General features: G+C 37.7%; 5 protein-coding genes across 24 annotated transcripts; 1 reads left to right on the top strand and 4 right to left on the bottom strand.

Moving 5' to 3' along the window:
- Positions 1–680: 680 nt before the first annotated feature.
- FGL1 (fibrinogen like 1) lies at positions 681–22,759 on the bottom strand. The gene is made up of 8 exons (XM_005517688.3): positions 22,605–22,759; positions 17,532–17,605; positions 12,863–13,043; positions 10,315–10,474; positions 9,493–9,590; positions 8,472–8,560; positions 7,642–7,829; positions 681–3,811 (listed from the first exon to the last, which is right to left on the bottom strand). Exons 2-8 carry the CDS (start codon positions 17,595–17,597, stop codon positions 3,652–3,654), a joined length of 942 nt encoding a protein of 313 aa, XP_005517745.2. The 5' UTR covers positions 17,598–17,605; positions 22,605–22,759; the 3' UTR covers positions 681–3,651.
- Positions 22,760–33,795: 11,036 nt separating this feature from the next.
- On the top strand, positions 33,796–76,388 carry PCM1 (pericentriolar material 1). Of its 19 annotated transcripts, none has more exons than XM_088056951.1 (39): positions 33,796–33,985; positions 38,211–38,329; positions 38,882–39,127; positions 40,255–40,524; positions 41,055–41,225; positions 44,882–45,059; positions 46,053–46,162; positions 46,597–46,813; positions 48,030–48,228; positions 48,532–48,708; positions 49,498–49,655; positions 49,861–50,075; positions 51,668–51,819; positions 51,897–52,026; positions 52,699–52,833; positions 53,281–53,474; positions 54,630–54,827; positions 55,758–55,980; positions 56,101–56,246; positions 57,149–57,339; positions 58,462–58,645; positions 59,298–59,656; positions 60,189–60,347; positions 61,135–61,191; positions 62,365–62,537; positions 62,618–62,746; positions 63,334–63,454; positions 63,788–63,925; positions 64,173–64,306; positions 65,379–65,513; positions 66,045–66,242; positions 68,343–68,402; positions 69,618–69,756; positions 70,439–70,584; positions 71,389–71,464; positions 72,399–72,649; positions 72,849–72,941; positions 73,060–73,183; positions 74,082–74,324. In XM_088056951.1, the coding sequence occupies exons 2-39, from the start codon at positions 38,234–38,236 to the stop codon at positions 74,198–74,200; spliced, it is 6,201 nt and encodes a 2,066-aa protein (XP_087913077.1). In that variant the 5' UTR covers positions 33,796–33,985; positions 38,211–38,233; the 3' UTR covers positions 74,201–74,324. The 19 variants fall into 19 exon arrangements, with proteins under 19 accessions (XP_087913077.1, XP_087913079.1, XP_087913091.1 ...); XM_088056953.1 differs by having other exon boundaries at positions 33,796–33,979; XM_088056956.1 differs by lacking the exon at positions 33,796–33,985 and adding an exon at positions 34,024–34,275 and having other exon boundaries at positions 38,244–38,329.
- A 144-nt stretch (positions 76,389–76,532) lies between these two features.
- On the bottom strand, positions 76,533–85,022 carry LOC102108973 (general transcription factor IIE subunit 1-like). Of its 2 annotated transcripts, none has more exons than XM_088056967.1 (5): positions 84,904–85,022; positions 81,009–81,487; positions 79,527–79,728; positions 78,762–78,985; positions 76,533–78,369 (listed from the first exon to the last, which is right to left on the bottom strand). In XM_088056967.1, the coding sequence occupies exons 2-5, from the start codon at positions 81,454–81,456 to the stop codon at positions 77,975–77,977; spliced, it is 1,269 nt and encodes a 422-aa protein (XP_087913093.1). In that variant the 5' UTR covers positions 81,457–81,487; positions 84,904–85,022; the 3' UTR covers positions 76,533–77,974. The 2 variants fall into 2 exon arrangements, with proteins under 2 accessions (XP_087913093.1, XP_087913094.1); XM_088056968.1 differs by having other exon boundaries at positions 81,009–81,622; positions 84,904–84,970.
- A 7,542-nt stretch (positions 85,023–92,564) lies between these two features.
- On the bottom strand, positions 92,565–108,810 carry ASAH1 (N-acylsphingosine amidohydrolase 1). The gene is made up of 14 exons (XM_005517685.2): positions 108,679–108,810; positions 103,424–103,470; positions 103,139–103,229; positions 101,824–101,910; positions 100,842–100,920; positions 99,854–99,928; positions 98,995–99,040; positions 97,556–97,700; positions 96,318–96,372; positions 96,033–96,114; positions 95,304–95,435; positions 94,944–95,067; positions 94,178–94,234; positions 92,565–93,494 (listed from the first exon to the last, which is right to left on the bottom strand). The coding sequence occupies exons 1-14, from the start codon at positions 108,802–108,804 to the stop codon at positions 93,405–93,407; spliced, it is 1,236 nt and encodes a 411-aa protein (XP_005517742.2). The 5' UTR covers positions 108,805–108,810; the 3' UTR covers positions 92,565–93,404.
- Positions 108,811–112,622: 3,812 nt separating this feature from the next.
- On the bottom strand, positions 112,623–119,027 carry FRG1 (FSHD region gene 1). Its single transcript, XM_005517684.3, has 9 exons — positions 118,889–119,027; positions 118,523–118,590; positions 117,543–117,665; positions 116,531–116,588; positions 116,248–116,362; positions 115,770–115,874; positions 114,933–115,024; positions 113,796–113,906; positions 112,623–112,897 (listed from the first exon to the last, which is right to left on the bottom strand). Exons 1-9 carry the CDS (start codon positions 118,948–118,950, stop codon positions 112,861–112,863), a joined length of 771 nt encoding a protein of 256 aa, XP_005517741.1. The 5' UTR covers positions 118,951–119,027; the 3' UTR covers positions 112,623–112,860.
- Between the last annotated feature and the right edge of the window lie 25,152 nt (positions 119,028–144,179).

The following is a 144,179-nucleotide window of genomic DNA, read 5'->3' on the forward strand; positions in this document are numbered from 1 at the left end:
TTGCTTAAGGAAAATGAGCAAAAAATTAGCTCATTCTTTTGAGATAATGAGTGAACTAAAGGAGCATGATAGGAATGTTCACAGAGCTGGCAAACTGTGGTTCGAATCGTGTTTCTGGGTGTACCATTTCAAGAGCAAGATGAAGTATCTCTGACAGAACAAATGTTCTACTTACAAAAGGCATTCAGGAACTAGTGTGAGGAGTAACAGTTTTGGGAATGGTGAGGAGAGGTAGACTGTAGCAAGGCAGTAGAGCCGAAGAGAAGAATCTGCAATGGAAAACACAGGCCGGACTGCACTACCTCAGCTCTATCAATGCATTCTAGATATTCTAGGGAAAACTAATGCTGGAACATAAAAGGCTCTGTTACTACCCATTTAATTTACCTGAGATTGTGGTTTCCACAATCTTCTGCTCTCCGATATGTTGAGCAAATGCAAGAACACAGACATAGAAATAAAATACAAGAGTGTTTCCCTTGAACAGATATTACAAAAAAATATATTTTTGATTCCATATTGCTGCTAGATATCATTATGTTCTCTATTAACACGACAGACAAATCATTTTCATTGTTATTTCCTCAATTCTTATTCTTCTTCTTTTGGGTTATATGATTTCTATTAAATAGTATGTATTCATTTTCAGCTATTTGGGAACAATGTTCTGTCTAACACCAGAATAAGTAAACTGGCCTGTGTTCTTCAATCTTGTAATAATAAAGACTATTTAGAACATGTTTGTACCTGTTGAGGAAATAAATCAATGTGAACAGGCAAGCCTGGCAGAGGAAAGAATTCTCTTCTGACCTTGTGTCTTGTCTGGTAGCTATTAAAACTTCCCCTTGAAAATAAATGATTTGTTTATTCAAGAACAATTATATGACCATTTTGAATTACAACACTTTCACATGCTTTTCATGTGGCCAGAAAGATATATTGTACAAAGAAAGGCCATGGAAAAGTGGTGGAAGTTAAATACAGTATTTGCATATTGCTGACAGTACGCTTGATGCTTCCTTGTTCTGAATAGCATTCAGTCCAAATAAACATATAAGTGCATTAGAAGATGTACAAAGATAGATTTGATTCTTCTTCATTTTATGATTTACAGTATAGAAAAGGAGTGAAATTTATATCAGAATATGTCAAAAGCACCCTAACTCAGCCAAAAGATTTAATTTGGTTCTTATAAATAAAGAGGTTGGATGTACACTGCAGTACATAAAAAAAAATTATCATAGATTTTATGAGCACATTTTGAAAGTAATTTTTTGTGTGTGTGCTAAAGATCCAAATTTCTTAGACATAAATCCTCCTTGTGTTTTATTTCGGTGGAATATGATCTGCCTTGATACTCTCCAAATTCATGAGCTAATCTTTCCATTTTCCTGTGAAAAACTAAAGATGTTTTTACAAATTCTACATAATGGCATTCTGGGGTTTTTTTCCAAATAATTAAAGCTTTCTCCTCTTAGAGTGGAAAAAGAATTTGAAAATAATTATGGGAAATACTGTACTTAGAACATTTTTATAACCTACTCCAAAACGTCCATCACATTATTAATAACCCATATCTACAGACATATACATAATTACATAGGAACCCATTTTAAGTTCTGTAATAAAATTGAACAAAAATACTTTATCAGATTTTCTGTTTAAATGTTGAATTTCTCTCATTCTTTCCTTCCCTCCTTTACCCTCCTTACACACACACACATAGGGTGATAGGCCTTCCTCTCGGATACCAAATGTAATTTGGTGTAACTAATTAAAGTTCAAAATAAGCAGTTGTAGACCTGTTCATTGGTCCTCTCATGCACAGGTACAGGGATGTGCTAAAGGCCAGAAATCTTTAGCACAGTGTCAATTGATACATCAAAAAAAAGACTGGATTATCTAGAATACTCGCTACTACCACAAAAAAGAAAGAAAAAGACCTGAAAGCATCTATACTGCAGATTTTCACTGGCACAATTTTTACACTATTACATGATTTTAGCTGCCTGAACACTGTTTTTTCTCCACTTTTTTGGTTTAGATGTAACATGATTTATCTTATTGAGATTGTTTCTTATTGAGTGTTGATTGATGAATTATTTCCTCCCTCCAATTGTTCCAAGCATCCTCCCTCCCTTATTCCATCCAATTCTTTCAAGCATTCTTTACAAGCTTTTGTTTTGGGAGGATGAAAATGGAAGATAAAGTTGCTTTGCAGAGAGTTACCATTCAGCTGACCTGTATTTATAGCAATGTGGTTATAAACTGACCTTTACCAAAACTTAGTTTCAATCATGTTAAGCATGATTGAAAGTGGGTGCTGTGTTCAAAGTTATATTTGGACAAGGGAAGAGAGACTGGAAGTTCAACTACAAAAGCAAAATTATTTCAGAAAAGCCAGTTTAGGTCCATATTTTTTTTTTTGAAGTATTCATTTGCATCTGCCCAGCAGAAATGGACTACATTTGATTGGATACCTTTCTAGAGAGTATTCCTATCTTCTCCATGGCAGCATGAACTCATCAGCAACTCTTGTTATTACTGGCTATTTGAGTCTATTGTGCTAAGCACAAAAGCTAGGGGTAGGCAAAGTCTCTATTGCCATTATTTTGTACAAGGAAAATATGGATATGCAGCCTGAGATGGAAAAAGGGCTGGAGAGCCTACACAAATACATAGGAAAAGGAGAGGAAGTGGCTGAACAGGACTTATAGAGTTGTAAAGTCCAACAGATTCAAAAAGAAAGTTGAGATTTATAGTATCAAGCACTAAGAACCTCTAAAATGATAGATTTTGTTGCACATAAAATATACTTCCCTCTACATATGCCTTCTGTTCAAAGCTTAGCTCACATTAAAATTAGTTGCAACTTTTGTTAAATCTCCAAACGTCAGTTTATTGAAGTCTTTTTTTTCAAAAAAAAAAAAAAGAGAAAGAAAAAGCAAGGCATTACAGTGACCAAGAAGGAGAAAAGCATAATTACAAACCATCTAAAAATGTTAGATTGAAATATTGTGACCAGCCCTAGAAATGCTTTAGCAAACAAGAGACAATCTTCTTCTCTATACTGGATTTTATTGATTGTACTCTGGCAGCACCCCTTCTTTTTCTTCAGTTCCCTGCCTCAGTCTTTAAATCTTTTATGTATTCTACATACAAAATGTGTTCAACCAATACATCAGAGAGATTTACAGGAAACTAATTTCTAAGGTCTTGAACCTTTCCAAAGCAGGTATGTTGCATCATATGAGTAAACCGTATGCTCCTATTTGAATTGGGCTTTTTTTTTTTTTGTATAAGTACAATTAATTCGTATTTTTGAGACAGCACAGTAAAAATACTTTCATTTTTAAGAGTGAAAGGATTTGGAGTTACTGTAAAGCCAAAAATTCTCCATCTTAAAAGATGCCCTATTTTTGAGGTGAACACTTGCCTTTTAAAAAAAATCCTGCACCCATTAGCATTAATATTTGTATCTAAAGGTTCATAAGCTATCTTGTCTTTTCACTTGCATCTCATAAAACTACTGATTGCAGAGGAATTATTCCAAATTTACACATATATAGATTGAGAAGTAAAAATCTGCCCATTTTAATTTGGAATGAATTTCCTAGAAGATTAATCAGATTAATCGCGTTAATAGTATATTTAAACAATATTATATTCAAAGTCTGCAGGTCTGACCTTCATGACAACGGATTTTAGGGAATACCACCACCCATGCCAGGTGTACCAAACAATCCCGTTGTCTGTCTTGGCAGTGTAGGGACCTTTGTAGTACAAACCATTCAGGTTGGCAGAGTGACACCTGGTGGGAAAGTAAAGGGAAACAGCAATAAGGCCTCGTGCTGAAAAGTTTCAAGCATTTGTTATTTATTTCTCTGAGAGTCAAAAATCTTGCCATGTTGATGCCAGCCTAGTTTGACAGCTGCATAAATTTGCATTTTGTGGATTATGCATGCATAAACAAAGTGGTTTAATTAGAGAAGAACTGCAAATGTTTTTTGCTCCTTTTAACCAAAAGTGCTTCTTGTTCTTTCCATATTTTCTGACATTACTAGCTCTTGGAGTTTTTCCTGCTTATTTGTTTCAGTGAAAAATTCTTCCAGAGTTATTCAGCATGCATGATAGCAGGGCATACACCATACTCTGGGAAAGAAATACTGTTGTGTTTTTCTGCTGTTCCAGAGTAGCCCCGCTTAAGTTTTCCAGTTACACCACATGGTATTTTGTGTGACAAAATCTGAATAGCACCATCAATTTGCCTACCCACCTGTGGACTTCTATTTGCACAAAGATTAATTCTGACAGCTACACACACACATGTGCACCATTTCACTGGATCACTGGAACTGGAATTTTATTTGACTGTACAAAGTTGAGGGGGTTTTGTTGTTTTTTAACGGACTGAGGCAGAAATGCAGTTATAGTTTATTAAATATAGTGGCTGAAACAAACAAAAAAACCCAGCAAAACCCAAAAGGCTTGAAAAGGAAACAGCACAACCTTGATACTTGCCTAGTTTCTATGAGAAACAAGTTTAGATCTTTATGTGACCACATGGAGACCAAGCTGGCTGTTCCTTTTGCAGCACACTGTGATGACAATCACCTTCGTTTATCTGCCAATTCAGCATTTCATTATAAATGCTGTTAGTATCTAGCTGTTGAACACCATGATGGATTCCAAAAGCAGACTTCAGAAAATATGCAAACACAAAACATTCCAAATAAACCTTACGAGTTTTGTCACTGGCAAATCTTAGTCTTTTTTGCTTTACTTGCACTTAATTTACAAAGTTTTTGAGAACTGGGATAAAAACTATGAGAAAAACTCCATTGGAAAATTCTGATCTATTTATCCTTATTTATTGCTTACAATTTTTAAAGTCAGTTTTGATAATGTGTTAAGTGAAAGCTTATAAATTGTTGGACTTCAAAAGTGAGTTTGTTTTTGAGAATGAAAAACTTGTATCAGAGCTGACATAATCTTTATAATCATACAAATGCTGCAATGAGCAGGCACTCTGCCTACTTTGAAACAAAACACAGATTTCATTAAAAGAATCACAAGAAAGCACACCATAATTTTGCCAATAGCAGTATGAGCCAGTAAAAAAGTCTTAATTAGTGCTGAGAAGCATGAATAATGAAAATTACAGTATTCAGTATCCTACTAGATGCTTTCTGAAGTAACTGTACATACTAAATTAACAACTGGCATGTGATTATTGATATGATATTGTGAAAAAATATTCATTATTCACGAGTCAATAAATACTTAAAAGTTAGCCTGTGTTCCACCTATCTTTTCAATAGGCTAATATAAAGTTAAAAACTACACTGCAATAGTTTCAAAAGTACTGCCAACTCTCAGCTGTCCATGGGTATTTCTTCTGAATTATGTATTAACTGTGTGACAGATGTGGAGAGTTGGGAGTTGGTTCCCTGAAAGAACCCTTTGAATTCTGTCTGGATTTACTGACTTCATTGATCCTCACATGAACGTAGTTATGCAGTCTCTGGGATGACTGGTGAGGCAGGAAGGTTGAGTTAGTGATATCTGGCCCCAAGCTGTTGCCTAACAGATTCCTGTTACCATCCATACATGGTATAACTAAAAAAGGGAGTGCTGGGGGAGAATAAGCTAATGTCCAAATGGAATTGTTCATTCTCACTACTTATGAACCTACTGAGCTTTGCAATGCCCTGGGTGCTGGAAAGCTTATGACCTGCAGGTATCGCCAGACTGAACCCAGCTCTGTGGATGTGCATTCAAGATAAAAATCTGTGCTAGAGCTTTGCTTACAAAAGGGGCCATCTTTCTGCAGGACAACAAATGCTGAGCTGGAGTGAGACTCATGGCTTTAAACTAGCTCTGCACTACTTCCATGTGGCCTCACTTGTGTCACATCCCTTGGTTTTCATATTATCTGGGCTTTTCTGTATTTCATTAGTCCTGATAGCATAGAGCTGGCTATAAACAATTCCTTCATAGCTGGGAGCTCTTATGCAAACCAGCCGAGAGCACTAATTCCTTCTATATTTGCTAATCTGTGCATGACAAACATGTGTTTCTAAGTGCTTTCCTTTCTCTGCCAGTAATGTTCTTTTGAGCCGGACTTAATGATACATTTTCTAGTATTTTGCAATTTTCAGTTTTATGTTAGGTTTAACATTAAAAAGAAAATAACAAAGCAGTGAAATAACACAATTAGTAACTCATTTTAATTATCAAGCTAGACTGTCACTTTAAGAGCATGAGCTACGCAACCATAATAAGAGCTAGTCTAGTAGGAGTCAGCTATCTTTAGAAATTATGTAGCAGCAACTACAAGGTATAAATAACTGTCAAGTTCTGCTATGCAGCTACTTTTGCAAAGTGGTCATTCTTTTGTCCAGATCAATCCAATATATTAAAAAAAAAAAATAATTAAAATACAAAAAATGTATTCAGTGGTTTAAAACTGATTAGTTACTCAATTGTAATGAAATCCATCAGTTTTGTGGGATTTGAGGTCCAGATACTTCTTTAAATCTACAAAAGTTCTGATTTTATGGGAAAAGAAGCTCCAATGTCGTTGCCTTTCCCTTTTATATCTCAGCTTTCCTGAGAAATGCAAAAAACCTTTGTCTACATTGACTTTTTCCAGCTCTGAAACATTCTGCTGATTGGCTATCCATGTAAATACATTTAAATGTATTAAAATAAGTAGTTAATTGTGCAACATTGAGTTAATAGCTACATCGTATCAGCTAAGGTGGTTACAGACTTCTTACGAAAACAGAATTTGGCAAATGAGGAGTTAAAAAGAGAAACAAAGGATGACACAACAGAAACAATGGAGTTGATCCAGCCTGGCACCTCTTGCCAAGTGAACTGAGATCACAGTGAGAGAGTAGTAAGCCTCCCTAAGCAGTATTTTAAACCATTCTATTACACAGCTTTTACATTGCAGAGTTTCTCTTCATGGCCATATTTATCTAATTAATAACAGGAAAGAACATAGCTGGTCTAGACAGGCTGTGCTAAGGCTACCAGTTTTATCCTTTCTTTTTGATTTGGTATATTGCATATAAGTAGAATTTTTAAATTGTCTTATTGAACCCTATTTAAAAAAATCTTCCACTCAGTCCAGACATGCACACTGACAGAAACTGAGTGGATACATTACCATCCTTATTTGGAAAGAATAACAAGAGTGAGATACTGTGAAGTGAGGTGAAAAAAATGAGTCTTGATAACCTGGCACTAGTTTAGCTTGTCAGATATTTGCAGTGCTGCCACATCTGGTCAAGTGCAACACAAGAGAAATGCAAGAGTGAAGTACAGCAGGGATATATCTGCAAACTCTATATGACCTACTTGTGTAAAAACTAGTTACCAGGGAGGGGCAGAATTATCTCCTCCTCACTGACCTGTGGCAAATGCCTTTATCACAGACCAGCCTGAGCTGCACAGTAGGTTCTGTCCCTTCTAAGGTGAGCCTCAGTCTTACCAGCACTGAGATCTCTGCTAGGAGACAAGGGCCCATTGTAAATAAATGAACAATCCAAATCTATCTTCTAGCATATGTTATTATTTTACAAATACATGTGGAGCAGAATAGTTGATAGTACCCATAGAAAATCAAAATACCTGTTAAACCACCAGCCAGCCTTTTCCTCTTCAGCACAGTTCCCTTCATAGTTGTCATTATCCCTGTCTCTAGTACTGAATTTCATTCCTCGATGATCAGCCCACCATTTTACTTCAGGATGAAATCCACCAGTAAGGGAATCACCAGCTGTACCAGAGTATTCACCACAACTCATCTCATAAGAATGCTAATAAAAAATGTGAAGAAAGAAAAAAAGAAATTCCAATACGTCTTTAGCCCTTAGCATGCCAGAGACTGAAACCACAAAGAACCTAATCTGTTCCATTTGCTGCTATTTTTATGCTAAGAAATGTCATGCCACTTAAACACAATGTACTTAATATTGAAAGTCTGTAGAGATGTTTAAAAGGGATAAAATTTGTCATTAACCTTATATATAAATGACTTAATAAAAACAACATTAGGGCTAGTTTGCAGTATACATTAGGAAATCAGAATATATTGTACCATTATTGTTAGTAGTATCAACAAAAATAGAAAGACTGCTTTTATCCATGTCTGCTAAAGCAAATATTCATATCTCTTACAAAAAGTATGAAATTAATGTATCAGAGTGAACGACTTTTATTAGGTATCTGAAAATTATAAGCATGTGTAAGAAAAAAAATATAGTATTAAGGTTCTACACAAATCTTTATGGAAATTAGAGAACTTGTATGTTTATTGCTTGCCTACAGAGCCCACATTTTCATTAAAACTTTTAATATTAAGTTTATATTAATTAATAAATATGAAATTATTTAAATTTAACTAAATAATTAAATTAAATATTAAATCTAATTAATATTAAAATTTAATATTTTATTACCTCTTCTCCTGCAACTCTGAATCTTGCATACTGTGCAAAACGCCGTTCTCCTTCAAAATCAATTAGATCAATTCTTAAAGTATAATTCCCTTAAAAAAAAAATACAAATAATTTAAGTTAAACTAGCCTATCACTATTTTTCAGATCTGGGCATTACAGTAAAAGATGGAAAGAAAATGTTTTTATCATGAATCTCTATCACCTCAGTATATTTTATGAGGTTTTATCTTCTTTCTTTAAGCATACTAAAGCATATATTGCTATTCTTTGCCTTTATTCACCCAAGTCAGCTTAGAAAAATTAAGAATTATTCCAAGAAAAATTTTTAAATGTAGGAAAAACATTGTAAAAAAAGATGGCTTTACAGGTTTTACATTTTAGTAGGATATTTGAGGTGGTAATGAAAGCATAGTGAAAACTGATCAATAAATGTTCACCTATGAAAATTAGATTTTTATACTCTGAAGATAAAAGAGTTATACTAGGATCCCATCCTGGTGGCACTGATTTCCATATAAGCCAGTGGATAAGTTTTGCATCTGCAGCATTCTACAACAAAGCAGAAGTTAGCTTATGTTGAGTTACTATTAGAAAGATGGAAATAACTTTCTGCAACTAGCCTAATCAACAGGACTGGACTAGAATTACTATGTAATTCTAGTATTCCATGTAATAGCCCACCCAGCTAAAAAGCCCTAAGTGTTTTGGTGCAGCATATACCTGTCTCTGGACTGTTAGTCATGCTAATGGAAAATGGAGAGATACAATTCTTTTAAGGTAGACTCCTGTCTCCTGTTCCCTGTTTCACACAGGCTCTCTGTCTGCCAGTGGCCTAAGGACAGGTTTGAACCTTTTGTTAGAAAACATATTCAAATGAGATTTTTTTCTGAGATTTAGAGAAGTCTGTGCAGACTAACAACAGAACTCAGGATTTATGGTAACAAAAGAGGGAACAAAAAAATGGCCTGGAAAGAACAAAGAAACAGAAACAATAAGGCTATTGTTGCGATACAAATCTTACCTTGATTAGTCAAATAATGAAGATTTTTGTTTCCAAGCCAAAATTCACCATTTTTCAAAACAAAATTTCCAAAACCTTCTTCATAGTCAGCCCAGACTCTGAAAAAGGTATAAATTACTAATTTGTCAAAACCCAAGGTTTTTTGGTTGTTCTAGAATACAACTTTAGGTCACAAAAACTCAAACTGGAAGGAACCTCAGGAGGCAAGCTAGTCCAGTGTCAGTTTCAAGCCAGAATCAGCCATGAGATCAGACCAGGTTGTTCAGGGTGTGTCTGTTCAGATCTTGAAAACTTCCAAGGATGGAAACTGCACATTCTCTCTGGGCAATCTGCTGATTCTTGTCATGGTGAAAAAGTTTCTCCTTCTATCCAATCTGAACCTTTCTTGTTTCAACTTAGGTATTTTGTTTCTCATCCTCCCACTAGACAGGTCTGTGAAGAACAGTTTTACTCAAAGAGCTCTCACATTGCTTACATTTTTTACTTTTTAGATTTTTACTAATTGTAGGAGACAAGCTAGTCCTTTACTCATTATTAAGAGTCTTGCTCCAACAGTTGTTAATGCATTTGATATTGAAGTGTCCTCGTATCAAATGCACAAGTTGTCAGAAAAAGATTAGAATGAATGTCTCACAGAAGTCAGCCAGAACCAGAAGTGGTATCTCATCTGGAGGCTGTCCCAAAGAATAACCATTCCTCCCTTTTAGCTGGGAGAACAACTTACTCACATACTTCTAAAGTTCAGATTTTACTTAGCTCCATCTGGTTTAATGTTTTTTCTTCACTTTGTTCCCAATTTTAATTACCGGGTCTAGTACCTACCTATCAAAATTCTGGCTGCCATCAGAACGTCTCTGAAACACAGTCCAGCCACCTCCTTCAGACATGTCACAGAATGCAAGGAATTCTCTAGGACTCTGGATTGGTTTTATTTTGTAAAATCCATTTTGCTTATGGCCTTCATTGTAGATTTCTGCACAATCTGCTCACACAATGTTAATTGGACACAACATTTTTAGTCCTGTACTTACTGGCAAAATCAAAAATCAAGTCAATAACAGTAATCAAGTCATGTAATGTAGAAGTCACATATGAACCACACTAATGAAATGAAACTTCTGCAGACACATTTATTTGACTTTTGGGTATTTTTTTGTACTTGTGTTGCTTTAAAGCTTTCCTGGGCTGTAATTATTTTGATATATCTTTGAAATAGTATCTTCCCACCATGAAGTATTATAATTTTTGTTTCTACTTGACTAGCAAAATAATTCCTCTGTTTTAAGTGGTGTCACTTTTAATTTACAGTGATATTGTTCACATTAGAATCCTGTTACAACCATAAAATTACATGTAAGACACACTGTAACCTTTAAAAACAAACATGTACTTCTATGCCCAGAAGGTTCACAGAAGTGCCAAAAACAAAAGTATGGAATCTCCAGTGTTAAAAACAGAAACAATTGCGAGGCCTGAATCTCCTGTCCCTTCTACCAAATATGTGCAAAAATATACAGAAGAGTATGCCCAAAAAGTGCAGTGTATATGTAAAATGATACCACTTTGACTTGGTACCATTCACAGTCTGGTCTGCACTGCTGTTGATGAATATAATTTACAACAATAAAAAAATTCAGAGCTCATGGAAATATTACAGCAATGTAATTGTATAATCTTATATTTTTTCCTCTAGGAATTAAGAAATGAAAGTAGTTCTTTGTTTATATGTCATAAACATTCAGGCAGTCATACAGAAAAGACATTTAATTTTCAGCATTTCTGTTTTTCCTGGCTAAAGCAGAGCTGATTAAGGAATTCTCTGAGTTGGCTGAACTTCCAAGCCTGGTTGGAACTTTATGAACTATTATATTTCTTTTCAGTGAAAGTGTCAGGGAAGATTAGACAAAAAAAATAAACATTTTATAGTGAAAACAAATAACTATGCCAGAATTTGAATAAACTAATAGAAAAATTATTTAAATAACAGCTAAGTTATACATAGAATGTGTGATTGTCTTGAAGAAAATAGCTTTTCTTGTTCATTAATTTCTTAGTAAGTTAGCAAAACACAAGCATATCTTAATTTTTAGCAGGTGTATATAGTGCGGAATTTCCCCCTCACTATCTAACTCAAATTATCCCGCTCTGTTGATATTAAAATGCTACAGCAGTTTGAGAAAATAATGCAGTATGAAGAGGGAAAGGCATTTTCCAAGCTGTAAAGAAAGTGAAAAAGTAATGGGGGAAAAAAGTTTATCGGAAATGGGAACAAGTTAGATCTGTTTTTTAGAATAACATTGTAAAAGAATAAATTGAGGCATATGCTAAGAAATGACAAACACCTTTCAGAGAAATGTGGCTTTAATAATCTTTTCCAGCAAGAAATGAGTCAGTTCTAATAATAAAAATAAAATGCTCCAGGATGCTGAGTACATAAATACCCAGCTAAAATTTAGATTTACAACTTCTTTTAATTTCATTTTAATGGTGTTTTATTATATTTGATGCCTTGGGATCAAATGTCACATATACTGATTTCTTCCAGCAGTGTAATCACTTACAACCATATTCAAACAAGGCTATTAAAAATAATAGTAGTTAAGACTTTCTAGCACTGGACAGCTAGAAACAAACGTCATCTAGGAGTCAGACTCACAAATTGTATTTTCAATCCAACTATTATTTTGGATGGTGTTTTATTATATACTGCAGTGTCTACAAGTCTTCCACTGTAGAAGATCACCATCAGAATGCTGATGAAATTAGAATAACAACTTTAAACCAGTATTTTAAAAGCTGTGATGTCATGAGCTGAATCCAACTCAGTGAAAATGTTATTAAAGTGAGATGCAGATGCCATTATGCCAGGCTTATGTGTGTAAATACGGATGTCTCAGGAACTTTACAGATTGGAACGAAGTCAATTGCTTGTAATCCAGGCAACCATTTAAATGTATAACTGTGAATTAACCCTGTCAGTTCTTTTTGAGTTTTGAGATTGTTAGAACTTCTGACATTAGTCATAGAATGGTGTTTAGAAATCTGTAACTCCGTATTAACATCTAAATGTAAATGTCTATTATTGGCTTTTACCTGTTGCTGATAATTATGCTTCATTTATTGTCCACCAATTTTTTAATTATGCACTATTAATAAATCAGTAAACTTCTTAAAACCTGATATGGTTTCTACTATCTGACATTAAAAATTTTCCCCTCCACAGCAAGTCCAGGTAAAAGCTGAGCATTGTGTTTTAAACAAACATTCTATGATGAATTTTTAAAAAAATAACTAAATAGACCCAATTGTGCTAAAGCTTCTAGGTAACATTGCAATGAATGGAAATGAAAAGAATAGCTTCATTTCTAACCTGAATACTGTCTTTTTCCTCCCAAATCAATGACACTGTTTTCATCTTCTCTGTCACTGTACTGAATCTCTTTCTTCTCTAAGAGCTGTATAATTTTTAACTGCTGCTGTTTCACACGATGTTCCAGAAGCCTCACCTGGCCCTGAAGTAGTAACTGCTCTTGAAAACATTTCTGTAAATCCTAGAGAGGAAAACATATCTTACTGTAAAATCAACAATTATTTTTTTTTGTGATATTTAACCAGTGACACAAAAAGCCAACCAACCAAACCATAAATAAAAGTTGAATAAAACATTTTAGTCACAATTTCCCACAGACACTATGTTGACTTCCATCTCTGTTGCTATGTTGTTTAAAATTATTTCATATGTTACTACATGTAATATATAAAACATGCATATTATGAATGCTTTGCAAAGAGACCTCTTCAGTGCTACCAGCTCTAACTGCAAACATGCAGCAGGGACTTTGGGGAAAAAACACTATAACACAGGCCCTATCTCTATCGTCTTCCATGCACAGAGATTTTCCATCCAGTGAAGCCTGCTACTAACATTGTGAAGGTTTTAAAGAGTTTTAAACAAATGCAATCCACATGGATATGTTTTCAACTTCAGAGTGCATTTTTTGAATGCTTTTAAATTACATACTTCTTATGATAAGGATCCTAACATTGCCAACATAAATATTGTCAAGTTTTAAGCTCATTTTGGCTGCTATAAATAGTCCCTAAGAAGCCATGAATATACATGAAAATACAGGTTAAAAGTTGAAGTCAATGTTGTGCTGTGACTTGTGTACTTAATTTTGCCATGCAGAGTGGGTGAGAAATGTGGCAATTCTGATACAGTGTTATCTAGCACTCACTTGACCCTCAAGAGCTGCAATAGCTATTCCAAATTCTGGCATGCTGAATGCATGCTGAGCAATAAATAATTTGTTTTAGATTAAAGACTATAGTAAAATAGCCAAAGTGAACAGAACCTGATCTAGAGAACTTAAATTAAAACAGTCTCTATGGTTTAAAATATAAATTAAATAAATTTTATTTCAGTGTGAGGGAGAAAAGCCTTTGGAAACATGACACAGAAATTTTATATGAGCAGAGTTTAGTAGCTTCTAAAAGAGCACAACTAGCACTGTAAAGGCAAAATCAAAGAGTGACTTTCTGGAAATCTGACGCTTAAGATCAAATTTGCAGTAGTTCTAAATTGGTGCTACCTTATTCATAGGAAACATTATTTACCTGTAAACCTGCAATATTTGCTATCCATATGGAAGAACTGATATCTCAGAACACTGCCCTATCACACCAAACTATAGAAATGTCTGCAATAGCATAATGCTGTGAATGGTGAGGTGCACCTCAGTGGTGTCTGCATACTTTCGTTTGCATCAAGCTCAGGTTCCACCCATTGTATATGAACATTTCCACCAAATTGTTCCATTTGTCTGCAATATTTAGTTATACGGGAAAATTTGATCATAAGACTTTTTATTGTGAAAATATCCATTTATTGTGAAAAGATGCATTTATTATCCAGACTTTCCAGGGTGGTTGTCTGGTTGTCTCAATTCTATCTGTAGATTCATACAAACTCTTCACAAAAGCTGAATTTTCTATTCAGTGGGAATGAATTCAGTGGAAGAGTCAGAAGAGGCTTCCTTGGCAGGTGTCTGCAAATAGTCAATCTAGTCCCGTATGAACACAGAAAATTACAGAGGACTACAGAGCTTTTGAAAGAGATGCACATGTGGATTGAGAAAGAGTCAATAAATTTTAAAAGTATTGAAAAAATATTTCCAGGCTCACCATGATGAGCTAATAGTAAGTATAAAAGAAAAGCTGTCCAGAAAAAATCCCATGTTCCCAGTCAGACCAAATATTTATTCTAATCATACTAAGTTAAGAGTGATAGAGAAGCCACCATGCCACAGGTACCAATTATATTGAGAAGGTTAGCCTGTATCAGTCCTCACAACCTTGGAGAACATGGTTAAAACACAATAGGAGAGACCTGGAAATGGTGGCCCCCATTGTGGCCCTTGTAATTTCATAGACAAGACTTCAGGTGGGTAACCTCTCTGACACGGGGCAAGACCTGAGCCACAAAGAGCCGCCTTCCATTCTGGAAAGAGCAACGGACAGTGTGTTTGAGGAGTGGCAGCTATGGGCAGCTATGTGTGTTTCTTTCAGGGTAAAGAAATGCCTCTATCAGTCCCCCTTTCATAATGCTAAAAGCCATTCTCCTACTGTGATTAAATTATATAGTACAAGTAAAGAACTGAAAAAATATTACCTCAGAAAAAACTTGGTATCTAAATTCAGTATGACACTACTTCATATATACCACAATAAAAGGTCCTTTCCTTTGAACCAAATTAAACACAAGTCTGCAACAGGCTGTGTCTCTAAATACTACTCTTAAACTTGCATTTAAAATCCTCTTTTTATTATTTTTTACTTAAAAATTATGAATTAATTCATGAAATTGAAAAACTAACTGTGAGCTGATTCTCATCTGCTTTACAGACAATACACTCATGATGGGGTGAACAGTGATATATCTACACTACACATAGCAATTTCCTGATTTAAAAGGTTTTAAGCTCTTAATTCTTAGGAAGTGACAGTAAATTAGAAGTGACAATCAAGACATGACTAGCCATCCTGAATAATTACAGCATAAGAAAAAAAAATGTTTGAGCAGAAATAAAGTTTTGAAAGTAACCTACATGTGAAAAGTACTGGTATCTGATACTTTCTTTTCCCTCCCTGACTTCACCCTTCTCATTGATGTCTCTCTCTGTCAACTCCAGGCAAATCCCATTAGATTTTGCTGCTGAACAGCAAAATCACAGTTCTCATTTTAAATTCCACGTCCATTTTTTTCCATGGGACAATCACAAGGTAACTGTAGCTTCAATTGGGTCAATGTGGCTTTTAGATCTTCAGTTTACCAGGCTGTCCTTTCAATGTGCTGCTACATTTTTTTTCACAGGATAATCCTTTAAAAACCATTGGAGTTAAACCAGTGCACAGCTGGAGTAATAAAGAAGGAAAATGTAAATTAGGGTTCTAAGTCAGGAGCTATAACATATTGCTATTTCATTTGTAGATATGGAACAAAGTTAAACCACTGCAGTGTTGAAAAACTCAACAAAATGTGCATTTTACTGTGGCTGTTTCCAGTAGACAGTGGTGCCTACTGACTGAAACCAGACTGAACACAACCTGTTCTGTCTATTTCAGTGAAGCAACTGTTTGCACTACACATTGAGAAGCAATTATCTAACAACTGCTGACAGCTCTGCTCTTGGGTGCACAGTCCCACATTTAACCAGCTGCTGCAATTAATGTGCATTCACTTTCATTACTGTGTGAATTATTTAGCAGTCAGTGACCTTCCATTAAAATTACTGCTACAAATTAGACTCATAATACTTCATGAAAACTATAAAAATACATAGTTCTTACCTTTGGTGCTATTTCCTATACTTTATAGAATATAAATTAGCTCCAAAATATCTCTATATTGAGATCAGTGTTTTAATGATATTAAAAGGTGAAAACTTTGAGATAAAGTTTTCAATATTACCAGTTTTTACTCAGAAGGTCAGCTAAAGTCCACAATATTCTCAATGAAAAAATGAAAAATAATGATTAAAAAGTAAGTAGATGCATTTAACTGTGATGACTCTTTTCTCAGTAGGCCTCTGCAGAAATTAATAATATTGTTCTCCACTGAGCAGAAGCCACAAAAAATAGTTGTAAATTCAGAAACCGCTTCCACCTAGGCAATTATGAATCAAGAATTCAATCCCTTTAGGTCTCTGCTATTTAGGACCTGAATATAAAACTAATAAAGAGAGCTATGACATGCAGTGCAGGGTCGGTGAGACTAGCGGTATTTTAAACTGTGGAGTAAAAGCAATTTTATTAGGGTTTTTGTTGGAGAAACAGAATATATAGGAGAGAGTTTGGGGAGTTTGAAGTGAAGGAGCTTTGATCATTGTTTCTGAGTGTGAACTATAATGTAGTTACAGGCAAACAAGTAAAAATATGAAGTTATGTATCTTGTTTGAGAAAAAGTTGTTTGGCAAGTGGACAAGGTAGAAAACGATGAAAACATTCTGCATACCAGCTCTCAGTGACCAGAAATACCACTGCTGCAGACACTGCTTTAGGAGTGTGCTTTGCCTTTCTATAAGTCCACTGTTCAAAACTACAGGTGTTATTCTGAGTTAGCATCACCCCTGAATGGCAGTATAACCATCTTGTGTGCCTTCTGTACAATGTGCCTCTCTGCACCATATGATATCTGTTTTAGAAAAGTGATATCATCTCCTCTTTCATATCAGATCCAGTCACAAATTGACTGGATTTCTTTCTTCGTTGCCATTGCCTAGTAATTTATTTTCAGTTGTAAATTTATGCATTTTTTTCCTCTTTCCTAATTGGGAACTTGGCCCCACTGAACACCATTTGAAGATATTTCTTCATCTTTCATGTTTTAATGAATTCTAATCTTTTCCATCAAAGGTTTTGTCATCATGTGTAGAGATTGTGAGCACTATGGAGGGAGTGAGCATTGTGAGCACTATGGAGGATAAGGTACGCAATATTTAGAAGAAACTCAATAGAAAAATTTAATTACTAGAACTTACAGAGCTGCCAATGACATCCATCAAGCTAGCTGCAAGGGCAAAATCAATCATTATCAAAATCTTCATTTTGGAAGCTGTGAAGCAAAGGAACAAAGGAAACACTAGTTAACTTAAACATAAAAACAAAAATTTACACTTGACGTCTTAAATCTTATTCAAAAGAGTCTATTTAACCTATAATTCTTTTCTTGCAAATTGTAAATATAATGTACATGCAGGATTCATTACAAATGTCTAAAATAGTCTGATAAAATACAACTCCAAAAGCCAGAAAAATGATAATTTTTCCTTTTAGGCCACTTTGTATTAGAGCTCTCCATGTATTTTAGAACAACTGTTCAGGATTCAAGCTCACCCATTTTATTTTCAAGACGAAGCAAAAAGATTTTAAACAAGCTAAAAAACAGGGAAATATTCCTTTTTGTTCCTTTAAATTTGTGAGAAAGGTCTCTGTCATAGACAAGTATTTAAAATCTGAATTGGGCTAGTTGTCCTTGATATAAAGATCTGTGCAAATTTTGTGCACCAGGAGAGGATCAAGATGATTTTACTGTCATAGAGTAATTTGGGGGAAAAATCAAAAATAGTTACCAGCTTTTATTCTAATGGTGACAAGGATGACATTTTTAAACTGTAGCTATGGATACTTTGTACTCTATGACCCATAATATTTTAAACTCCATTTTTTCAGAACAAAATTATTTTATAGGCCAAACCAACCACCACTGTAGCTCACTGCCTTACAAATATTAGCTGATAGAACTTCAAATTTGTCTTGTAAGACAGACATGTGCTTTTCACAGAGAAGAAACCAAGGCCTCCAATCAGTCAAATATTTACATAGATTATGCATAAACTATTCTGAATTAATTAGTTAAGCTTCTGCAAGTTATCAACCAAGGAATCTTTTTTTTTTCTTTTGTAACTACAAATATTTTCATTTAGCATATGCTAACACCTAATTAAACCAGAATATGTGTCTGCTTTTCCCACCATGGAGTTATTAAGGAAAAGATTTTCAAGACCATTGAGTTGAACCATTAACTTAATACTGACAGGTCCACCACAAAAGCACCACATCTACATTTTTTGAATGCTTCCAGGGATGGTGACATGTTAAAGCATTTGTGGTTACACTAAGTGTAAAACTATGATTCAAGACCAGCATGTGTCTATTGAAACACCAACTTTACAAACACTTTTATTCATGTTTCTACAGGAATTAATATAAAACATGAGTGGAACTTTGGCAGACTGTGTTTTTTACAATACAAAGATAAGCAAGATGCTTATGAGAAGTATGTTTTTAAGTTCATGCAAAACTGGACAAGTCCAACTGTATTTTCACCAATTTCTGAAAACCTCATGCAAGACCAGAAATTACAGTCCAGGCAAATCTCAGATTTCAACACTTACCTATAAAATACTTAGGATGCTTTTTAAAATTACTGTTACTTAAGTAAGTAACATTGGTTTGGTGTTTGTTTGGTTTTTTTACTTCTGAGGTTTGCTGGTTTGAAAACACCATATCTGAAATCATAGTTTTGAGGCCCAGGTGTATCTGCATAAAGCTCATCCCACTTCTTGCACAGGACTGAGGTAGACTCAAGGTGTTGTGGGTACTCTGTATCCACTGACCCATGTTACAGCAGGTCAGAAGTATTTTTAAACATTTTGGACATACATCTAAGCAGGAAAGCGCTATACTAAGCTGATGTCTATCTTTAAAGATATTAAATATATTAAAGATATATTATACATTATTTTATCATTAAAAATTACCTATAAAATGTTTATTGAGTGACAATGTGAACTGAAAATCTTAGACTAAGTTATTTCTATGCCATAAACTTTCTAAGTTTAAAATTGTAAGTTGTTCTTCATTCTAACTAAACAAAAGTTACACCATTTGAATTAGAGACTTTACTAGAATACAGAACAAGGTTTGACTTTGTCTGAAGGGGTAAATCCTATTAACTACAGGCTTAAAAATGGGTGGTAGTGGTGTGTGTGTGTGTGTGTGTGAGGAATCTGCATGAATTGCATGGCAATGTATCGGTTATTTAAATGTCAGAAGTTTCTGCCATCATAAAACCTGCACTTTCACCTTACAACCTTAGTAATTATAGCTATTACAGACACTTGTGTTTTGAAAGCAGCTGTTGCCATCTGTTGGGATGACACTGTCTGTGACAGGAGTAACCAAAGAGTACATTAGCTATCTGGACAGCCTGCAAATTATCTGTCTCTGCTAACTGCTGTCCTGACTCCTTGCATACTTTCAATATGTTCTCTAAGAGAGAAGGGACTCTATTTTCCTCACTGGAAGATTCATATTTCATATACTCTGCTTCATCCCTGCTATTTTAATTACAAAACCACAGTATCCTCCCTCACATTAGTCCTAGTATTTGAACTGTTCTATCATGATTTCACTGACTTTGAATGCCTGTATATCACAATGTTAAAAAAAAACCCAATCTTAAATGGATTGCACAACTTCACAACTACAATATTCTTATTTTTTAAAAAAATGCTATCAAGTAAATCTTGCACACTGTTCAGAGAAATTTATGTTAGAAATAAAATAAAATTTTTACTATGAGGCACAATCAAGGCAGGTAAGTCCCTTACAACATGTATGAGCTGCTATGAGTAAGCTGCACAAAAAGAATGAATAGATGAGAAGTGTAGAGTGTGTGCAGTTGGTTTAGTTTGTCACCTTTAGATGAAATCACCTTTCTATTTAAGGATGTCTCTTTCCATAGAATGTTCTTCTTGTGGGAAACTTCATAAGGGCTATACTCCAGAGACAACTTAGCACGGCAGCTTTACTGCTGAACTAAGACATGCTCAAAAGACATATAATAAAATATAATAATACAATAATAGTATTATAAATTTTAAAATTTGACAATTTAAATAAATTGGTGAAGATATTTTAATCCTGGAGTTTCATTTTTAAGAAAGCAATCTGGACAGTAAACTCAAGATGGAGTATTGATCCTGTAGCCACTCACAATATAAGTTTGCTTTGAATGTAAGACAAGAGGCTTATAAAGAGGAAGAATCTAAGATACATGCTAATTCAAATGAGTTAAATCTTCATAAATTATTTAAAAATCTTAAAGTTAATTTTTGATGCAGTATTCTTAAAAAAAAATTAGATGGTAGATCTCCATTTGGCAGATCTACCAGTCAGAAACAGGGAAGACTGAAACAGAGGTCACAGGGTAAAAAAAACCCAGAGGGACCTCTAGTAGGTTAGGGGAAACCAAAATATTTGTGCTGCTGTCCTCCAAAAGAAGGGAGGTCAAAAAGACTAGGAAGAGACCTGAAAATTCAAGCTCTGAAAAGAAATGGGCAACTTAACAGTATTTCTCTGCTTCTGTCACTATCAGGTAGACCCAGATGAGGCAGAGGACAATCAGCAGTGCTGGTCCTGGACCTTGCACCTTTAAGCCAGTTTCTCAGCAGTCATAAACCCCTGTAGTTTGTCCATCTCACAGCTGCAGTGACATGAGATTGACTGAGTGGGAAACTTTACAGTGACAAGAAAAGTGCTAAATAGGGTTCAAAATACATGTTCAAATCACTTTGACATTACCTAAATCATTAGGTTCAGACATAGAATTAATGTCGGTAACACATTAATAAATTTTTAAAAAGTAATTTTTTACTTAGTTACTCACATTTCTAAAAAAAGTTTCAGTAGAGGTTGTATTAGTAACAGCTCTCTGAAGGTGCACCATGACCTTCAGTAACATGGAAACCTAAATTTCTGTTCAAGGGAAGCTTAATATCTTGCTCTAGGAAGATTCCTTGTAAAGTCAGTTTCTTAAACTAATTTCTTCGGTCCTTTAAATATCTACCCTTGTTTTATAGCTATTTTCTGACAATACACAATTGAATAAAATACTTCACTCAAAAAAAACTGCAAAAAATTATAAATTATAATCCATCTCAGAGGAACCTGAAGAGTTAATAAGTGTTGAGATACTTCCAAGACTTTTTTTATTAAAAAAAAAAAAAAAGTGTTGATTTAACAAAACCAAAACAAAACAAAACACAGGGGATATCCCTTTCCAGGAAAATCTTCATCTCAGATTAATTACCACACATCATGCTAGAGTGAGAAAAGCTTGGTGTTATGTTTTCAAGTTGAAACACAAGCCCTTAACGGTTAGCATAAAAAAAAATCACCTTCTGTTTTAAAGAAATTTGGTTTAAGTGCAATTCTTGTGAAACCTTGAAATTTTATCCCAGGGGTTATTTATTCACTATTCCAAGATTACACCTGGAATATGCATTGTACAGTTGGGCAGAATTTTTTTCCAAAGCTATGGAATCAAAATTCTAGAAATACATCTTTTATCTTCTCTGTGCCTAGGCTTTCTTTAAAGGTTACACACATAGTCAGACCTATATTCAAATTTCCCCTGAACTTGATGTTTTTTCCAAGTCTAAATAACAAACTACTAAATCGATCTGATGACATTAAAGGAGTTCTGTGCTATGAAAAGTTCGAGCCATTAGAATGTTCTTATGTTTTTTGAATTTAAGAGACAGCAAGCGAGATGGAATACAGATGCCTGTTTCTGTTGGCATAGTGCTAATAAGACTTGCTTTGCTAATGAATACAATAATAGTAAGAGAGAATCTGCCAAAAAGGATAGAAAATTACTGGAAAGGTTTTTTTTTTGTTTGCTTTCTTAAAATTCAAATGATTAAACTCATGCACAGATTTTGCTGTGTTTAAATATGGTGGTGTTAAAAAAACTTCCCTGTTTTCTTTATCTGAAAAATAATTCATTATTTGATTTACTTTTAGGTTCTAAAAGCAGCCTTGTTCATATATCCTATAGTAATAAAAATTTAGAAACTGCAGATTCAAATACTGGATTAACTACCTAGAAATGCGGGAAAATAGCTAGATCCTGGTAAAACATTCATACATCATTATGAACACTGCACCAGTAATATGGCCTTCTAAAACAAATTACTTTTAAACCATAACTATAGAAATTAGCCAAACATCTTCCTTCTTCCCTCATAGGTACCTTAAATGTTTACCTTGAACTTCTGGACAGAACTCAAAGTTGTTAAATCTTCTTAGGCTGATGCAAATAATTCCAGAGCCCTTCCCAAGCTGCGACTGTTTTTGCTATTAAATTCTGCAGAGTTTAGGCTTACATCTGCTATGAGTCACCAGGCTGGAATGCTGCTGAGAAGTTGCAGTTATCAAGACTAAATTGCAACATAAGAAGGAGATGACGGTAATTCTGTGCCTAACATAACACTTCTGAAACAAAAATAAACCAAAAATAACAAAGGATCATCTATTCCCTTTCACTATTGTGATTCAGGAAATTGCTCTCTGTATCATACTCAGCTTTATACTCCAGTCCTTTCCATAGTCACAGCCTAAATCTCTTAAGCTTCAGAGGTACAGAGAGAGCATAACAGACTCAATGGATTTGGGAAAAAAACCAATAATCACATGGACTAGAAGTTACATGCCAGAGGTGTAACAAAAAAATAAATATGCTAAATAAAACCTAACCCAAAGTAACAAACATAGTACAGATAAAGCTGTATGGAACAAGAAGAAAGTACCAAAAATATCTTGTCTGATGTGTTTTTTAGTCAAGGCACTGAGAAGCATCTTAGTGACTTCATCAGACAAAATTGTTTTCTAGACGAGCTTTTTAGAGCCAGATGAATACATCAAAGAATGTTTTAAAATACAATCTGTCTTGAGTGTTTGCCCTTCTTGTATGCTGGCTCGTCCCAAAGAGTTCAATAAATGACTATGCTTAAAGGAATGTGCTGCTAGAAAAGCAGTCTTAAGGAAACACTGAACAATAGCAATAACATGACCTTTACGTTCCACAATATAAATACAGATTCATAGAATGCCCTGGGTTGGAAGCAAACTTAAAGGTTACCTAGTTCCAAACCTCCTGCTGTGGGTAGGGACACATTCCACTAGACCAGGTTGCTCAAAGCCACATCCAGCCTGGTCTCAAACACTTCCAGGGATGAGACATCTACAGTTTCTATGTTCTACCACCCTCACAGTAAAAATTTTCTTTTTAATACCTGATCTAAGCCTACTCTCTCTCAGTTTAAAGTCCTTCTCTCTTGTCCTGTCACTACATGACTTTGTAAGTGGCCTCTCTCCATCTTTTTTCAGAATCAGAGAATGTTCTAAGTAGGAAGGGACCCACAAGGATCCAGCTCTTAAGTGAATGGCCCATACAGGGATCAACCTGCAGCCATGGCATTATTAGCACCCATACTCAGACCAGCTGAACTAATCTCAGGGTCTTGTGCTGTCCTTCACTTACCTCATATTGAAGACTAGTAATACTTGTTGCACACTTCCTCAGAATAATTTCTGGTGCATTATTTGGAATCTGGCTACCTGGCAGTATTTCTCTTTACTCATTACATTACATCCTCTAATTAAATTCATATTCTGAATTTCAAATATTTTTTAATTACAGTAAATTACTCCTGAGAGGCCTATGTCGCTAGTGAACATGCAGTATGAAACCAGGGTTCAATCACACACAGCAGCCATTGGTTTATTTCAGGAGGCAAAAGCCTTTATTTTGAGGCTTTCAACCCTTTTTATAAGGTGTTCCGATACAGGTTAACCTGACTGGTACAAGGAACAATGCCTCCCTTATCCCATTGGTGGGACAAGAGAAAAGCACTCTCAGAACATCTGTGTCATTATTTTGAGAAACCAAAACCTCGTTTTCACTACAGTCCTTGAGAGAGAAAAAGTTCCCAAAAGACTTTCCCTTGGGAGCAGATCAGCCCCTGAGAGCCTGAAACTCTCTCAGGTTCAGAAAATCATGTCCACAGACCTACACTAAGAATCACTCAAAAATTCAAAATCATTCAGCAGATAATTTTTACTGAGAATCTTACTATGACTAATGACTGTTTCAAGGAGGGACATACCTGTTCATAGTGTGATTCCTAACCAAGAGTTATTCAGTGGGTGGGCTCTGAATTTAGAAAGTGGAAAAAAGATATGGCATTTTACAGTTGGATTTTCAACAATAAATAAATTAAATTAAACAAAGAAAATAAAATAAACAATTTATAGAGGGTTATAAGTAGATTGTCCATCACTTGAGGGCTTTAAACAAAGACTAGATGGCTAAAATACATGATCGTGGTTCAGTTAAACAAGAATTATATACAGTGCCAAGTCGGAGATTTGTATTATTCAAGAAGTCTATCTGCTACCCTTCATCAGTATGGTTTTGTAAAAATAAACATACTAAATACAAGACTTTCAAAGAATTTACAAATGGACATCATGTAAGCACAAAAAGGAAGAGAGAAATGTCTTTTTAGACCTGTTGAATACATTCAATACTGAAAACTGGCAAATGTTTGTGAGAGACTGGAGGAGATGACTGGCTTGAAACATTTCAGGCCTGTGTGTGGGGAAAGGGGCAGATCAAGCCTTGCCCTGGCAAGGCTCCACACACCCCATCCCTGGGTCCTGTCTCCCAGCCCCTAAGGGGCTGCCAATCCCTGGCGCACCAGAGGCCATGCTGCACGCTCTGCCCCTGGAGACCTCAATCCAGCTCCTGAGTGGCTACCAGTCCAGAAGTCCCACCTGGGGAAAGGGCCCAGGAAAGCCAAAATGTACTTAAGCCAGAGCACAAGGCACACATATTGTCTTGACCCTACCTCCCTTAGGTTTTGATCAGCTGAAACACTGCTGGAACCAGGAGTAGTAGCTATTTATGTTATTTTCTGTATCTCCTCTCCCTTTTGCTTTCTTCTTCCCCTAATTCCCTCTTCTGAAAGTTTGAGTAACTTAAAATCAGGTGGGTTGGAGTTTTGGTTAAATGGGCTTAGAGTTTGCTAAGTTACTGCTTTGTGAAATGCTTTATGTTGATTGAATGTAGTTTTCAACTTTTGCCTAAGTTCCCTGATTTTATGAAGATTGTCAGTAAAATTTCTGTTGTTTTTATGTCTTGAAGAATATCTTGCTGATACTTTCTACCATGCATCTGACTCAGGGTACATAAAAGAATCTTTGTCCCTTTTAAGAAATTCACTAAGTGAGATATGAGGCTCTACGATGTCAGAGACCTTAATGTGGCCAGTAAATACTGGTTGTTCACACAGATATTCAGATCTGCTGTTCTTTGAAGACTTTGCACTGAAATAAAGGAAAACAGTGCAAGGACCATTAATAACCTTTCTATAATTTTTTCATAGAGTATATATAAAGGATAAAATGCTGGTTTTCACTTCTACTAAATCAAGATGTTTATACTTCCTCCAAGCAAAGTAAAACCATTCAGTTGTATTATATCCACTATATACACCTTTTTTCTTTTTTTTTGATGTTTAAAAGAAGAAGTTAGGAAAAGAAATCAGTAGTCTTTTTTTCCATTATATTAGCACTTGCAGTTAAGTACCTCTCCAGGTATTTTAATCTGACAGAAGTTTAACAATTTAAGGCAGTCCCAGACATGGATACCAGCTGGCGATGGGTGGAATGAGAGCAGATCTTAAGAGATGGGCTTATTGGATGAAAAACTAAGTAACATGTGCTTGCAGCCCAGAAAACAAATTGAATCCCAAGCTGCATCAAGAGACACATAGCTGGAAGGTCAAGGGAGGTGATTCTGCATCTCTACTCCACTCTCATAATACCCCATGGAGTATTGCATCCAGCTCATAGGCCACCCTGCAGAGGAAAGACATGGCTCTGTTGAAGCAAGCCCAAAGGAGGCAACAAAGATGATCAGAGGGCTGAAGCACCTGTTCTACAAAGACAGGATGAGAGAGATGGGGTCATTCAGCTTGCAGAAAAGCAGGATCCAGGCGGATTTCATTGCAGCCTTCCAGTACCTAAAGGGAGCTTACAAGAAAGTTGGAGAGGCACTTTTCTCACGGGCATGTACAAATAGGACAAGGGCTAATGGCTTTAAGTTGAATAAAGAACAGGTTTAGATTACATATTAGAAAGAAAATCTTTACTTGAGGGTGGTCAGACACTGCAACAAGCTGCCCAGAGAAGCTGTGGATGCCTCATTGCTAGAAGTGTTCAAGTTCAGGTTGGATGTGGCTTTGAGCAACCTGGTCTAGTGGAAGGTGCCCCTGTCTATGGCAGAGAGGTTGGAATTAGATGATCTTTAAGGTCCCTTCCAAGCCAATTTATTTAATGATGCCATGACTGTAAAATCAGCAAATGCAAGATAATGTATTTGTAATATGATTTGTTATCATTCAGACTCAAAAGAAGTTGAAAGCATACAATAAGCTTTCAATGAACCATAGATTCTTCCCTTCTGAGTTGTTACACAGGTGTTAAAAATGAGAAACAGTATACCTTTATAGATCATGTGTATGATTTTTATTCAGGAAAGTTTTAAATCACCTTCAACTGTCATTACAGAAATATGGAAGGGTCAAAGATTGTACAACCACAACATGGTAACTGTTTGTCAAAATGTACTTTTATTCTATCAGTTATAAATTAATTTGTTTATGCTCTTCTTTGTATTGTTTTCATTTGTGTAATTCTAGGAACAAAATTGACAACATGTAATGTATTTCATTCTAGGATTGGCTGAGATTATATATTTGAAAATGTGCATCCAGCACTGTACATCCACCATAATGAAATGTCTTTCGCATGTGGTAAATTGTTACAATAATAAATTGAAAATACTTTGATATAGAATATGGTGCTTGGTTTTATAACTTAGATGCTAGGCTCTTTTTCCTGAGGGGTGAAAGCAAGTAAACAAACAACCCCAAAGCCCATCCTAACCAGCTCTACTAAAACATGATGTCTGGGTAAACTCAACTTTGGGGGATTTTTCATATGAAATAGTAATGATGTGGGAGCTCCCACACCAATATGGTGTTTCTGAAACAAAACAAAGCTGAAATAAAAGATAAGCCAAACTTGGCTTTATGGCTAAAAACCTCTGCATGTTAATGTTTTTAAAGGCATCCTTCTTTCCAAAGGTGTATATTTTTTTTATAGACTGGCTTAAGAATTACATGTTGTTTTTTCAAGGAAATCCAGTTAAGTAGTTATCCTAATTTACAATGTGCCTGTGTACCACATGCTATTATATCTTCTCTTTTTAAGTGTATTCTACAAATAAAAGCATTGTGTACAAGACTCTCACACATAATGCTGTGAGGGATTGTAAAGCTTATGGATGTTAAATGCCTTCCAAGAGCAGGCTACTGATGAAAGTGAGCACAATCCTATCTGCTTAAGAGGAGTTACTTTAGATTGTTCAACAGTACACTTCAACTGTATTTACATAAGAGATGATCCACATATCCAAGATAATAAAATGATAAAAAGCTACACTGGATTTAATCAACAGTTTGGACTGCTGTAAAAAATTTAAGCTTTTAAAAGTTACAAACGGTTACTAGCTGTTAATATTTTATGTTTCTTTGGAGACACCTAACAAAAACCAGAGTCTATCACACTTACTTCTACATTAATAGATTCTGTGGATCTCTTCTTACTAAAGCAATTTGGAATTTCAGCATTCTTCTGGAATAATCTATATCCGTTTAACTGAGTCCTACTTAGTCAAAGTGACAGCCACTTTCTTTCCTGTACTGTCTCATTTACATACAAGAATCTTGTACAAGAATATTAGAATAGCTATGAAACAAGATCAAATTTAAAATTACATGCTCTTGGCAGTACAAATCCCTAAAGTTCATGAGATGTTGATGACTGATCTCCTCGACGGAATTCCACTTATTCATGGGGAAGTATATGAAGTGTATTAAGAAGTTCTGTTGTACCAAACACAACAGGAATCAACAGAAGAAAGCAGGATCATTATCCACTATTCTAATTCTCCACCTAGTTACTACTATTTGCTGAGGGTTACTGATTTTTTTGTCTTGGTCTGGGACATTGTTTTTTTCTTCCTGTATTTCACCTTCTGCTTCGTTCATTGTAATGATCATTAGTAATATTTTACTTTTTCAGTGTCAGATGAGTCAGAGTCCTACAAGCCACTACTTTGCTTACTTTTGGACAAATAAGAAGCTTCACAGTATTTTAAATTTCTTCATTTTTTTAGCATGCTGTCTTCAAAATGTTTGTTACAATCCTAATGAAAGCAGTGATAGAAATAAGTTGCACCAAAAATACAGCTATCCATCTATAAACTTATGAAGATTTTGCCATATTTATATATTCATCAAACATATTGCACATAGTGACCAGGGCCTATTATTTCAACCTGTATATATGTTTCCTAAGTATATGATCTCTAAAAGTTACATAATCACATGATCAATTTGAAAAATTACATCAATAAATGCAATTCCCTAATGAGATCAAGAGATAAGCAGGAAAGAACTTCTTACCTATTCTGAAGAAATAGAATGAAGGTAGCTTATTTTTTCATGTATGGATAAAATATACAAAAAAAAATCCAACTTTTTAAATAACTTACCTCATTTTTGTGCAGTGTTTTAAGAAACAGGTGCATAATTTAGTAATTTCATAATCTGTTATTTCAGATATATAATATAGAAATGAGCAACATATCATTATCATGAATAAAAAGACCAGTAAATTCAGCATATTTAGACATTATTTTATCAAACACCAAATATGGGAAGAAAATCCCCAATTCTTATTAGAAATAAAAAATAAGCAGTCCCTTCCACCGTTTCCAATAGGCAGTAGCAAAGACAGTGCTAGAATAGATGGAACACATCACAGAGTTGAAGACCTAACAAACAACTAGGTCTGTACACATTTTTGCAGAATATAGAAAAAAAGTGGACTCAGAGAAGGCCCAGAGTAATACTGAAAAAACCCAAATTCTCACAGTAAGTTCCATTGCTGGTGTTTGTCTTCTATTCATCACACTCAAAATAACAACAAATACCAATTAAACTATGTTGTGAGGAAATGTATCTGGCAAAGTGACCTGCTCAAGATCTTAGTGTGAGTGCCAAGAAAAGAACATGGCCCATAATCTTCTGCCTTATTTAGAAGGACAGCTTACATATCCCACCTTCTCCTGCCTTCTTTACACTGGAAGCTTCCTGCTGGCCTCAGTTTTCCTTTTGCCCTCTTCAAAGACGTCCTTCTATATACTACTTTTTGAAAAGTCTGGAAGGTCTTTGGAAAGGTGCACCAAATAATCCCTCTTGGGTATTGATCAATTTAGTGCTGTTGTCCACCTGTACCAGCCCTAATCAACAGTATAACTGGAACCACATAGTACCAAATCTCTACTGTCAGAAAAAGAAAGGAATCAGGAAAGTAATTTTATTAGGAATGTGATGGAAAGATTTAGAATAAAAAGTTATTTAAAACCTCTCAAAATTACTCTAATTTAAATCCTGGCATATATATAGGTATGTGGGTATACAGTCACTGGACTTGCAAGGCCATCATACTTGGTAATTTCCATACTTGCAACACTGGTCTCAAAAAAGCAAATATCAATTTCAAAAGCATTATTTCCAGAGGATAAAATGCAGAGCATCATAATATTAATCAACTCTTTGTAGCTACAGTGGAACTCTTTATAAAAACTTCTTTGCTTAGAAGTCAGCACAATTGATTATTAAAAAAAGGCCACATAATTATTTGGAATTTTTTCTTTTTGTGGTTTGGATGTTTGCTAGCAAACTGCTTAGTGGCTGTAAAATGACCCAACTGCTGACAACTTCAGCAATATCTTCCCATTTAAAGAAATATAAACACATATGAAAAAAATATTAAGTGATTGGGTGGCTTTCAAGAATTCACTGTAGAATTTATATGGTAACTATTTAACATTGGTATGTCTTCAACATACTGAAGCCATACAGTGTAGAGAAAGCACTTATGAATATACAGGAGTGACTGATACCAGATACATTGCAGATTGCTAGCTAGAAAGCAAAAAAATAGGAAGGAATACAACCTTTTCCTCTTAGAGTTTTAATTTCAAATGAGAATTCTTGGTTCTGATAATTTCTGTATGTGCAGTGAAGTCTTATTTCTTTTATATTCTTGTTCTTTAAATCAATTCAGAGATAAAAAATTATGTGATATTTTTAAGCTGTATCACAATTTCATCTTTTTCTTGCTCACTTTTTAGTTCACTTATTTGTTCAATGTAGCACATATTTACATTGTGACTCCAGAAATCTAAATAATGTCTAAGTGGCTATACAATATTGCCGTATAAAACAACCACCCAAGATATTGTGAATTAAAGTTTGTTCCTACTTACTTTTCTGTAGAAAAAGAAGAAGAATCTGCAGATATACCTGGTTAAGTCAAATCTGTCACTTCAGAACAACTGAAGTATTTTGTTTCTTCTTGGATTATCTTTCTTGGCTAAGGAATAAACTGGAGATACTAATAGAATACAAACAGAGGAAAGAAAAGAAAAAATTAGACTGTATAATTAAGAGTACAATGTATCAAATATAATGTTGAATTAAAAAACATAGAGGGACATCCAGATTAAACCCTATTTGTATGTTGTTTGTGAAAATTTATTTAATTTCTAAAGAGTGAAATAATACTCATAACCTTGCCAACTTCTGTGCTACATAAACCTCTTTTAAAATAGTTTTAAATGGAGTCTGACTTCAAAGAGGACAATGAGAAAAATGTGGTCTTAGGGCTTCAAGGCAGGGCAGCATTTGTGATAACTGGAGTGCATATAATAGCAAATGTTACAGATTGGCGAGATAATAACAGTACCAAGATGATTACTTTTTGCACCCTTAAGGATGTGGAAAAGGTTTACAACAGGGATTCTGTCCATTCTTCATCCGAGATTTCTCCTGGGATCTGACTAAGTTAGCTACTACCTATCTTCTCGGTATTCCTCTTTCCTTTGCTGTTTCCGATGACTGCTTTGCTGAAGTGGATCATCAAAAATTATTTCCTTTTTGTCCCACTTTCTTCACTAGTATAAAATTGGTGAATCTTGACCAAGCCTAAAGCTTGGTTTGCGGTCTTGAATGCCTGTGCTTCTCCCTTTACATCTGCTTAACTTGTTATCAGACCTCATAGGGATAAGTGGACACTTCATCTTCCTATATAAATCGACTTGAAATTCCTTGTTAATGCCTTAAAAGATCTATCCAATCTGAAGTTATGCAAAGAAAGAAAAAATACCTTTATTGGTAGTCAGTGTGTAACCATGTTATGGTAGACTGATACATTTTGGCCAGCTTAAATTTTGCAAAAACCTCTTTGTCATAAAATCAGGGGGATAATGGACAGCTCCTGCTTGAACCAAATGCTCAATTAATTACTATATTTGTTTCAGGGCCTTTCAAAATCTCTCTCCCCAGATGCTTTTCACATCTCCCCTGTCTCAGTAAAACATTAATCTTTCACTTCTTGTCTCCAGTCCTTACATGCCTGTATTTTGTTTGCTTTCTTTCACTTCAGAATGATAAAGTAAAATTAACAAGGTACAACCATGAGTTGTGTAAGGAGAATATAATTACGTCTCTGAAATGGCTTTCAATCTAATTAAATTGGGCTATCTCAAAGATAATCCATTCGGTTCCTGTGAGGATGCACTCATTAGCATGTCTGCTGAGGGAAGTGCTTATAACCCCCCTTTGTCGGGGAGTTTAGTTGCTGTCTAGAGGCTCATTAGCATTGATATAGGACTTCCCCCCCCACCCCCCAAAATATTTCTTTTATTTAGTTAACAAGACATTCTTTAAGCCGGATAAATTTTACCTTGCAATCATTCCCAAATCCCGAGATGTTATTTTACAGCAGTTGTGGAGAACCACCTACTGGAAATAATGCTTCTTGCAGTGCAAGCCACAATTCCTTCGTGCCTGTTGTATGTTTTCGAATTCTCTATCCCAAATGAAAAATAACTGATAAGTAGTGAGGAACCATTACTAAAATAAACAAAAAGAAAAAAACTCACACTAGCAAGTTTACAGCCAATTCCAGAATAAGGGCAGAAAATAAGAGAAAAATCATCCTCCAAATGTCAAACAGGAATCAGAGTAATAATGCTGTAAGCTCATACTGTGCTAAGGAAAACACACAGTTATGACATATAAGGGAGTACACTAAAATACTCTATTGTTACTGAAACATACTACGGTCAATTTGATTTTTGTTTCCTTAACAAAGTACTAAGTTTTTTATGTAAGTTTGTTTGGGTTTAGGTTTTTTTTCTGCAGAAAGCAATAGGAATGAGGGAGCTGTATTTTAATAAGGCATAGCAAAAAAAAAAAAAAAAAAAAATTAGTTTTTCTTTAGCAAAATAAATTAGTGTAAGTCCTAATATGGGATGGGGACCAACTACATTTCCATGTTGTACCAGTAGAATGTTTCCCTAGCAGGATCAGTTATGAGGCCTATGTGAATGCTAAATGCTTTTGCTTTAGAAACTCAGTGTAATGGAGATGCTGAAAATGCTGGGCTTTTCTGTTTTGACAAAGGACCATCTGCCCCAAATGGAAATCATAGAAATGATACGAGGTTCACTGAAATAGAAATCCTGAGTGTGTTATCCAAGCCCAGTGTCCTGAAGGACTAACAGCTTCCTCCTGAGGGGAAAAGGAGGGGCAGGCACTGATCTCTTCTCTGTGGTGACCAGTGACTTGAATGGCCTGAGGTTGCACCAGGGGAGGTTTAGGTTAGGTTAGGAAAAGTGTTTTATCCAGAGGGTGGTTGAGCACAGGCTCCCCAGGGAAGTGGTCACAGCACCAGCCTGACAGAGTTCAAGAAGAGTTTGGACAACACTGTCAGGTCCATGGTGTGGCTCTTGGGGTATTCTGTGCAGGACCAGGGTTGCTTCCTACTCAGCATATTCTGTGTTTCTAATAACAGCTTCGGTTAAATACCAAGCACAGCACACAGGCTTTTCTGTACAGCTATTGTTTTTAAATGAAAAATCCTCTATTTATTTTTTTCCTCCCAAAGGAAAGTATAAAGAACCTAGATGAGTAAACTCCGTGCCACAAATCAAGGAGCAAAACACGCCGAAGGCTGACAGGAACAGGGTAGTCGATACTGCTCCGAACGAGGGTAAGAGCTGATCCTTGTGCACCCTTAGGGTTTCGACGTGATTTTACTCGTCCTCCAATCAGGAAAAAGCATTGACAGAGTTCACCGCCGTTTTCGTATTTTATTTTGTAAGAAAAAACATGCTCAGCAACTCCCCGCCGGCGGCACAACATCGCTGGGTGCACCCCAGTCCTGTCACAGGGCGGAGCCGAGCCATGAGTGGAAAACTACCACTCCCAGGGGGCATAGCCGCCGGCCCTGGGGGCGCCGCGCTCCCCGCACAATGCATGCTGGGAGTTGGAGTTTCTTCGCCCACCGCTCCTCTCCCGACCGCCCCGGCGGTTGCTGTCTGGGTCGAGCGGGGCGCGCGCAGTGCGGAAGGGCCTGAGCGGGCGGAGGTTACCAGGTAACGGTGAGTGTCTGTCTGTATGTCTGTCTGTGTGTCTGTCTGTGTCTGTATCCCTCCGCCAGGGACCGCCCCCCGCGCCGCCGGCGGAGTGGCGGACAAGATGGCGGCGGTGGCTGAGGCAGGAGCGCCGTGAGCGCCTTCGCCAGCCCTGTCCCGCCGCGTCGTGCGAAGCGAAGCCGCGCTGCTCCTCCGCTGCCCGAAGGCGAAACGTTCGTCCGGGCAGCCCGGGCCCCGCGCGTGGCGGCCGACGGTGGAGGAGGAGCCAGAACGGGTGACCTCCCCTCCGGCGCGGGGTGAGCCGCCTTCTCCTGCCCCTCGCGCGGCGTGCTGCCCCTTCCCCATCCCTTTCCCCTGCTGGCGGCTGGGCCGCGCTGGTGCGGTGGGGCAGGTCGGCGGCCCGCGAGGGTCGGGGCTCGGAGCAGGCAGCGGGCTCGGAGGCAGGTCCGGGGCGGCGGGGAAACCGTGCGGTGGTAGCGGGCTGTGCGGGCCGCGCCCCTCACACAGGGCAGGGCGCGTTATCCGCTCTCCAAGGAGACGCCGCCGCATTCGCGGCAGTGGAGGCGCCTTGACCAGAGCCCGCCTACCCACGCACCCCGCGGCGCCCGGGGTTTGGCTCCGGGAGGGAGCGGGTTCTGCGCCCGCCGCCCCCGGGCCGGGAGCGCCTCGCCCGCCTCAGGCAGCGAGCGGCGCGGCCGGCAGAGCCGCCGGGCCATCGCTCTCTCCTCCGGGCCATCGCTCTCTCCTCCGGGCCATCGCTCTCTCCTCCGGGCCATCGCTCTCTCCTCCGGGCCATCGCTCTCTCCTCCGGGCCATCGCTCTCTCCTCCGAGCCATCGCTCTCTCCTCCGGGCCATCGCTCTCTCCGCCGGCCCCGTTGGCGGCGACGAGACCCGCTGGGCCTGGGCTTGGCGCCCGCTGTGGTATCGGAGTAGGTCGGGACGGCAGAGCCTGCGGGATCTGGGAAGGCCCCGGCGCTGGAAGCTGGAAGTGCCGGGCACACCGCCCCTAGCCAGGGTGTGAGTGTGCGGCTCGTGTGAACGCTGTCCGGTGCGGCTGGAGAGAATTTGCTCTGTTGACTGCTCCTGTGTGCTGATGGTTTGCTTTTAAGGAGTTAATGCCCAGTGAGGGCATTATTAAACTTAAAAAGAAATGTTTGGCCTTATTTAAAGCATTTATGGTGTTGTGATGACTTTTTGTGACTTTCTGTGTAACGTGTAGGGTTTTTTTTAATTGTCAAAAGCTTTCTCTTTGCAATATTAGGTGCTCTAGAGAGCTTTTGCATTCACATTAACACTATAGGAAAAATTCTCAAGAGCATCTTTACTGTAGAAAAAGAAGCCTTTTGAAGTACGTGGCTTTGTTTTTTTTGCATGTTAAATAGTGTTTCTTCTGTGCAATCTACATATTGCTATTACACGTGTAGAATGTTTTGACTCTAATCTAACATATTTTGCCTGTAATCCCTACATGTTAGCTGAAGTTAGTATTTCTGTAAAAGGTAGACTTGAAAGTCTTCTCTTTTTTGTCAAATCCCTGATAAATGTTATAAGGCAGTAGGCACATGCTCAGAAGCTTTTATAACGGATCCTATGACTTGCAATAACCTGAAACTGGCAATGGGTTACTGTAGATATACAGGTAGATAATGGGAAGATAGAAAAGCTTTTAGAATAGGATTTTTTATAGAAATAGCTGGTAAAATGAAATCAAAATAAAAATGCAAAATGTGAAAGGTGTATGTGGAGGTGGAAAGCACAGCTTCATGTGAAGGAAGAAAAAACGTAGCTAAACCTCTTTGTGTTTTTCAACTGAGTTAAAGAGGTCAAATACCATCAGAGCTATCTGATCTTAAACTTGATTATAGTTCATTTGGAGGTATCAAAGACTATAATAGGAATGTTTAGAAACTTTCTTTTTGGGAGGGGCACAGTTCTGTTAGAGCACTGTAAAGTCCACTTTGTGAAAATAATGAAGATACTGTTATTTTTTAGCCCCAAAATCATCAGGGCATGTTGGTGTATGCCCAGTCTCCTTGTTTGAGAGTCCTGTTATTCAGAATATTCCATCTGGAGCAGTGAATTTACTTCAGAGGTGATGAGAGTCTCCTACAGCAAAGATAGTTGAGACAGGTTTTGTGAAAGTTTCAAAAGAAATGAATGTGAGTAGGTACTTGTATTATGTAAAGATGAATACCGCCACTTCTTTTTGCAGTGGAAGGTAGAGAAAAACTACTTTTGCTATGGTTTTGGTAGAATTATATAACATGATGATGAGGAAAGGGCTTACAGAATTGGACTGTAAACCCAGATGGCCTCTAATCTTCCTCATTATGCTCAGTGACATAGGTCAGGATACAGTATCTATTGGGTCTTGCATCTACAAAGATGAACAGTTTATCTGTAACTGAAGAAAGTTGTTTAAAATCGTGACTATTTTTAAACTGATAATTGTGCATTTGCTTTGAACACTTGTAAATTTTAGCATGAGGTTCCCTGTGAACTTTTTATAGTATCCTTGTATTTATACATGAAAATAAAATGTGAAAGGGCATTATGTTCTAATTTTCTAACTGAATTAGACAGATTACCTGAAAGTTGCACAGAAGAAACAGTTTTTGTATAGTCATAAAGTTAGGCACGTCAGGAAGTTTATCTTGTTCTTAACGTGTCTCTTTTTTTTTGTTTGTTTGTTTATCTTTAATTCTGGTGTTATTTGTTGGCCATCTAGTTCATAGGTGGTAGCCTCTGGTTGCATGGCCTAGTGGGCACTTCTGTTGGGATGAAGAAGGCAGTATGAGTTCTTGTGCAGGGACAGAAGGGCAAAGTTCCCAAAGTAGCAGGCACTTACACCTGTTCTGCATATCTTATGATCGTGGTTGTGAGATGCAGAAGCAGAATGACTCCTAACGGCGTTATCGTGACCTAGGCTGGCCCACTGCCGAGTGGAGATGTGGTTATGGTCTGAGGAGCATGCCTCATAGATCCCATTTCCTTTATGATTTAGTAATAGGCTATGTTTGCATAGGAATACTGCTTTGTGCAGGTGTGCCTGCTGAGAGGGCTGTACTGTGTGATTTTGATTGAATCCTATACCTAAGCAAGATAGGTATATTAGGACAGCTTTTAAACTTAGTTCAGGATTAATCTGTTTTCTTTTCTGGAACTGATACTGAAAAAAACCAACAAACTTCTTAGATACTTCCTAATCTTTAGTTTTGGGTGATTTCTTCACCTGCACTCTGTGAAAATTAGTAGTAGATAGTTGCAGTAAAATGTTGAGAAAGTGGTTCCTATGGACTTATATTTTTATTTTTTCAGTTAAGTTTAGGATTATGTCCTAACATAGCGGTGTATATGACCTGGAAAATATCTTCTGCATCTGTTACAATTTTCATTGGTAAAGTTTGTAGCTTTCTGCAGTGGAATTGTGCCAGCAGCACTTAGCAAATATAGTTGGAACAAGCTAATCTAATGTTACTTTCATAAAGGAATACTTTTTCTGATCTTTCAACTTTAACAATTTTTTTTTATTTCTAATGTCAAAACATGAAGTGAAAATGAAAACTTCAAACATTTAAGTTTCTTTATATTGCACAGAGTGACACTGATGGAGAGCAGCAAAACTCTATGAAACCCACATTATTTTGTTTGATTTTGGTAGAAAGTATAATGTAAGTGGCAAGTCATTCACTACTTGGATAGCATAATGCTTGGTAATGAAAGTAAAAATCCTTTTACTGACGTCTGTTTTCCTTGTATTTTTTCAAGTATGCCATTCAGTACTCTGTTATCATCTCAGTATTAAAATGAATGTGAAAGTTTGACATACTGGGTCTCCAAAGTCACTTATTGTTTCGAATAGACATCACCTTGGGCCTGAAAGTGTAGGCTTTATGAATTACAAAGCAGCCTTTCTGAGCACTGTATAGTTTGTTTTAAAGTGAGGAAAATTGAAAGTCTCAAAAAAAACCACCCCAAACTTTCTTTCATAGATCAGGTTAAAAAACCTCAAAACCACAACTACTATTTCTTTATTTTTTCATCTGTGTTCTTCTCATTGATACATTTCTAGTCACACATGGTAGGAAATGGGGAGTTTAGTTTCCTAAACAGCTTTGTGTTTGCATCTTATAATGAATATGTAGTTGTCTTCTCAGATCATGAATCTTGAAAATAGTCTATGTAGATATGATTTTAATACAGCACATTTCTTTCAACTCCTTCTCATAGATTGCTTTTATTGATCGCTTGTCATGGCAACAGGAGGTGGTCCCTTTGAAGAAGGCATGAATGATCAGGACTTGCCCAGCTGGAGCAATGAGAGCCTTGACGACCGGCTGAACAACACGGTAAAATGATTCTTTTCTTTCTGTTGCCATTAGGTGCTGTACATTAGCTAGAGTTCGCTCATCATGCAGGGCTTTGCATCCAGTATAGCTTTACCTGGAAAACTTGAGGTAGATGTAAGCAAGCAGTGGGTATAATTCAGAGATTGTGAGGTCTAGAGGTATCTGTGGCAAGCATTTTGAGTAAATAAAGTAACTAGACACAAAAGCATTGTAAGTGACATGAAAGTGAAAGCTATAATTTTAAAAGTTCTGAACTCCTGAAAGTGAAAGAGCCCCCAGCAAAGAAGAAAAATACAACTTGACCTTCATTTGAAATTAATGGAATGCATTTATGATGAAATGGATTTAAAATTTCCTAACTATTTTTAATTATGCAGTGGAGAAAATTTTATTTTGTTAAGTGATGTTTGCTCTAGAAAACTTGGTGCATATTTCAATGTGGCTTGCTATTTTCACTTCTAAAATGGAGGTAAACTCTCTCACTGAATGCAAGCATTTGCTTTTTGTCTGTGTGGATAACAAATATGATTTTTTGTTCTCCTTCCCCTTAAGGACTGGGGAGGTCAACAGAAGAAAGCAAACAGATCTTCAGAAAAAAACAAGAAAAAGCTTAGTGGGGAAGGTGAAACAAGACTTACTAATGACATATCTCCAGAATCTTCACCTGGAATGGAACGACGGAAGACCAGAACTTCTCATAGCTTTCCTCATGCTCGATACATGACTCAGATGTCTGTTCCAGAGCAGGCTGAGCTAGAAAGGCTTAAACAAAGAATAAACTTCAGTGATTTGGATCAGGTTTGTATGATTACTTGTTCCCACTAGAGATGTGACTCCAAAGTGTATTCAGTAAACTCCTAATAAAGTGACAGATGAGTAAAGAATCATAAGTGATCAAGGTAAAAAACCTTATAGGCACCATGACAAGCAAATCAAAATTCTGGTTTTGAACTTCAGAAAGCAAGGGAAAGTTCAGGATCACGGCTTTCCTCTGTTTGTGTGCTAGCTGTCTTCACTTTCTTGCTCTCAGCCATTAACAAATTACTGTGTCCTAGGAGCAGTGTTTCTTACTCATCGGACTTGTGTGCTACTTGAAAATAGCTGTTACCTTATTTTGAAAGTCTGTTCTTGAACTGCCACTTTGTGATCCTGAACATTGTTACCCTTGTGGATTAAGCAGAAGAGTATCATTAAAAACTGCTCCTCAGTAGAGTAGAGAATTTTATGGCACAAATTCATGAGCCATGACTACTTTTCAGGAAATACAGCGCATTCATCCTTCCCTTGTCCAAAACAAAGGAAAAGTATGAGGGATTAATTATTGAACAAGGCATAAATTTGTATTAACAATTTCAGAACAGAGGCTAGTTCATTTTTACCAAAGGTTGTTGCTAATTTCTCTGGTTGTGAAGATTCTTTCCAGTGTGATTCACTGTGTTGACTTACAGTTTAAAGGCTGGGCATAACTTCCTCCTCAAATGTAAAGACAAACCATTGCTATTCACAGGGTTTTAAAGAAAAGCTGAATTTCTGAGGCACTATATTCTGCATAGGAATATGTTGCTCTTTTATTATTGTTCTTTTCTCAAATGTACCTGGAGAAGTAGAATGCCTTTCACTACAGTAAAGGTTGAGGTCACAGCAAAAATGAGGAACTAAATTCCGAGAAACTACAGAACGTTTTTGCTTCTTGTTGTCTTGGGAGGATGGATTTGCTTTCTGAAAACTTCATGGTAAAAAAATAATTTTTTTTACCACTGAAGGCACTGTCTTCAGCTTTTGGCCAGTTGGTGACTGATTATGTAACTTTAAAATCAGTCTCATAATACTGTAGAAATAGTAATACAAGGAGGGAAACAAAGCAGTGTTGAGAACATACTGGATGAAAAAATAAAGTAATTGTTCTTTGTTTTGTTTGTATATAGAGAAGCATTGGAAGTGATTCTCAAGGCAGGGCAACGGCTGCTAATAACAAACGTCAACTTAATGAAAACAAAAAACCATTCAACTTCCTGTCACTGCAGATTAACACTAACAAAAGCAAAGATCCTGCCTCAGGTTCCCAAAAAAAGGAAGGTGGGGTATCAGCACAATGTAAAGAGTTTGGAGCTGCTCTGAGCAAGGATTTCTTGCCAAATTGTCAAGTGTCTGCTCAAGAAGATGGAAGGCAAGAACAAGCGATGGATAGTAGCCAGGTATTTACACAGCCTATAAAGTCTACAAAATATTGTCTCTTAATTTTCAGGGCTGCTTTCTAAATTTCTTCAGAGTATAAATCTTTATTGGAAATATTTAACTTCCTACTCTTCTGAAATTTGGAGAAAATATAAAACCAGAGTTAATCATCTACTGTTCTTTAGAAATTTGCTTGTTGATAACAGAAGTAATGATAATTTTCATTTTAGGGGTTGGTTCTCTTTTATGTGGTTTCAGAAAGTGCTCTCACAGTTGACAATTTTCCTATGTTTGATGAGCTCAGTTGTGTTTTAGCCTGTGTTGACCAGAAGCCCCGTGCTTCAGCCTTGCAACTTCCCGCATGCACAAATCTATCCTTACAAAGGCTGTTGATTTTTAACCACTTGTGGAAGAGTGAAGTCACTCATAGGAGTGAAAATACTAACATGTCCCCCTTTCATTACTCTTTTGCTGTTGCTATCACTGTCTTGTGCATTGAATACGTTGCAGTTGTAGCTGAATGCATTCAGTAACTTTAGTGTCTTTGCAGATTGTGAGCAGACTAGTTCAGATTCGCGACTATATTGCTAAGGCCAGCTCCATGCGGGATGATCTTGTAGAGAAAAATGAAAGATCGGCCAATGTTGAGCGTTTATCACACCTTATAGATGACCTTAAAGAGCAGGAGAAATCCTATCTGAAATTTTTGCAAAAGATGCTTGTAAGTTTGAGAACATAATATGTTTGTTTCTGCACTGTGAGCTTTTTTTAGGAGTTGACCATTTATGTTTTGATGGTGCTACTGAGGGTGTTGATTTTGGTATGTACTACCTTCCATAATTCATTTTTACTGCCCCCTTATATAGCTTTTGATTTGTGCCAATGAAATATTTCAGGCTAGAGAAAATGAGGAGGATGATATTCGGACTATAGATTCAGCTGTGGGATCTGGTTCTGTAGGTGAGAGCACATCGCTAAACATTGATGTGCAGTCTGAGGCTTCAGATACCACGGTAAGCTGCCTTTTAGTAATTAAGGTAGAAAAGAGGGCTTTATTTTGGTTTTTTTCATGGGTCTTATGATAGTGTCATAAACTGCAGTCAAATTAAAAAATAGTAAATCCCCAAGCACTCCATTCAGGACATGTCCATGCATGTGCGGATTGACTTTTTAATATGAGAAAAAAAGTAATGATTCTGTCACAACAACAATTTAAAGAGTCTTTTAAGTCTTTACTCTTTCTTCAAAGTACAATGAAGAATTAAATGTGAACTTTGGCAGAGAATTCACTGACTTGATGTAGGAAGAAATACCTTTCTATACAATTTTTCACCTCTAGGTTTGTTTCTGTTAGTGGGGAAAATTTTTGGATGTTGGGTGAGGGGAGGGTTAGAAATGTATCATTCGTGGGCCATTGTCCAAGCATCTTTCTAGTGATATGATAGAAGTATTGACTTAACCCAGAAGTTTCTCTCATTTCTTGGAAAGAAGGGCACTTCTTCAGAAAAAAGTGTTCTGAATTTAGTGCTGAGATAAACAGTCTAATCTTCCTTTCTATTTTTAAAAGCTTTTTTTTTTTTTTTTTTTTTAATGTGGTAAACATATCTTGTAGTAGATATAAAGGCATTTCAATAACATAAGTTTTGTGTCTTTGGTTCTATTACACCGAGGAAAGGTACCAGAGAGCAAGTACTCTTTCTGGCCAGTTAGCACATTGAATGTCCTATGGATAAGGAGAATTACCTGCTTGGAAATAACACAGTTAAAACATTAAGAGGCTTTTGTAATTATTTTTAGCTTTAAAAGAACTCTTTCTATCCCTGTAAAATAAAATTATAGACATGGAAGATGCACTTTTAACTTAAAAAAAAATTAAATTTGGAAAATGCAGAAAAAGACAGGTATGTTTTTTTAAGACGTATCCATGTAAACTTGCACTTGTCTTAATATTTGTAAAATTTGCTCTTAAGTTTTTCGTTTGGCTCTTAACTTTGCATCTAAGCTCTCTTTTCATGCAGCTTGAATATTTTACATGCAGAGTGCATACTTCTGGTTGTATAATGCTAATTGCTATATGGAGCTTTATTGTTATGCAGATTCTAAGAATGACTAAAAATGTCTTCACTCTTTAGTAGATATTGTTAGATACTAGTTTTCATTATTTGACAAGATGAAGTAAGTAGGTTTGTAACTTAAAAATGCATGCTAAGTTGGAGCACATTTTCAAAATCTAACATACTAAACTATTCAATATAGGAGGTATCTTTTAGTTTGAGTTGTCGGCCCCGCATTGAGGACAAACTAGGGAATTCAGCTTCACAAGAACAGGTTACAGTCACTGATGTTACACCAAGCCCTAAAGTGAAAAGTGAGAGAGCTGCTCTGAATGACAGGGAAATCTGGCCTTGTGGGATTAATAGCCAGGAACATGGATTGCTTTCCAAGGTACACTTCAAAATGTTACTTTAGCTTCAAATAGGGTTTATACAGGCCTAGTCTTCCCCATCCCCCCATCTCCCTTATTAATTGCTTCAAATGTATTTGTTACTTACAGTGAATGTTCCCACTGGATTGCTTATCTGTATCCAGCTGTCTTTTCACTGAATTAATCTTCTTTGCCTAGAATATTTTTTCTCTGAATAGAAATGTTTCACAACTTTTTCTTCTGAATTGTTAGCATTGACAATTAGCATTGATGTAAATGTACAGCAGGTGTTGTGATTTTATGTAGATCATCCTTCTAAGTTTTGTTCCCTTCTAGGGAAAACATAGTGTAAATGTGACTTTCAGACACTTGTCATGGTTACACTAATAGTCTACCAATGCACATTTAAACTAATATCAAATACAGAAAACAAATTAGAAATTGGAAGCCTTAATTTGTCCCACAAATGTTTTTGTATAGCTCTTGATAGAAATATTTGGTTGGAAGGGGAAAGGATTTCAAGGGGTGCAGTGTCTAAAATGTCTTTTTTTACCCATTTTGAACTTTTCTATATCATTGTCCTTCCTGTGATTAGATTTTCAAAAAGTCTTAAATTCAATAATTTTTTCCCGTAAAATAAAAGATTTGTATGTTTTGTCAAGCTTACTAGTCTAAATGTAGAACTAAGTTTGAAAAAAATTGTTAACAATTTTCATGAATTCAAGCAACTCTGGTACTTTAGATAAAGCCTGGATTGTTTAACAGGTGAATGAGACTGAGGCACATACCCTTGTTCCCTTTCTTTCCCTTGTTCTTCCTGTGCTGATTTCAGTGTGTAATCTATTTTGACTCTACTCTCCTGTTAATATGAAAGGTGGGAGTTCAACAACAACCATCAGTGTGAGCTGCAGTGCATCTTTTAGTGACACTTTGAGGAACTTAGAATTCTGGATGTTTTCATGCTGGAAAGTTGAGGATTCCTTAGTACCCAGAACTAGTTAATGAGATGCCTGCTTCTATTCTGACATTTGATGCAGAGTACTCGGACTGAATTTTCTACTTTAGATACTTAATACTATGTGGATAGATTATGCTTTCAAGTTAGTAATGTTTTTTGTAAACACTTGTTATTTTTCATGATTTTGTCTGAAAAGTGCAATAATGCAACTGCAAATAGGATCAGGATCTTAGCTGTGGATGTCTTATTAAAATACTTAATTTGAGTGAAAGTCTTGATGCAAATCTCAAGCTCCTAATTAGCATAGGATGAGGAAAGTAGCTGAGTTTTAATATGTTTTAACTGCTCAGCATGCTTTCAGTCTTTCAGAGCTGTTTCAGAATATTGTTTGAAAACAATGCAGAGAGGATTCTGTGCACATTTTTGTTTTGAAATTCATTTCACCAAATCTGGCACATTCTAGTATCGATGCCATAAATACAGCACACAGAACTAAACTTGTTATAGCTTAGAAAAGAGTTACTGCCTAAAACTGCCTAAAACATTCTGCTGAAAATTTTAGAGATTTTAGCCCAGTAAATCAATTGAGATCTTGTTTTATATAGCTCTATGGTACAATGCTTATCTTGCTTACCTTTGGCAGTCTTAAAGGTTAATAGCCTCCATTATGATTTAAAAGACAGGGAGGTTTGGGTTAGTCTTTGGGTCACATTAGGGCAGCTGACTTGCTTTGTAAAGAAAACTTCAACCCTCAGGAGCTATAAGCATATCTTGGTGGTACAGGCTTCTTCCTATTGGATGTCTGATTTTTTTTTTCTTTTTTAAGATAAAGGACTATCAGAAAGGTGAAGCTGTTTAATTTTTTACTTTTTTTTCCATTAACCAGGCTGTTCATTTATATGCAAGTTGTACTTGCTTTGTCACTTTTTTCACTAGTTCTCAAACAGATAAATAGTTGAAGTTATGGCAATTATTGTTGTAATATCTCTTGCAGGCCAGAGATCCTCAACAGGAAGCTAAAGAGGAGTTGGAGAATTTGAAGAAACAACATGATTTATTGAAAAGGATGCTACAACAGCAGGAGCAATTAAAGGCTCTTCAAGGAAGACAAGCAGCTCTTCTTGCTTTGCAGCATAAAGCAGAGCAAGCCATTGCTGTCCTGGATGATTCTGGTACATGGAATGATGGTGTCTCTTGTATCACGTTAACATGCTGACTGAATAATTAAAGCTGGAATTGTGAAATACACATTTAAAAGGCTTTGTTTTTTCTACAAAGCCTCTGTTTTTGAAGAGTTGACAATGTAACATTATAAGATGATGTGTCATTTAAAAACCCAGAGCTAATTACTGTGGTTTACCTGTAAAATCCTAAAAGCGTGGGTTTTTCTCCTAAGACTTGGTCTACCCAATGTTAAGATTCAAATTCAACTTACAGCACAATAAATGTTCTCAACATTTGAAAAACAGTGAAATTTCACTATGTGTGTAATGAAGTCATAATCTCTGGGGAAAATAAATAATAATTGTGCTTGATTTTTCTTATGAACCGTTGGTTTATATTTGGGGGGAAATAGGAAGAATTATTTAGGTCTTTTCAACAATCACTTGCATATTTAGTACTGGTTGAATATGAGCAGGGGAAAAAAGCTTTCTTTCAAATTTGCTTCTCTCATAAAGCATTTTGAAGAACAAATCTCCAAGACTCCATTTGCAGATGTAAATATTGCAGCTTACACCAATATGAAAGCTTGGTGTCCTGTTAATTTATTATTTTGAGAAAGTCAAGGTACCTGCACTATTGTTAGTTTAGTGATAGCAAATAATTGCAGTTTTATTTCTAATAAGTTCCTATCAGTGTTAGACAAATTGGTTGCTTTTGTTTTGCTCAGACCTTTTTTAGCAAAACACAGAACAAGCCTAAATTCCTTTTGTGTGGTCTTTTACAAAGCAGCTCTGAGTTGTCTTGTTAGTATTTTATATTTAGCAGAAGTAATCTTTCAAGAGTAAAGCTGGTGGAAAGGACACAAAATTAAAAATACGTGCTGTATTTTTAGAGGGTCAGTATATTGATGTTGTTGTTAAACCACACATTTTTACTTTAATAGCCTTTATTTCATCACTGTGGAAAAATATTTATATTTTCCCCTTTTTCCATATGTCCAGTTGTAACAGAAACTACAGGTAGTGTTTCAGGAGTAAGTCTTACATCAGAACTGAATGAAGAATTGAATGACTTAATTCAACGCTTTCACAACCAACTTCATGATTCTCAGGTCAGTCTTGAGATTTTACTGTATAGATTTTGCCATTTTCAGTTTTTATTTTATTTAACAACGCAGTTCAATGTTTGTCCTGCTCATCTGTGTGTATTTGCTAGTGATGTTATTACAGTTCCCCCCCAAACTTGAAAACTCAGCAAACTTGAAAATTCTTGGAGGGTTATTAGCTGATTGATCTATGCTTTGTGTCTCATGGGTTTCCATGAAAGTCTAGAGAAGTAGCTTCTTTATTGCAATTTAATTCTTAACTCAGTATATAATTGGGATGTCATTAGAATGTTTTCAGTATATTTCTCTTTATAATATTCTTTGTTTTGGTGTTGATTCTGGTGTTGTGTACAGAAGGCCCATAAGAAAGCTTTTTGTTTCTTACAATTTATTTACTTTTTTTGGTAGTACTCTGAATAAAATAGAATTACTCTTTTTAGACACAGTCTGTGCCCGACAATAGAAGGCAAGCAGAAAGCCTTTCACTTACCAGAGAGATTTCACAAAGTAGAAATTCTTCAATGTCTGAACACCAGTCAGATGAGAAGGCACATCTTTTTAACAAGATGCGAATGTTGCAGGGTAAAAAGCAAAAAATGGACAAACTATTAGGAGAACTTCATACACTTCGTGACCAGCATCTAAATAACTCTTCCTGTAAGTTTATATAGGCAGAATTATATTTTTTTTTTTCATGAATACAATGTTTTTAATGTGAATGTTTGTAACATTGACTTTCAGATTGCAATTGGTAAATGAAATGTTGGTAATCAAAGGTGTGCTGGGGCAATGTTAATGTAAATGGTTTTTAATGCTGTATAAGTTTCTGTCATAATGAAGAACTCTACAAGTGATGATGATGAGTGTCTATTAGCACTTTGGTTTATAACACTGAAGTTGACTAATGTGAGGATGTGATGGGTCTTTTTCTTCACGGCTTGTCTGTGACACATCTAGCTTGTGAAAAAAAGTGCCATATGAAGTTGAGCTTTGTGTGTTTTTATCACAGTACTTCTGCATTTGTGTACTTGGCACTTGATGTGTTAGTGCTTTATGGCAATATGGCTTTGCTCCCTCTCCGTCAAAAGGCTTTCAGGCTGGCAGGGATTTCAGTCACAGGCCATTCTAGAAGGCCTTACCTGTCTGACTGGATTAGAGCTTTGGCCTTTCCTCTTAATGGCTTTGTGCTCTGCTTATTGATGCAGACCTATCCACTTGCAGCTCTTTCTCTGTTGGTTCTAGCAATGCATTTGTACTGAAGTTTGTCCTGTAGCTGGAAACTTCTGAGGGGTGAACGCAGCATATTCTGGTTAGCATTGAGAAATGAGGCCTTGAAGCATGCACTTGAAGGACATGCTGATTTAATAGTTATGTTACTATACCTCAGTTTTTCCGTATGTATTTTATGCACATAATATTAACGTACTTAGATATGATTTCACATAGCTGGAAGAAGCAAACATCCAGATTGTTTTACAGCAAATGAACAGAATTTAGCAGAACTGAAAAATTTGCTCGGGTTTTTATTTTAAGCAAAATTATAAAATGGTAAGCTTTTAGAAAAAAGCAGTGCAGCCTTAAGTAAACCTTAAAAATCTTTATGGGCAGATTCACATCATGAAAACTTCTAACATTTGATAAAGCTAAAAGGGAATAACTGAAATCTTGTTTACAAAAGCTACCCTATTGCACACTGCCTATTGACATTGCATACAATGAAACTTAAGAAAAAAGCTTTTGTTTCGCTAAGGGAAGAAGTTACTAACTGCTGTTTTGTCTATTGATAATATTTTCTGTCATTATTTTAATAAAATTCAGTTAAACAGGTTCCTTATTACGAATTGTTCACATAAGCTGTATTTCTTTTCTGTAGTTTTTCCTGCTTCAGGTTCTCCTCAAAGGAGTGTTGATCAAAGAAGTACAACTTCAGCTGCTTCTGGTCCTGTAGGCATAGTAACTGTTATCAACGGTGAATCAAATAGTCTGGCACCTGCTCCCTATCCTCCTGATTCCCTGGTTTCTCAAAATGAGAGTGAAGAGGATGAAAATCTAAATCCAACAGAAAAACTTCAGTAAAAGTTCTTTAATTTTTTTTTTTTTTACCATTTGCTTTAGTGATTTGGACTGTTACTTTTTTAATAAGTTTTGTTTTAAGTAACTACTTCCATTTTTTGATCTACCTAATATAGTATTCCAGACTACTTAGTAAACAATCTAATACTGTTAACTGAATTCAGAGGTTGAAGTTGAAAGTTCTTATAGCTTGGAAACTGGCAGTAAGCTCTTAAGAACTTCAAAGTATATATATTGTTTTTAACTACATAGATTGGCTTAATACAGCAAAACAGATGAAATACTCTTTTTTTCCTCCTCAGGAAGCTAAATGAGGTTCGTAAGAGGCTGAATGAGTTACGTGAGTTAGTTCACTACTATGAGCAGACATCTGATATGATGACAGATGCTGTGAATGAAAACACTAAGGAGGAGGAAGAAACAGAAGAATCAGAAAGTGATTCTGAACATGAGGATCCACAGCCTGTTACAAATATTAGGTTATTGTATTTTTTATTATCCAAAGTCTTTGTAGCTGAGTTGTTGCTTCAAGAAATCTGCAATACATTATTTGAGTCAACCAGAAGTAACTTAATTCTTATTACACTTACTACTCAAGTGCTTATTACACTAACAAAATGACAAATTTTTTAATTTGAGGTAACTGTTACATGAATGTTTAATAATTGTCTAATCCTTGGTGTATTATTTATTTAGATTAGCATGAACATTTAGAGAATCACTATAAGACTTCAAAAACCTGTAATTCCTTTGGGTTTAAGTAGTGAATTACATGTATGGAATTTCACTAGAAGATTACAGTCTCATACTAGAGAATTGGAGTAAAAAATCCCTTCAGTTTACAGAGACATTTACAGCTATAGTCTGGCACCTGTGTGCATTGAGGATCTTCACTCCGTAGAAACTCGGTAGAACAGTCACTTAGCTATGCAACATATAAAGCTTTTCTAACAGACATATGCCTGTAAGGCCTAATGGATTGTTGCAGGGGATAATTTAAAGCTGCTTTTATTTTATTTTTTTTTAATTTTTTTATTTTTTTTAATTTTAAAAAAGGTAATCTGTTGGAAGGATGGATATGGAAAAACTCCCAATGTCTGGACAGATTTTATATGGGGTGGAGCTGGTTTGGGGGTTTTGTTGGGATTTTTTTTAGGTGGAGGGGTAACAACATCCATTCCTAAAAATGATAGGTAGAAAAAGGCTGAAGTAAAATTGTATACATACCAGTTTTTAAAAAGTTAACATGAGTAAATTATTTTACCTAGAAACCCTCAAGGAATCAGTAGTTGGAGTGAAATAAATAGCAACTCAAATGTACAGTGTGGAGCTAATAACAGAGATGGAAGACATCTTAATACAGACTGTGAAATAAACAACCGATCTGCTGCTAATATAAGGACTCTTAAAATGTCTTCTGCCTTAGGTATGTTCTAAAATCTTCCAGTAATTTTACTTCTTAGTTCAAATAAGCTACATGGAGTTCGGGAGATCTTTGTATGATGAGCAGAGTATTCGAGAGTCTGATCATTAAGCTAATATTTTTCAAATGTCCATTAATTACAGTGGACTTCAGAAGTTCAGTAATGTGTCTTTGGTATTGTTTTGTTTCCTCCTCTCCCTGTTTCCAGACTGTCATAATAGGGAGAATGACAAACACCTCGACCTACCCCAAGGTGAAGATGAGGAAGTGGAAGAAAATCGAGTTAGTGAAGATTCCATTTCTAGTCACAGAAGCAGCCTGGGTGATGTTGCTGGAGATGCCGAGTTTGAGCAGAAGATCAATAGGCTTATAGCTGCAAAACAGAAACTTAGACAGTTACAAAACCTTGCTGCTATGGTGCAGGTATGCTGTAAATATCAATCTAGCGTTCATTATTTCATGTAATGTGTAACTTCTGATAGTTGGAAAACTGCTTAATGCAACATTTAAAATGCTTATTTTTAGGCTAGGGAAGAAAAGATACTGTTTGATTTTTCTGAATTCAAGGGTGCTACTTCTGAAGTTCAATTCAGGGATTTTCTTGGAGGATGCTAGCCTAAGAGAATGGTGGTCTTAATATTTTACCTTAGCACTGGATTACAAAATGCAAATCAAGAAGTTGATCAGTATTAATTTTTAAAATATGAGACATTTCTTAATTTTTTTTTTTTAAATTTAGATGTTTTTTAAGATTATACTGAACATTCAACACGTTTATGTTTTTTGAACCCTAGGATTTATGATGTTGTTCAATCAATTTCAAACTTTTCATTAAAATCTTTGGATGTTGCAGCGTGTTTGACTTGCAGTATTTTGGTTTGGGGGCAGTTTTATTTATTTCAAGAGTTTTGAGGGCCAGCTATAAGTTGGAAGTGTTTTTATTTGCAATATCTCACGTTAATTTAGTGATGTTAGCAGTACAACTTCATGGATCTAACGTCCCTTCAAAAGCTCACATTTGAGCACCATGTGCTGTAATGTCTGCATACTGAACACACATAGGTGTACCAGAAATGAAAAGGCTTTATGTGAGAACTTAAAAATCAAGCTCAGTTGGAACCTATGTTTGAAAATAGCAACAGTACAAACACAATATTGTTATTTCAAGATAATACTCCTATCAGGAACTTCTCAGCATTTTAATCAGTATTGTTTTTTATCATCACTATAGAGATGCTAATTGTGCAGTGCTATAAATCGGAATTAGAGATGATTCAGCAGCTTCCTCAATAAATAACATAACTAATGGCGTGTGTTTAATCATCATATTTCCAAGGCTTGTTATGTGTATGTACTCAGTAAAGATACAGTAGGTCTGTGAGGTGTGTCATTCTTGGTCACCAGTGATCTCTCCTGCAGAGTTTATTAAGACACATTGGAAAACAAAAGCAGCAGTGGCTATAGCCTTCATATTTTCAATTTGAGAACTGGAAATACAGAAATTATGAAAAAAAAAAAAACTAAATAGAAAACCAGTAGGACTTCCTCCAAAATATTTTAGATTTAGTTTTCAAGAGTAGTTTTGTTATTAAGTTCTTAATACTTACCTTCACTGACTGCAGTAAATAAGCAGTCTTGTTCACCTCAGTCTTCTGTTCCTCCTTCCACCTCTACCTCCTTCATATGCTTGTATGTTTCTGTCCACTGAGTCACAGGCAAGTAGTTTATGCTTCCACAATGAGACATATTATTTACATTTATAGTGGAAGTTTCGGTAGTTGAGGTTGAGCTAAATAACTTCAAATTCTCTTATTAACTCAATTTATTTTAAAGTCGTGATGCCATGGTGATAATGATTTCTCAGTTCTTGATTTGGACTAAAGGTAAAGCTATTCGGAGTGATTAGTTTTGAAAAAATCAAACTAGACAAGCTTAACAAACTAGATTTGTTACTTTTTTTTTTTTTTTTGTATCAACTTGATACAAATCTAACTGCCTTTCTGACATCCTTTTAGGATGATGATCCAGAACCTCAAGGAACAATTGCAAATGCGTCTAATATTGGTGACTTGTTGTGTGAGATGGAAGAGACAAAGCAACAACCAAACAATGTCCGAGCAAGTTCCAACAAGTTAAAAAAAGATGTACGACTGAATGAAAAAGCAAGGTAAGCCTTTGTCAGAGGATGGTAGTGCTGTGCTTCAGGCAACTTCTTGCCAAGTAACATTTGGATAACTCACACAGGGAGAAGTTCTATGAAGCTAAACTTCAGCAGCAGCAACGGGAGCTTAAGCAGTTACAAGAAGAAAGAAGAAAACTGATTGAAATCCAGGAAAAAATTCAAGTGTTACAGAAAGCTTGTCCTGACCTTCAAGTAGGTAGAAAGTATTTCTTTGCTATCTTAAGGTGTTGAGCAAAAAACCATAAAGTATCCTGCTCACCATTTTTTCCTTATGAAAATTGGATAAAACTTAAAATTGGTAATACTTGTATAGTGTAAGCAGGTGGACTTTTAAACTTAGTCTGCTTTAAACATAGTGTGCTTATGTTATTTACTTTTCAGTGGTTCTTGTTCAGTGGTTAGTGTATCTTAATTTCACTGCAGTTTGTCTAAAAAAGACTTGATAGAGTCTTCAAAGATACAGAACCTTCTGTCTTAGTTTTAGCCAGAAATTTGTCAGTCACGGTTTGTTTACTTCTCTTAGTAGTCATTGGTATTTTGGAACAATGCTGTGTCTTGTAAGCATGATCAACACTTCATTGCATTTTAACTCTCTAAGAACCTTACTGTTTTGCATGCTCTTTCTATGAAGTGAGCAGTAAAGTATCAATAGAGTGCATCTAGAACATTAACTAATAATATGTAAATTAAGTTTTGTTGATTTCTAGGTAAGTTTTGAAGTAAATATTTAGTCTTGATTCAAAAGTCCTATTCCCAAGATACTGACTTTCTTGGCTCACAAAGCCTGAACGGTGTTGGGATTTAACTGCTGGTAAGTTTTAGAAAGGTATTATACTCTGTTTTGCCATTTTGCTTCTCTTTCAGTTGTCAGCTGGACTGGGTAACTGCCCAACAAATAGACAGACTTATCAAGCAACATCAGCTCCATCCATGAATGAGTGTAACACAGCTGGCAAGCCTTTATTTGAGTGTGATGAATCTGTACCAGTAGGCAATGAGGTATTTCATACTTGATATACAGTGACTTAAAAAGGGTTTAGAAAGAAGTTTCAGGTGGCTTGAACACATTTTAAGTAGCTGGCCTGGATTGGAGTAGTAGGTATTTTAACAAAGCATGTATAACTTTTTTATTTCATATTTGGAAAAAATGAAATTTTCTCACAAATAAATCATATTATTTATATATATATATATAGCACTTGTTACCAAATATTAATATGAAAGTTGAATTAATTTTCAACTTTTACTGTGAACATTTGTTGATGTATACTGTAGTCAGGTCATCTCTGGAGAAAATGATGAAAATATTTGTTGAAGCCTGGTTTATCTTTGTGTTTTCCTTCACCCTTTCCCCTGAAATTGTCTTTAATAATGATCTGGATAGTACTTATTCTTTCTGGAAATTATGCTGGTATTATATTCTATATTCTATATTCATACTGCAAGCAGTTATGGTCTGAGATGAGAAGACATGAGATTTTAAGAGAAAAATTGCGACAGAGAAGAAAGCAACTAGAAGCTTTAATGGCTGAAGATCAGAGAAGGAGAGAGCTTGCAGAAACAATATCTACTGTTGCTGCATCTGTTAAAAGTGAAGGGTCAGAAGCCCATTGTACTCCACAGCAGAGCAGGACTGAAAAGTAAGAGCACAAGTTGTTCTATATTAATCAATGGGTGCTTCTGTTGTTTAGTGGGATGTCAGTGTTGGGGGCAGTTTCCTGTCTTCATCTGAACACTGAATGTGATGATTTAACAGAGTAGGAAATTAATTTCTTGACTTGCAAAGTGACTGTTATTTAGCAGCCTGCCAGTTTTATGGATTTTCCCAGCATATTTAGTCTCTCCTTTTCTACCAGTGGGGAAAAGAATCATCGAAGGAGAAGAAAATGTATGGAAAATGCCAAGTGATCAGAGTAGTTTTTTTTTTCATCGATACCCATTTTATAGCGTAGTAAAGTAATACATTTCCAAAACAGACAGTAATTTCATTTATCTGTCCCAGTATAGAAGCAGAATGCAAGTTTGCATTGGTGAGAATCACAGAGTCAACTGGGTTGGAAAAGACCTTGAAGGTTGAGTCTAACTTATGACCTGACACCACCTTGCCAATGAAACCATGGCACTGGATGGCCCATCCAGTCTTTTCTTAAATGCCTCCAGGGATGGTGACTCCACCACCTACCTGGATAGCCCATTCCAATGCTCGGTCAGTCTGTGAAGAACTTCTTCCTAATGTCCAGCCTAAACCTTCCCTGACGCAGCTTAAGATTGTCCTCATGTCTTGTCACTGGTTGCCTGGGAGATGAGGCTGACCTCCACCTGGCTACACCCTCCTTTCAGGCAGCTGTAGGGAGTAATACAGTCTCCCCTAAAACCCCTCCAGGCTAAACAACCCCAGCTCCCTCAGCCACTCCTCATAGGACTTGTGTTCTAGACCCTTCACCAGCCTTGTTGCCCTTCTCTGGACATGCTCCAGCTTCTCAATGTCCTTCCTAATTTCCTGGGGCCCAGCACTGGACCCAGCACTCAAGGTGTGGCCTACCATGTGCCAAGTACAGGGGAAGAATCACTTCCCTGGTCTTTCTGGCCACACTGTTCCTGATTGGCCTTCTTGGCCATGTGGGCACACTGCTGGCTCATGTTTAGAACGGTTTAATTCTTTTTAGTGCAGCTTGATTCATTGCAGATAGACTTGCAATTGTCAACAGATTGTTTAAGTAATTCATCATAAATTTGAAAAAAAATACTCTTTTTCCAAACACCCTTTTTCTCCCTAACCCTGCAATGTTCACTAGGACAATGGCTACCTGGGGAGGTTCTACCCAGTGTGCCCTAGAGGAAGACAATGGAGATGAAGACGGTTATCTCTCTGATGGAGTTGGTCAGGCAGAAGAAGAGGAAGAAGATGCATCCAGTTTGAATGACAGTTTCTCTGTTTATCCCAATAACAACATACCAGAAAATGCCTATTTTGTTAAAGGAAACAAAGATAGGTTAGTAGCTTATTTAGTAGTTATTTGTTAGTAGTAGTTAGTAGTTATTTGTTGATCTAATGCTTGTCTGAGTGTATTTGGAAGAGGGTGGAAGAAGCATTGCATTAGCTACAAGGCATTCTGACAGCAAATGAAGATTTCTTTCTGCTTATTAGGGAGCTGTGTGTAGTGGCAATTTCTTATCTGAGTCTTTGTAGCTGCAATGCATATAACTGATTTGGTGTTTTGTTTTCAGTCTTATTAAAAGTCTGCCATTGAGCTCTCCAGTTGTGTGGCAGTGGCTCCTGATGTTCCCATTTATTTTTAATCATCTTGAAAGATAACCAATCTGTGTGAAATTTTTGCTGTGATATAGATCAGTCTCTTAAAAAACAGTAGTTCGGAGAATTAAACTAACTCTGAAATTTTTCCTTCTAAATTGCTGGCTTCTGTAGTTGTGAAAACTATTTCTTAATTATTGTGAATAATTTTAACTTTGGTTTACCTGATTGACTTATTTCATAACCTTTGTGTGATTAAATGAAAATGCCATGTTAAAAATAATGTATATCTCTGCAGTTATTTCTTCAGGTTTGGATACCAAAATGATTTTAGTAGACAGTGGGTTAATCAGGAGCTGGACTTGTCAATGTATTATGCTGGTGGCTTCTATTTTCATCGAGTACATGTTATATAGTAATGGAAAATACTAAAATCAAGACCCAGACACAGTCTTAACCCTTCTTTTTTGACAGTCATAGGCAGGTGGGGGACTCCTGTTTTCCATTTGTTTAGGATAGTATTGGATTCAAAAAATGGCATGTGTGATTAACTGGCCTTTGCCGTGTGAGTTTTTGATGTACAACTTAAATATAATTTGAATAATGGAAGTATCATTACTTGTTTGAGTTGTCTGATTTTGTCCTCATTTTTCAAATTTTCCTAACCCAGGTGGAAAAATTGCCATCCCCTTTCAGCAGATGGAAATTTTCGTCCAGCATCTAAGGCTAGGCAACAGCAAAACATAAGTATGCGGCGTCAGGAAAATTTTCGGTGGATGTCTGAGCTTTCCTATGTGGAAGAAAAGGAACAGTGGCAAGAGCAGATCAATCAGCTGAAGAAACAGCATGAATTTAGTGTCAGCATTTGTCAAACTTTGATGCAGGATCAACAGGTAGATATGAAGAACAGTTATTTTGCTGTTCTTATTTGTCTTTTGTTCTCTTTCTAACTTTTTCTAGCAATTGCTTCTGGTTTTTGTAATTCGTCACTGTTACATATTTTCTTTCCACAGACGCTCTCTTGCCTTCTTCAGACTTTGCTTACAGGCCCCTACAGTATGATGCCCAATAATGTTGCATCGTCGCAGATACATCTTATTATGCATCAATTAAATCAGTGTTACACTCAACTGACTTGGCAGCAGAATAATGTCCAAAGGTTTGTTGACTCTATTAGTGTTTAACTATGGAATTTGAAATGCTTCAGTAACAGGAATATGGTTATGTTAATAAAATATTACAGATAATGGTTAAACATGTGACTCTTGAACTTCTGAGATGATTATGAGCTTTTGAAATTGTATGCAGCATTTCTGGTTGTCTTTTCTTTTTCCCCACTGCCTCTTTAACACGTTTAAGAGTACTTTCTCAGTAATATTTACTAGCAAAAATCAGTTGCAATAGTTATTTTTTAATATGCTTGTGTCTGTAGTCCTCACTAGACTACCTGGCAAGATTCTGAATTCTAATGGTAATATACAACAAAAAGCTTTTTGTCCTTTTGTAGTGTTTTCAGTTAGAATTTATGCTTCTCGCCTTCTATTTTTATGTACTACATTTGCCTGAAAAATGATCTTTTTTCAAAAAAGATGTAATAGTCATTTTAATTCATTGCATGAAAGTTGAAGCTCTTCATCTCTGTTTTGTTTTTGGTAAGTGGTATATAGGTGCTGTCCTCTTACACAATCTTTTGAATTAATTTTAACCTCAGTTCTGTAAATTGTATATTTGATTGTTTCTGTTGAAGTTTTCAGCTTGCTTATTTCTTTAGTAACTAGTCAATTTTTTTTTTGTTCTTGCAAGGATGTTTAATCTGTGTATATATGACCACTAGTACAGAGCAGTTAATTTTAAACCAACTCAGGATTAAATACAAGTAATTTTTGTCTTGAGGGTTTTTTTTATTAGCCAAATAGAGCTCTTCTTTATATATGTTACATGGTGTAGGTAAAATAATATGAAGCTCAAATTAATTGACTGTTTTCAAATTCAAATTAAATTTAGAGTTTTCCTGTGATTTTCTTTTTTTTCCCCACATTGTTATTTTTTCTTATTTTCAAGGTTGAAACAAATGTTAAGTGATCTTATGCAGCAACAAGAAAAACAGCGTCAAGAGAAATCATCAAGAAAGGAGAGAGGCAGTAGTGCACCACCTCCTCCCTCTCCTGTTTTCTGTCCATTCAACTTCCCTCCACAACCTATGAACCTCTTTAGTGTTCCAGGATTTAATAATTTTTCTTCCTTTACTCCAGGTGAGTACTACTATAGGTGTGAGAAGTAACATGAATTTAAAAAATTGACATTTTCTCATTTAATTGAAATTGTAATGTGAACTTAATGAAACTTTGTTACTTTTCCTTTGTATTGAAATGGTCTTAAGCAGAAGTTTACTATTTACTGCTGGTAATTGTATATTTTTACTTCAGTATGAAGAGCAAGACTCTGTCAGTATGAAGTTAGTTATACTTGAAAATGCTCACATCATCCAACGTATGAAAAACAATGTTTGATGCTTTTATGTACCTTCAACAATCATTTTATAGTTGAAATCGTGTTCTAAGTGAATCCTGTAATTGGAAGGTGGCACTTGGTAATTATTTCTGTTTCTCTTGGAACTTCAAACACTCATGTTTGTTATAAATGCCTGTAAATGGAGCCTGTTAACCAGTTTTTGTTCCCCTCAGAGTTATACAGTAACTGTTGACTTGGATGCAATTTTCCTAATCTACTTTCGCTGTTGAATTTGGAGGAAAGGAATGTAGGTGTTTTATTGTATAATTTAAAATAAACAAAACTGTCTAAATATATTTCAGTCTTATTAGGAAACCAGGAAATAGGCATAGATCTAGATTACAACTTCCAAATTGCAAAGTTTGTTTTCTATTTGAGAACATTTTTAAAATCGCATGGAACCTGTCCAAAAGTATAGTTACATTCAGTTTGGCACTTCCATAAAGATTCAGATGTTAAAATTGAAGTAGTATGAATCTGACTTCTTTGGCTCTGTAAGTACTTGAACCATTGGAATTTTCTCGTCAATTTGATGGTGGTTGAAATATCAATAAGGTTTTTAGGGAGACAGAATTCTGCCTTTTTTTTGGAACTGTTGTTATTTTTGCTTTCACTTTTAGGAGCTCTTTGCTGGAGTTTCTTGAAGGACCTTCATATCCACTGATGGAATTGTAGTATCCAGTAGTGTTTGAAACCTGCACTAAAGATAAATTCTGATTGCTTACAGTGCTTTCAGGATGAAAATAGTTCTTGCTTACTTCCCCACTGTATTTTTGCTTCATAATTTCATGCTGCCTCAAATTTGAATTTTACTACACAAATAGATGAGGTAAAATCTTCTGACTCTCTTGTTTACTTTGTAGGTATTAACTATAATCCAGTGTTCCCATCTGGTTTTGGAGATTTTGCACAGAATGTTTCTCCACGCAGCAGTGAGCAGCAGGAGCAACAACATCCTCTAGATCATAATACTTCTGGGAAAACTGATTATGTGGCATTCCCCAAACCTTTTGAAAGCAGTTCCTCTAATGGAGCAGAAAAACAAAGGTATTTAATGTCAAAGTGCAGGTCTCCTTTAATACTTTCTCTTCCCTTTTCTGGGGCTTGTGGGAATTCATCATTCATTAAGGGAATTTGTTGTCATAGAATTACGATATGAGCTTTACTTTCGTAATTTCTGGTTTAATTTTTTTAATTTTTTACAGCTGTGTTCTGCTTCTCTATATATTAATGTATCATTTAATGAACATTTTAAAATCAAATGCAGCCTTGGAGTGGTTTTGTAACACTTTCTGTAAGTGGAGGAGGATTTTGTTCATGTGGGATTATTTTGAAACTGAGTTGTTTGAATTACTAAAGGATGTAAATTCAGTGAATGCTTATTTTTTTTCTGCTACTGTAGATTGTACTGAATATTGCTTTAAGAAATGTTTTATCTGTGGTACTATTTGAGCACAGCAGTAGCTGCATAAATATGTTCGTGTTGAAACCAGCAATAGATGGGAAGTTGTTCTGTTTTCCATTTGGAAGGGTTCTCTGGAATTATTTATTTTTCAATATTCATTTGGTGTCTAAATAACAAGGGCATGTAATTTGCTTTACGGATAAACTGTTTGCCTGGTAATACATGATGTTTCTATCTGAGAGACTAGGTTATGGTGTACTGAGGTTGGTCTGTGGGTCTTTTTTTTTCTGACAGAAGGACTCATAGACAGCCTGAAGAGGAAATGGAAAACAGATCAACATGGCTTGATGATAGCCAAGAAATGAAAAAAGATGATCAGTCTCATCTGAAAGCAGGTTTTGCAGTTTCAGTACAAAACATTGCTTCTGGTCATAAAAATCAGTGTGATAGGAACCGGAGAAGAGATTTTGATGAAGAGTCTTTGGAGAGTTTCAGTAGCATGCCTGATCCAATAGACCCAACTACTGTGACAAAGACATTTAGATCTAGAAAAGCATCAGCACAAGCAAGCCTGGCATCAAAAGATAAAACACCCAAATCAAAGAATAAGAGGAAGAGTTCTTCTCAGCTAAAAGGCAGAATTAAAAATTCTGGTAGGTTGTAAAGTAATCTTGGGTACTGTGGCAAACTTGGCTTGGATTATAATCATTATATTCCAGAGAATTTATTCTCCATAAATGGTAGCTATAATAATGAAAATAAGTTATTGAAATGACTTCATTTTATATAATACAACTGCATAAGTTTTTTTAGGACTTCAGTAAATAGAAAATAAATAACCAATTGAGATACCATGATTTAAAAGGATCATGGATACAGATATGTGCAGATTTGAAATAACAAGGAGAATCTTCATTGTCTTCGTGTTCAGACTGGATTATTTGCTGAAAAATATGCTTCATTGAAATTCTGAGGAAAGAGGGACAATAGTAGTATAGTAGTACTGTTGAGGTTGCTGAGGATTTAGTACTGCTGGATGGCTTCAATGTACGGAGGAAAATTTTAGTCTAGGAAGCATCATTAGTATTTTGCATCTTTAAGAGTGCCTTTGAACAAATTTTTTAAAGCAGTAAAACATTTTGTACACTGTTTCTTTATTTCTTCCTTTGCATTTTCTCCCATTAGGTTATGAAAGTGCAAGTGCTTCTAGTGTGTGTGGACCCTGCAAGAACAATAAAAGCAGTCACTCTGATGACGTGGTTCATGCAAAGGTGTTCAGCAAGAGGAATCAGGAACAACTGGAAAAAATAATTAAATACAGTAGATCTACAGAAATGTCTTCAGGTACTCTTCTCTAAATGCCTAATTTTTTTGTCAACTTGTGTGAGTAAGGGACCTTAGTTGTTAGTGTGTTACTTGAACGCAGTGCATTTTGACAGGAAGACAGGACTGTATATTTAGTATGTGGATTTTGCATTTTAATTTCTAAGGATGCTGTAAATGTAAATGTCTAAAAAGTGGGATAGTAATTGCTTTGGGGTGTTTTCTGTATATTAAGTACTTGATTAAAGTAATTTAGAAACCTGTTACAGTACAAGAAGCAAAAGTGTAACCAATCTCACCTATTTTCTGGTGATTTTATACAAAGTAACTGCAAAACTGATGAAACTTTCCTTAGCGTTTAAACTACATCCTGTACTGCATACATGTCTCCTTCCTATTCGTGCTTAAATGAGCTCCATCAAATATCATTCAAATTCAGTCTTATAACATCACATAAACCCCTTCATTTTTGCCATCTGCACTGCTTTTCTTGTATCTAGGTCATAAAAATTCTCTCTCCTGTGCCTTTTTTGGTTCTGCCAGTATTTCTGTTTTGTTTGAGAGATGCGGAAATTGTAGTCATTGTAGCACAATATAAAGCTTTGCCAGTGTAGCTGTGTCCGCACTAAGAGCTGTTTATTAGTGTACATAATAAATTTCACTGGTCAAGTTCTCATTCTCACAATAAGCAGCTCTGATGTGGTTTGGATAACTAAGCAGTCTTCCTCCTGCTGTTTTGTATAGACCCTGTCTTTATTTCTGGTGCGCATTTTTGTGTTTATCACTGTCTATCCCCACTTTCCTACAGCGCATGCTAGGAGAATTCTGCAGCAGTCTAACAGAAATGCATGCATTGAAGCGCCAGGTAATGCATTCACTGCTTAGCTTCAACAATATCCTATTATTTATTTTTTTTTTCTTCTCTTACCTTTGGTCCTATAACTCACTGTTTAGCAGATGTTCAAGATTAGTGCTATGGCAGCACCTTCTCTGTAACTGAGACAAGTTACTTAATGAAATGCAGTATTACACAATGCTTTGAATTACAGTTGTGGAGAACATGGTTACCACATTCTTGATGAGTAACAATTTACAAATAGAAAATACAGAGGTAGATACTACATCAAAAAACTGATTTCAGTAGGCATTTTTAGCATGTTTAAATGCTTCTATTACATATTACGTATGGAGGAGGGAAGCAAATTGTGGTAACTTTTCAAAGGCTGAAAAAGCTTCCCTGTGCTTAAAAAAATTGCTGATAATCAAGTTGCACAGTAATGTTTGCTGTTTTGCTGATAACTTCATTAACTTGAATACTAACAAATACACATCTGTTAAACTGAGTTTTCCAAATTTAACTATGTTTCCATTCAGCACTTTTCAAATAATGTAGGTAATAGTTTGATTGATGTGATGCAAGGATAATACTTAATTTTCAAGTGAATGGGAGATTTATTAGGGAATACATTTTCTTCACATACATATATAATAGGGTTTAAGGGTAGGAGGTTTTTTTTGTGAACTTGGGAGTGACACTAGACATGTATGAGAATGTACCTTTTATGTTGGGAAAGAGTGGCTTTCTTGAGTTCAGTCTAAAGCTTTCTTTAATGCTGCTTGTGTTGCAGAAGTGTGGACTCTTTGTACTATATAAACTTGAGACCTTTTGCTATGTTTCTTGAAATGTCTTAAAACTCCATTTTCAGTGTTTAATACCTATTCTGAAAGCATCATTGTGGTGTGTGCATTATTCTCTATTATAAAGAATGCTTTCTAAAGATATTGTCCAGAAGTGTAAAGAAAATTAATTTTATGATTGCTGTATTTTGTATTTCATATATTAAAGATTGCATAAGGGATAATTTAAGCATGTTTGCCCTTCAGGAAATTAATAAGCTTCATGAAAGCAGCTTTATTAGGGAATCTGCGATGGTTGAGACATAATTTGTATACCTGTAACTTGAATACCTGATAGGCAGTTGTCTATTAAATGGATGCCTGTCAAGGACTTAACAAGTTCCTTTATTTTTTTCTACAGAAACTGGTAGTGATCTTTCTATGTTTGAAGCTTTGCGAGACACAATTTATTCTGAAGTAGCAACTCTTATTTCTCAAAATGAGTCTCGTCCCCACTTTCTTATAGAACTTTTCCATGAGCTTCAGCTGCTAAATACAGATTATCTGAGGCAAAGGGCTCTATATGCTTTACAGGTATGCACAGAATTTTTTATTTTCAACATGAATAAAGCAAACTTTAGATCTTTTTTTACAGCATAGCTTATCTTTTCCAGGATATAGTGACCAGACATATATCTGAGAAAAATGAAAAAGGGAAGTGTGCAAAATCACTGAATTCTGCAACATGGGTGGCATCAAATTCTGAACTCACTCCTAGTGAAAGCATTGCCTCTACAGATGATGTAAGTTTTCAAATTCAGAAGCTACTGACGGCTTTTCCTGTATTTCAGTTAGCACACATACATGCTTATCTACTGAAATATACTAGGATTTGAATTTCATTAAAATTAGTATCGACTTACACAGACTACTCTAACCAACTAGTGGCAAGAGAATCAATGCAAAAGTGATAAAATGTGGTAAGATTCTCAGTACTGCAAATGAATGACGTGTCAGGGATGAATGAAACATGGAGAGGGATGTAAATCGGAAACTGATACATTCAGAAAGAGACAAAATTCTCTTCTGAGTACGGTCAGGGCAAATACTGATCTCATGAATCTCTAAAAATTTTTGCTTTTTTTGTATTTAAAAAATTACTTACACCTCTGTACAGTTCCTTGCATATTTTGTACTTGAAGTGTTTGAAGCAAGTACGGTAGATTCACCTGAAGGATTTATATCCTGAAAGTAGGGTTGTTCTCCAGTCAGGCAGTCTGGTGATGAACCCTCATACCACAAGTCATTGAAAAGAACTGTGGGCTTGTTCACACATATGTGAGAGTATGGTGTGTTCCTTCTTTGTATTCATTTGTCTGGTATGTTTTAGGAAACTTTTGGCAAGAACTTTCCTACAGAAGCATGTCAAGATTGTGAACAACCTGATGTAGACAATGGGAGTACTATGTCTACTTCTTCAAATTTTGAACCCTTTGCCACTGATGACCTTGGTGAGAATGATGTGACTTACTGTTTTAGGTGTTACTTTCTCTCTCCCTAAATGCCTGCAACTGTCTGCACTTTTGTACACTGTTATTTGATTTCTAGTGTGTAATTACACGTTTTGTAAGACAAAACATAATTAAATTACCTAATTGTGATACACTGAGTTTATCAAAGTAATAATATAATAGCTTATTATATATCAAAGTAATAAAATGTTATAACTAGTTATATGTAGATTTCAAAACTTGGAGCCTTAAAGTAATTTTTATTATTGTTTATTTGTCTATCAATTGAAAACTTTTTATTTAGATTAAAAAGTGTTTTTATTCTAAATATAGGCAACACAGTCATTCACTTAGATAAAGCTTTGTCTTGGATGAGGGAATATGAGCGTATGAAAGTTGAAGCTGAAAGTACCCTTGACTCTGAGGGCTGCTCTAGTAATTTTCAGGGTGCTTCTACTGCTAAATTAGAAGGTATGCACATATACATATATTTTACTTAGTTTTAGAAAATAATTATAATAACTATCAAGCTAAATTGGTTTCCTCTTTATTTAAATTGAAAGCTTAGCAAAGTTTGAAAGGGTATTTACATACTTAAGGAAATAGTATTTATTTTTTAAAATAAAAAATAAGTTTTTGAAAGTGGTATTTATTTAATAGTAATGTTGAATGTATTAAATGTACTGCTTTTTTACTTTTTTTTTAAAATTAAAACAAGGTCCAGGTACGAGTGAATGTCAGTCTGTGCCACAGTCAGATGATGTTTCTGCAGTTCCATGTCCTCGTATAGATACTCAGCAGCTTGACCGGCAGATTAAAGCAATTATGAAAGAGGTCATTCCTTTTCTGAAGGTAAGGGGTCTTTATAATATGGTGGGAATTAGAAGAATGAGAAAAGCACTTGTATAATTGCACAGAAGAACGTTATTTAAAACCTAAAGCTTGCCTCTTAGAAACAGCTGCCAATAAATATGTGTTCGGTTGCAGACAATGCTGAAGAGTAAGTAAGAACTAGATGCTTCCACAGCAAGATTCTGGGTAGTTTTTAATAGGAGAAATAAAGAGTGAGGTTTCTAGATTTCATAGGGCAGGTGGACTTGATATCAAAAAGAGTAGAGGTTGCTTGCTTTGGAGCTGACAAAATTAAATATAGGAAAGTTTGAGAATGTACTTGTGAAATATTTGGTGCCTTTTAGCAGACAGAACTGAGATCACTAATTAAAACGGTTACATATACAGTAATAGGGTATGTTTTAAGAATACTTCTGAGTAGTTGAATTTAGCATTGTTTTCTCCTCTTTACAAATATATTTAAAGTTGTTGAGATATTTTTAACTTCTGTGACTACAGAGAAGAAATGTTCTTCTTTAAAGAAGGAGAAATAGTCACAGTTCCTCCTTTGCAAGGTTGGAGAGCAGAGAAGATTGAGTTGTTAAATAGTTAAGGCATCTCCCTGTTCTTTTCTATATGTATGCAGAGTGTATAAGCTTAGGATTGTCTAATAAGGTATTTGGTTGATACTAGGTTTAAAAACTGTATATTGTTGACATGTCTGAGTACCTGAAAACTTGGTTTTTATTTGCAATTTTAAGGCTGCATGTAACAGTAGATATCTTAATATACACTTTAATGCACTTGTGTACACAGCCACAATATATGAGGCTTCTTAGTTTGGCCAAACATTGTAAGATGGCAAGTACTCATGTACTGGAAAACTGAGATAAATCTGTATGTTGTGACCAGTCAGTCATTCATGAAGTATGGTGTTTGTGAGATTGATTAGGACTTTTTTGTGGTGGGCTGTTTCTTTAGTGGACATTTAGTGGACAGGTGTTTTTTTTTTTAAATTAATTTCTGTAATTGGGTTGATGGCTAGTTTTTCTTTTGAAGTGGTAACAAATCTCATTCTGTGATACTTGTGTAGGAACACATGGATGAAGTATGCTCTTCTCAATTACTGACTTCAGTAAGACGTATGGTCTTGACTCTTACACAACAAAATGATGAAAGTAAAGAATTTGTGAAGTTCTTTCATAAGCAGCTTGGCAGTATACTTCAGGTTAGTAGTTTTTCAGTGCTGTTTTGCAACACTCAAGTTGGCTAATGAGCAACAGATAAACCAGCTTCTCTGAAGTTGTATTTTACGCCTTGAATAACATGCTGTTCTCCCTCAGCTTTGATGCAGTGATGAGGTATTACCTTAGTTCCCAAACTAATGATTTACTGCACACAGAACATCTTTTCTGTCACAGCCAGGTAGTGAGAGGTGTATCTCTGGCCTGTGGCTGTCTTCAAGGAGAGCTCTGGTGATGCTTTTCATGGACACCTTGTGTAAATTTCTGAAAATCTGTAGTGTGCACTTTTTCATTCTTTTTTTACTACAAACATGGAGTTTAAATCGTGAGCGTATTAAGTTCTGTGTTATGTGACTGGAGATTCCATGGAAAATCTAAGACACTAAAACGTTTTTTAAAAATATGAGCTAATAAATATATATAACTAATTTTGAGTTATTAGAAATATGAAAAATACTTAGTCTTTAAAGCTTGAAAGCATGTTTCGGAAACTGAAGAATTATTTTTCTTCACAGGATTCACTGGCGAAATTTGCTGGTAGAAAATTAAAAGATTGTGGGGAGGATCTTCTTGTGGAGATCTCTGAAGTGTTATTCAATGAATTGGCCTTTTTTAAACTCATGCAAGACTTGGACAACAACAGTATTTCTGTAAAGCAGAGATGTAAACGAAAAATAGAAACTACTGAAGTAATGCAGTCTTACGCTAAAGAGGTTTGTTTTATTTTATTTTTTAAAAATGTAGCTTTTCTGAGATTGCTGAATATGTGTATTTTCTAAACTAATTTGATTACCTTATTTGATACCATACATATGTTTATTTATTTATTTTACCAGTTGCTGTGTAATCACAGTATTGCTTGTGTACTTGTGTGTTTCCTCAGTAAGGGCAAGTTCTGTGTTGCAGATGAGTGTCTGTTACAGATACCTAATTGTATAGACTTTGTTCATAATTCAGAGGAAATGTTTTAATGGTTATATGTGAACATAGGAAGGAATAAACAAGTGTTGAAATAGTTTTAACACCTGGGGCCATTGAGTAGTTTCACCCCTGTAGGCAGCTGAGCCTCTCACAGCTACCCAGTCCCCTCTGTGGGGTGGGGAGACAGAAGGGTAAAACGGAGAAAGCTTGTGGGTTGAGATAGACACTTGAATTGGTAAGCAAAAGCCATATATGCAAGGAGGGCAAAACAAGGAATTCGTTTACCACTTCTCATGGGCAGGCAAGTGTTCAGCCACCTCTAGGAGAGCAGGGTTACATCAAATGTAATGGTGACTTGGGAAGTCAAGCACTATTGCTTTGCATCTCCCCTGCTTCCTCACTCTTGGCCCAGCTTTATATGCTGAGCATGATGCCACATGGTGTGGAACATCCCTTGTGTTAGTGAGGATCATCTTCCCTGCCTGTGTCCGCTTCCAAGTGCTGTGAATTCTCAGACCTCTTGCTTTTGGGGTGGGGTGAGGAGCAGAGGTCTTGACTCTGTGGAGTGCTGTTTGGCCGTAATGAAAACTTCCCTGTGCTATCAACCCTGTGTTCAGTTCAAATTGAAAATGCAGCCTCATACTTCTTCTACTGTGAAGAAGTTTAACTCTATCTCAGTGTGTTGGCTTTGCATGGCCCCACTGCACCCAGCTAAGTATTCTGACATATTGGAGGCCCCAGTTCATTATCTCTTTAGTTTTGCCTGCTGGTTTCCTTGCAGTAGCATGGTTAGGCATCATTTTTAACAAATTGGAGTAAATCCTCTGAAGCTGTACTGTACTTTGTTTGTTGGCATATGCAGAAAGAATCAGTTTCTGGACTTGGTATGTAAAATATATATAAACTTTTCAGAAGTATTTGAGATTCTAGGACATATTCTTGCTCTAAAAGGCAAGCTTTGGATAGGTTTCATGCCATTCACATTATTAATCTTAGTACTGCATTTATTGGGAGCATAGCTGCTTTTTTTTAAGCTATATGATCTGTTTACAAAACAAATAATAAAATTCAGATATATCAATAGCGTGGCTGGTATGAGGGAGACTGTGGAGTGCCTTGTAAAGAGGCCAGAGGAACATTCTGAATACAGAAAGACTCAGACATGACTTCCTATTTTATCTAAAGTTGCCCATTGGGCCTTTGTTACATAAAGAGTTGGTTTATACCTGCTATGAGAAAGCATGGAGCCAGCTTAGATTCAGCATTTCTTCTCTCCTGGAAGACAGAATTAGGGTTAAGGTCAATGTTAGCCTCATTGCTGTGGCAGAAGTTGAGATTCAACAAAGCCTGAGATGAGCCAGAAGCGGTAGGTCCTGGTTACTTTGTACAGACCTGCACAGTTCTCTGTATATGGTCTTCTCACAGCCCTCAACTCTGGAATTCTGATGCAGACATATTTGATCTTGCTTGATTTTTTGGCTCTCTTGAGTCCAGGAAAGTAACTGCTGAAAACACAGCTCTTTGTCTTGATCAGCATGGGACTCGTGAAGTGGTTTGAGTTGGAAAGGACCTTAAAGATCATCTAGTTTTGACCCCCCTGTCCTGATGTATCTAATTCTGTATGCTAGATATGATTCAACCACAGACAGGATTAGCCCAATATAAACATAATTGTTTAAATAAGAAGGGTTAGCACAGATTTTTTTAATGCTTTGCAACTCTGAAATTTTGAAGACATCTGTGTGTACTAAAGTCCCTGTGGCTTCCTGCTGTTTTAAGATAGCAGTTCTTAGTAAGATTAGCATTTCAGCCTGGCTTTCACAAAGCTGTAGTTTGATTCAGTATTTTGAAGTTATTTCAGTTTAGAATTGAAGACGCTGTGTTTCTTCTAGGCAAAAAAAGGTCTCCAGGTGGATGTTTGTTCTTCTGTTGAAGATGTCGATGAGGACAAAGTATGTGTATGCCTTTCAACTGTCTTTATTCCTCAGATAAGTTCGAAGGTCACTTAGTGTTACTGTTGTCTGTCATAGGAATCGAGTATCTGTAAGCAGCCCATTTTCCAGTCTTCAGAAATGTATTAATCTTCTGTTATTTTCAGTGATTTATTTTATCAAAGTAACAAAATAAATTATAATTTCCATTTCTAAGGACAGCTTAACTATTTTTAGCAGTTAACATTTTCCTTTTTAATGGTATGGAATTAGTTGATTTGTTTTCCATCTTCAGGAGAAGGTAGATGTTCTGCACTGGGACATGTGGTATTTGAGGTTTCAGAGTCCAAGCCTGCCTGTGCTCTGGCTATGAAATGTTAGTGCTCAGAATTTGTCCCTTTCCAAGTTTCTTTTGAAAACCACTGATATCACTGGAGGGATATGTGTTGTGTATGAAGTTTTAAATGGTCTGCTGGAATGTTCACTTTCTCCAGCCAAGGGAATGATACAGGTATATATACTAAGTAGAATGTTGATTGCTTTCTGATATGGATATAGGTATAGGAGTAGGTGTGTGTGGGAGTGGAGTCAGCGCTTGCTTCTAGGGCTTAGAGCTTCTGTCACACTGCTTTGGAAGTAAAAGTGGGAAGCTGTACATCACTTGTTACCGTTGCTGTAGTGTAGAGGAGTTCTTTCAAGATTTGGAGTCAAACTCAGGGCTGTACTTGAGATTCATATAGGAAGAGCAGGATTTTCTCATTCAGCATATTTAGCAAATCATTCAGCAGAGAGACTGCTGAGGAGATGCTGCTAAAGAAATGACTGCATTAAAGAAAAGCTGCAGTTAGGAATATTTTTGCTCCTCATTACGAGGAGCAGGGAAGTTGCTGGAAGGTAGTCGTGCAGATGTGTCTGTCTTCTTGATAATGGCAAATGTAATTTAAAGGATTTTTTTAACCTAGCATGCTAATCAATGTCAACCTTTTCAGATAATGACATACTCAGTAGCTAAGAGGTCTTCAGAGCTGTGTCTGAACAGGGCCATGATCTCTTACAGGAAGTTCTGACACTGTTTTAGGAGTATTGTTCTGCTGCATTAATTTCAAGACCATAAGGACTACTTAAACAGATTTTTAGTAGATAGACTTAACTTTTGAGAAACAACTCCTTTATGCAGAAACCATAGCGTAGTCTTCAGATAAACATGAAATTGCACAGTATTCCATGTTTTCCTAGGACAAGGATGAGACTGAAACTGCTAAACAGGTACCGGACTCAGAAGTGTGTGCTGGTAATGGAGTGCCTGAAAGTATTAGATCTGATGCGTCTGATCAAGAGGAAGATGAGGAAAGTGAAAGCGGTCCAGTAGCAATAAGTAAGGCACTTTTATATAGCTCATTGTTCAGTTCTTCTACTGTAGTTTTTACCAGCTAATTTTACAACAGGACTTGCATGAAGTAGTGCTGTGTAACACCTCACAGATTTTACAGTCAGTCCATTGTCAGTGAAAGTTTTGCAGTACTGTACTTCCTAGTGTTATGTCAAGAGTTAAATATTCCAATTAGAGGAGCTAATTTTTTTCATAATCAGTAGATCTGTAAAAATATATTGGAAATAGGTTCATTAAGTTATGTATCTTGTCTCAAATTAACTCAGAGTTTCTCAGCCTTTAACCTGAATGATGTGAAAGCTGTGCAAATTTTATGCAGTTTTTCATTGAAATAATGTGGCTTTTTAAAATGTGCTTTTATTTTTAAAGTAAAGCTTGCATATATATATTTTTTTTTCCTTTTTTTTTTTTTTTTTCTTACACCAACTACTTCTGGCTTGGATTCCTTTACCATTTACATTCTTTGCACCAACTTGTTTAATAACTTTGGCATTTCACACCAGCACAGGGGTGTTTGTTCATAATACAGCTGATGTGAAACATACACGTCTTTGAAAGTTAAGTCACTATATCTTAAAGAATGTTTTGAAGTAAGCAGTATCATTGCATGAAATTCCCCAATAGGATTTTGCAATTCAAAGGTGGTTTTACATTGATTTGTCTTTAGGTTTATCAAAAGCAGAAACCCAAGCTCTGACTAACTATGGCAGTGGAGAAGATGAGAATGAAGATGAAGAAATAGAATTTGAGGAAGGACCTGTTGATGTGCAAACATCACTACAAGCTAGCAGTGAAACAACTGAAAATGAACAGGTACTGTCAAAATTGTAAAAGCAAAACAAACCTATGCCAGTGCACAGCTTTTCACTACATATTTATATGTACCTCATCTTTTCTTGTTATACTGTTTTTGTACTATTGAAAGTAAAAGAATAATAAAAGAAATTGTATGATACCAGTAGCTGCTACATGCAAAATGTAGCATTCCTCATCCAAATTTATTACAGTTGATGCCATAGTGGATGGATGGACAGAGACAGAATTAATGTTTACATCTGCTATGAGAGAGGAAAAAATGTTAAGCTGCTAGTGAGAAGTTAAACTTTCAGAAAAGCATGAGTTTAAGCCTTTAAGTAGTTCTTTCTCTGTGTTTGCTGAGATAAAGTTCTAATTGGGAGTAATTCACTCTTGTATTCTAACATGTCATTTGTTTGTCTTTCCTTCCTTTTGTGATAATTATTTCTGGAACAATGGTGAAATGTGTTTGGGTATGATTGTCATTTCACTGTTAGGTTTCTTAAAAACATTTTAATGTGTGTGACCTGGATTTGGAGAATTGTCAGTTCTTTACATATTGAATAAGATTGACAATCTATTGAAATTTTGGTTTGGTCAACAGGTATTAACATTTGGCAAGGATGTAATTGGAACATTTTACTTTAAAGGCTAAAACAGTAGATCTTTTAAGTGGGACCAAAGAGTTTACCTGGGAACTTGCTGTCTTTATTTCAAACTAGTGAAAAGACAATTTCATGGAACAAGTGTACAGTGTGTTTCGAGTCAGTAAAAGCTGATCAATAAAATAATTTTCTAACTAATTTTTACCTTCCCCAATAGACTTCAAACCAAGAATTGAGTAAGGCAAAAAGCAGTGAGATTCTGTCATCAGAACAAGAACCTGTTAATGTTAAAGGTAAGCCCCATATGCAGTAACTGAGAGACTAACATTTCCATATGAATTTGCATATGGTGAGAATTGTCTTGGACAGTGCCTGTGATACATGTAATTAAGAGAAAGATGATCACATTTACTGGACTGTCTTTTTCATGGAACTCTACCAATTGCCTGGATGTACCCGTGTTGATACTGACACAAAAAACCTTTTAAAGAGGAAACATAGAATAATCTTTCTTAGGTAGAAGTGATTTTGATGCTTGACATGAGCAAGAATTTTAGCTGATTGCTGCAGCTCTTGGCACACAACTGTATCAGAATTAATACGTGTTACAGTGTTTGATGTTTAGATATGTCTTGTACTTGTTTTATCTGCTAGTGCCATTTTACTAGTTATTGAAATTACTTCTTTGTTTCTGTGAGTTATGTTGTAAATGCCTAAGAGCAAAGAAATTATTTTCCATCAAAAGAAGGAAGCATTACTGGGTTGTGTGAATGTTATTTCTAGTGCAGCTGTTGTTACTACCACCTTCCCTGTGTTCTTCTGTTGCAAACATGAATTTTGTTCTTGGCCTTTTTTTGTAGACTAAAAATCAATATTAGAGTGGCAAAATATTAAGGAATTTACTGTTATGTTCTCATACCTAGAAGTAATATTTTATAATAGCTCACTTAGTTCTGGAAGTTGTTTCTTGTGGGTTTTTTAAAAACTGTACTGAGTCAGAAATCAAGTCACCCACTCTTGTGATAAATTGCTTATACTTAAGTGTGTAAGGGTACAAATAACTGATGTTTTACTTCATTCAGCTTTGTGTTTGTCTGAGAGACTATAATTCACTTTCATTGCTCATTTGTAGCTTTGGATCATAATTTTAAAAATAATCTGGCATTTTTGTATGTTCAGAATATTTTACTAACTCTGCCTAGCTAAAATGCAATTCTGTGGTTTTAGGTGAACAGGATGTGGCTACAACTGTGCCTCATTACCTCAGTGTCATGGAGAATACACCAGCTTTAACAGTTGATACCCCAGAATCGTTTATAGCAGCCACTGTGAAAACAGAAGGATCAAGCTCCTCTTTAGCAGTGAATGAAACTCAAACACCAGATACCACGTGTGCAGAAAACAAATCTGGTGCAAGTTCTGAGAGCTCCATGGCTGGCAGCCCTGATACAGAGTCACCTGTGCTAGTGAACGAATATGTATGTATATATCAGTTAAGATACATCCAAGAGAAATAATAGGCTTTTTTCTATTTCAGTGTTATTTCTGGTTTTCAGTCGTTTTGTTTCTGTCTGCAAATTTGATGTGCGCGTTGGTTTTTTTTGATGTACTTTAATAGTTTTGGAGGGGAAAAAAAACAAAATAGCACTTCTTAAATATCACAATTTTTATTAACAGGAACCTGGTTCTGGAAATGTAAGTCAAAAATCTGATGAAGACGACTTTGTGAAAGTTGAAGACTTGCCCCTCAAACTTGCTGTGTATTCAGAGGTATTTTGCTATTATTTGTGGGATTGTTGTTTAGAAGTGCATACCCCAAATGTCTGTGTTACCCAGGCAGCAGTAAGAATTATCCAGAATTTTGAGATTTGCTTTTTCTGTTACAAAGGCAGATTTAATGAAGAAAATGGAAACAGAGGCCCAGAGCAAGAGTTTGTCTGATGAATTACTGGATGGAGGTGGAGCTCAAGATCAAGAATTAGTAGGAGATGCCCAGACATTGAAAGAACCTGGTAATTATTTCCTATGTTCTGCACACATATTGGGAAAACACTCTGGAATGCTAGAGTTTAAATATCTCTGGTTGAAGTAAGCAGTTATTGCGGTGCTGGGTTTTGTTATCATGCATTTGATAATGTTGTATTGATATGAAGGGATTTTATCTCGCTGTCCATCTCCCTTCTATATACTTTAGATTCTGTGGCTGATAAAGTCATGCTCTTTAAATACGTTAATTTTTATGTCACAACATAATGGTTTTGAAACTTATTTAAATGGAGTAGTATTTTATTTTCTTGTTACACAAGCTTTAATAATTTAAGGGTTTAATAATATTGTAAATTATAATTGCTATTATCTTATTTAATAACACTCAGTATAATTTCCTGACAGACTGCTCTGTTGTTTTTGTGATAGAAACATTCAAGAGACTTTTCTGAATTGTAAAATAACTCCTCAGGGAGAAAGAAATTGTTTTTTATATGAGGTATACCATGTGGTAGAAAAAAGTTCCAGTGTGTATGATAGCAATAAAATTTTTCACTGTCATGAAATATTTTTTATGCAGATACAAAATGATAATGCAGGTCAGAGAAAATTGGGTTGGGTTGTTGTTGGGGTTTTTTTCAATAATATTGTGACAAAATTACAGTATTAAAGTAATTTTATTGTTAGACTTGTGGAGAAGTGTAGACAAGTAGACTTGTACTCCAGTGAAGTGTACAGTAATGGCATATATAAAGGCATGAACTGGGTATTCTGATAATAGCAGTTTTCTGCTAGTGTCCCTCCTTCCATTTCCTCAAATAGTATAAGCTGATGAACCTGCTTTTTATTTAATGCATTTGCAGTGGCAGAACAGATTTTTTCCAGAACAAAGTGTGAGGGAAGGTATCTTTCCTTCCGTTTCAGTCACAGCTCTGCCAGCACAAACCTGTTGTGCCCGTTTGGTGGATACTGATGCCCAGGCCTGCTGTGGGAGCAGTCTGACCAAGAGTGCCATGCCACACCAAAGTTGTACCTGGTTCTGAGCCATTCTTTAGCTGTATATGGGGGGGATGGCTGTAGGTTTTCAAGTAAGCCATGGCTCAAAATGCTTGTGAGGATGAAATAACAGTCCAAATATGGTCATGAGCTGTTTGATACCTTGTAGAGACAATGATTTTATTCTTATTTTACAGAAACTTTTGGAGCTCAAAACACATAAGAATAACCTGGAGATATCTGCATTTATAAACTCTATGTGTACAAGTGCATATGGAAGACCAGCACTAATGTCCCAGAATTCTGAAAGTGTATAAAAATGTAAAATTTTTAACACGCTGCCTCTTAGGGATAGGTATGTGATCTGCCTGTGGCAGTTTAAACAGCTGGAACTGAATATACTTGTATTCAGTTTTGCTGCACTGTTCTTTTTCTGTCTTAATTTTTTATTTTTTATTGTGACTTGTTTGGTAATTTTAAAATTGTTCAAAATGGTAGTTTTAAATAAAGTTTGGACTTGTCTGTAAATTTTCTCTTTTGAAAAATTTTCTTTGGCTTATAAACTGGTATGCTGATTTTGGTGCTGGAAGTTAATTGACTTGCTGGCATGCTTGTAGCAGTGTGCTCTTCTCTTATAAGAAACACTGCTAATTTTCCTGGGACAAGAAATTCTCCAAGTTTCTTGTATCTTCTCAAAATACAAGGTATAGACTAAATACATACCTAAATGTTGTCTTTGTAGCCTAGAGTATAGCTTATCTGTAACAGAAAAGTTCCTGTTCATGGCCTTCGGAATTCCTTCCTATCAGCACATTTATCTGAGGTGAAGTTGAATACCCCAGATTTGTAGTTAATTGCAGAAACCAGCTGTATTTTTCTGCATTTGCTGAATCCTTTTGTTGTTCAAAGGATTAAACCTGTCTGAAAATGTTAATATCTTTTCATAGCTAACACTTAAAATTGCTGCAATTGAAGGTCTGTAGAACACATTCTCAAGTGTTTGACTTCCTAAATTTCATTACAAAGCTACAATTAAAGTTAATGTTTTTAAAAAACAGTTGAAGTCAGCACCTCCTTGAGTGTCATGGTAAAGATGGAATTAGAATTACAGAAAAGTAGATTAGAAAACTTTGTTCAGTTTTTCAGATCAGTGTTATCAGCAGCTCTAAGTCATAAAATCGAGCTTGAAGCAGCTTATTCAGCCGACCTGCTGCATTATAAAGATCCTGTTTACCTTAAACACAAGGGCTTTCTTGAAAGTAGTTAAAAAGCACTGGTCATCTTCAGTTCAGGATTGTGTTGCTTTTGAAGTTAGTGTGATAATACGGCTATATACTGTGGGAGACAGTATAGTGATGGTGAAGCCTAAATATGCTTGAAGTTTAAATAAAATGAGAATGTAATTCCTCTGTGATTTTTTTTCTAGTTTGTTGGGAGCGTCTCTAGGTTTATGAATGAATTTTGAATTGGCACATTATGGTCACATGCCTCTCATGTCCAAGCATGTAGTAGATTAGCAAAAGGTTTGAAGATAGTTTAGTTACACTGCAGGCCTTAAACTGATGGTGCAACTGCTGGCAGAAAAACCTTCACCATTTTGAGGACCAAGGAACTATATTGTGGCAAAGGCAAACTCTGAAACTGAAACAGTCAAAGTTCTAATTAATAATTTAGCCCAAGAATCACTCAGACCCAAAAGAGGAAATTTTTTATAAAGTAGAATGAGATTATGTGTGCAGATTTGAAATAAGGTTAGTTTATATTTTGAATCATTAAATTCTAAGCTCAAGAAAGAGCCTGAGTGCTATTTTAAAATCCCCCTGCCTCCACGATGCTGTCCGCACATCCATGGTCCAGAGAGGCCGGGGGGAGTTAATAGCAAGGACTAGAGACACAGACAAGGAGGCTCTCTCTTGTGCCGGGACAGCATCCCAGCTTTTAATCAGAACTCGTCCAGGGCAGAAAAGAGACAGAATCTGATCCCATGCTGTCTTTGGAACAGGGGGAGAGGGGAAAGGGAAAGCAGATTACTACCAATAGAAAAAACTAAAGGGGAGGAGTAGGGGGAAGGAGCTAACACACTACAGATCAGAGGGTAGGTCTCAGGAATATACCATGTTTCTTAATACAATATAACACCTGAGTACCCCCATTCCTGAATTCTTGACTTGGAATGGTGGGTTTAACCCCAGCTGAGCACCAAGCAGCTGGTTGCTCACACCCCAACCAGTGGGATCAGAGAGGGAAGTGGAAGAGTGAAAACAAAATAATTTGTAGTTGAAAGAAAGATTAATAGGTAAAAACAATAGCTTACACATGCAAGCAAAGCAAAATGGCAAGCAGGTGTTCAGCCATCACCAGAAAAACAGGGCTCCATGATGCATAACAAGGACTTGTGAAGACAAATGTCATTACTCCAACTATCCCCTGTTCCTTCTTCTTTGAGCGCTGTATGCTGAGCATGACGCCCTATGGTGTGGAATAGCCCCTTGGTCAGTGAGGGGCAGCTGTCCTGGCAGTGTCCTGTCCTAACTGTGCATCCCCAGGCTTCTCACTGGGGACACAGGGTAATGAGCAGGAAAGTCTGGACTCTGTGCAAGTGCTGCTCAGCAATAATGAAAACATCTCTGTGTTATCTACATCTATTTTCAACAGAGGTTCAAAACAGCCCAACGCTAGCTACTGAAAAGAAAATCACCAGTCAAAACCCCACAGTATGTGTAGATGAAAAATGCATCAAAAGGGTATTTCTTTTGTCATACCTTCTATCTACTGTTTCATTATGGAATGGTCAGCAGGGCCTTCTTGATGTCATCTTGTGCCAGCAGTGCCACTCAGAGCTGTTTGCCCAGGTGGCTTTTGAGTATCTTCCTGGTGGGAGACTACCACCTCTCTGGGCAAGCTGTGCCTGTGTTTGTCACCCTTACAAGTGAAGTGTTTCCTAACATTCAGAGGGAACCTCCTATGTTTTGCTTTGTGCCCTTCTAGTCTACTTTCATTATGCCTTGCTCAAGTAGTAGAACTGCTGAAGAAGAAAAACTTAGTTATGCTTAATGCTAGTCCTTCTACTCATGTAGTTCATTTCAAGCAGAATTTGTTTCTTGCTTAAAAAGAGCACTGGGGTGTGAGATGTGAGAAGCAGTCTTGTGCTTGATACATTGCTTGCTCCCTTACTGATCTGGACTAGAACAAAATGTAACATTTTGCTGTCCAATGGCCCTTGCACAGTTCACCGCTCAAGATGATTCTGTAGTGCCCTAAGTACAAAAATTTGGAAAATTTTTCCTAGGATGAAAGTTCAGAGGCCAGAGTTGCTTCTCACCTTAAATTGTTAATGCAATTTAGTAACAGCTCTTCCTTTAGGAGGTTGCTGTGTGACACCTGTCCTTTACTGTTGTACAGTGAGTGACCTAACACCCTAGTAGAACACATGTATGGAATGAAACCAAGTTATACTGGATTTGGAATCCTTTTCACTACTGGAAGTAACTGTTACTTCTGGGAGGAAAGTGGAGTAATTTATTTCTTACTATAGATTGCATCACTGCTTTTCAACTGTCATTTTAATCAGATCTAAATGTATCCTGAAATGATTCATGCTCCAAAACTAATTACATCATCCACCAAGTCTAAGCATTACAACAGCAAACAACACTTGATGTGGCTGCAATGATAATATTTGAACTGTAGTTACCTACTACAGGATTACCATCTTGCTTAAGAGCAAGTTCAAACAAAACCCTTCAGTGATAAACTTTGAAGAACATAAATCAGAAGCCTTCATCCATTCTATACAAGGTTGGATATTCCTATAGTAGTAGTTACTCAAAGACAGACTGGAACATTTCTTGTCCTACTTTTATATAAGTGTCTCTCTCTTCACTTGTCATGAGAGACACAAGCTCTGGGTTTTCACTAACTTCACCATATGAACAGGGCTGGCCAGCTACCCTTACAATAGGACCCAGAGTTTCCTGTTCCTCCTCTAGTTCAAAGTTGCTGCCTGGTACTTTCATTCCTGCATGTCTTGAGTGCTTGACATCCTCTTCAAACTCACTGTTACCACTCTGTGGTCCATGAAGTTTCCTTTTGACAGTTGGAGCCTGGTCTGTGCAGGATGATGACTTGGATTCATGGATCAGAAGAGTCTTGATGATTTCATTATCAGTGACAGTTTCTTTAACATTTTCTTCAGTTTCTTCAGAAGCATTTACTCCTAATACACAGTACTAAGTGTTAGAGGGATCGATTGTTTACAGTTACCACAAGCATCCTACACAGATGATTTTTTTCTACTCTGAATCTTTTTTACCCACACTAGAAATCTCTGGACAATACAGACATTTTGAGAGCTTTCCACTGTAAAGATTACCACTGAAATTACTGCATGGCTAAAGCCAGAGAAGTTTCAGGACCCACCTGACCTCTAGCTTTAGGAATATAACCTCAATCAGGCTTAAAACTAGATTTTGGAAACTAAGGTCTGATAACCACTAACACAGAATTGAAACATTGTCCTCTAAACAAATCTCACTACATTTTCAGTGGGAAAGCTGTATTTAAGTGCACTAAGGTTGCTGAATTGATTTGTGAATTCACTAAACTTACCAGCACTATTGGTGGCTGTTGCTACTCCTTCCACAGTGCTCTGTGACAACCAGATAGGTTGTTTTTCAGTTGCTTTTTCTCTTCTTTTCTTCTTGGGCTTTGAGTCTTGGACATCAATAGTTATGTTTTGGGTGTATGTAAGGCCAAAAGCAGAACTTCTGTGTGCCCATTTTTCAGGGCAGCTGCAGGATTCCAGCACACTTGAGCCCAGCTTCGGATCAAAGCTGAATGAAGTGTCACATTTTGAAGAGGTAGAATTCAGGCAAGAACACCACCCCCTGCCCTGCCCAGTTCCTATTTAAAAAAAAAAACTGAACAACAATCACAAAGAAACAAATCCCAAAACCACATTTTGTTGGCAGACTAGCTTTAACAAGTGCTCTAATAATTTACATTCCCTTTTATCTCTTTCAGAGGCAAGTGGTTCTGAATCATTGATTTTTACAAGGTCTCTTCAGTAGTGCATCTCTGGATGAAGCACACTGACAGAGAAATGTAACTTTCTTATAGAAAGGGCTATGAACATTAGCTGAAGGAATACTCGGGAAAATAAATTACTTATAAAAATGTATCAAAAAACTGAAAATGCATAGCAATAATTTAGGATGCCTTAGATATTACAGACTTCTTCATTAAACAGTAGACTGTACTGAATAAAGCAGAGTGGAGTACCTAGGCTCCAAGTTCAGTATTTCAAAGAGTTTACAACTGTAAAGTTGTTGGAGAGATTTGCATTGATCAGAAGTTCTAGGGTGATGTTCATACCTTTCTGATAATTGGGGTATTTCTGTTGGCTGAGGCTCCAGCAAGTCATAGGGCAGCACAATATCATCAGTCTCACGCAGCAACACAAAGACAGGCTCAATCTGCTCGTTGAACTTTGCCAGCAAGGTTCGAGCATCGTGCTTTGGAAACGCTGAGCCATCTTCCTCTACTTCAGTGTTGCAGTAAGTGCAGCGGAAAGTCTCTGCAACATGTTCCAAAGTGGGAAGTCTCATATTCATAGAATGTAAAAAGATCAGCAGTACCTTGTTCAGCAAGCCTGGACATTTATCCAGACATTCTGGCTTTATCCATTTGTTCATATTAACTAGGGGAACTCGATTCTACAAGCAAACTTGTGTCAGACTGGTATTATACACTTGGTATGCAAGTGAGAAATGTCTGCAGAGAGAAGTTTAAGCTGGATAGAAATGTACTATCATCAGTTTATTTTTTTATTTCTCCAGCTTCATCTTCTCAGTACTTAATGTAAGAAAAAAAAAAGACATTTTCAAGCATAAGAAGCATCTGGTTTTAGTTGTTCCTGAGTCAGAGTCAAGGCATATGCCAAAACCCCATATTTATATCTTCAGGGAAACAAACAAAACTTCAAGCTTATTCCATGAAAATATATCACCAGCCTCAATGTTTGCATTTCAATAACTCAACAGAGTCCCTCCGTTTAGAAGGGGATGATTTTGCAAACTGGCAGAACACAAATTCCACCACTGGCATTTCAGATAAGTCATGTATAAAGCTCATTCTGCCTGGCTCTGGCATCCTTTACAGATCCCATGACCCAGATGTCAGCACAGTGGCTGTGCTCTGAGTAATGTATTACACTATGATGCCATTTTGACTCATTTTGAAATAATGATTTAGTTATTTTGATTTTAGAGAAGAAAAATCCACAAGCTCTGATACCACTTCTGCTCTAGATGTGCTTTGTTGACCCGTGAGGAGTGTGAACTTCCAGCCCAGGAGTGACAACATCTCTGCTCTGGTGCCACTGAGCTGCAAGAAGCTTATTACAGTAGGCGACTGCTAACAGTTTTACCTGTCTTGTCCAACTCTTCCATCTGAAGGCCTGACCACACAAATGGATTAAGAGATTCAAAACAGAGTAAAGACAGTACTGTGTTCATATTTCCACATGAGGAAGTGAGACTCACAAGACTTGGATGAGTTAAGATTACTCAACCAGGCTCAAAGCAAAGCTAAGGCCTGGAATCTGATTCTCAACCCCAGCTTATACATTCAAGATTAATCTTCCTTTTGTTTGGCCTGTTGTACAGAGGCAGCACTTTTCTTACCCTCACCTCCCAGCATCTCCTGTTTCAGACCCTTGTCCACCAGCAAACATGAAGCATCTAACAAACTGCATTTCTTGCAAAGTTCACTTAGGAAACAATTTTGTGCTATCAGGGCTATTCTTTAAGATGACAGCAAATAAGCAATATAAGCAAAATAAGCAGTATAACACACCTGTAAATGCATCAAAGAGCTGATTGACTTCAAGGTCCGTGTACGTGCTAGAGCAGGATGGACATTTAAAAGAGGGTCTGATAGTTGAATCCTGCTCATCTGCTTCTATTTTCCGGCGTACATGATCCAGTTTGTATTTTACCACATCCACCAGCACCTTGTAATTGATGTAATAGTAATTGTGCCTCGTGCTCTTCCCGTTGGGCCCCGTTTCAACTCGCATCCGCAGCTTCACCAGCTTGTCTGCCTTGAGCGTGTTGAGGACAGTGCGCAGCTGCTTGCGCTCATACTTGAGCAGCTGTAACAAGTCATCCTCTTTCACACAGGGGTAGCGGATCAGCACATCCAGAGCCAGGAAACACTCCACACCATAGAAACCACGCACTATGTATTTAGCCAGGCGCTTTAGGGCTGCTGGCACCTCGCTGGGAATGGTTTGCTCCTCCATCAGGAGCTGAACCACTGTCAGTGGAGAAGTGCTGTACAACAAACAGAAGGGAGGTGGGCTGCAGCAAGCCCTTCTTAGCCCTCACAGGAAGGTGTAAAATATGTCGTTTGCTGTGCTGAACTTCTGCAAGAGTCTTCATTGAATAGAGGAATGTAAAATCCTTAACCTTCATGGGGAAGGTATTAATAGGTATCAGAAATTATCTAATCTAATCTTGAAGTACAGTGGTTACACCTGAAATATTAATATCCTCTTGTGTAAAAATCCACAGAAGATATCTAGGAAGATGTGTTACAGAAAGTTCACAATCCTCCCAGAAGACGGAACATTTAACCTGCATGTCTAGGTCTTCCTGGTTGCTTTCACAGCCAACCAGGTAAGAGCAGAAGTAAAAGTAAAGCCTTCAAAAATAAAGCTCAGATTGAGAAATCTTAGTTGAAACTGTATCTGCCTTAGTGGCAAAGTCACAAGAGGCATTTGAGCACCTGTTCACACGCTCTTTAAGATATTTCTGCCAGCTGCTGTGATCAGACAAAGATTTTCCAAAGCTGGGGCATAGGATGCTCCAAGTTATCTGGCCCTCACTCAGCACAGGGTATTTGGGGTAGCACATTTTATCCCTTAGTGCTCTTCTCCTCTAGAAGAAGGACTTCAGACCATATTCCTAATCTCATTAATGAGAATGTAACTAATATTGAGTCCAACTGTCCTAACAGTTTCTTATTTGTAAGGAGGGAGAAGAAAAAAATTAAGGTATGTTTCAACAAAGCTACATCCAGAGTGCTGTTGTAGCCACTAGGTCAGGAGCCAAGCTGGTAGAGGATGGCATGTATGGCACACTACATCCAGCCCTGGCACCCACTGCAGAGGGTGAGAAAGCTCCATCCCAGGTAACTGCATATTGCTATCAGAGCTTCCAGGGAACTTTTATCAGAAATTCTACCTAAACAAACAAAACCTCTTGCACTAACCTAGTACTTGGGCCATAATTAAATTTGCACTTCACACGGTGCACCTTATGGAAAACAAAGGCAATGGAAACCTGCTGGTCTGAGTCTGGAAACCCTGAAGGTGATAGCACCACACTGACCTAAATTTTCTACAGAAAAAGTGAGGGAACATTGGAATGGGCTGCCCAGGAAGGAGGCTCAGTATCTGTACTTCAACAGGACAAGAGCCAGAGCAGACTAACCTGGCTTTGAGAGTAGTTTTGCCATAAGAAAGGGACCAGATGGCCTCCAGATCCTCCTTCTAACCTAAATTCTTCTGTTCCAAGAGAGTTAAAGTTCACAACAGTGAGAAGTGAAACTTTGGCAATGTCAGTCTGTTCCTTGACAATCTCAGACTAAGAGCAGCATTTCTGTGCTTTTTGACAAAAGCTTTCATTAATAAGCACTTTAAAATGTTGCTGGTTTTGTTGTTATTTTTCTGTTACTCTTTCACCTCTCCTAAGCCTTTATCCTCCAAAGGGGCTTAACAAATTTAATTCACAGAAAAATGTGCTAATTTATGCTTCTCTTTCTTCCTCTTTCTGGCCTAATTTTGAACTTTTTTCTGTGCAGTACTTTATAGTTAGCAGTAAGGAAAGGATAGACAATATCCTCATCCAGTTCCAGAGAAGAGTAGCATGGCTTTGCATTTTCTCAGGGAAGCACTCTGGAGAGCACCGAGCTCTTCCACACTGGGCAGAGTCCACAGAATGGAGGCACTGTAGCTTCTAGTACAGGCCCAAAAGAAAGCAGACACCATGGAATTCTGTAACCCAGCCCTGCTGAGGAGCACCAAGGGCAGCCCCAGCATCTGTACTGGAAGCATTACTGCTCATGTCCATTGGTCTGGGATATGTCTCAGAAAGGGCCGGGGCGCCCTCTGTGTGGTTTAGGACCTCCTGTTAGATTGTGTCAGTATTAAACAAAGGAGCAAATCTGTTTCTTCATCTAGTTCTTGGCTAATACGTCAGCAGAATGCTGACACTTAAAGGACTTGTATTAGGTACAGCTCTCATGAATCTTTTTTCTTACCCTAAATCAAGTACAGAATGACATTATTTCAAAGGGAGTGTAATAAATAGGTAACATCGTTAGGGAAGAAGTAGCACCTGAACTGTAAGCGGGAGGTTTGCTGACCTATCATTTCTCTGGATGACTCCGTATCTCAGACTGGCACTGCATACTCACATCTCTAAAGCAAGCACTACTCTGAAGTGTTTCTGAGCACTTTGATGTTGAAAGCTTGTCAGGTACAGTCTTACAACCATGTAAAATAGTAGTGGAAAGAAAAAAACCAAACGACCAAACACACAAAAACCCCATCACCACACTCATACAACAGAGCCTAACCTTCCCCCCTGCCAGACCTAAACTCAGACTTCAAATATCATTAACATATTCTGGGACACAAGTAAACAGCTGTTCTGAAAAACAAATTCACAGAATCCTCTGTCCATTGCAGGGGACTTTTAAATATGCAAGCCTTTGGTTCAGTAGAAAAGGAAATGGCTTTCTTTTTACAAAAATTAGTGAATTGACCTGAATAAGAGACATTCAAGGAAAAAACAACCCCCTCATGAAATCCTCCTTTAGGCTACAAAAAAATCAAAAATAGATTTATTTCATAATAAAAATCAAAATAAAAACAGGGGGAAGCTTTTTCTACCATGCTCTGCTATATGTGACACTTTTTTAGTTCAATCCACTCTGAAAAACTTCTCAGTCATTTAATCACCCAATTTGAAATCTCACACTTCAGGAAAACTACTGATTTTAAAAGTTATTGTGTAGTTTTCAGTTGACAGGCAACAATTCTCTTTTGAGAGAAGCTGGAGACCACCCTTACCAAGGAAAGGAGTAGGAAGTGTGTAGTCCTCTGCAGCAGGAAGAGCTTTAAACAGAAATCTGCCCTACAGCTGAGCTAGTCTGTGTTAAGGAGACAGGTATTCTACCACTTATGTAGATTTTTTTCTCCCTTTTTTCCCTCCCAACAAGATATTCTAGAAGTCAGAGTTTAATTCTGAACTTCCTCTGCTTTAAAAGTATTTATTTTTATGAGGGTAGGAGCTACCTTCTTATTACATTAATTATTTTAAAAACTATTCAGTAACTTAGATGTTTGAGTGGTCCTTCTGCTTACAGTTTATATGGAGTCATTCCCATAAGCAGAAACTACATTTAGGACCCCCTTTTTGCTGTGGGAAACCTATGCAGAGTTGCTTGTTGTGCCAGTAGGCAACTATTAAAAGCAGAATTTCAAGTCGAGGCATCATATAGAGCAAGTTCTGCAAGGTTTCTCTGAAGCCAGTTGCTTAATTAACATTTTTCTTGAGCTGACTGACTGACAAAATACCCATCTCACAACTTAAAAGGCACTAAACCAGAAAGATTTGGAAGGATTTTGTCAGACTTCACATTACCCTATCACTTGCAAATCAGTTAAAATCCTTATCGTTACCTTTCTTGTATAGGCAGAAAACTTCAGGCTGATGTTGCAGAGAAACTGCTCCTTTCCTAAGAGCTCAAAGCAACTGCAAAACAAGCTTAAGTATTTCCCAGCCTTTTCCTAGACCTATCTGTGATAAGCCCTAATCATCACCCAGCTGGTGCAAGAGTCCCCAAATCACATTTCATTAGCAACTGAATCAGCTCAGCCTTATATATGTTATGTCATGATAAAGCTATAAATTTTATTGCTCAACATAATCCACCTACAAGGTGGCAAGGACTGAAAATGTGACTGCAATCTTTGATTAGTGTTTTCATTAGCATAACTTTAGAAGACTAAAAGTAACATCATCATTAACTCCTTTTGTTGTTGTTGTGAACCAAGTATTTAGGATAGGTAATTTACATAATTTGTTTAGAAGATTTCAGAACCAAACCAAACTAGAAATTTTAATGTCTTAAAGGAAAAACTGGCATGTTTACTAGTTCCCATAGTTTTACTTATTAATCTTTTTAGGTACTTTATGTCTTCAAAAGGAAAGAAAGAGCAATTTTTCACTGTACTTTTCTAGAAGAAAAGCTTATGGATACCATTTTATGGATTAGACATCTCTGTTCAAAAACAATGCTGAAATAATGTTGCCAGACATTGTACAATACAGGGTTAAAATACTGAATTCTATTAGGATTGCAATCATCATATTTTATCTCAAATCTGTGCCTCTTTCTGAATTTTTTTTCATATATGCACAGTGGGGGCTGGTGTTTTGTAGTGACGTGACTTACATCTCCACTGTACGTGTTGCAGCATGTGTTGTGCTTTTGTTACTGCTGTTTGTTGCTGGATTTCTGACTCTGATTTACCAGGCACGTGGGTCCACTGAGGACCCAAGGTGTGGGTGTTTGTCTGCATAGCACAGATTGTGGGACTGGCATCTGTAATGTTGCTACAGAAGGTAGTGCCTCAGAGAGCTGGTGGATACAGAAAAAAAAAACCTCTCATATTTTAACAGTTGTAAGCAGGAATTTAGATTCAAAAACTTTAAAGGTTTGAGACTGCTTTTTAGAAACTGCAGGAAGAAGTGGCTGTAAAAATAACCTCTGAGATTAGCTCTGGTCTTGTTTGTAATTTATAGTAGCAGAGATTGATTTCATCCCTTATGTTGAGAAAAATTCTGCTTTTTTTTAAAAAAAAATTTTTCCCCCCATTAATAAGAATCCACTTGACAGATACTCAGAGCTGAGAAGTATATTTGGAATAAATCTTCAACTGCAAACATAGAATGTCCACAGGGTAAAATTTAAGAGCTATATCTCATTTCATATGTGGTTCTTGAGCACGCTCATTTGTTATGTTACGCTAGAAAATGCAGAGGAGCAAGACTGCTTGCTCCTACGTGTTGGTTTTATTCTGTGGGAAATGTTTACAATGAACAATTCCTGTGGCTTTCCTTGCCCAGTGGTTTGAGCAGGGAAAGTGTCGTGTAACCTCAGTGCTGTTATTCCTGTTTCAGCCCTCAGCCTGCATGTGGAAGTGTAGAACCAGATGACAACAAAACAGCTTTCTAAATTAAGGTGAGGGATGGTGTGGCTGGTAGCAGAAACAGGAAACTGCTGTCACCTGTCATGCTGTTGCTGACAACTCCTTTGGCAAGGACAGCTAAACCCCCATGTAGCAGACAGAGGTGCTGGCTCAGCTCTGCACGCTCAGAACCAAGCCACAACAAAGGAAAAAAATAAAGTGTGGTCTGAGAAGGTGTTTCAGAGTGCAGGTAGCCCCGGCACCAAGGGCCGTGGGAAGCAGGATTTGTGTTGGTAAGTTGTTGTGATGTTGTGTAACACAGACATTATTGAAAGTGGGAGCTTGAGACGGGGATAGGCAAAGTCACTTGGCTTGCTTTCAAACCATTTAGGTGGCTGGGATGTTTATCTGGAATGGTATAGGCATGCACTGCACTTGCAGGCTACTTGATAAAAAGGAGGCAGATAATCAACAGAGCAGTCTCAGGAGGAAGAAATATACAGTCTGATCAGAAGCTGGAGGAGAAAATTAGTGGGTTGCTGCTCTGGGGGACAAAGGTATAGAGAAAAACTTCACAAAGCGAATGTGGTACACTTGACCCACTGGCAGAGCAGGTGCTGGTGCAGATGGCATGGTAGGAGGTTGTGGTAAACACCTTGAGTAAATGGAATCTGTGTCAAGTTCTCCACAATCAATTAATACCAACCCAGAATTTAAAAAATTAAATCTTGACCTGTCCAGCTCAGACACTCAAGCACTACAAAATAAGAAAATGCCAGCATCATAATAAGTACCTGTAGGTAACCTGCTGCCCTGTGCTCACAGGGCTCTTAATCACACAGTCACGTCTTCTTTTTTTCCCTGTGCTTGCCCTATCATGAAGCCAATGCCTCAACCAGCATGGGGGTGTCTATGTTCAGTATGCAGTGTGTGGCTCTGAGCCCTGCTTATTTTGTGAACCATCCAAACCTTGCATTGAAGTGATTAATTTTTTTATCAGTTTCCCTATGCTGCTATCCCTTCCTCAGTCCTTGAAGGTTTGCTGGTATCAAACTAAATCAACTTTCTTTGACAGCTTTGTGTAATTTTTGTATTAGTTTATCTTTCTGATAATGAGAAAAGTAAGGGAATATTGTGCCTGTGTTACATATGGAGCTCTGATGCACAGAGTTTGAAATCAAGACTGCTGGATAGTTTCAAGAGCTTGAACTGAGATGTAAAAAGATTAGGATTCTCTTTGTAATACTTTATATGATTGCAGCATAGCTCCCACTGTCTTAATTGCCTTTGTGACAAGTACTTCCAAAATACAGCCCCTGGTATCACAGACTGGGTACCAGCTACACACCACAATCTACTGCCTGTGCAGCACCTGGCAGAACTGGGGTGAGTTTAGTGGACCCAGTAGGTACTGAGATGTGTCTGGTCTGCAACATCACCTCTTCTCTTGCAAGAGAGATGTCTTGACAACTGGAACAGGTTTCTCCTTTGGTATGCCATTCTCATTCTTCACAGGAACACAGCCCATCCTGTGCAGCGAGTCAAAGAGATATCTGTAAAGGAGATTTTGGGACCATACAAACAGACTGTATCTGATTCAGATATGATAAAAGAAAGGCTTCTGAATGAATGGTTTCTGTTCTTCTGGCCACTTCACAGCCTGAGTATGCTCCTAATGCAACTTACCTTAATTTTAAATCTAAGGAGCAGTTGCTTGAGATAATATATATTTTTAATTTCAGCATTATTTTCTTAAAGAATCACTTTAGATCTACTGTCTCTCAGCATAATTTGAAAATACTTTATAACAGCAGTTGCTGCAGATGAGGAGGCACGTTTTTGTTGGAGATTCAGCTGACAGCAAAGGGTCAGTAGAGGAGCATACTGAAGTTGCTAGATCTTCATAGCCTGTCAGTATTGTCTGTCTTCTTGTGCTGTTTTACTTCTCTTTCCTTTGACATTTCCTGACACTGGCTCCTGCTCCTTTCACTCTTTTTTTTTTCCTTCCCCGTTTTCTCCTTTCCATCCAGTCACTTTAACTTCTTTTTCCCACTTGGTTCACACAAAAGGCATGAAGGCTCATGAAGCTGGACATGGCTGTCCTAAGAGAACTGTTTCCACCTGTCAGGGGATGGTGAATGGCATGTACACCTCTTGCAGGAATGTAAATGTTGCATTGATGCAAATTATATGTAACTACTCAAAGGTTTAAATACTGGTGTAATTCAGATGGTGGGTGTAGCCCGAGAAAAGACTGTGTCTAATCCAAACACCTCCAGGTACCTGAATTAAAGTTCCACTTTCAAAACAAGATGGCAATGCAGCACTTTGCTACGACTCAGTGCTTGTGATCTAACCTTTTTTACTGCAGACAAAAAAAAATATCTTACTGAGATGATCTGTTTTCACTGAAATATAAAAAGAACTATGGATGGAGTTTTTTTCTAAACTGTGTATCTGCCAGATAGAGAAAACTTAGCAAGTTTAAATGAAAGACAAGACTAATAGTATGAAGCATTAAGCAAAGGCTAGAGTTACCTTAAATGCAGAATCTCCAGCAGAGGCAGTCTCACTACTGGGATCCTTCTATTGCTCATGTGTAAGCCTTGAGCTAGGAGAACAAACTTTGCAAAACAAATTAGACTGAGATTGTCCCATATACAATTAATGTAATTCAGAGCTGATTCACTGTAGATCAGAAAATGTCCTGGGTATAGTGCTTCTTGGTAAACAGGCTAGCTCCTTTTTAATTATTGTCCTCTCCTGTAACTGTGTGGGAGCAGACATAGCTACAATGGACCATTAAAATCTTTGATTCTGCCAAGTTACAATGGTCTGAAAAACTAGTAGGCAGAGCCTGAGGTAACAACCGCATGGTCCGCTTGGTTCTAGATCACAGCCTTTGGCCAACTGGTATAGTAACTTTCCAGACTCTCTTAACTGTCAAAGGCTGCTTCTTACAAAATGCATAAATATCTGCAATTTTCTTCCCAAGGCAAACTGTGGCTTGTGCCACTTCTTTGATTGAGCATTACTCCTGGCTCATCTTGTTCTTCTGGTCCAAAGGATGAAAGGTTTTACTGCTCAGACAGCTTGGGTGTGCCCTTCTCACCAACAGTTCTGGTTCTCCAAAAGCAGAAGAGTTAATCTGATGATCCATGCCATAAGCAGGATCTTGCCATAAGCTGCTGCTGCCAGTCCCTGAGGTGAAATCCAAGCTTTTTCTTTGCACTTTTTTCTCCTTGCACCAGTAGCCCGAAGAGCTGGCTATGTGAAAGCAGGACACATGTTTGTGCTAGGAGGAAGGAGTACTTTGTTGTTAGTGGTGGAGCACGCATGAAGCTCTCACCTGCTTCTTGTCCATCCACTCTCCATTCATGCCTGCTCACTCCAGTGAAAATCTTTCATTTACTCTTGCTCCTTTCCTTGCAGGTGTTTGCCAGGACATCTATGGGCCCTGTTCTGGAGTTTTGCTTCTAAGCAAAGCCTTGACTTGTAATTGACTAAAGCAAACTCACTTGCACACATGCCCCAGAACTACTGCTTGATTTTGAGATGATTCAAACTCCCGCCTTTTTCTGTCCTCATTAACTGACAACATTTTGCTTTTTAACATGGGAGATGACATTCTTTCTTCCTCTGAAATGGTATGGGGCTTCACTGCACTGGTGTCTTGGCAAATTGACTTTTTTTTAAAAATTTTATTTTAATCCCAAACATTTTGGTCTCTTCTGTAACCCCTTATTTAATCTAGTTTACAGTAAACTGGATTAACTCTTTGTATTTACATAAACAGTAAATCTGCTAGAAGCTAAGACTGAAGCCGGTTTTTCTAGAACTAGGCTATGCAGTAATAACCAAAAAGTAAGTATGTTTTTCCTGTTGCTCACATACTGATTTTTTTTTGCAACAATTTGATTGTTTTTCACAACAGAATTAGGAAAGTTGCATAAATCTCTCACGTAAACTTGAAGAGAAAAATATATATGGCTGGTTACTTGACCTAGGGGAAAAAAAAACCTAAGAAAAAGTAATCAGACCACCCCCTGGGTGTTTGTGAGGTATCCCAACTATGTGTGCATATTAATATGACAAAACCCACCCGCTGTCATTGTGTCTATGTAAAATAAAAGGCAGCTAAATCCCAACATTGCAAGTAGCTGCAAACACTCCTTCAGTGAAATGGTCTTAGCTTCCATCACTGTGCCTAGAGCAGCAGCAGCAGCAGGGGGAAAGCAGTAAACTGACATTTAAAATAGATATATTTATCTGTAACAAAAGCAAATTAAACTTTTTGTCTGGCTTGAGAAAACTTGGTTAAATCAATAAGCAATTGTTCACATTCATCTCTTTTTCTATATTAAGCCAGACACAGTAAGACAGTTTTTGGGGGTTTTGTTTTTAAATAGTTTTGTTTTAGTCAATAGCAGCATAGGCTCTGGACAGACATCCATGGAATTTAGCTGTCCTTTTGCAATTGTAAAGCAATTTCAAGTGTGGAAATGTGGATTGTCTTGCACAAGGGACATTACTTAATAACTGTAAATAGTCTACACTGCCTTGTTCTACATATGCTAAAGTGGGACAAGACCAATTAAGCAAGTAAACTGATTTTTAAATTACAAAGTAATTTGATTATGGCTGTTACACAACTTCATTCCACACAAATCCGAACAATCCTCTACCAGGCTGAGGTGTGCACTCAGAAATATGTGATGGACTCTTCACAGTATAGACTGCAATATCTGACTTGGTTTAATTGTCTTTTATGAATCAAGTGGCCCAGGAGCTGCATTTCACACATGCATTTTTCATTAATTTAAACTGTGTTGTTATATTTGGTTTACATAGATTCAATATTATTAGTTGAGAATAAAAATGGACGCTGGTGGTACAATCATGCTAACACATGCTTCAGTTAAAAAAGAAATTAGATGTACAACTAGACTGGCCCTTGTTTAATCAGTGGGATGTTGATTTCTGTGTGCTCTCGATTTGTCAGTGTTACCTCCCCCTGAATTGCTTCTTGCTGTGCTGCTACAGGCATTGTTCTAAGGCCTATAATATCAACCAGAAGCTGTGTTTCTTTATCAGCTGCTAAAAATATTTAGTAAATAGTTTTTGCATAGGAGAAATGCAATAATAGTTATTAGAGGCTCTGGTTGTCCCTGCCTCTTCCACTGCTGTTGGAAGGAGAGCCTATAATAAAAACTGAGTTTGCAGTAAAATGGTAACCTGGCTATTGAAAAAAAGGCATGATTAAAGGTTATCTTTCAACCATAAAACATGGGGCTTAAAAAATCTGAAAAGGATCAGCTGGTCCAATCTTTTTGGCAAAAGCCCGATCTAGACAAGAAGGCCCAGCACACTGTTCAGCTGACTCTTAAGTGTCCAGTGTTAGGGAATCCACCACTTCTTCCCTGAAGAGATTACTTCCAGCAATCACTTGACTCCTCTTCTGTAGACTTCTTAGTGTTAAATTTCTAATTATGGGTAAAAAAAATTTAATACCCTTCAGTGTTGGAACAGGAAGCTGTAGTATACTGTGTTCTCAACTTCTGCATTACATTAATACTGTTATTCATGTCCTGGCTATCAAGAGTCCCATTATGACTGGATGTCATGAACTTGAAGGTTTTAATTGGAATGCCTTATCCAATACTCTCTCTGTAGACACCAAAGAGAGAGGAAACACTTCCCTTACACTCCTGGCAACTTTGAATTCCTGGTGCAATGGGAATATGAATAGCACCTTGTTCCTAGGGGGTTAAGAAAAGATTACAAGGAAACCACTATACATACCAGCCCCTAAGATAACTCTGCAGTGTCCTCTCTCCATGTGTTAGAAAACACAAGAGTTGGAACTGTAAACTGTAGTCCCAGCAATGCAGCCAGTGACACAGATAAAACTACTGCCTTCTACATTATCTGCTTTCTAGGATATTAGGGTGCTACTACTCTCTGAAAGACCTTTCTTTCTTTCTTAACTTGAATTCCAGACAATGGTGTATCTGATGGCTTCCTTTCCCCACTTTCAAAAAAACCAACTGACCAAAATCTTCCTAAAACAACCCAATTATCTTACTATGATAATAGCTTTAACTACCGTTTACAAAATCAGAAGAAATCAGTTTTTCAGACACAGTCTATTTGAAAATGAAAGCAGTTTATGCTGTGTGGTATCTAACATGCATGATGTCTTAGACTGAAGTATAAAATCAGTACATGTGTACTTTGGTCACAGAAAGTATCTTCTCTTTATTGTATTAGTATTCATTATTTTTTTGAGACAACAGAAAAACCTGTATTAAAAAAACACATTTGTTAACAGGCCAAGAAAGAGCTTCAGCAAAGAGTTATAAATCAGTAGCAAGACATTCTTGGCTCAGATCTAGCTTCAGATATTTCCCAAAGACCTTGTTTCTGTGACTAAATATGACACTCTGTAGGTTATTTTATAAAAGGGCATATCAGACATATCCTCATATTATACCAGAACAATAGCAATTAATTTTAAGTGCTTATGAAAGAATAACAGAACTGTATTGTCCCAGATGGTTTTCTTATACGCAATTCTTTTTGATGGTTGGTAGGTGCCATTATAACTTGTGTTCTTTAGAAGGATTTTAATCTAAATAAACCAAACCAAAAAACCAAAAATTAACAAACCCCTAACCAATAACACACCAAGAATACTGCCAAGACTGAAGAGATCTAGAACTGACTGCTGAACTCATTTGGCAGAAATGGCTGAAATCACACCAGACACTCATGAGGATACATTTCTTGTCAGCAGAACTGCTGGTTACAAAGCAAGAAAGTCTGCTGTGATATAGGGTCCTTCATTGCTAGAAGCTCCTTGCCATTTCTGTAGAGCCATTAGATTTCTGAAGAAAGGAGTTAGACTGAGTAATCTCTTTCCAGAAGCGTTTTCTCGTGGAGGACCGCCAGTTTGGACAAGCAGCTTCCAACACAGGAGAGGTACAGGGCTACCAAGGACTACAGGGATCTGGGCATTCCCGCAGGTAAGTCTCTGTATGGCCATTATACACCTCCATCAGTGTTGTGCACACAGTCAGCTAATGGGCAATGGGGAGGAAGACAAAAGGAAATAAACCACATTACAGGAATTAGTGAAAAACTCTCTGATATAGCTGAACAGTTCTACTAAAATAAGCATTTACCTTCTTTAGTCAACAATGTGCAAGTATGAATTGTCTGTGTTCTCAGTTAAGAATGCTGCCTCCACTCAACACAGGAATTAAACTTCATCATTCAAAAACTCTTAAAAACTATTTCCTTCAGTTTTTTTTCCCTAAACACCAAAATTTCAAGTTCAGACTAAAACCTCTTGTGTTGCAAGAATAATGTGCCTGTAGTATGCCTAAATCATGAGGTATATTAACTTGTTTTATGTGAATTATACGGACACAGATCATGCATTAATTCTGGATAGAAGGGTGCTCCAGATGTCTGCAGAGCAGCAGCTGCGTCAAACCAGGGCCAGCTATGAGGAAAGGGCTCAGGCTACTGAGAATTTTAAAGCTGTAAGGCCTTTTGAAAATAGCTACTCCAATAATTAAATTAATTACATTAAAATTAATTACATTAAATTAAATACAAGGTAATGTGAAATTTGTTTTTACATTCCTGTTTTCACCTAAAAAAACCCTGAATGTACCACTGAAGCCTCCTCCTTAGATGTACAGTAGTTAGTGGTATGCTCCCCACTCTAAACTTTCTGCAGAAATAAAAGCATTACCTTATTGAGGACAGGCTTTGTGGAGAGAACATCATAAATTGCCGGTAGAGAGAGATTCTGAAAGAAAATAATACACGGTTATTAAGGGCATTAATATGTTAATGTAACTGCTGAGAACTAACTTTTTACACCTCACTTAAATAACAAGATACAGCTTTAAGAGTACAAGATACCCATAACACTTTGGTATCAGAAGAATGTGGGCTGTAAAAATTTGACCTGACCAGATCTTAGTAGAGCATGGCACACTTAAGTGTGTTAGCTGCCCAAGAGTACGTGTTTGAATCTCACTGGTAAAACTACTGAAGACACCACAAGTCTTTCTCAAAGTATCTCTGGGTGTACCCTCCTGCATATGCAGCTGCTGAAAATTCTTTCAGGAAACCCACCTAGATGAAAAGAAAATGCAAAACAAACAAACAAACAAACAGAAACCCTCAACAAACCAAACCAATCCAAAAATAATCCTGAAAACCCAATTGCCCCTAAAACCACCACCAAAACCCAAACCAAAAAAACCAAAACAATACCCAAAAAAATCCCAAACAATTCAACTAATGAATAAACAAAAAACCTACAAACCGCCCCCACATAAAGAGCCAGCTTCTTCTAACCCAGAAGCATAGATAAGTTATCACAAAATCATCAGCCACTTGTGTCATTACAGCTGTGTTTGAAAATAACCTGAATGCTCCTGGCTGTGTCAGGTCAGTACTGCAACTTGGGAGTTTCAGAGCAGGATATGAGGTATTTGGAGGATCTTTACCTCTTGTGTTGTCTGGTTCAGGCATTTCATTGCAGGTCCTCTACGATTATCCAGCACCAGTGGAGGCTTCCAGCGATCGTAGTTGGTTTCTAACACATACCAAGTGCCCTTCTCGATATCAAGGCTGAAAAAGAGGTCCAAGTTTGTGTTTTGCTTCTCTAAGTACACAATAAGTACATATATACAGCATATACTATATAGAGATGCATTATTTTTTTAGGCTTGCTGTGGTACTTTTCAATGATGGTAAAGAAGCGAGTTCTTGTACAACAGAAGACACAAGAAACAGAGCAAACAATTATTGGTGGAACCTGTCCTCTTCTGGAAGACTGAGTCAGGTGTCAGGTCAAGCATACTCACTCCCAGATATCCAGAGCAGCTGTCCTGGACCGAGTTATCACACACCCTTCTCCAGAATTTTTTCCACCCAGAATAAAGTAAGCTGGAGCCAGCAGTCTTGTTTTTGCCAGTCTGTCTTTTGCATCCTGGTAACTGTGGGTAAGATAGTGTTGGACTATTAAATGCTATAAATGGTTCAAGTACTGAAGAGCAAGTTTCACAGACACAGGAAGTTTTGGTAGTTAAGCTTTTCTTCCCTTTTCATGGACATGAGGAGACAGGATCACGATAAAGGAATACATTTAAGCAAAGCCTCTTGTCTTATTTTGAACTTGAAGTATGATTGTTTAGAGGTGCTCTTTGCACTTTTTCTACACTTAACATGAGTAAAACAATGACATACTGTCTCATATTCCACTGAATTTATTTACTGCCGAACAGCTTTGCTTCTGCTTACTTCCTACAATGTACCAGTACCTGTTGGGTGTGCTTTGATGCAGAATGCTGTTATGCATTTAGATTACCAACAGGCTCATCAGGAAAAAAGAAATCTTTGAAAAAATATTTGAGGGATCATGTGTGATGCTTTGCCTCCTGCTCCAGAGTACTAGCAAATCCAGAACTATTTAAAGTTAAGGCCACTAGGAAGGTATCTATATCACTGGATATTAAGCATACATCTACAGTATTCATGCTAGTTGAATGCAAAGCAGATTAAAGGAGCATAATATTTAGGGGGAGAGGGAATACCTTGTAGCATTCTCTAATACTGTTCTTGTAAGAAAGCCCATCCACATACCATCTCTTCTACCAAGAAACCATTCGAAGATTCCTGCAAAATAGGACAATAATTTGTTTTCAGATGGCTCACTCGTGCTATTCTAACTTTCACAGCTGGTTTTAAAATGAGCTGTGTTTTATCTCACTCATCTGCAATCTTTTCACCATTTGTATACCTGTTTATTAAGGTAACTGGTTTGCCCAAGGTCTGGAAAACTTGTGCAGAAATAATGAAAAGAAATGAGCATTACTCACCCACATAACCACCATCAAGACTGAAACGCTCATTCATTGTCAGAGTGAACAAGTTCTGAAAAGCATTAAACAAGCCAACCTTCAGCCATTGCCAGCCCACGAGTACCAGTAATAAACAAGAGGCAGCATTGCAACTTAGATGTCAATTGAGCTTCTTGTTTGTTACGCTCTTCCCCTTTGAGTAGCAGACTGCAAGATCAAGGTCATGTAAAGAAGAACCTAATTCATCATGGCTTGAATAAGTAGAAATGAGTTTTTTGACATGGCACATAATCAGCAAGGTATGCTTTTATGCTAAGCAACTCAAGCCTGTGGCCATTTTTTCCTCTTGGTCTGTGTTGTATTGCTGAATTAGCAGTTTTCCTTTCCCTGATGTATGTCACCTTCTTCTCAGACCTCTGAGTACTATTCTAGTTTGAAGGCAGATTTTTAAGTCCCAGTGCTAAGCACACCCTGATATGTTACTGTTATTTGCATGGACATGGCAGCTGCACACACTGGAGTCCATGCTACTTGGAACACACAATTCAAACTCAAATCTCGGTCTTCTCCAAGTAATGTTTCAGACAAAAACTGAATTCAGCTACACTGAATCATTTTCAGAATAGAGTCTTCTCAATTTATTTGAGCAGAAGACAAAAATAAATGGATACAATGCAGACATTTATCCCAGAAATGTTCTACAAGAAGAAAGACTACCTATAATAGAAGATAGAGCATGTAGAAAAGGAGAAATTGTGGTAAGTTGGACATCCTGATATAGTTCTGTACTGCTGGTTTTTAAGATGTATATAAACCCCAGATTTCAAGCGCCTATTAAACAAAAACCCAACAAAAAAAAAATCTTAAAATGCAGGACTGCCTTTTCCAAGAAGGACTGGATAAAGAATTAAATAGCACAAATGTGCTGTTTCACCTCTGGGATCACAGCATTAGCTACTAGCCATCAAGAAACTCTAACCACTTCAGCATTTTGTATTCATTCCTGTTCATATTCGAAATTCAATGCTGTTTTTAAGAACTGTCCAAATGAAAACATGTAGTTTAGGCAATCTCCTTTCACAAGGAAGGGTGCAGCATTGTTTTCTTTTAACTGTCTTCGAGTAGCTGTGCTTCACACCAGAGATCACTTTTTGGAAAACATCCCAAGGCAGAACACAAAACCAGAAAAATTTAAATATTAAAGGAAAGTCTGAAGCACTTGTAACCAATTGACAAGGCCCCATCCCCATACTTACTGGTTTGACTCCAGACACCATGCCTATGTATCCTGCAAAATTTGTGGACTTGAACACTGTTTTGTTGTTTCTCTGAAAGTCCAGGAGTACCACTAAAGGCTTCAGTTCCCGAGTTAACGTCCAGGAATTATTTTTAACATCCCACCTGCAGGAGACAGTACAGCATTTGAAATTTCCCTCTCTCAGTAGTTTTCAAGGCTTCCCTTCACAGCATGTAGACATCCTGTGTGTGATGCCTCTTCTCTGATCTTACTCATGTCAGCCAGCATCACTGCTCTGTAGTTACCTGAGCAGCACCAGCAAGGAACAACTAAGCAGTCTAAATGCACAGGCAGGCAGTAAAAAGAACTAATGTTTTACTTGAACCAAGAGCATATATATTGATCAGGATTAAATAGCACCACCATCACAGCTAGTTTGTTTTGAACACGTAACTTTGTTCTCCACCCGCTGGCAAAGGCAGCCACAGGTACTGCCTGTGACACCAAACCTCGAATTCTTATTTTTCAAAGGCAGAGAAGAAATCACGTACTACTGGATTTGCTCTACATGAAGGAAGTACCAATCCTAGTTTGTAAAATAAGCCCAAGCAGTTTGTAGGCAAAAGGCTGATAAACTGCACTTAGCAGACTGTTAAATTCTCTGGAAATAACCCAGACTCTGGGAGCAGCTTTGAAAGTTTCCTTAATTTTCAGGAAGCATGTTCACAGTATTTCTAACAAGTGAGAGAAGTCCAACACAAGCCAAACCAAGGGATAGGTGGAGTCACAGTAGACAACATGTGAGTTTTTAATATGCAATGTATTAATATGTAAGAATATTGTAAGAATTTTAATAAAGATGAGCATTTAAATTCCAATTGTGGAATTGTGAGCATCATCTGGAACAGTGATGTTACAAAATACATTTTATTGGGGTAATAAAAGCAAATGCCATGGGGTATGAAAGGAGAACTAATGAGTACTGGGCAACAAAGTTTGTATGGAAATGAGCATCGATAGGAAATGCCAGTGGAGCAGAGTACAATAACTGTGGGGGATGAGGGGGAGGAAATCATTAAAATGCCAAGCCCCAGTCCAATCCCCACTTCACTTCATATATTAAGATTGATGCTTCATCCCATCATGTAAAGAACAAGATATACTGTGCCTCAGAGATCAGGTTACATTTATGGTTTGAGACAGTTTGAACTGGAGCTGAGAAAAAAAGTAAGTAGCAAAACACAACTGCTCTTGATGCACCTGGAGCAGTTTGACATAAGATTAGCAGAACGTCCTGATCTTTTCATTTTAGCCTTTTGTACAACACACAGTGGAGAATTACTTGTCACAATCTTATGGACATCCAAAGAAGACTCAAAGAATGTGGGTAGCTATTTCAAGTTCAGCTTTCTTTTTCTTTGGGTTTAAAAAATGAAAGTCATAAGTTTAAGTACTTACCCTAGGAAGAGTCCAAAATCCAAATTTCTGGCGTGGTACAGTTTCCCTATGCAACAATAAATAATTAATACAATTTTCCAAAGAAATAGAAGAATTTCAGCTTAGAAACTCAAGAAATGAGTAAGCAGTAAAATACCTGGAAAATGGGCAGGGAAAACAGCATTCTCTACTTTCCCTTTTCATAACCACAATATAACGATGGGTATTTTATTAGTCAGAGGTGTTTTGCCATAACTGAGATCAAGTAATCCTGCAAACTGCTGTCCATCTCAGCCTCTAATGTTTCCACATTATCTTACTGCTATGGCAACACCTTGAGCTTCCTCTAAAAGCGAGATGTTTGTAAGCCCTCTGGGAATCCCTTAGAAACTTCCTAGGTTGGAAAAGGTGCAGACAAGGGCTGCAGAACTATGTAGGAGGATGAAAGAGTCTCTTTTCTTAGAAGAGACTGTCCATTTTCTCTACCAGCATACACATGCAATATCTAGAAACTAGATGCAAAATCCTGCATGGCACTGAGAAAGTTTCAGGTGTGTAGATGGTGTTTCTTTCCCCTAGAAAAACAAATACCACCTATTAAAATACCCCAACCAATCACAAAAAACTCATCATCCAACAAAACCAAACCCAAATTATCTTTGAAAGTATTTTTGTCCTTTGTTTTAAACCTAAGACACTTATGAACTCTTATTCCCTTTCCCAAGGAATACCTTTTATTATCAGTCCTTAGGCATTATTACCTTTTAGTCTCTTTAGTAGACCTTACTGCCTGCAGTTGGGGAGGATTGTATTTGCATAACTGAGGTGGACCCTCTTCTATATAAAAGAAAACTGTTAACATTATTTTGGATTGCATTACCTGTTTTATCTTCTGCCACTATTGATGTACATACAGTAAAAATTTCATAAAAAATGTTAAAAATAACGATTTCTCCTAGAAGAAAAAAAAGAAATAAAGTTCAGTATTTTGAAATTTGCCATGAACAGAAAAAAAATGGTTAGAAAAAAGCATAGTGCAAAGCTCAGTATCCTGTAATGTTTCTGTTAAAAAATTCAATTTAAATCTCTTTTGATCTTTAAACTGACTGGTTCAGCAAAATCAAGAGCTTCCTAAAAGGCAAATAGAGGGATCAGAATCAGACTTTTGTGCCTAACCATGCACAAAGCTGACAGTCATTGTTACCTCCCCCTCTGGAAACTTCAAAATGAGCTATAAAATTCACTTTAAAGAAGAAAGCTGCTATATGCACCAACTGCCACATAAGAGCTGCTGCTTACAGCAGGTGGATTGGCCCTGTATGAGGGACACAGTGCAAACAGGCAGTGGTCCTTCTCTGTCTCAGTTCTGGAAGAACTTGGTGCCTAGTCCTCACCTGGAATGGCATTCTTTTGCAGGAGGTACAGAGGGAAGGCAGAAAGACATGGCAAGGACCACAAGGGAAAGAAAGCACAGCAGGAAACTGAGCCTTGACTTCTTTCTTTGTCAACAGCAGAAACATAGCAGAGTGCAAAACCAACAAGAATAAATGATTCCCTCAAATTTTGGTGCACAAGATCTGAGACTTCCTCCACTTCCCAAAACCTTGGAGTGAGAACTCACAGCTCTAACAGACAAGTCCCAGCCTGATAAAAGGCTAATATGATTTATTCCATTCTCCTCTAAAACACTGTTTTTGTTTAGTGTGAGATGTAATTTATTGCTTTAACTGCTTAATTTATGATTTGTTAAAGTAACAGATGTCTACAACTAACTGCATATTGGTAAACACACTAATTTTAAATGAGTCTGCATTCCTAGCTTTCCTAGGATATTTTCCAGGATATTAATAAGTCTTGGAAACTGTTACCCAAAGGAATCCCAGATGAATTTGCAATCCCTTGGAGTTCTTCATTGAAAGGATAAGGAAGTGTGGCAGTCAGATGAGCCTGAAAGAATAAGTTTTGTATGACATGTTTAAATTAACAGTATTTTGTTACTTATAACAAATGTCTCCTCAACAAGCACACTTTTCTCACAACTATTGAGTGTTTAATTTCTCTGCAGCCCGTAGAACTTGAAGATATTTGCAGAGTCCTTTGAAGACAAGTACATACTTAAGGGAAGTAAAGCTCTTATCAAAACACTGACGTAAGCAATGGACACGAGCACTGTCTGTCTTAGCACCAACAGGCAGAAAAGTGAAGTAGGACTTGTATATATTAAAAGCTCAACTGCAATGGAGCTCAATGTCAGTGTTTATGGGCACCCGTAATAGCTGCCTTTATGTCCACCCCACTCAGGCACACAGGGATATGCTGTAACTAAAGATGGGCTAGAGATCTGGCCTTTTGCTGTCTCTAATCCTACACTGCTTTCCCCTGTTCCAAGCCAAAGCTTACTTTAATCAGAATCAAGTTAATTTTGAAGGTGAGGCTTGGTCAAAGTTGTCCCTGTAATCAGATTTTTATTACAATTTTCAAAACCTGATTTCACTGTACTGTTTAAAAGAAGTAGAACATGGTAAAAAATTTCAGTCAAGTGTCTTCCTTCAGTAACTAAGTCTGTTACATACCTGTCTAGTGTTACTAATCCAAACTTGAAAAGATCTTAGGAAAAATTAGAGGAGAAAGAGATGTGCATTTTTTGTTTGATTGTTTCAGTCATTCAAAGTAGTCAAGAAGGCAAAATTTCAGTGACTGTTTGAAATAGCATTTTTGTTCTGTTCTGGAAGTGGAATTAAGAACGTGTAAGTTAATAACTTTGAAAGTTCTTAATTGCCAGATTTAGAAGCATTCTAATTCTATAGTCAGAGCATAGAGAAATAAAATAATTAAGCTGAGAATACTTACTATTTTGTTATCCACAATGTCAACAACTTTGCCACTGGGGAAGAAGGTATTTGCTATATCTTTAATATTCTGGACCACAGTCTTCAGCTAAAAAGAGCAAGGGCTTTTGTTGAATGGAAGATCTTAAGCATAAGAATTTCTAAAATACGAACAGAACTCCTTGACAGACTTCTGAAAAAAATCACTTTGTTGAGAAAAATACATATTTAAATAAAGTGTTAAATGTCACATTCTTGGTGAGACAAATACCCCCAGCTCCCCACTAGAACCACCCTTCAAGCCTTGTTCAAGTAACTTTCTTGACTAACTCCAATGTGTCCTTCTACCAGAAACAACAAATTACAGAAAAGCCGTCCTTGTCTTCTGCTCCTTTGAACACATTTTAATACTCTGCACTTTCAGAATGTTAATTTCAAGCTCTTTGCTTAAGCGCTGATGTTAATGAAGACAAAAACACTCAATACATTTCTTACTAAATCACATGCTTTTGATTTGCAACACGTAAATGTCGCAATTAAGAGTTCCACTCCATGTGATCTAACTCCAAAGCACACAAGAGACAAGACTCTTCACAATTTAAGGTGAAAACTTAAGCTTTCAACACCCACTGGTTTAAATGAGACTTTTAAAATAAATATTAGCAAGTAATTAGAATTTGTCTGGCTTTCAGAGTGGAAAGGCCAAAGTCAAGGGACATAGCAAAAAGCCCTGGCCTTGCTTGAGAAATTAAAAATTACTGAACTGAATTTTCAGCCATCTTTGGAACAGCTGTTTTAATTAGTTTGAAATAGGCTCAAATATTAAAAATATTATTTGTGCTATGTAAACACCAGTGCTACAACCAGCATTCCTGAAAGGAGGAAGTTCTTAATTTCTCCCTTGCCATTTCATCACCTCATACAGCATTTTGAGAGAAGTAAGGAGGTGCAGAGAAAAGTTGCTGCCTCAGTTTCACTTCAGTTTACCAAGGCTGTTCCTTTAGTGTATTGCTCCCTCTTCATTCTGCACAACTTCACAACTAGAGATTTGATAAATGGAATGGCACACGCTTGTTTATGGCACACTGGTTTTTACACCTCTATGTCCCAAACACCAGTGTCTGTACTTGATGCTGCTAGCTTAAAGTGTTAAACAGAAAATAAAATTTACCAAAACAATTATTTTGAACTGGAATCATATTAGAAAAATCAACTGGACATATTATCCCTTTCAGATACTTTTAGCACATGCATTCCTTTTAAAACTTTTCTCAAAATAAAAGGCTATGTGCTAGTTTGTATCTGCTGAGCTTCAGAGCAAGCTCTGTATTTCTTACCTCTGTCTTTTTGTCGCGCATCAAGTCATCCCACCTTTTGCTGGGAGGTAAATCGAGATTTATGACATATGTGGGTATATTCCCTTTGAACCTGAGAGATAAACACCAGAGATCAAATTTAAAGAAGGCTCCGAAAAAACATTTGACAAAATAGGTGCTTCCCACCTCTAACTAGCACTTTGTAGATCTGCAACAGGAACAAGTTTCAAGAAAAAAAATCCTGTTCAGACTTGCAAATCACAACTTCTCTGTAATTTGCTAGACAATTTGAATCAGATTACTTACGTTGGTCCTGAAGGAGGATACATTTTACTCCTGCACTCTTCTCCATACTGCAAAGACAATGCAATATTACTATATATTAGCTTCTTTGTTAAAACACTATTATTCTAGTAGACTTACTTTTGAATTAAGCCTTTAGGACTAGTCAATTAATTCAAAATCTTGGGTCTTTTGAAAGAGGAAAATAGAAGAGGAGGGACCAGCAGCAACTTCCCCATGCTGACATATCTTTACACAACTTGTCTAATGTAGTCCAGGGCAAGCAAAAGGGTATGATAAATATACAAACTGCATATATTTTTACTCTGTGTGATTTAACGAAGAACACTTCAAAAGCATATTCTTTATATAAGTTCAGGAACCTTAGATCTCAGTATGGACTAGTCTGTTCTGTTCATCCAATTCATAATCCCATTTTTTAGTGTCATTCCTAATTATGTTTAGTGTTAAGCTGCACTGTGCAGCTGGGGCAGGGAAAGCATAATGAACTTTGGGCAGTCCCTCAGCTGGTGGAATGAGCTATATGGCACGATTTTGGATTCAGTGTGGAGAAATGCTGCTGAAGTGGTAAACATTATGTGGGGTGCAATTCAGGAATGGAACTAAAAAATACACCTTCATTCCTGGGAGCATGGCTAGTTACAAATGCAAGTTTGAGAACTGTTTTAGGTGTACTCAAGGCGAGGTTGTTTTTCTATCAATTACATAAAGCATGCATATAAATATATAAACATATGCATATACATGCCACAATTTTAATTCTATGTTTTACCCAGCGACATACACGGAAATGCCTACTGGCCACCCACATTTGTGCTTCAAGCCAGTTGAGAGAAGGCCAGATTTGGTCCCAAATCTATGTGAGAAGTTCAGTGAACTCCGAGTATATTGTATCTCACTAAGAAAATGGAAAGGTACATGTGCTGTTCTGGGAGCCTGTAGAAAAGCTCCCGAAGCACAACTATTTGGGAGACAGAACACAAACAAATTATGAAGTGATCCTTCCACCACTTCCCTTCCTCCCCACCCTTGATTTCCAATATTTATTAGGCTGTATTAATTGGATTACTAGAGTGTCCTTATAATACATTCTGGTTCCAGTGAAAACTGCAACATCTCCAGCACCTATGTAACTAGGACAGAGAAGTTAACTTATGTCAATGTTCTCTTCGGGCTAATCTCATTATCTGTTTTTAATGCATTAATACAGAAAGCACAATGTCTTACACAATGCCACAGACTTTAAACACTGGCCTAATGTGTTACAACTGGAAACAGCAATTCTAAATTGGGATTGATTTCTGTGTGTTGTAATGTTATTTCTTTCTAGTATTTCCATTTGATGAGAGAAAGCATGAGATGAATTTTGGTTTTCCAATACATGCAGTGAAGGTATAGGACCAGCAGCTTTGTGTTTCCTAGATTTCACTGCAGTGCAGTTACAGCCTTTGCACAGCTGGAACACAATGTCAAACACAAAAGGCCATTTAATTTCCAAAGTGAGAAAGTCAAAACAAGGAGGGTAGGAGAGATATCAGATGACTAATTAGGCAACAAAAGTCAGAGGTTTTGTGCAAAGCCAGACAAATGCTTAAGAGTATTGATGCAACTGTCTTGTGCAATTTTCCATCCTGCAATACTAAAATCTATCACATTACATATATATCCTACTGCAGTGGATGTACAGATTTGGACCTTCAGGAAATCCCTCCATCAAAATATGTTTCCTGACAGATAAAGCTTCTAACAAAGAAGTTATCCAAAGTGAATGAAAATTCCGTTTCTCTGTCAGTAGAGCTCATGCTCACAGAGGAAACAGTGGCACCTGTGCAAAACTGATTTCAGAGGATTTTAAGCTAAAGGTGCTAAACGTTATGTCACTCCTGGCACCTACCCCTGAGATTTTAATCCTGTATCTGCAGCTATTTTTATCTTCCCAGTGCTTTGCAGCCTAAGCCACAAAAAAGGTGAAGAAATCAACAGTTAAAGGGAGAGAGAACAAAGAAAATGTTTCCTCCTTACAGGTGGTATTTTTAGATTTCTAACCTAAGTATAAAGCAAGGTAAAGAAGCCTGTACATCTTTCAAAACTGAGCTATCTGAAGAAATTAAAGACTATTAACTATTTCTTTAGGTTAACTATTACATCAAAGAATCACAGAATATCCTGAGTTAGAGAAGGTACAAAGATCATCAAGTCCAACTCCTGGCCCTGCACCAGACAAGTCTGAGACACACCTATGCCTGAGAACATGTCCAAATGCAGCTTGATCTCTGACAGGCAGTGCCCCACCACCCTCAGTGAAAAACCTTTCCCTAATATCCAGTTTAAACCTCCCTTGACACAGCCTCAGGCCCTTCCCTCAGGTTCTACTATTCATTAGCAACAAGAAGAGATCAGTGCCTGCCTTGTGTTTCCCCTTGTGAGGAGCTGTAGACTGCAAAGAGGTCTCTCTCCCTGCAGTCTCTTCTCCACTGAGAACAAACCAAGTGAATGCAACAGCGCTATGTACAGCTTACCCTGGCACACAGGCAGCAACTTAAAAAGATGTAAAGACAATCATAAAACCAGAAGTCGGGTGTTTTGCTGTTTTGTTTTTTTTACACAAAGTTCTAACAAGGAACAAAAAAATTGTTATCTTTTGCAACCAGCTAAAGATTAACTGCAGAACTTTATGAGAAGGTTAAAAAAAGACACCTGAAGAATTTTCAGCAGCAGAAAAACCATCAAGCACTTTTTATAACCAGAGTAAAATAAGCAGCTATGAAGTTACTCCTGTGGTCAGTGGAGTTCTCTTCTCTGCAGAGGCTTGACAGTGGAAGAAGAACAGTAAATGCTGTCTAAGAAAAGCAAGAATATCCTTCCAGCATGGCAGAATCACCTGCAGTTTCTAATGTGACAAGCCAGAGGTCATCCCCTAGAATAAGCTATTGGAAGCTGGACCCAAACAGCAGGTTACCACTATAAATGTGCTTTTCATACATGCATTAAATAAACCCCCTAAGAGCAATACAGCTATTCATGAATGGTGCTTTAATGGTCCCTTTGTTTTGCCTTTTAAAATCTACTGTTACCAGTAGGTTGTATATCTTGATTGTCTTATATACTGCCACCTTTCAAATTGAGATGTATGTCACGACACAAAAGCAGACGTGTGGCAGCACAGGATCGAAACACTAACAGGAAGATAACACAGTGGAGGACAAGTAGAACATAATATGGGGAAAGATGGAAATAAAAAGTGGAAGTAGCACAGAAGATTTATATTTTGACTGATTGTATAAAAAAAAAGTGGAACAGAAACCAAATAACTAGCAAGCTATTGAGACAAATTGGGTGAACTGTAAAAAAAAAAAATCAGGTAGTAACAGTTATTATTAACTGCAGTACAGAATATTAATGTGTGGTTTAATGACTGCTGAGTAAATATTTTGAGATCTAGCCTAATTTCATTAATATGAAATAGACTGAATGTAGCTTGTCCAGTCTAAGGAATACCAGCACTTTCTTTATTTTTGAGGTAGACCATCTATAGTATCCCTCCTTAATATTTATGTATTTTATATTTTTCACCTCCCTATGTAAAAACAAATAGAAAATTACCTCTTTGAGCTATTAAATATAATTCCATATTTTCAGTCAATCTGTTATATTTAACATCTTTTGGTCTATGAACTCTGTGATCTAACACATTTTTTTCTCTGCTCCTCTTCCCTGATGGAATGATGCCAATGCAACACTAATGTGCTGCAGGAGTCCCAATGCTGTTCACCTTTCTGGACACAGAGGTTAAGAGTACTCTGTTAAGAGTTAAGAGTACTTTTACAATACCGTAGAAACAGTGACAAGACAACTTAAATCGCAGTTTGGACAAAAAAGCATTATGGTTGAGGGGGCCTCAATGAAATCTAAAGGGACTGACAGTCTGCACCTCTAAGATTTAATACAAGGTATTTATCTTCCGTAATCTTTGTTAATGAGATGAATCCAGTGGCACATAGGAAGAATTCTTCAGCAAATGATGCATCCCTGCATCTCAAACAAAAATAAAATAATCAAGCCTAATAGCTGGCTGCACAGTAGCATAACCTGCAACCTGGATATACAGAGGATATTGTGCAAGATGTACCAAGTAAAATCAAATGCAAATCAAGCTCTAATGCTACTACTTTGCTAACAGCTAGCACTTTCTCCTACTACTCCACACTTAGGATACTTTTGGCTAAAATTCTAAAGGAGTTTTAAGCTGGAGATAGCTTATATTGTTAGGAAGCTGCTCTTGGCTGGTAGGACAGGACTGAGAGAAGAGAGGGGAGAAAGAAAAGCCCCATTCTGTGTAAAACGACACTAAGGGAACACTGGCTATCTGGATGTCCACAATAATTTCCTGCATCTCTTCCCTTTCACAAGACCCATACTAATTTTCCCAAAATCAATATAATTTGCCAAAAAAGAAAAAAAAGAAGAAAAAAAGAAATAAAAGACTTGGAGCAAACAAAAGAATAAAAAATAAAAGAGGTAGTATGTTCCTAAAATATTTAAAAATGGAGTGCAAAAAAAATATTTTGAAGTCCAGAGATATTTAAAATCTGTCCTCTTCATAGAGGACGAATTAATTTAAGGAAATTCAAGACATGAAAAAATACTTCGCTGCTTCAGGAATACACCAGGAAGCAAAAGCACCCGTTTACATGCCCAGGAGATGGAAGCCAGCCTGCTCCCAACGACTACCCGCGCCTCCCCTGCTTCCCAATTCCACCAAAAGTTAAATATTTCACTTATTCAGTTAAAGAAATCCAAAAGGCCGAAAGAGCTAGAAACGACCCACCAAGTCCACCTGCTCTACGCTCCTCCCCACAGGTGAACTACAGCAAACACACTCAGCAGATTCAGAACCACGCGCTTCTTTAGCAAGCCCCTCTCAACTTTGCGTCTGGAGATCGCTGCTGCGGTGTGACAAGGCAACACCGACATTGCAGAGGCGCATGAAATCGAGCGCAGCAGCGAGCAAGGACTTGTACAGCACCGCCGCGGCACAGCCCCTCCCGCCGCCGCGCCGCTCGCCACAGGAGCCCTACCCGAGCTGGGGAGCCCGTGGGGGCAGCGAGGCGCGGCCGCGCATCCACACGCGTGGCTTCACAGCCTCGCCCGGCCTCCCGCGTCGGGAAGGGCGGCGGCGGCCGCATCCCCCCGCCAGCCCCAGGGCGATCCGCTCCCGCCGGCCCCGCTCGCCCCTCCCCGTTCCCCGCCAGGCTCACCGGGTCCGGCGCCCAGGCGGGCAGCGCCAGGACGAGCAGCGGCAGGACGAGCAGCGCCCGACCCCGGCCCGCCATGGTCCTGCCCGGCTGCGCTCGGAGCGGCGCTTCCCGGAGCGGCGGCCACATGACAGCGCCCCGCCCGCCGGGGGCGGGAGCGCCGGCACGGCTCGGCGCGGCACCGCCCGGGCGGCCACGGGAAAGCCCAGCAGCTCATTCTCAGTTCTACAAAACTTCGGTGGAATTCTGGCTTCCACAAAAGGCAACTTCCGCACAGGAGAGTCCGAAATAAAATCGCCTCTCTCTGGTAACACTGAGAGAAAACCCGTGGCACCAGTTTTCACTTTGGCAGTACTGAGATTTTTAATTACTCTGTCCGACGGAGACTTCAGGCAGGCTGTGTGGTGATGCCTATATAACGTAGGTCAAAGTTACAAGGTGTTTATATAGCTTGAATTATACGATACCAATATACCCGATATAGGTATATAACCTGATATAAATATAACCTGAATCATAGCCTTTTATACCTATGTAACCTGGTACAAATATTTTTCTATACAATATAATGGCAAGCATATGGTTAACTAGTTGCTTAATGCTGAATAGAAAAAAAAAAAAGAAAAAACCCACCAGGAGGATGGCTTTAGAGATAGAGAAGTATAGTCTAATGAGAAATCGGCAAATATAAAGCCAATTAGCCACAAAATAAAGAATTTAGACTGGTTGGTACCAGACAGACCATAACTGCACATGCTCCGAAGACAAAGCAGAAAAGCTCAGATATGAAGACCTCAGAAGCCTTCATCAAAGACCCCCGATGATCCTGAACTGGGGAGGCATAAGTGCAGTGCAAAAGAACTATCTAACAACCATGGGATCACACTATGTAAATTAGTTCTGGCGCCTATGTGATGATGTAGTGACACAGTAAAACCAAGCAATACTTACTGTGTAAATATACCACAGCACCTGACAAAGGTGGGTGAGTCAGGTGGAGACATCCCCCTCACCACCACTGCTGCAATGAACAAATACCTGCTCTACAGACATCAAGCTATGGGGATTTATTTCCAGCCTATCTTTTGAGCATCAGTGGTAAGGAAAGATGCCAGGCAGGCATGTTCTGAGGAAGGATTTTTCTCCTTCTTGCAGCTTAGGAGTGCAGGAAGCTGGCAACTGGGGAGACAGACTAATGAGAAACACAGGGTATGAGATGCATCAGTGTATAAGCACCCTGCCTTCTAATTATTATTTAAATGGTATCTATTTCATAGAATTGGAGAATGGTTTGAGTTCTAATGGTTTGAGTTGGAAAGGACCTTAAAGATCATCTAGTTCTAAGCCCCTGCTATGGCCACCTTCCACTAGACCAGGCTGTTGTAAGATCAAGTACAAACCAGCAGCCAAATTAGGCGCACGCTGTCATTTTAGCATGAGCATTATCATTTTAGTGTGAGCAAATGAATGCTTGATGAGTGTGAACATCGGCAACAGTTGGTGAAAGAACCATGAGGAAGTACTCCAAGTACTCAAAATCTCCCAGGATGCCTGTGTTTTTGTCTCATGTGCTCTGTGCAGTGCCTAAGACATGTCATGTGCTTTTAGGCACACAGGAAATAAGTGATGCAGCCTTTACATCATGACTATTAATTACCAAGACAATTATGCCTGTGCAATTAACTGTCTTACAAAACCAAGCGGGGGTGGCAAGGAAAAAAAGGGAAGTCCTTGGCAGAAGGTTGATTGGAAAGCTGCATGGAACTGCAAAAATTAAGAAACAGTAAAGGACAGAGAATGTACTGTAGTGTGGGAAAGCCTTGGGAGGACAGTATGCAACAGTGTAGGAAGGAGCCAGCTCACAACAGAGCTGGCAATTGCACAGAGCTTTAGAGACAAAGGCAGAAAAATATTAAGCACTGCTGAAAGAAGATACAGAACCAATTTGTGGATTTACAAACTCAGGAAAATTACAGTGTAACAGGATAAACCTTGAGATTTTTATGGGAGTGTTCTTTAAAAACAGGAGATCGGGCAGTTTCCATAGGGTCTGGAAAATATTTTCAGTTGAAAACAAATACATGTAAAACAATAATCCTGTCTTTAGTTCCAGATATCTGAATATACTATTATGGGCTATGGGAAAAAAGAGTCTAATTAAGATGGTCCTGTTATTTTCTGAACATCTGCAACCCCTTTTGCTCATCTTTTATATCTGGGGGAGACAGCTGTTAGAGACTATTATCTTTGTCTAGATGCTTTACCATCTTTAGTACATTTTTAACAGGAGAAAATAAACAATGACTTTGAAAAATTAAAAACTCTTTCCAAACGCTCTGAAGACAAAATGATGCCATTGTCACATTACACAGTGTACTTTTTTGAGGCCTCTTTGTGCTTCTGGTTTAGAAACACCAGCACCAGTCACCTTCTCTGACTATGGCTATTCTGCTGTGTTCCTATCACTATGCCTTGCCTTCAGGGTCCACACCAGCACCTTAGGCCCTCCATTTAATCTAGGTTTCTTCTGTCAGTTTTCAAAAATCTAGGAAGAAAAATGCATCTTAAGATGTACACTTAGCAGCTGGTCTCACTGATATTTAGCACTTATGTCCATCCTTCTGCTCTCATACTCATCTATCCAGTACTGTATTACCACTCTCCAGATCTATTCCTTCTCCCCCAAGCAGAGGCTGCCCAAATTACTTCCCCCTTTTTTCTCTGTTTCAGTTCAATTAAAGCCCCTTATGCTAACACTACTGTCAGGATGTAGTGTCTTCAAGATGACTCCATGAATACCTCCATTGGGGAAACATCCAGAAAGATTACTCATAGCAACAGTTAAATACACACACCAATATTCACTGTTTTATTATACCTTTGGTTTAATTTTCTTGGGACTAGATTTCCTGCGAATTCCTCAGATCCCTGTTTCTGTGCTATCTCAACACATTTTCTCAAGACTCTAGCGTATCATTAGTCCCAACATACAGGGAAACCCCATTGCTACTAAAATACCCTTATTCTCTGCAAGACTGCCAGTCCCTTGCCAGTTCTAGTACTTCCTCTCCTACTTGGGACAGTCTCATTGCATGTGCTCTACCATTACTTTTTACTCCACTAACTCACCCCTCTGTGATAAACACACCTCTCAGTTCCACTTTTCCCTTACTGTCACCTATAGCTACTTGCACCACACTGTAATCTCCTATTTACACTAATATGAAATGGGCAATTCCCTTTCAGGGGTAATTCTCAGGCTCTTATTCTGCTGCTCAGCAGTCCTTTCAGCACCCTTCCCCACCAGAGCATATATTTCTGCTTCCAGGTGTATCTGTGTTTGAGTAATCATTTTTGTGGGCTCTACCAGGCAAGTTTTTATTCAAACAATATATTCCTAAAAGAAAAACAGATGCTGTAATATCAATCTACTTCCACCATTCACTTAGATGTACTTAAGATTCACAGTGACTGTGGATCAATAACACCTGCAGTGAACTTCCAATAAATAGTTACTCTGGCCTGCAGCCTGCTCCTCGCAGTGCTGTCTTTTTCTCCGTGTTTCTGAGAGTAGTTTTGGCAGCAAGCCACTTCCAGGACTGTGATATTCCAATGGTTCGTTGTACATCATTCACTTACATTTCTGGGGAGGGATATGGTACCTACAACTAGTTAATGAGCCCTAATCCCCAGTCCTAGACTGAACTAAGGACCTCTGGAGAAAAATTAATAACTTTTTTCCTCCTTCTCTTCCATAGCACACCTCACAGCTATGCATTTTTATCCAAGAATTCCTCACTCTGGCCAGGAATATTTGCCAACAATCATCTATTTATTTCTAGACTTTGTCCTAAAGGCAGCTAAAAGCCAGGGAGCTTTCCCTCTGGACTAAATCAGTGTACAGTCTGTCTCCCAGGGCTTAAGTTACATGGCAAATAGCTTACCACTGTTAATTGATATACCTTTAATTTTTATTGGAGTCATTCCCTTAATACAAGCCAAGTATTCACAAGTGATACAGTTAACAAGATTTTATAACCGGGTTATTAATATTTGAGAAAATTTTAATACAGTTCTGAAGATACTTAAAAAATGCCTTAAATAAAAAACAATTATAAAATATTTTACTCTTTTTCAATTTGCTGCTGCCATCGAAGTTGCAGAAGAAAATGGACCAGCTGGGTGTCACTTGCAGTATCTATCTGCTTTCACTTTAGCTCTCCTGTATGGGAAGAGTGGATGAAATAAGATTTAAATTAAGACCAAATACAATTACACCTGGGTGTTTTATCTGCCTCAAAGTGTAAAGAATGCATTTAAAGCAATTTTTCTTAAACTTTCATTCAAAGTATATATAAAGGCCTAGCAACACTTTGGATTTGTTAATTAACTTTGTTTTCCTAAGGAGATAGAACTGCAGTGTCTAAAGTTAACCTTGACATTCCCTTCAAATCATCATAATTGCATTTTGTCTCCTCTCAGGAATGGAATTCAGATTCAGTGTGATCTGAAGTTGACCCCCTATGAGAGCCCAGGAGTGTTCTCACATCACTTGCAATTACCAGAATAGTTTTCTGAATCCACTCATTGAATTAATGAAAATATCTATACTATATACTGACATAAAAGGTTTTAAAAATTCAAGACAGTTTCCTTAGTCTCAGCTCAGGGAAAAAAAATTCCCACTAAATAACACGAAGAAGGTCCTTAATAGACACTATTTCTCTTTAAAATGCAACTTTTGCCTTCCAAAATGTTTTAGCACCATAGGTATTGAAAAAATGTTAAAAATTAGCTCAGTTTTCATGATTAAAAAGATTAATCCCTCAACAACTCCATACTAAACAAATTGAACAACCTAATTAAAGATTTCCAAAAGAACTAATTTACATGTAAATTCAAAACTATAAACTTCAGGTAAAGAAGGGAAAAATCTAGATAAAAAAAAAAAAAAAATAAAAGGTGGCCCCCCAGGAGTCAGGCACAATACTCACCAGTGGAAAAATGCTCAGGAGCCTGTCTCCCTGAAATCTAGCCCTCTTTTGTACCCCAGGTTTTATTGTAATTACATCTCCCAGTAGTTTTTTAATCAATACATTATTTCCAGCACTTTGAAGTACCTGTCAAGTAGCATTTCATGAAAAGTGCCTTCTTTCCTGGCTTTTCTAAGGGCTTTTGTATCTTCTTTGCTTATTTTAAGCTTTTTGTCTTGAAAACTTTGGAATTTCTTCCTGTAAGGGGGAAGAAGATTAGAAAAACAGTGAAACTTTTTTAAAATTTTGTTTTCCAACACAACAGCTGTGGTAAGAATCTTAGCTGCTATTAAAGCAGCAGATAACTGACCTAATAAAATCCAGAAAACCATCCCAGTACTAAAGTTGCACTAAGGCTTCTGTAGGTGAAAACTATTCGGGTTTTATTTTTTTGGCAGTCTAAGTAGGAATGAGCCCCTATGTGACTAGCATGAAGTGGTTACAAATTCTAAAGAACCCCTTCTTCAACTACTAGCATAAGAAATCAGGGAGCAAAAGTGTACTGGAGGTAGGTGCAAGGTGCTGACTGTAGGGAAGCTGCAGGGGTTTTCTCTCTGCCCTGTGCTGGACAGAGCTATCTCTGAAGACATCCACTACAGGACACAGCCAAGTCTACCAGCAAAGCTGGTGGCACCCCTAAGAAAACATATTTAGGATAAGGCAAAATGCCACATAGGCAGAGAAGGGAAAAAAAAAACCTTAAAAGTGAAAAATGGCAGTGTGAACATCAAGCACAGAGGAGAGGAAGGAGATGCTTTAGGCGCTGTATCAAATATTACCTTCCAGCCCATGAATAAGACCATACCAGAGCAGGGGAAACATGGGAGAGGAAGGGAATGCCTGAAAAAACCCACTGTGTATTGACCTATAGCCCATCTGACCTGAAGGAGGAGGTAGAAGAGTCAAGAGAGAAGCTGAGCTTGGGAGATGGGAGAAGGAAAGATGGTGTTTTTAATTTTTGTCTCTCAGTATCTACACCCATTTAAAAGGAAACAAATGTAACTAATTTTTCACAGTTATCCCACTGTGATTACTGTCTGTATCTGGGACATCATCTCTCCTTTATCTCAATCAAGGAGCCTTCTCATCCTGTTTTCTTCCCCTGACCTGTTAATGAGAAGTGAGTGAAAGGCTTCGTGGGGGTTGGGCCCTTCCACCAAAGATGGCCCCATTTAGAAACAAAAAAATGGTACTTGAACCTGCTACCAGCTCTAAAGTACATACACGTAATTGATTTCACACTGTTTAACGTTTCCTTTGTCTTCCTGTGGAACTTCATCTTTCTTCTTAGCTTCTCTTTCAGCACAACTACGAATCTAATAATTGAAAGAAAAAAGAAAAAACAACCAAAACACAATAGAAAACACTTGTATTTTAAAAACCGTAAGTTACAGGTTAAAGATGACTACATATCCTTCACAACAGAATGAGAGTTACAGTGACTTTTCAGGTTCACAGTTTTCAAACTGGTTAACCAGAGACAACTGCAAAAGTAAGAGCTGCATGAAATATGGGAAATGTAAAGTGCAATCCTTGATACTACAGTAAGACATAACTGCCTTCCTCTCAAAGGAGCACTACTACATTTCTTAATTTTGGCAGGGACAATTCAGAGGTTGACCTTGAAATACTATTGTTCTGACTGGTTAAAACACCTGTCTCTACTTGGAGAGACACATGTATTTTCCATGTTCAGATAAAGTCAAGATAGTCTTCTTAAATTCTCTCATAAGATCTCCCCTTCTGAATCATTCTGGTAAACCCTTTTCTGTCCCTGATTTGGCCAAAACTCCTCTCTTCTGTCCCAAGCTGTTTAGAACTACCTGGAAGATCACATAGACTTTTTTTGTCCTCCTGAGTGGTAAAGTATCTTCTTATCTCTCTATAGGAAGTACTGAGAATTTATGCAGCCTTGGAACTAATTTACCTTTCTTGTGGCCAGATCACTTGACAACTTATAGGAAGAATTATAACTGTATTAACAGAAAATCACAGTACACAGACACCTGTTTGTTTGAGTATTCCTACCAATCCTGTATTAATTGTAGAATTATAGATTACCTTTATCATTTCTTCTTCCCCTGCAGTTTTGCTTTTGGCTTCTATGTCCCCCTCTTCATTACATCTAATAAAACGGCTGTTTGCTGCTAGTAATGCCATTTTCTTCTGCAGAAACAATATCACACATTGGAATTATAATGAGATTGTATATAATCCTTGATATGTAACATTTATCTTCTACAATACACCAAAAGTCTCTGTAAATGGGTTTAATTCTTTTATGTATGGATACTTCAATAGCTATCCAGTAGACTTGCTGACTCCTTCATTTTTAAGATGTTTATAGCTGCCAACATGCAGCTATTGAAGCATTTAAAAAACTTTCAATTACAGTAAATGCATTGCAGTTGGAAAATCATAAGTTACAATATGAGATTGCAAAAGGCTTTTATTTCACAGACAAAAACCATCCACATAGATTAATTCAAAATATAGTCGAACACTAGCAACATCAAATAAAGTATCCCAAACAGCTTACATCTTGGAAAACAGGCTCCCACTGCTCTCTTGATCCTATTGCATCGGAACGTCCAACAACAAGTCCGTCTGAATTTATACCAAGATATTTGCCATAACCAGACTTGAGAGCAATCCTCAAAGAGAAAGTGTGTGAAAATGAGTGGTTTTGATTCATGCAATTCACAATATCTAACACATCACAGACACTTTAAGTAGCAGACCATGTATTTCAAAAGAGTATTAAAATGCCCTCTCACAAAAAACCAAAGATAACAAGTAACAAAACTTGAAATGTTAATTACCTTGTATCAGACAACTTTACTGCTGTAAACTGCTCAGGAGGACTAGGGCCTTCATCACCTGAGGAATGGATTTTCCATTAGTTAAGTATGAGGTATAAGCATAAAATATATTAGCCTATTAATACTGCAGTATCAAAAAGAATTAAACATTGACCATTTCTAAATACTACAAAAAGTGTTTATTTCATTAAAAATTCCTTTTTGAGCATTCACTTTTAAAAAAACAACGCAGGTGCTCCTTTATGTACATATATTCATATATTTACAGTGCTTAAAACAAGACACAAAATAAAGATGACCTTCATTTAAAAAAAATTATTATTGAGAACATTTTGTAATACTTCTGGTGTCTTTGAAAACCTTAATCTCCTTGTAATATTACTTCTTTCATAACAGAATGCATTATGGTTCAGCTATGGTAACTCAACTCAGTATCCTAAAAGATACTAGCTTCTCCATCCCTCAAAACCAAAGGAGAAGAATAAGGCCATTGCTGCTCTGATCTCACTCTGGAGATGAAACACACACACTGTCAGGTTCTGGAACAGGCCATCTCAGAGTCAAGGCTCTCAAATTAAACGAACAAGTTAATTATCCCAGCACATCCTCCTATGCAGTGACTAAACAAGTATATTAAGACAAGGATGCAGCAAAAAGCATTAAAATTCATCTACCTTGAATTTCACTCTTCAAGTGATGCCATAAACATTTTATAGGTTTTAATAAAGATTATACTGCTTTTTATCCAGCAAGTGGTATGGCCTTTAACAGGTAATCATCTCCAGTGCAGTTCAATTTATTGTACACATAAGCCAGCATGAAACTAGATAAGTGAAACTGATTGGCATCAGTACTGCATTTGGTTTAAGTCATCTGCATGCTTTGGCTAGAATTATTGCATTTTTTGTAGTAAACTGGTTTTAGCACTGCTTGCCTTGAAGTGATGCTAGTTCTATGCTTTTAGGCACTTCATTATTACAACTCTATTATTTTCAAATTTCCTGGAACAAACCTTTATGTGGTGCTCCAAGTGTAAACAAGCCATTGTCGAGGGCATGGATGTAAGCTCCTTTATCCATTTCTATAGCTATAGTTCCTGTAATTTCACCAAAATTACTGACAGCCCACCAGTTTCCTGTAATACAAAACGATAGTTTATTAATCACAATTTCTGATTATAGTAGCTCAAGAAATGATATTTGTGTATTCTCTGATATTTTAAATTCAAAAGATAAAATTGCTACAGCTATCTCACAATCTTTGTGCATTATTTATAGGTCAGAGCCAATCTAATGGTGTTGCTGCTGCTGCTTCAGGAACTCCTGCTCTTCTACCTGCTGTCATCCCTAGTTACAAGCTCCAGTGCTTTATCCCTTCTTTGTGTTAGTCCACAGACCAAGCTGATTCATTTGGCAGACGCAGCAAAGATACACATCACAAGAAAAATATTTTTTCCCTTTGTATCTGTCTCCTGAAGTTTTGGGGTCGTACTCATTTATTAGAATCTCCTGCGTAAGAGAAACAGAGATACTATTTCATCTTGCTGTTATATATGTGAATTGTAATCCTTAGACCTCAGTTGTTCAAATCAACCTGGGTTTAAACAGTTGACTCCTACAGAATTTTACCAGAGTTAAAGGTAGCCCTTCCCACGTGCACAACTTAGAACTGTGACTTTTACATTTTTTGAACAGTAAAATTTTCTCCTTGGGTACTGTCTTATAAATATTTCCTACCTCATTAAGACAGTAACACTTCCTTTTTTTTAAATTACTTATAAAAATCTGGATCCATCCCATCGGTGTCACAAGTTCCGTTTGGAATCTAGCAAGATCCCAAGGTACAAATAATATGTTGTGAGAAATAGTTATGTATCTCTGCAGGGGTTATATGCTTTACATTGCTTTACAATGTCCTGAAGCGACCTCTTTAGCTTCTGCCACGTCCCCTCCGGTTTCCACACTGTCAGGTAAATCCTGGAAAGCAGCTCACCAACAATATCCAGCTGCTCTGCCGCATCCTCTTCCCTTTTCCTTTTCTTTTCCTTGTGCTTTTTCTTGCTGCAAGGGGAGATGCAGAGGTGAGGACGAGCCGCCGACCCAGCCCTTGTCCCGCACGGCCTCACGCCCGGGCCCTGCGGGAGTGGGTCCCTGACCCCGGCCGGGAGCCAGCGGCTGCCAGCCCGGCCCCTGCCCCTGCCCCGCCGGCGAGCCCGGGCTGTCCCCGGCCGGAGGGAAGGGAAGGGCCGGCCCGGCCTCATCCCTGCCCAGCCTCCGGCACCGGCCCCGCACGGGTGCCGGCGGCTGCGGCTGCCGCAGCGCGGGGCAGGGGCGGCGCGGTGGGCAGCCCGCTCCTCACCTCTTCTCTTTGGACCCTTTGAGGACGAGCTTGGTGGATTTGACGCAGGAGTACTCCGCCATGTCGGGATCCGGGAAGGCGGGCGGACGCAGCCGGGCCCGCCCCGGCCGGGCGGAAGCCCTGAAGCCGCGGCCCTGCCTCCGCCCGGCTCTGGGCGGGGCCGGCCGCGCCGCGCTCCAGGCGTCGTACGGGCAGGGTGCGGGGCTCAGAATTTGAGCGGGAAAATAAAACAAGAGACTTTAAAATTAGGTTTAATCAGCTCGGCCCTGGGCACCTTTCCCTGCGAAGTCTGGCTTGGCTCCACGGGTGCAGTGCCTGCGCTTTGCCGGACTGCAGGCAATGAGCCCTAAGGAGTGAAGAACCCACAGCTTCTACAGCCTTGTGTCCTTGTTTATTGTAAAACACGTGTCACGTCACGTCAGCAGAGCCCTCGGACGCGGGGGCAGCAGGCCTCGCCTCTGGCAGGGATATGCGGAGTCGGACACCTGGATGTGCTGGTGAAGGAGTGAGATCTTAGGGATGCCTAAGACCAGCTGGGGAAATGCAGCTCGAAAGTCAGCCAAGCGTTACCATACTGGGGGTGGAATGAAGTATGACAATTTTTTGCCCATCCTGCTAGCCACTTGGTATTCCACAGAATAAAATCTACCTTAGGACTTCCTCCTTGGCATATAACAAACCTTTTCTCATTTTAACCTAGTGCCTTCTAGACAGGTACCAATACTCTTTAGGGAACAGCCTTATTAGCACATGTGTGATTAGAATCCCAGTTTCAGTAGTAATTTGTGTTTAGTCTTCAAAAGTCTTGTTCCTCCTTCACACTCACGAGAAGGGGAGCTTTGTGCTCCCAAAGTTGCCTTTTGATTATCTAGCCTGGTTAAATGAAAAATACTATCCCTCTCAAGGCTTGTTGCACCTGTTTTATGTACAGGCACAGAGATGCTTACATTGGATTGCTTCTTTTTGGTTTCCAAGTCAATTTCCTATCTATGCTTGCAAGTTTTCAGCACCTCAGAGGTATCTTCTACAATTAAGAAATGAAAGTCTCATACATGTTTATGTCAAGGCTTTTAAAGTCATTGAAAGCATGACCAGTTGTTAAAGCTTGGTGTGCACAATGAATATCCCAGTGAATGACCCTGGAGTTGGTGGATGACTGCAGGTATCTTTCACAGATGCTTTGGTTGGATCCAGAGCACTGCCTCTTCTCACCAAAGTACTTTGAATTTTTCTCTGTGTGCCTAAGATGACACTACCTCATATTGTTATTTGTGAAGCTGGAGAAGTTACACTTGCTGTGTAAAATGAAAACAACACTAATGAACTTCAAGGAGTTTTTGGCAAGCCCCCCATTTTGGACCTTTGGGGGCGTTGAGTTTGTCAGCAAAAGCAACACCTCAGTTGAGGTGCTGGTCTATGTAAATTCAGAATACTTTTTGTGTGTGGTTGTGTGTTGGATATGCTGCTTTCCTGCTAGTGTTGGGTATGCTGCTTCCTACCCTCTGCAGGGTTCTCTTTTATGTTTCACTTTGTCCAGGAGCTGCTTATCCAGGCAGGCATCCTGACATTTTTTCCCAGCTTCCTCTTTGTTGGGATGCATTGCTCCTAAGCTTAGAGGAGGTGATCCTTGGCTATTAACCATCTTTCTTGGGTGCCTCTTTCCTCTGGGGCTGTATCCTGTGGTACTCTCCCAAGCAGATCCAATAGAAGAGATGGAAATCCTCTTGTCTGAAGTCTGGGGAAGCCAGCTTACTGTTCACCCTCCTTAAGGATCTTGAACTCCACCGTTTCACAGTCACTGCAGCCAAAGCTGCCCTTGTGCTTCACATTCTCCAGCAGCCCCTCCTTATTGGTGAGAACCAGATCCAGCACTGCACCTCTCCTTGTTGGCTCCTCTTTCACTTGGAAGAGGAAGCTGTCATTTTAGCCAATATATTCATATGTCTCCAGCCCTTTGGGATTCACTTCAAGCCAACTTCAGCAGTGAGCAATTTTAGCAAATACAGTTATACCTGTATTTGACTCTTAACGTTAAATATGTTTTTTGCTGGTTCTAAACAGATATAAGGCAGATACTTTAGTAAAAGGAATATGAAAGAGGAGAGAGCAATTACATTAAAGTCAGAACAAAGTATAGAGATGAGTGAAGCAGGAAAGAATGTCTGTCAGCCCCCCTAGCATGCTAACTTGCCCTTCAGTAGTTATTTTGGGGATCTGAATTCTTTTAAGGCTTTGATTCTGTCGAGAGAAAACCTACAGGAATTAGTTTTGTTCTCTTAACTATAACTTTACAACTTTATTTATGATAGGTTCTAATTTTTTGACTGCTTAACTGTGCAACCTTAGTATTTCTGGGGTATTTGTACATTTTTATCAAAGTAGGCCTGTGTTCTCTGATAGACTATAACCAGCAATTCATAGTATGCAAGCACTTAAGTAAGAGGTCAAATGAGGGAGGAAAAGATAAGAATAAAAAGCATTTATAAGAGATGTAATAACTTTAAAGTTATTAAAAATTATCTAAGATGGATTATCTAAACCAGATTTTTGTTGTGATTTTTTTTTTTTAACTTTAAAAAAAGCAAGAGCAGTGAAGGCAATTTATTTTAAAATAGATATATTTTTATCATATGCTAGATTTGCATTTTGCTATTTGTCCACCAGATGTTGCTGTAGCCATAAAAATAAATGCAGATTAAGAAGTTTTTTGGGGAAAAAAGGAGGTAGTTTTATCTTCCTTACAGATGACCCTTACATAATCATGATCCTGGAAAGAATTATGCTTGTTCTTACATTTTGTGTAGGGAATAGTCCTGGTGAGTCCAATTAAGCAGCTCATTTAGTGTAAAGTTGATTGTGGTTGCAAGCTTTCTTAGGATGGTGCTATATCAATTATGTTTGCTATTTTCTTAATTTGCTGTTCTGTTTCCCTTCTTCTGTTTTATGAAGAGAAAACAGGAAAGACTGAATGACAGAGACAATAAATATCTTATTTTAATAGAAATGTAGATTTTTTTTCAGGCTCCCTTAATGCACGATACATTTTCTTATTAATGAGTATAATTGTATTTAAAATTCACATATCCTAGGTTTCTTCTTAAATATTGTGACACCAGCAACAAATAGGCACCATTACAGTTTATGCAGAATATGATAAAACCTTTTCCTGCAGGGCAATGTGATGAAATCAATCTCAAAACTGTATCTAAAATGGTACCACTTTAGGAAAGCTATTTAGACTCTAATTTGCCAGTTAGTATTTTTGAAATTAAAACATTTCCAATATGTCTGGGTTGTGGTTGTTTAAAAAAAAATATAACAGTACATTTTCTTTATGGCATTGGGAATAAACGGAGGTTTTGTGTTTGCAATTCTAGTAAACAAATCACTTTTTTAATGGCTGGATTTTCCTGCCAGCTTAAAATTTGCCACATGTGCATTTTATTTTGAATGCCTAAAGAGTGAAATCATTTGCCGTCTTTCATGCAGATGGGGCAGATTGGCTGAGGTGTCATTTGCAAAATGTGCACTTTCATCATTCAAGTTTGAAGGGAATCATTACAAAAATGTAATAGAAACTCAGGACTGATGGAAGTGAAGGGCTGAGATTGAGCATCTATGGACACAGTCTAGTGTCATAAGAGCCTGGACCCAAACTTGGGTGCTTTGGAGTTTTCTTCCACTGATTACTGTTTACTGTGTTTCATAACTGTTTAGTTATGCTAGGAAATATTAAAATACCTCCCCAAACCAGAGAAACTTGAAGTAGCTCTCTTGGTAGCCAAGTTCACAGATGATATGTTTTTTTTTTTTCCTCTTTTGTTTAGAAGTGTGGGTGCCTTGTGAAATATCAAAGCTCTTGGGTGATGTAACAGCCAAGATCGATATAATTTTGTTTACTCATTTACAGGAGTGAAATCTGATGTGAGTTAGAACCAGAGCACCTATATTTTAATTTTTCCCCAGTGGGACGAAGTACATACTCTGGAATGTTGTGGTGGTTTGTCATAATGTTCAGCAGCACTTGTGCCAGTGTTGAAGCATCCCCAGGACATGATGGTGCGTACCACAGTGGCATGACAGATGTAAATAAAAAGCTAATTTGATTCTTAGCATTTTTAATACTGTATGCTGAAAAATGGTTTAATTATAAGTTCCAAATCTTAAATGTGACCAGAAATTATCTTTTTTCTTTTTTTAAACTGAAAAATATTTGTGTTAGATTTTTAGCTTTTAACACGGGTAAATAGATATTCTCAAAATTACTTAGGTTGTGGTTCAGTACTTGGAGTATTTGGGAAATAGGAAGGGTTTGTCAGCCTGTCAGGGCAGGATGGAGCCCCAGCTCAGATTGCCCAGTCCTCAGCATCCCTGGTACAGAAAGTGTGTGTTGGTTCTGGCTTATCAGCTGCTTCTGCTTTGCCTGATGACTTCCTCACTTTCTTCTGCTGTCACTCTGTAAGTTTTGTAGTGAAGTTTTTCTAGCTGGCCAGACCCTCAATATCTGCTTCTTCAGACACTGAGATCCTGCTCTACAGTTTGTCAGTGAGCACTCACCAAAATCCCTTTCTGCTGGATGCTGAGGGAATGCAAAAGAGAAATGAAAAAGTTACTGCAAATGTACAGTGGTTTCATGCAGATGCCAACTCTTTATGGTGTTTATTTGAACCCAGACCTTCTGGTTTCTGCTTGTCATCCCAAATGATGCATGTGGGATGTTATGTTATGATGTTATGTATGTATCTAAGATGTTATGTATGATGCATGTTATTCTTTTCCACTAAGTGCTCTGCATTTTATCCTGATGTACTAAAGAAAATTTTTATATGCATATAAACACTTCTGTTTTTCTGTCTGGTAGTCTGTTTCTTTATCAGTATTTTTTTTTGAACTGGCCATATTTGTACCTTTTAACAGGCACAATCTCAACAATGATTGAAATCTGATGAGTTCTCAATCTGTTGTTAGATAAGTAGGAAAAAGACCTGTAACTTCCCTGATGAGGGGAAGGGTTGCAGTATAAATTCCCATCTTACTAGAGATTGGAGAGAACACTCATGCAGAAATGAGTCCAGGAATAAAAACTCCTAGTAAATCGAGGGCACTAATGAGTGAAAAATCAAACTGCATTACTTCCAGTGCTTAAAAAAGCAACTTATTTCTCTGTACTGTAATTTCGTTTTTTATGGGATGGAAATCTGATTCTGTAAGTTGAGCATATGATTTTTGACATTTCCTGACAAATAGCTGGCTTGTTTGATGCAAATGTAGTTGAAAATGCCTTTTCTTATTCACTAATACTGTATGGAAAATCCAGACTAAAATGCAGAGTATAAATTAAACACAACAGAATTTTTGTGGCAAGTTACCTGCTTTGTGCTATGTGTTCATATGCAGACTTTTCTCTCTCTGGGACACACTTTTTTTTGCCACCAGTGAACCTTATTTCCCTTGTTATATATGGCTGAGTTTGTATCTCATTAGGAAAGCCATAGGATCCATGGGGAAAGATTTTCTGTTACATGTATATGTAGCGCTGTTGTGGTTGTTCTTTGTTAGCCTATAATCAAGTTTACTTTAAATACAGTTTCTTTGTAAATTTCAATTTCTAACTAGTGCCTTTTAAAAATTTATTTAATTCAGTGTTTTAAAAATGTTTTCTTCCTCTTTGTTACTTCGTGATTTGGTAGGGAATAAACAGGTAATTGTGACTAGTTGGGCAGGTTTTATTCGCCTTCACAGCATTTCTTCTGAGAAGGGACATACCAAGGATAAACCCCCCAAACCCACAATATGTGACTTCCTATATTTTTTCTTACTATATATTTTTTATTACTCTGTTTCCTCTGAGACTGCATGGGTGTCCTTTAAATTTTTCATGGAGATATGGATTGGCAGGACTTAAAAGAAGAATGAACCTATGGCAGGGTGTTCATTTTCAGTGCTGCTGTCCTCGTTGCCATAAAACTGTACCCTTTCTCTTTGTAAATTATATTTCCTCTCCCCTAGGATTGCCATATTGTTTCTTTCAGCATTTTCTTTCTCCTAACAGAACTGGAGCATATACCTGCTATGATTGTTTCCATTACCCATTTGAATTTGAAGAGCTATTAGAAGTGATTTTCTTCTTTTATCCTCCATAGCTTCCAATTCTGTGTAATTTGTCCTGAATACAGATGCTCTTCCAGAAAAATGAAATTTTTACTAATGCAGTGGCAGTGAATATCTTGTTAAAAAAGCTTTTGTGTGGACTTAGGTATTTTGGAGGTGAAAGTGAGACCTGTAGACCATTGCATAAAGAATAGGTATAGTCTAGGTAAACACAGAAAAACTTTTTGTTCTGGAGGGAATTCTGAACTATTTATTATTCTTGTCTGCTCACTTCTTTGTAAATGTGTAAAATCTAAGTTACAATGGATCCACTTTTGGGTTTTTCCCCCCTCTTGGGCCAAATATTTTTATATATGTAAATATATAAATAAATACACTTAACTCTTGTTCATTTTTGGTGGTCTGACTCAGACTGTTTTACTTGTTTATTCATCCAGAGAGCCTCCAAATGTTGACAATATTTATTAGATTATGAGGCAGTTTGAGATGAAAGGAAAATGTAGAACGTCCTAGTCATTGCCCTCATCAGAACTATCTTGTAATCTATTTATTTTTTAAATATTGCCTGTCACTTATCTAGTAAGGCTGGTTTTCCCAGCTTCTTATCTTATATTTTCTAAAAGCAGCACAAACAGGACAAAACTGGTTTACAATCATCACCTCCTTTTTGACATAAGGTAAATAAGCTTTCTAACCCGTAACACAGTATGGAAACTGTTTTGAAAAACAGCAGCCAGAGATGGCAGCATTCACCATCCTAATGCTGCTTGACTTTTTTTTTAAAGCTTAAGTAACTCAAAGGAATAAATGATGTGAAATTTTTAGCTTCCACTGAAAAAATACAATGCAAACTAGAATGCCTGTACCCCATGGATATGAGCAGACATAAAACCTGATTGTAAAGGTTTAAAAATTTGAAAGGCAGAACAAAAGAAGAGCACACCTATATGTCTTTTAAATTCTGCATATAAAGCCATTGTTGTGAGTTTTGGAGCCTGACTAATGATTTTTGAGTGCTTTGTGCTGGCAACATCTGTTGGCTTTTGTCCTGTCACAGTAGGTAAGTGAGTAGGAGTTGAAAGTGCTGATCTCTCCATCTTCTGATCCTGAGAGAAAAGGAAAGGGAACATTTCAGTATGCATCACCTGTTTTCAGGCTGTTTTTCCACAGCATACTGTTGGTGTACATCAGTGCTTTTCTTATAGTCTAGGTGCAGCACAAGATATTTTTTCCCAATTAAGCTTTATTTTGCTGAAGCGATGGCTTCTGGAAATCCCAACTCTAATTTGGCAAAGATAAGAATAGTGTTTTTGCTGTCACAGCTTCATGAAACTATGTTGTGACACGGCATGATCTTGTTTAGATCTTAAAAGGTGAAATCTGTGAGACTAGCTAAAGTGTTCCAGTGCATCCCAGAGTACTAGGGAATAATCCAGGAAGGATTTCTGACATGTGCAGTAGATGGGGTGTAATTTATACAATTAACTTCTTAACAGAGTATTGAGCTGTATCCTTACTTTTCTTTGGCGTGTTTGGAGAATGGAATCCCTGGGCGTGCGTGTGTGTGTGTGTGTGTGTGTGTGTGTGTGTGTGTGTGTTTGTGTGTGTGTGTGTGTGTGTGAGGATTTGCTGTAACTGGACCAGAGCACAAGATGTGAAATTTTCCCTGTCCTGTTCAGGTGTTTACTCCTGTGATAGATCGAAACTGGTCTCAGTTTTAGTTACATTGAGGTCTGGGGAAAAATTCAACATTAGTACTATCCATTGATGCTGTTGCCTTTGTTGCAGATGGCCAAGATCTAGATCAGGTTTCATCGCTTCCTGAGGTGCCTAAAACTGCCTTTTCTAGGAGGTACAAAATGTCTAGCTCTGCCAGACCCATGAACTGGAAATGCTTTTTTTCCTAATATCTAGTGGAAAGCTACAAGTAGTCTAGTTAAAAAAAAAAAAAATACCATACTGCCCTGTGATAGCAACAGTCAATCAATCTGTTTACCTATGGTCAGAGATGTAGGTTACGCACAACATAGCATTGTACCTCATTTCCCCCTGGAGACAGGAAGAAAGAGTCCCTCTATCCTGAGCAAGGCAAACAGTCCTCCCCAAAGAGCGCAGATGCCCCCTGGGGACAGAATGCAAGAGGACAACATTACAATTACATCTGGTTGAAGTTAGAGTGAAAGAGTCATGTAGACCAGTTCACCCTCCCCACTCCTCACATTGTAATGGAATTTAGGGAACATGGCCATGTTGTTAAAGTAGAGCAAGCTTGTAGCGTAAAAATTAACATTGGTAGTCCTGTGGTATAAGACAAGGAGTGAGTCCTGCAAGCCAGGCCACTTATAACTCTTCAATGTTCTTCTGCTGTGCTGGGGCATTAAAAAGAAGAGAGGATGTTTATGTATAGGTCAGTCTTCTTCTCAGGGACTGGCAGAGTGTGTAAAGGACTGTCCTTCTTGGTAGGAGTATGTAACAGTCAAGATTCACAACCACATAATATTTTCAAATATTGTTTGAAACACTGTTCATGCAGTTTACTGCAACAATCTGGAAAGCTTCACCACCAGTTCAGACTTGCTGTACTCGTATGTCATACTTGGGTTATGGCCTGAGACAGATTACACACAGGGAGACAACAAACATAAACACTGATCAAATTCTGACCTGAAATGGTAAAGGCAATGAGAAACAAAAGCACCCTTTGGAATCAAAATGAGTCCAAGGCAAGACATCTATTAAAAATCAAGGGTTTCTAGCAGTGTAAGACCCAGCTTATCCCTACCCACTCCTGCAAGCAGAGCCTTTGTCCACCAAATGACTGTGACAGCTCTAAAAACATAAAAATGGTAAGAGTCTTCTGCTGTGTGAAACCCCCTTCCTTGCTTTACCTAGCAATTATCCCACCTTTCTCACCTGAAGGTGCTAGGTCTTTTTCTCTCTCTGCTTCTCAGGGTGTGGGTGCTGATAAGAGATGCTAAGAATATGTGCAGGTGATGCCTCTTGTTTCCTCTCCCAGAACTCCCCCAGCTTGTTGCCAGTGATATGTATTTTTAAAAGAGCATCTAAAAAGCAGTTAGGCTTCAAATGTGATGCTGGATTGAGCAGCAGTCAACCATTTCATTAGTTCTGCTCTCCCCAGCAGGTAGACATATAATAAGACTGGCTATTGAATTTACACTGTCTGTTAATTCTGAATTTGTCTGTGTCAGACTTACTACTGTGACTGTAACTTCTAACATGTTAACACCTGCTTTTATACCTTAGTCTGCTCTTCTCTGGAGTCGATGAACTTGAGAGTAAATTATGTTTAAGCCTTGGTAGCAGTAATATCTTCATGGCAGGGCATGTCAGTGTGGGACTGCAATTCAGGTGGAAGTAACCTGCGGGTGCTGGGGTTTCTTAGAGTGAGTCCCTTGCTAATGGAAGAAGGAGGTGCAGCTGGAGAAGGCTCTTTTTTCAAATGCTTCTTTTGATATTGGTGACAGAGCACTCATTTTATCTGGATGCGTAGTGCTGTCCTATGACTCCACAAAGCATCTCTCTGCAGAAAGGCTGGGGAAGAAACCTGGTTGGATTGATGATGTGGTTTTGGCTGTTGCTGGGATTGTGGTCTGTTCTTGGCATGAGAAAGGCAATGTAGTCATCCTCTACACTGATGTCTGCAGGGCAAATCCGTGGTGTTTCCATTCTCTTCCTCTTCCTGAAGTGCAGTAAGATTCTCTACACAGGCTGCATGCTCTATGGTGCCTTCATTCATCCCTTAATCTCACAAATATTTTGCCTTCTATGTCTTCCCATCTCCCATAAAGCTATGGAAATACGTCTTTTTGTCTTTTTTTTTTTTTTTTTAAATCATTTTAACATTAATTTGACACAGTTTTTAAATCTTTTACAAACCTGAGAATGGAATCAGGCATTTCCTCAACTGTGTGCCAGTTTCTGGACTATGATGTGTGCATCTGACTCAGATCCCTAGTGCTGGGACCATACAATACATCAGGCTATTATCTCAAAATGGTTAAATGGTATAGTAAGCTTTTGAGTTTTTGAGAGGTTGTCTACATAAACACATAGAGTGTGATGGACAAGTGGGGATGGAATTACTGTCAAAGTGAATCAGCAGCCAGCTCTATCTTGAGGGGAAGATACTGGCAGACTTTAAATGCTGAAGGCAGTAAGCAGGTGGAGAAAAGAGTCATGAGAATACTAATGAAGGGATGTTTATAGGGCTGCTTAGGTTCTAGTGAAATACCAGTAATTTACCTAGAATAATACATGGATTGGATTCAGCCCTTTAATCATACCAATAAAAATGACATGGATCTTTAGGCAAGAACTTTCAACCTAAAATAGAAACAAGCAAAAGGACAGTATGTGATTGGGTTAGTATTGCTCATATTTATGAGTTTCAGTTAGCAGCATCCTGTAGATGTATTTTCTCTTAAAGAGAAGTTGTAAAGGCAAAGAACTATTTTTTGAAATATTTTGAGACTTCATTCAGAAGACTCATTTGCCATCATGACTGAACAGGATAATGCAGACCTGTGGATCAGCCCTATTTGTCTTTTCCTGTATTTCATTGACTGCACAGAAGGGGTATGTATGCTGGGAAGTTCAGATCGAAAACCTATTCTGTAGCCTGTTTGGAGCACAGCGTTCTAGTAAGCACTCAGTGTTTTGCCACAGGTGGTGCATGCAGCTGATAGTTGGCTGCTTGGTTTGTAGCTCTATCATCTTCCATTAACTCCCTTAGAAGACCAATAAAGGTATTCTGTTTTTCCAGTGTTGTGCAAAGCAAAACAATGAATGCTGAATCAATAAAGTAATCCACAGTTTTACTGCTCTAAGGCAAAGAAAAAAGCATTTTAAACCTATAAATTATTTATTTTTATTAAGACATTTTAGTGGCACCATTTTTTTGTGTTTTACTTGAAATATCATGTGGATTGCTGTTGTGTTCTGCTGCAACAGCAGGCTCTTGTCCAGGGAGGTTACAGCTACCGGTGACCAACGTGGGAAATCAACGAGATAATTCTCTGCTTGGTTAAGCTCAGGAATCCATTTATTAGAGTGTCACTAACACAGGAACCAACTCAGCTTAATCCAGAGATAGAGGACTCCAAACCGAGGCAAGGTGGTGGGTTTTGGTCACAGCAAGGAAGAAGCCCCAGGGGCACAAACCAATAGGGTTGCAGTAGGAGGGGTTAATGCAGAATAAAACAAATTGCAACACAAGAAAGGCAGAACACCTCGGGCTGACACCCCACAAGGGATTTTGGGGGTGGAGCAACTTTTCCTGGGCTTATAGGGCACATCCCCCAAGGCAGAGGGGTGGAATCCACTCTTCCTGGGACTTAAAGCCACACCTCTCATTTTAGCACTGCTTATCTAAAATTAAATCCTCATGTCTTTGGGCAGGGGGCACTCCACAGATCACATTTATGTGAAAGGCTTTGTTTGCAACTTTTTTCAGACTTAGTGTATTAGTTTTAGTAGAGAGCCAGTTGGAGTTAATCAATGGAGAACAACAGTATAGAGGTTCTCTAAACTAGGCTGGATTTGAAGGGTTTAATTTTAATCATAGTCTGAGAGCTACAGCTGCTTCATGTTTGTTTAGTAATAGAGTTGATGAGCAGCTAATTTGAAAGGAAAGCTCAAGCACAGGTGTGAAATTCCTCATGGGTGTAAGAGAACTGGCCTTGAATGTAAGAAGATGGTGCTGAACATATTGCTCTACAGTAAGGCAAAGAGATTCTTCTTTAAATATTTATAAATTAGCACATGAGTCAAATCCTTTGACTGAAACATCCTTCACTGTTTTATCATACCATTTAAGTGATCATCCAGTATGTCAGAGACCAGGATTTAATACCCTACTCTGTCTGGTTTTGGGTATGTATCTTCAGGTTCCAGGATTTGAGTCCTAGTGAGAACAGTGCTCTGAGCAGGTCTTTAATTTTTTCCATATGATGCTATTCAGATTGCCTGTAAAAACTAATAGCAATTTGATTTGAGGAACACCAGATACTACTGTATACATATAGAGGATACAGAGACATGAATCCTTATCTGGTCTAGTTGTCTTCATGCACCTTGTGGGGCGGGAGGATGTAACTTCTGAAGAAAGGCAGAATTGAAAACACCTTCTCTAGCATTCTCTACTCCCCAGGTTACAACTCTGTGGGCTGTGTGTTTAGTCCTAGCAAACTCTACTCTTTGTAAAAGTTCTGATCTGTGATCCATGTCATACTTGCTGTGATCACTGTAGTGCTGCGAGTGATGGCTCAGAGATGAGAATATTGACTTTGACAGCTGTCTCCTTAACGTCATGAGTGTACAGGCTACTGAGTTAGGAAAGCTGATAACATGATTTGTTCTGTTCCCTAAGCCACAAAATTAGTAAGCCATGTAGCAGAGGAAGGGGCTGCCACTCACAGGTGCTGCTGTCAGATTTGAACACTTTTACAGTTAGTGTGTGGGTGATTTCTATGGAGCAGGATTCCCTAGGAAGGCAGGATGTGTGAGACAGGGGTTGTAACACAATTGCTATTGCAATGTTCCTATGTGTAGCCAGTTCCTATGTGCAGCCAGTCACAAAGCTCCATTTTACATCAGGCTAACATGGAGGAAAGAGCTGGATGAGATTCAAGAAAATGTCAGGAGAAGCCTGAAATCATCCTAGAAGATTTTGACCAGGATATATGTATAAAAACCAGAGCTGGTTCTCTAGTTCTGCAGTGTAGGGACAAACACATGTTGGTAAAAGTATTCTCCAAATTTATGTGAAAAGCAGGAAAATACTTAACACATTAGTTATTTTAATGACCTCTGCATTTTCTTGGTAAGATCATAAGCAAAAATACTATCCATTGCTATTGTAGTAAAAATTTTCCATATGCTCCAAAATGATGGGCTCACTCTTGGAGGTTCAACAAAATCACCAGACTGGGGGGATAAAAAAAGCTGTTCTTTGGCTTCTTTCAATTAATTAAAAAATTAAGTTCTTAAAATACTTTATTATTAGTGAGGAATGCTAGCGGAATTTCTGTTAGGTAATTAGATGAGAATGTACATCTCATTGCAGACAGTACATGAAATAAAGGCATAAAGAGATGTACAGATATTTTGAGATTATGCAAGTCAGTGACAAGGTGAGGCAGTGATGCAAAACTTCCTGAATTTAGTCTGTAGTGAAGTAATCAGATTCACTTTATTTCCCAGTGCTAAGAAATGCAAATCCTTTTGGGGTTCATTGGACATTATTATTAACTGTATTTGAGATGAAGATCAATGAGGAGAGGGACATACTTTTTCAATTACAAGAACCTGAGTTGCTGCTGCTGCTGCTAATTGACTCAGTTAAAAATACTTTCCTGTTCTGCAAGAGGAGCTCTATGATTTGAAACATGTTTAGATATTTTTATAGCTGTGGATTGCTAAGGTGAATCATGGCTTCCACACGGCTTTAATACTGTCCAATTCTGATGGAAGAGGGGAATTTTTCTTTTCCAGCTCTTGATATTTCTGGTTGTCATGGTTATTGTACTGTGACAAAATTGATTTAATTTCACAGAATTTTCTTCATTTTACAAAAATGGAGAAACTGATTTTGCTGATATTTTCGTTTTGTAATGCCTGTCTTCTTAGAGAAAACCGTGGTATGAAAGGCTTTGGATGCAGTAGTATGAATAACATCCTGTGCCTGGAAGGCATTGTGAGCCACCAGAATCAATCCAAGAGCCTTATCAAATACAAGTAAACAATGAAATGAAACCCATTTATCTGAACCGGCAGTACAAATGGACACTCAATTTAACCCTGTCAGTGCCAGCACAGCAGCAGGAAAAAGTTTTAGGCTTCTTCCCATATAGTTTCTCTTGTACCCTGTGTGATGCTAGGTTTCATGGAGGGAAGGTGTGTGCATCTCTGTGCACAGACACACATGCAGATGAACTCTACAAACCATCTTCTGTTTCTAACAGAAAAATCAAAACTTTGTTTTTAACTAAGATTTAGAGAACCAACATGAAAAGAAGGTTGTTTTTCATGAGATTTCTGACTCCTAATATAAAATCAACCCAGTCTCTGACACAGTTTTAAACAACCCTGCCTGTACAGCTTGCTTTACAATAGGAAAAACTAGATGGAGTTTGTGTGTCTTGAAGGAATATCTGAAAAGCAGTTTTGGCTTCAAATGTTGTGGAGCCCAGTGGGCTGATTAACAAAGAATATAGAACTCTCCCTTGGAGAGAAAGCTCCTAGTTGAGTTCCTTTTGTTGGGGCAACAAAAGGAGTCACCCCCAGCATGGCTTGCAGCTCATGCAAATTTTATGTACCCCCTGGAAATTCTATATACTCCATTGGTCCCTCCCATTTACTTTGCCCCTGAACCGTCAGTGGACAGATGCTCCTGTATAAACCCCTGTTTCACTCTGACTACCTGGTGTCTTTTGTCCCTGACCCCTTCATGGTAGCTGGTGTTCTTCTTGTCCCTGGACTGAGAATAAAGGCTCCTTGCAGAACACGACACGAGGTTCCTGTCCCTCCTTCTGTGTTGCCAGACATCTCCCGAAGAGCTGCAATCACTCACCAGCCCTTTTCAGAGCTCAGAGCTGAGACCACTCTTGGCAGGGCAAGGGAGCGCCTGTGTGCCCAAGACTGTCCTTCTAAGGATGCTTCTCTGGGAAGGTTGTGGCACCCAGACTACCACCCAGGTTGCAACAAAATGTGATGTTAGATTGAGCAGCAGTCATCTGTTTGATCAGTTCTGTCCATCAGGTGGATACATACTAAGACAATATTGAATTTACACTATCTGTTTTTGTGCTGCATTTGTCTGTAGCAGACTTACTGCTGTGACTGCAACTTCTAAGAGGTTGACTGTCTTGAGTATTTGTCTGCTTTTGTGTCTTACTCTCCTCATCTCTGTAGTTGATAAAATTGAGAGTAAGTTAAGTTAATTTGACTATGACTTGCACTAACTGTGCTTTCATAAAGCCCCAAACATACAGATAGGTTTTTAGACACAGCACAGATGCTTTTCACTGTGCTCTTGGTAGAGTAGTTGTTTGGCTATAGGCTTCAGAATCTGGGAAATTTTTTTAGCTGTGTTTAATACAAAATTATTAAAAGTGAATTTTATATTAGCTTTTACTAGTGCTTGCATTCTACGATCATTTTGATGCCTGATAGCACTGTTAACTTGTTTTCGTTGAGTAAGAGTCCACTGTGGTCCTGGCAACCTGCTCTAGCTCACCCTTCTTGAGCATACAGGTTGGACTCGAGGGATTGGATCTCAGGAGATCCCCTCAGAACTTAATGATTCTTGGACTATAAAACAGAAGGCCAGAGAAAGTAACTATGGATTATGTTATCATGAGTAAATTTAGTTTAAGTACAAACATATAATAAGAGTGATTTTATCAATTTTATCAATTACAGGAGAGAATACCTAGTACATTCAGCTGTAGTATCACAGACTTATTGGCTGGAAAAGGCCCTTAAACTCATCAGGAGAAACCATAAAACCTAATTTTGTCAAGTTCTCTACAAAACCCCAAGTGCTGCATCTACACCTGTTTTAAATACCTCTGGGCATCATGACACAACCACTTCCTTGGGCAGCCCATTTCAATTCTCAGTAATACTTTCAGTGAAATTTTTCCTAATATTCAATATCAACCTCCTGGCACAACTTTCTATTGTTCTCTCACCTGATACTTGGGAAAAGAGGCTGTTGCCCACCTTGTTAGAACCCCCTTTCAAGTTGTGGAGAAAAACATGGTTCTGCTGAGCCTCTTTTTCTTCAGGTTGAACAACTCCAGAGCTCAGGAACTTGAATGAGAACGTGAGTGTATAAGTATTTAGCTGGCTGAAGCACCTTGGAGAGAATGTAGAAGTTAAATAGCAGTGCCTGTAAATGTACATGAAATGTAATTAATGGAAGTGGAAATCAGAAGAAAAAATAACATATTTTAGGATGGTGTTTGACAAGTTTGTAGAAGGCATTCCTGGGTGGGATACCCATGGTTTCAAGGGAATGAACTTAATTACCCTGGGTAAATCTTTACCCATTTGTGTTCATATATGATTCTGATCAGAATATTGGGAGAGAAAGATCTCATTTTGTTTTCCAAATCAGTACCAGTAGACAAGTAGGCTGTTGGGCATTACAGGTTTGTTCTATCATTTTCACAGTTTAATCAACAGTATAATAGTGATCTGGTAACATCTACATGTATGATTTTACCTATGTTATAACATGTGACCTCTTCAGAAAGCAAAATAGCTATAGCAAGAATTTAATTGACCCAGCTCTAGTAGTTAGTATTTAAAGTGACTTATCTTACTATGTAAAAAAATAAATAAATGAATAAACAATGGGAAGATGAGGTTTTCTGATTTTGTTTCTTGGTTATAATCAAGTCATAAACACTTGGAATGGGGATTTGGTACAAATAAAACACCTAAAATTTTTGATGCACATGAGAAAAATGCTATGTATCTGTAGATTGCCTGTATCCAATTGCAAATATTACTGAAGGATCTGCATGCAATTTCAGATGTCCATTATTTTATCTCCTCAAAGGAAGCAGTAAATGCCACAAACACATTTGATGATGCAGCCCTATGTAGCATGTATATAATTATAGGTGAAGCTACATGGGAAAAAAAAGTTTTTAAAATGATGTAAGTCAAGGTAAATGCTGAACATGTTCCAAATGAAAGTATTTAGTGAAGGAAATATCATGGTATGTCTAAGGAATATGTAGTAAATGCCATTTTTGGGATTGTTCTCTGTTGCTAATATGAAAAGAGGGATCCATGATGGTGAGGTGTGCAAAGAAATCTAGCCTGTCAAAGTACTTAAAGACCTGTGTCAGTGACCATGGGAGATTTCCAGATGCCCTCCCAGTTGCTCTTTAAGTCCATCTTCTCAACAGCACAGAGGAATTAAAAAAGATGGAAAAACTTGTGGCTGAGATAAAGATGAGGGACCACTTACTCATTACCATCATGGAGAAAACAGACTTGGCTTGAAAAAAAGACAAATATAACACCACCTTCCCCTGTTCCCTCTGTTGTCAGGCTCAACTTCCATTCTTCTACCCCCTCTCAACCCCCACAGATGCAGGAGGATGGGGAATTGCATTACAATCAATTCAACACAGTTTGTCTCTGCTGTTCCTTCCTCCTCACATTTTTCTTGCTATAGGCTAATGTTCTTCAATAAGAGATTGCTCCAACCTGGGACCTTCATGGGTGTCAGTTCCTGCCAGTAGCTTGCTCCAGCAGGGGTTCTCCATGGACTGCAATTTTGTTCAGGGCACGTCCACTCACTGCAGTGTTGCCCTGCATGAGCTGCTGGGGACTACCTGCTTCACTCTGGTGCTTTTCATGGTTTGCAGGGAATTTCTACTCTAATATGGTCCTCTGGACAGGCTGCTGGATGATCTCAGTTCCAGTCCTGGAGCACCTTTCCTTCCTTCTCCACTGTCCTTGTTTGTGGGATTTTTTTCCTCTCTTCTTTGTCTCCTAAATACTGTTATGAGTTTTTTTTATCCTTTCTTAAATAAGTTATCATAGAGATGCCCATAACTTGCCTGATATCCTCACCTGTGTCCTGCAGTGGGTTTGGAGCTGGCACTAGTTTCTCCTCACACCCTTTGCCATGTGAAACCAACACAGAACATCTCAAATCTCTGACATCTGCAATAAAACCAAAGCAACTTGGAATAATAGCCTGAAAAAAATGTTGAAAGGGCAATACACTGAACTACTGAACTTTATTTGAAAAATAAGGGAATTAAATTCTTTCTCTGTTCCTTATTACAGGTTTTGGCTTTAATCAGTTTCAGTTCGTTTTTTGACTGGCAAAAGTAATAGGTGATTTTATTTTTTTTTTCATACGCAAGAGTAGTTTTGATGACCTATTTTATGTAACACTCTCAGAAATTCCTTCCCAATTTGTAGTCTCTTCAAGTCTGGAATATTCTCTCTCTCTTTCTCTAGTGCTATTAGAGTTTATGGCACTTGAACATATAGCAGTAGTAATAAGATGAAGGACTTGAGTTCTCTTGATTTGAAAGCTATTACTTTACAAATTAAGTTCCATTCCCATCCTGGTAACTTGTTTTGTAGACGGGAAACAGCTGAGACCACTACAAGTATGGCCACAAACACAATATGGAGTATGTATTTTCCCAAACATACTTCATATTAAAAAAAAAAAAATTTTTTTTTTCATTCTTTTGGTAATATGTGTTTTGATGACAGTTGGTTTTAGAAGGCACTTAAAACTAATACAGGCAAACAGTGAGGATTTCACACTGTCATTTGGATAAGCTCTGTTTGGCAAGGCAGTTATCATACTTATGTGTCCTAACACTTTGAAGCACGGCTTTGGTCTCTTATCTACTTAAAGTAAACTCTAGTTTAAAAATTGCTTTTCATGAAGTAGTACTGAGTATACAAATTCTCAGCTAAAGGGAATACTTGCTATTCTCAGAGGGATTACCCCCAAAAGTTCTTCAAGCTCTCTCCTATGTTATGACACATCTGCTTTTTCAGTCGTGGGAATACACTGAAATGTTTGGGCAGCAGTTTATTTTTCAGAATGATTTGTGAACCTGAACTATTAAAAAAACCCCTAAAAATCACTGGTTACTTTTCTTTCCGACCTTCAGGTAAAAACGCTGAAGACAAACATAGATATATTAACAGGCTTTTAGCTGATACTTTAAAGTGTTATTTTGCAGGTTTTCTCTTACCAACAAGTCAGTTTCTCCAAACTGAATGATTGAGACAGAGGTATTTCCTTTTATCAAGGTAGGTGGAAGTGATTAGAGCAAATTCTGTCATCAATCCCTGGTATTGTACTTTTATCTTGAGTCTTTAATAGGTTGGTTGTGTCAGCACACACTCTAGGTCAGCCCTTGATCTCTTCAGGCAGCTGTAGGCCACCCATGTGCTCAGAGAGATGAAGTGAGGTAGAAGGGTTTTTTGAGACTGACACAGCATTGCTAGGTGTTACCATGCCTGGTATTTCTCCTAAATTTCCATCTTTAGGAGTAATTGCAATCAGAGCTTTAATTTTTAATGAAACTTAAAGACTTCTAGTCCCTGGTTCCAAGTTAATTCTATGCATTGATATTGCTGCTGACCACATCAGAGGACCACAGTCCTCCTTTGAGTGCTGAGTCACACCTTTTCAAAGGCAGAGAATTTGCCATGTCTTACAGTGTAAAACTGTAGATCTCTAGAGAACAAAGGGTTTCTGTAGCACTGCAGAGGATCCCTGAAAAGGGAAAAGGTGCTTTGGTTCCATGTAAGACGCATATGTGCCTTACAGCTGTATGTACTGCCACATGATGATTCCTGAACTGAAGTCCAGGACTGGAGAAGGTGCATTATCTGCCTTTCTTGTGAATTTTTTTTTTTTTCAGTGATTATTAAATCTTGAATATGAGTTGAGAAAAACTCATTATGTTGGAATATTTCTGAAAGCAATTCAAGACAAGAAAAGTAAATGTTAGAAAAGAATGGAAAGGGAGCTTGTGCAAGACTTGTCTTTGAAATTGCATTTACAGTAAAATTCCTGCAGCTCAGTATTCTGCAGCTGACTACTCCATCTTTACCTTTCTATTAACCTACAGGTAACTTCTGTCAGAAAATCAAATGGGGAAGAATGAGTGTTTAGAAATAAATCAATTTTAAAGATTGAATGTTTGTATTCATCACAAGTTAAGTAAATAGACCATCCATTTCCAAGTCAGTCTTTTGGGTACTTGTGTTTAGGTAAACATTAGTTACGGATTATTGATATTAGTAGTTGAAGTCCAACACTGTATGAGGTGCTTTAGCAACAAGGACAAAAAAGTTTCTTTAAATGTTTACTGTGTGGTTGGAAAGTTTAGATGAGAGGATAAATGAGTTATATCGAGGAGCACAGTAAATGAGATTGAGTGGACACTGCTTTAGAATTTTATGATTTATTTTAGGTTTTTATATGTGTTTTTAATTTTGATGGTTGGTTCAGTCATAACTTTTTTCTGTTCTAGAGCATTGTAAGGTACAGAAAGAAGGGCAGGTATTCATGTGAACTTGTGAAAGATAAATGATAAATATAATTTTGTTCATAACTTTCATCTAGTTGCAGCCCACTTTGTCAAATATTCATATGTTTGCTAGGATTCAGTATTCCTGGACCAATGTCAGCCAATCTGTGATAGGAGGCAATTTAAACGAATGGAGACAAGTAAGCCACAGTAAACATGGTACAGATGCAGCTTCTCTTCTGAGTTTGTGAAGTACCAGCCAGTACCAGAAGGTACCTAAGGTAATAAAGCGAGGAAGGTACAGTCTTCAGTAAAAGTGATCCAGCACTCTAGATGGAGGGCAATTTCCTTTAAAGACTAAAAAAATTCAGTTCAGAGTTAATTCTTGCAAGGAATGTGAGAAATTCTCTTGTTGCTTTTTATTTCATGAGGCTTTTTCTTTTGGAAATAGATTATCCTCAGAACAGTCTTCTTCTAGTGCGGTAGCTAACCTTGGGAGTACTCTTAGAGCTTCTAAAATAAACAAATGTGGTTTTTTAAAAGATTTGGTTACTTAAACACTGGCACTTTATTTTCTGCCAGGGATTTGGACAGTCCCATAGCATATGTAACAGAGCATTCCTGTCAGAGTTAAACACTGCCAACATTTGCTTGCGCTGGCAATCCCAGCTGTGTGCTTTCAAAATGGAGCACACGGTGGGCCAAATCCTGCTTGCTTTGTTAATCAGCTCTGGGCCAACAGATAGGAATTGATAAAAGAGTTTTCAGGGTTGAGTGCATGAACTGCTGCAACTTGATCACCAAGTCACAATTCTGCTACTGGGGGCTGTGTCCATTTGTCTTTGGATGTGATTGATGTGAATCAGGCATAAAAGAGCCTGGAAAATGCACCCTCCCCATTTATTCAGTAACAATTATTCCAAGCTGTTTTAGTAATACAAGCAGGATTTTGTAAACAATTAACAATTTGAGTTAATAGATGTTAAAATCTCCCAAGGGCAGATAATTAAGCCTCAAGGAAACTGCATAGACGATGCAATAGGCCACAGGGGGGCTCTGGACTCTGTGCTTCCTCAGCTGACTGTCTCTGAAAACAAACAAGAAAAGGGGTAACATTTTGTAAGCGCAGGCACATAAACAAGCTGTTAATATTGTACCTTGAATCTTGTGTAAGAACTTTATTTTGTCACTAGGTGATCATCTATGTAGCATAGATCTTGGGTTGCAACTGTGTTAGTGAACAGTTACTGCATAGCTGCTGTTGCCCACTCTGCACACTAATTTATCCCATGGTAGTTAGAGAATGAACAGTACCTATATGAAGGATAATGGTATGGATCGCAGTCTGTTAACAATTAGCTCTGTGAAGATCTTCTTCTCTTTATCCCAAGTCCTCCACACTTTCTTTTGCTTCATTGAAGGTGTTCTGCTACTTAAACTTTGTGCAAAGTAGATTGAGCTTCATCCCCCGCATTCAAAGAAAGTCTATTCAGCCTATCGAAGTCCTTCGAAGGTCACTTAAAAAGCAGTACTTGACAAACCGAGCTAAAGCAGTGGTTGTTCCGATTTATTAGTTTTCGCATCAGTCTGCTGCTACACACTTTTAGTTTTCTCTTTGGCATAATTTGTTGCTTGACTCTGGGGCATGAATGGATCATGAACAGCCCTGCTGAGAAGGATTTGAGGGTGGATGAGAGGCTGGACATGACCCAGCCATATGTACTTGCAGCCCAGGAAGCCAAACATGTTCCGGGCTGCATCCAAAGCAGCGTGGACAGCAGTGCGAGGGAGGGGATTCTGCCCCTCTGCTTTACTTGTGTGAGATGCCACCAGCATTACTGAGTCCAACTGTGAAATCCTCAGCAAGGGGAGGGTGTGGACCTGTTGGACTGGGTTAAGAGGAAGGCCATGAAGATGATCAGAGTGATGGAGCACCTCTCCTATAAAGATAATCTGAGAGAGCTGGGCTTGTTCAGCCTACAGAAGAGAAGGCTTTGGAGGGATCTTATTGCAGCCTCTCAGTGTTTGAAGGGGCCTTAAAAGAAAGGTAGGACAAACATTTTAGCAGTGCTTTTTGCAATAGGAAAAAGGTTATAGTTTTAAACAGAAGAAGGGTTGATTTAAGTTCGATCTAGGGAAGAAGGCTTTTACAGTGAGGGTAGTAAAACAGTGGAACAGGTTGCCCAAAGAGTGATGGATGCCCCATCCTTGAAGACATCCAAGGTCAGATTGGGCGTGGCTCTGAGCAGTCTGGTCTACTGGAAGATGTCCCTACTCAATGCAGGAGGGTTGGAGTACATGATTTTTAAAAGTGCTTTCCAACCCAAACCCATTGTATAATTCTATGTCTCAGAAAGCAAAAGATAAATTCTCTAATTTAGCTTGAGGCACTGCTTTTAGAGTATAGTACAGCAATGTGCCTGTGCCTGTAAGTGCATACATACATCCATATCTTGTAAATATGTGCAGGACACAGCTTGATGCAAACTCTTTCCCAATTTGAGATTACACATGAGAAACACGGAGAGTTTTCTGTATTTATTTATTTATTTAACTGGAGCAAAAGGGTTATTTTCTTTACCTAGAGTAACTGTACTTGACTTACAAAAGAAAAAGTTGCACAGGGGGAAGCTAGAAAAGGCAAAAAGTATGATGTGGTCTGCTCCATGAAATATGACTGGAGTAGAATGGAATAGTTCAGTTGGAAGGGACAACTGTCATCAGGCCTGACTGCTTATCCACCTCAGGGATGAACAGAAGTTTAAGCATATCATTAAGTGTATTTTCCAAATGCATCTTAAATACTGACAGGTTTGGGGCATCAACCACTTCTGTAGGAAGCATGTTCCAGTATTTGATTATCCTTGGGAAAGAAATGTTTCCCAGCATATGAAGATTTTCCTTCCTGACATATGAAGATAAAAGGAAATAATGACTGGATACCCAGTGGTTTCAGCAGGTATTTTTACACAATTGAGAAATCTGATGGTAAAAGTAGTAGATAAAAATATAACACTGGATCTACTTTCAGTTAGAGGGTAATGGGATGTTGCAGAAGAGGAAATCCAAGAAGAACTTCTATTTCCCTATGGTATTCCTAGTTTTCAAAGCAATTTTTACCACTGGTTTCTTAGCTTTTCCCTGACTTGTATTCTGTCCCATCTTTGTTGCTCTTCTCACCTGTTTCTCAATTCTTTATGAGTGCATAAGGATTGGCAACATATGAGAAGGTGGAAAACAGAGGACTGGCAGGATGTAGGGGGAAAAAAAAAATCAGGTATGAATTATGAGAAATCACAGCTTTTTATTGTTCACTTCCCCATTCTCAGTCTTCAGTCCAGTATTTCTGTAACACTCAACAAATCAGTGTTCATCTTTATTTTTGGTTAATAGTCAGTTGTCATATGTGGTGAATATGCCAACAACCACACAGCTTCACAAGTTCCTCTGATCTTGAAAAGTGACAGGGTGATGCCATGAGGAATCAAAGCAATCTGTCTTTAAACTGCAGAGTTTAGTTTTATATGTCAGGGATGCTTAAACAGCTCTCTTTACTGCTTTTTCTTCCTCAGAGCAATGCAAACATCCAGATTTCTCATCTCTGGTACTTTAAACAAGTCGAAAGCTGTTATCTGAGAATGCTTGTTGACAAGACCAATTATTCCCACAGTTATAATCTCTCATTTTTTTTCCTTTGGTAAAAGATGATTTTGGAGGGCAAAGGCTTTTATTTACTCTCCTCTCTCCCCTCTCTGGCAAATGCCAGAACCGATCCTAAGACTGAAACAGAGATAGCAAAGAAAGTTTCAGATTTAGGTTTATATTCCATTTTGTGTATTCATGTGCAGGCTTATATGTACAAGATTCTTGTCATTGTACTGTAGGATAGTTGTGGTTAATCCTATTTCCCCAGCAAATAATTTAAGATAGTTACCTGCAGCTTTAATACCTGCTTGCTCTCTTCCCTGACAACTATCAGAGAAATGTAAACCAGAAAGCAGTAGCTACTTTTGGCATTAGATCTGTACTGTAGGCAGCTCATGCAGTAGTGCCAGGAAATGATTTAAGAAGGATGTCCAGGAAGTCAGTATCGAATTTTGGTCTGAGCGCTCCCATATCAACACTACACCAGTGTAGATCATAAGCAGAGGCAGAGATGACAAACAGATGTTTGGTGGAGAAAATAACAGCTCAGGCAGATGAAATAAAACCACAGGACCATAGTTAGCATAGTGTCACTGTGAAGCTACTGTACCATCTTTTCACCTTTGCACTGGATCAGTTCAAGCTTTGTTTGACATAGCCTGTTGCTCAGCATGGTCGGGTGTTTTATCTCAGTGCTCCATGGCAAGGCTATCAAAACTCTGGCTGTCTTCACCTGCTGCATCAGCAGCATTCTTTCCTAGTTAGTCCAGCGTCTGTTGTCTGCACTATGTTCAATTGCAGATGCTCCTGCCTCTTCTTCTCATAAATAAATATTGATGTCTGGTTTTGTAATGTGCTCAGAGACAGAAAAAAGCCTTTCTCAAAAAGATGTAAGTTGGCTCTACAAGAATTTCTTTGCTGTCTTACAGTCTAATTGCAGTTAAAGCAGGAAATTATGTGTTATCTTGGAGCTTAGAATCTCTTAACTCCTGGCAATCAGTGCAATCTTCAAGACACAGGAATCTGAAATGTAGAATATGTCTGCCTTTTCACTTATGATGCAAATAACATGACAATATTAATTGAACCAGCAAATATTTACAGGATGCAGAAAATAGTAATAAAATGTACACAGAAAATTGCAGGTTTAATTCCTCTAAGTTATCTGTTATGATGTCTGCACTCTAAACTGATCTCTAGGATGGGTTTTGAAATCCTTTGGTTTTTCTCTATGGCAGATGACAATGTGCTGTGACAATGTACTTTCCCCTGGGAGAAGTCACTTCATTGTGCTTCTTTTTTCTTCTGTGGTGATGGGCACACACAAATCTGTACTTTTGGCCTTTTAGCTTCTGCATAATGATAGATTCTGTATATATAGAACATAATATAACAAATATAACAAATTAAAGATTTATTAGATAACTTTCTAAAGCAATGTATTTTAAATTTCCTAACAAAGGAAATTGTAGAATGAC

The sequence above is a fragment of the Pseudopodoces humilis genome, chromosome 6, assembly GCF_049639895.1.
Source record: "Pseudopodoces humilis isolate 2021_Gansu_Grassland_sample_001 chromosome 6, ASM4963989v1, whole genome shotgun sequence".
Lineage (NCBI taxonomy): Eukaryota > Metazoa > Chordata > Aves > Passeriformes > Paridae > Pseudopodoces > Pseudopodoces humilis.

Coding starts and splice junctions, on each gene's coding strand:
- FGL1 (XM_005517688.3), bottom strand. CDS start 17,597: ATGAAGATTTTGATAATGATTGATTTTGCCCTTGCAGCTAGCTTGATG. Junction 8,561..9,492: donor TCATTATTTGACTAATCAAG/GTAAGATTTGTA, acceptor TTTTTTTTTAAG/GGAATTATACTTTAAGAATT. Junction 3,812..7,641: donor GCTGGCTGGTGGTTTAACAG/GTATTTTGATTT, acceptor CTTTCCCACCAG/GTGTCACTCTGCCAACCTGA.
- PCM1 (XM_088056951.1), top strand. CDS start 38,234: ATGGCAACAGGAGGTGGTCCCTTTGAAGAAGGCATGAATGATCAGGAC. Junction 46,814..48,029: donor GCATCTAAATAACTCTTCCT/GTAAGTTTATAT, acceptor TCTTTTCTGTAG/TTTTTCCTGCTTCAGGTTCT. Junction 72,942..73,059: donor AACTTGCTGTGTATTCAGAG/GTATTTTGCTAT, acceptor TCTGTTACAAAG/GCAGATTTAATGAAGAAAAT.
- LOC102108973 (XM_088056967.1), bottom strand. CDS start 81,456: ATGGAGGAGCAAACCATTCCCAGCGAGGTGCCAGCAGCCCTAAAGCGC. Junction 79,729..81,008: donor GCTCTTTGATGCATTTACAG/GTGTGTTATACT, acceptor AACATGTTGCAG/AGACTTTCCGCTGCACTTAC. Junction 78,986..79,526: donor ATACCCCAATTATCAGAAAG/GTATGAACATCA, acceptor CACTTCATTCAG/CTTTGATCCGAAGCTGGGCT.
- ASAH1 (XM_005517685.2), bottom strand. CDS start 108,804: ATGTGGCCGCCGCTCCGGGAAGCGCCGCTCCGAGCGCAGCCGGGCAGG. Junction 96,373..97,555: donor TGGTGTCTGGAGTCAAACCA/GTAAGTATGGGG, acceptor AATGCTTTTCAG/AACTTGTTCACTCTGACAAT. Junction 93,495..94,177: donor CAAAGCCTGTCCTCAATAAG/GTAATGCTTTTA, acceptor ATTGCCCATTAG/CTGACTGTGTGCACAACACT.
- FRG1 (XM_005517684.3), bottom strand. CDS start 118,950: ATGGCGGAGTACTCCTGCGTCAAATCCACCAAGCTCGTCCTCAAAGGG. Junction 118,591..118,888: donor AAAGGGTCCAAAGAGAAGAG/GTGAGGAGCGGG, acceptor CTCCCCTTGCAG/CAAGAAAAAGCACAAGGAAA. Junction 115,875..116,247: donor GGGAGCCTGTTTTCCAAGAT/GTAAGCTGTTTG, acceptor TTGTTTCTGCAG/AAGAAAATGGCATTACTAGC.